We start from the raw sequence: 122,682 nt of genomic DNA, 5'->3' as shown, positions 1-122,682 counted from the left end.
GCTACTGAGACGACCAAGCTTGTGGGCAAGGTTGACACTGAAAAGAAGCCATCTAGAGGGCCTACCTTCGAGAGTCCTGTCATAGTCCCTATATAATAATTTTTTTTTTTATTTGTAGGTATATTTCTAGGTTATATTTCTTTTTAAATGTTTTATGCCCCTAATATACAACTAGATAAAACTGCTAATTTTTAAGGCCATCCGGTGCTCAGCTTAACGGAATTCTTATTGACCGACTCAGGCTTTTTGTTTGATATTTAATTTTTTGCTATGAACGCAGTTTTAATTTTACAAGCTCGACATTCAACATTTTGAGAGAATGAAGCAATGCATTTCGTTTTGCTTTAAACATTGCATTCATGGAAAATGTAAGGTAGGAAGTCAAATACTTCAGCTTCTTGTACATATTGAGTAAAGTTTGTTGTTTATTTTTCGCGTTCCCTATAAACAAATTCAAATGCATTTACTTGGAATGGAAAGAGTGTTGTCTGAGTTAAGTGCTTCAATTCAATTAGTTGAAGAAAAATTTGCACCATTCTATCACAAGTAAAGAAAAAAAGCCACTAAAATTGATTTAATTATGCAGGGAGAAACGTGAACTTAATTATCGAAATGAAAGTAAACACCCAGCCAGTCAAGAAAGGAAAAATCCTAATTGAATTAAATCAGATGTTTCAAAGCATCGACCGGCTTTAATAAAAGCACTGCATGTTTTAGAAACTAAGACCCACCTGTGCACGATTTTATTGCTATTCAAAATAACAGTTATTGCCGGAGACCAAATCGAGCGTATAGCATTCAGCTATTGTTACAATTCTCCCACACAGCATCCTCAATGGAGTCCACTGTGCAGCCCCACTACCTCCATTACGGAGGGTATGTGTGAACGTGTGGGTGGGTGTGAACGTGTAGGTGGGTGGGCTTAGCACTCCCCGCACGCAGACGGCAAATCAACTTAAAATGCAAAATAAAAATGCTAACTTTCGGTCGTTTGTTATTTACGCCGGACACAAAACTGTAGACTGTAGTTAGTTGCGTTGTCATGGCCGCCGGTCTGCGCTCACGTCCCCAGGTCCACGTCGACGACAACGCATCGTTGTCGTCCTGTGGGCGTTTTGCTTACCGCCCAATCCTGTTGCACGCTTTACGCTTTACTGCTCTTTTTTGTGCGCCTTGTTTTTTCGAGCTGCCCGCTTAGGTGCCCTTTTTTGCTTTTGTTTTTTTTTTTTTTTGCCTTAACACTAAATTGACTTTTAATGCAAAATAAACCAAAATAATGTATTGCGTAATTTTCTTTAAAGAATTTTTACATTAGCATTTCAAAAGAGATTTTTTTTTGCCATTGCCGTCGTCGTTGTTGTTCCTGTTCCTGGCCGTTGTCTGCGCTCGCTCGACGAGCTCTTCACGCCCTTGATTTTGTTGTCCATTTTGTGCACCGGAACTGGGCGACAAAGCACCTTTATTCTTCATTCTCGGCCTTCTCACCGTGCGCTGGGCCCCGTGTCCTGGCTAAGCGCGGCATTTAATGTTGCGTGAGGATAATCCAATCTGCTTGACATGAATTTTAATTTGCATTGAGTAATTAGTTGAAGTTCATTTTAGCTAGCCAGCCAGGCCAGCAACACAAAAGGCACAAGGAAAAAGAGTCAGAAAACTGGTCGTTCATTGTCGTTGTCGTCGTCGTCTTCGCTCTGCTAAATAGAATTAGCTTGAAGTTCCTTTCCCTTGCTGCATTCTTTTTGTTGTAGATGTGTTTGAACTTGCTCTTGTCCGCATAATACACACATATACACACACATACACACATATACGTTTATATATATCTTTATACTTTGGCCTTTAATGTCTTTGGCTTGATTCGGACAAATTAAACTAATTTTGTTTTGCCTTGGCCAACCCGAAATTTGCTCGCCTCCTCGGCACATTTGCTGATTACTCTGATGCTGCCTCGTCTGCTATTCCTTTGCAGCCGTCGACAGGCAATTGAAACAAACAATAAAACGTGCGCTTACGGTAATTTAAAACAGCAGCCGATAGAAAAAAAGAAGCGTGCGATAGGAAATGAAAAGGGACGCAGGCGCTTTTAAAGTTGTGACAACAGCAAAAGGCCAAAAAAATGATATTAAATTTCTGCTTGCATGCACTTTAATTTGTCAGCCAAAGCAAGCTAACGAAAAATACTTAAAAATATACGGTCGCCAAATGAATTGAAAATCACGCATACGCTGCGTTCGGCCACACGCATGCAGGCACAGATGCATACAAACAAATGCAATCAACAGCACCACAGACAAACGAACAAAACGCGGCCGACAAAATAATAAATAAAATCATAATGGCTTTGCAAATGACAAAATATTGCAGCTTCAATCGGCAAAATATTAACACACGACACAGAGGCACACAAACACACATGCATAAAGCGTCCTCCCCTCCACTATATCAAAATCCGTCAGTTTATTGGTCACCATGGTCCTAGTTTCCGTATTTTTTGTCATAATACAAATATAGACATCAAAATTTGGATAACATATATTGTTAGAGTTCTCAAAACAAATGAGTATGCAATTCCTTAAAGCCAATCAATTGACTATTTATTTCAGTTTATTTTGATTTGAAAATCAATATATATACTTATAAATGTATTTACATATATATACAAACTTCAAATTTTAGAATTTGATTTTAATAATATTAATAATATCCATCCCAGTTGGAAGAGAATGAGTTCTACTTAAAACTCGTTCAATATTTAGTTCATCTGTTTGTTATTTAAACAGCTTTTTATTAGGAGCACTTTACTTAATATATAAAAACTGTTTAAAATGTCCTTCAATACCTTAGTGTCAAAGATCACTTTTTTCGAAATCTATTACGTTTTGTTGCCCAGATTTATCTTTTAGAAGTCCACTCATGAACTTATATACAATAATTGGGTGAATCAGTGGCTTAAATGCAATCAGTCCAGCGGCTTGGAAGAGTCTCTGGGAAAGAGATTGAGCAGATGAAGCCATCATTCTACTACTACAGACATAACCTGAACTTGGATAATAAATGGGCAGCTGCTTCAATTTATATGACATCAAAGTGAGCGAATTATATACTGTAAGTCCCAAGACAATCCTATCAGATTCTCGAAACTGAGGTAAATAAATTTAAAAACTAATATTATTCCCTTTTAAGAAGCTTGCTGTTAATCCAACATGACAATACTTCGAATATTTATATTTAAACAACTTTAAAAAGGAGCTATTTGTCAATTCGTCTATATTTTTTCTATATTTCCATTTTAAATCAATTTTTTCATAAGCTCGAAGCATTTTAACACTATAGTTCAATAATGTTTTGGTTTTTGTTTATAATAAAGAAAATGGGTGCGGGGACCACGGTGCAGATGGGCAGCTAGTTAGTTCGTTTTGGCCCACATTCCATGCGTTTTAGCCAATTGCCATTCGTCAGAGACACGATGTCAGCATCACAGCGCGAAGCCACGAAAATTATTTCATTGCGCACCACAAAATTTCATAAACCGGAAACGCAATCAAGCGTTGCTTATGCCTCGTTGTTTGCCGCTCTGTTTGCACATTGCCAGTATGCCTGCCACTGACAAAATGCATTGAAATTTATGTTTAGACAAAATGCAAGACCGCATTGATATGCGTGTGTGCACAAATGCCGTTGCTACATCCCCCTCCTTCCATACAAGTACTTCCCGGCTATTCCCCCCACCACCCTCACAGCCGCTAGATCGCTTGTGCGATGAACTGTGCCAGCGAATTAACTCAATTTCGGAATGATTTGATGATGATTTGATTGCATGCGTGGTATACAGTCTGTGGCATTTGAATTTTTGGCACCCAAGCCAAACAGCAATAGTAAAGAAAATATAGCATACATTTGCGCGCTTCGCATGCCGGCACGCAACACAAAAGCCCAGCGAGTTGCTATTCACAACACACAAGTAGACACCCAGGACGCTGTCAATGCCGCGCACATGGAATTGCGTTTAAATTCATGCTAATAGCAAATGCTAATGAAAATTTACAAGTTTTACAAGTACTACGCATAAATGAATAAACAGCAAACGATGTGTGTCTCTGTGTGGGAAATGTGTTTGCAGCGGCTGCACTACAAACAACTACAAGTTTAATAATAACAGCAACAGCAACAACATCAATTCCGCTTCTCACCACTACGCGGTGTGTTTGAGAAGTTTTAAAGGTGGAGCGACTCAAGGTTCTTTTTAGACATTTGAAGGACATGCATTATGCCTAAAGTAAAATATTGCTACCTAAATTTGTAAACTATTTTTTTGAATATGTTTACTTTAAATATCTCAGGTAAATACTTTAATCATACCTTCAGGTTTTGTATTTCTTGTTTAACAGTCTTCACTTAACATCGCCAATTTTCAGCATATAGATGTTTTATTAATGTTAATTTAATTTAAAGCAAAACGTTCAAAAATTCAATTGCAACGCAATTAATACTCGCCAGAAAGAAAATGAATACAAAAAATAAAATGTCATCAATATCGAACTATGAGTAGGCTGGGCTGAAGCTTAAGACAAGGGACTACAAACATTAGCCTTCGAAAATAAATGAATGTATCGAAAACGTCTTGAGTCTTGCCATTTAGCAGACAATTTGGATTAATAATAACTATTTAATGATTTCCGTTTTTACCTGAAAATTTGGCAATTATGATTGAAAAAAGAAAAATGCAACAAAATGATTGTTCAAAGAGTGTTTCAAGCGTACACAACAAAAATAACATACCCTCACACTTTTTAGTAATGGCGAGTAGGTTTTGATTCCCCTTTGTGAAAAATATACGACGCGAATATGTTCATAGAAATGGGAAAAAATATTTTCAAATGTTGAAATTTTTGCAGTACTAATAAAAATGAATACGAAATAAATAAAAAACATATATCAGAATGTGCGGTGGAATGTAAAATGCCTGCTATGCACACTTCTGGGGTGATTTCTATGGTTGTGTAGTGACAATATAAGTAAAACTGAAAATAAACAAAAAACTAAACAAATTTATTTAACTCTAATTTATCCACTTTTTAACTGGCTGCAGCTTCGATAAATAACAAAGAAAACATAAATCAGATTTTGTAAATTTTATACCTTGCAGAATAATGAATGTTTATTCATTCATCTTTAAATATTACAGAATTACTTTGTGCTTCCTTGCCTCATTTCATTTCCCTTAAGACTTTCAGTTTTAATGCGCTTTTATATGCTTCCCATACTAGTAAAGTAAATATTTTGGCATTGCTTAACTGGCACTCATAAATTGCTATTAGTTTAATCGGATTTAGTATTAATCATGTATTTTTGTCTTATAATAAAATTACATTTTATAAGCTTTTATTTTGATTTCGTCCAAAACTAGCGAAACAACCGGGGCACGAGCAATTTTCTGTTGATTTACCATTTCTGCACTTGCCCTGTATATATGTACATGTACTGTAGCTGTGTGTGTGCTGATGTAAGTGCACTTGTAAGTGTGTGTTGTTTGTTTTAGTCATCAGCGCATACAAATTTTGTAATTAAATTTTAAGTAAATATCAATTCTGAGGCAAATGACATTTTGTGCACAAGACTTGTATATACGGATTGAGAAAAATTGAGCAGCAAAGCAGCAACACAGTCAACACAAGCAGCTAGACGAGACATGGCAAAAGCAACAACAACAACAACAAGAAGAATAACAACAGCAACAGTAATAAGAGCAACAGCAACGACACAACGATGATGACACTAAATAAAAGATTTTACACTGTTGATTTTTGCGCTTTTTGCAACTTTGCACGTTGCATTGCACTTGATCTGTGTGCCAAACGTTACAACGACACTTCAGTGAGGCAAAGAAGATGATGGTGTGATGGTAGTAGTAGTAGTAGTAGTAGTAGTAGTGTTGGTAGTATAGAGTTGAGAAATGGCGGCACCAGCAGCAGGCAGCAGCTGCAGCAACTGCAGCAAAGGCAGTTCTTTGGAGCATACAATCAACTCGTTTCGTTTTATTGCCAACGCGTTGGTTGGCAGCCGGCGTCGTCGTCGTCATCGTCATCATACCGGCGCGGTGTCTTCGTTTTCGTCTGAACATAGTCAACATAGTTGTCGTCCTCGTTGACTAGACACAAGACTTGACAGCAAAGCAAAATTGTATTTACATTCAATTAGTGCCAACAAAATTGTCTTTGGCTGCTTGCCTGCGCCAAGCCAAACCAAACCCAGCCCAGCCCAGCTCAGCCTGGCCCAGCCTAGCCAAGTTCTTTTTGCAAAGTTCAGAGCTGAGCGTAAATTACTTTTCGCTTCAGCCTGTGTAGAATTTTAGATAAGTACTCGAGTATGGGGGCCATGATTATGGAGGCATGTCGTTGGGTCATAGTTGAGTTAAGTAATGTAAAATTTATTTTAAATAAACTGGAAATATGTTTTTCTTTTCTTCGTTTTTCAACTGCTGTTTATTTCTTCTTGTCGAGCATTTTATTTATGCATAACAAAGCACCACTTAAATCTGTTCAGCTTTTTTGCCATGGCAATGCTCTTGTTGCTGTTGCTCTTGCTGCTGGGCTGGGCTGGGTTCCGCAACATTCGAAACTTTGCAATCTGCATGCCAAGTTGTCGACATTTTCACACAAACAGACAGCAGCAGGAACAGCAGGAGCGCCAGAAAGGGTGAAAGAGGGGAATGGACAAAAGCGGAGCACGGGGAGTGACAGCGACACACAAACCGTGTGCAGAGTGCAAGTGCCTGCGCGTTTATAACTTTTCAACTGTTATATGAAATTTTACAAATTAGATTCATTTCTATGCATTGAAATACATTTACAAAGTTTGCAGCAGTTCTGCTAGCAGAAAGTTCGTATTTGCACACACACACACACACACATACATACACACAACATTCATCCTCACAGACGAGCACGCACACAAACACAACAGAACATATAATAAGAGTGCCCTGAACGGCGTTGCAAAATGCAGCATAGGTCTGCATTCTGCATCACCACTGGCGGATGACAGCCAGACAGAGAGACGGACCGAGACATCCGACCCGACCCAATGACACGACATCTCCGTCAACGATTCATGTCAGAACTCAAGTCTATTAGTTTGACAGTTTATAAAGAAACATGTACGAAGTTTTACATATTTGCAATTTCATTAATACAAAACTTGTTTGAATTTTCCTGCCTCCCCCACACCAGACTTCCCCGTCGTCCCATCTTTGTCACCCCATTTTTGTTAATTTTAACTTCGACACATTCACACGCACACACACACACACACATTGAGGAACACACAGACAAAAAGTTGTTGAAAAAACTGCGCAGTGAGAAATGCCAGAAATTGAAATGTGAAAACTCAAACATTTCCAATGATAAAAAAAAAATTAAAATTAAATCGCAACTCAACTCGAACATCATTTGCAGCACCAAAAGAAGTCCAAAACTCGACAGAAGCAGCAATAGCAGCAGCATCAGCATCAGCATCAGCAGCGCAACAAACATCTTCGATTTGAGGGCTGGTGTCTGCGACACTACGACATTATCATAATTAATTAAAAAAGTTTCTTAAATCAATTTTCAAATGCTTCAACTGATTCTGTGATGAACCATAGGGAAGGCAAGTTTAAAAGAAATAATTATTGAAAAAAAAAAAAAACCAATACATAGCGCAGAAATGACAAGAAAGTGGAAGCAGCATAAGCAACTGATAGTCTCTTAGACTGAGTCTGTAATTTTTCTGTGAGAGAGAAGGCTTGAGAGGATTAAACAACTTGAATACATATCTACAAATTTTCTTCCATTCCTTTTCTCAGTTGCGCCCTTCAAAGAATTTAATTGCAGCCATATATCAAGCAGAATATGAATAACGATATATACTTATATCGAATTGATTTTCGATATTTATATTTATTTCATTTCAGCTATGAAGCTGGCAAGTAGTTCCCTTAGTTATTCCCTCAATTATATCAGATATTCTGCATCATTCTAGATCTGCTGCAACTGAAAATTCGAAATAAGCAGCTGACAAAATAAGGAGAATATCAGACCTAGAGAGATAACACCAATACAAGTATGTATAAAGGATCACGTTGATTTTAACAGTTTGGACAACGAATAAATAATTAATATTGTATTTATTTGTATCATACACGTATAATTAGGTTAATATTTGCTCTATATATGTATATTTTGCTAACAAACTTACAAATGGTATAATCTACACAGCTCAATTACTTAGATTTCAATGAATACTCCTCTGCTTTAAATACCAAAAGCTTACTTCGAAATAAGTCACATTTGCAAAATTGCACGATTATGCTGGATATCAATTCACATGTCATTATGTATAAATATGCTTCTCAGATTTTGCCACACCTGCTGCGGATGCCAAGCGACGCCAGCAACTCTACCGCAGAAACGTGGCTGCCATTACATGGAATGCTCACTGCAAAAGCATAATCATAAAAGGAGCGCTAGAAATAATTTCAAAAAAAGAAATGAAAAAGATGAAGCAAAGAAACGATGTCATGAGAAGTCATTGCGAGTGGAGTGCGGTCGGTCGATGTGCAATTTTACATCCACAACCACGCACCCACACACACAGGCACATATATGCAATATACACACACACAAGACAAAAAGACATACAGACACTGGTTTCCTTTGCAGTGACTAAACGAACTTCAATTGAAAATGCCAATGCTGACAAAGGATTTTCAATTAGTTTAGCTAGTTAGTTGGGCGTTAGCTACGCAGAGTTGGCGCCATTCTCTCAAAGGCAGCAGTGCAGCAGTGGTGAGTTGAATGGGAAAATACATTTGAAATGGGTCACCCAGCAGGGAAAGCAATTTTTGTTTTATGTACCGAATGACAAAGCGTGGCAAATGCAAATTAAATTATGAAAATTGCGCAAGATTGCGCATTTATGGTCGGGGGTCAGAGCGAAACGAGAAGGTGTGAGCAATTGCTTTCGCACAACTACAGTGGCACAGTGAAAATGAATAAATATAATGGCCCACGGTAATAAACTCGACAGAGTGCACAGCCAGAGAATGCCGCACATAAAATAACTGAAGGAAACTAACGGCACCACAGCTATGCCATTAAAAGAATTGAAAGTGTATGCAAGAGCAACGGTTTGTTGGTTCTTTACTCTTTTTTCAATACGCTTCGGCGCACATTTATTTGCAGTTGTGTGTGAGTGTGTGGGCGCATCAAATCAAAAAGCCAGCAATGGGGCAATGTATTTTAATTTAACGTAGACAGGTACAGGTATGCCAAGCACACACACACACACACATATATATGAGAACCGACAGCGAAAACAGAGAGCCATAGCTAACACACAAGCATATTACAGTCAGTACATAAATAAATACTTGAACAAATATTTACAACTCTGGCGTGGAATTATAACCAGCGCCTGAAAGTATGCACTACAAAAATGCAGCAAGCCAAACTGCACGAGCAGAAGCTGAAGAGCCGGGTGAAGCACAAGAGTACACACACACACATACAGGCATGCATGCAAGGGAATTAGCGGAGGGCGCGTGATAAAAAACTTGTTTCGCTTGCTCCGTTTTCTTGTCTTCATCCAAACAAAGAATCGCAAACTTAATCTATGATCAGACATGCGAATAATTATTGAATTGAATTATTGAATTATCGTTCATTCATTCTCTAGCCAATAATGGTAATGGATCACTATCTGATGACCCCGACTTAACTTCGTCTCCACACTAACCGAAAGTATAACCATAGAAAAGTATCTTAATTTTGTGTAATTAATAATTATTAATAACAAACTACAACTAATTACAAGTATAAACTACAATCAATTCTTATTTTTGCATCTTCACGTGAATAGAAATGAGTACAATTAATCAATAAGGCTATCTTCTGCCATTTTTTCAAGAATATAAGAAAATAATAATGGGTTTATACCATGAATGTTCAAACAATATAGAGCACGATTCTATTTAAGTGGAAAATCTTAACGCATCTCGTTGAGTGTTTAATCAAAACTAAAAAGTTCCCAGCATTCTCTCCAAACTTAAATCCAATTAAACATGTCTGAGCAATCTTAGTAAAACGAACAGATTACAAATAAATGCTTTTTTCCTATTTGTGCACATACTATATATTTAAATTATTTAAATATTGTTATTTAAATGGGAAGGATGTTTAAAATATTATAGTATGAAGTCCATCGACCATATTAATACAAATCAAAAAACTATTTCAATTCAGACGAACTCGTTGAAAAATATCTCTTTGGGCGTTGCGTAAAATTCAAATATCAAATTACATGTGCAGCTTATGTTATTATAAACTGAAATCGGCGAAAAAAGTATTATGTATATGTATATTATGCATTTAATTGTTTTTAATTAGATGATGCCATTTCGCTTATAAATTGACTTGCACACGCCCATCTCTAAACTGAAAACAAGGCAGGCATAATAACGCATGGCGCGCAGCTAACACCTGTTTGCACGAATGTGTGTGCCTTTGTATTTGAGTGTGTGTGTGTGTGTGTGTATGAATGTGCAAGTGCGCATAAAACGCGCCGCAGCAGAAGTGAGCAGCATTTTTATTTATTTTCTGCAGAGTTTTTCTACCAAATATTGCTGAAATTTCTAGGCAGGGCGATGCAAACGACTTATACAGCATGACGACGACGACGACGAAGGCGATGACGAGGAGGAGGGCGACTGCGACGATTGGGGCGTGGCAAAACATGGAAGGCATACTTAAAGGCAGAGAGATAAGGTGTTGGCGCCCTCGTTTGTAGCGCGAGTTTGTTTGGCAAAGCGCCTGTTTAACACTTAAGATATCGTATTTCTTACGCATATACTCATATGTATAGTACACACATGCAGACATCTGAATATATGAATGCAGACATGTATGTATGTATGTGTGTGTGCGCACACATAACTGCAGCGCACAAAGGCGCTGGCAAAGATAAATATGCATGTGGTTTTATAAGCATGGCCAGGTGAACGGAACAGTACGAACTGAGGAGGCACGTCAGCCATTTCAACAGACGCGCCTCCTTTTTCGCCTTCGCTTTAGCCTTTCGCACATTTGCATGCAATAAAGATGGCGGGCGATAACTAGGTTGGCTGCCATTGTTTGCCTTTTGCTGTATTTCTGCATACACACACACCCATGTGTGTGTGTGTGTGTCTGTTCGAGTCTGTTTGTAGGCAAAACGCGTGAAACTTGCAGCCAAAAACAAAACAAAAAAAATCAAAACGTAAAAAAAAGAGACGAACCCGAGTGCACTACAAACGAGACTCTGGCTCTGACTCTACCGTCTGTCGCTTGCCGCAAACTTGCCAGGCAGTGCCAGTAAAATAAAAGGCAATGTACGCGCAACGGTGGCATGCATTATGCAGATGTACAGCCGGTTCATGAATATATGCCAACATTTTGTCTACTATATACGATACTCCTATATATAGGAGTGTGCTTGAACATATACATATGTACATAATCGTATTTGTGTGTAGGCGATGTTGCGGCTTACGCTTAACCCATTAAAAGCGAACTGACAGCTGAACGCCATATGTTGGTTGGCGATAAGCGCGTTACACTCTGCTGCCTCTTCCTCCTAGCCTTTTGTTTTATTTGTCTGTGCATTTAAACAACTAAAAACTATAATTTTAAATTAGCCTAGAAGTGCAACAACAACCGCATCACACACCATTACACACCCCAACACTTTCATTTCAGCGCCAACAAATAGGGACGACGCGAATGTTGTTTCGGAGTAAATCAGAAATGTGCAATAAAAGCAGCAATATAACACACGCTAAAGGTGTTTCCTGAACTTTGGGGTTGCACTCGACCAGCTGCAAAGCTCATCTAAGCAACGATAATGATTGCAATTCGTTTTTATAACCTAACGCTGAGTGGAGCACTTTGACTTTGTCACCGCGATTGGCACTGTAAACGGCATATTATATCGGATTAGACTAAATGCTGCTCCACAGCGTGTGGCAGCAGATAAAATTTAAGCCGATAGTGCTCTTGATTGCTGCCAACTACAGTGGACTTATGTACTTTTAATCTTGACGCTTTGAAAATGTAATTTAAACTAAAAGCATATTTTAAAACTGCAACTTCGAAAAACATATTTTAAAAATGTGGGGTCAACTAACCTTTAATAGCGTATCAAATCAAATTTATTTTTAGGGATAAATGCATCACACATGCGTGTTTGCAAGTTTGCAGCAATCAAATATACTTATCCATGTTGTATTCTTTCCTCATCCTGGCCACTGGCCATCTTCCCGCAAGTCACAATTTTTGGCCATTAACGTGATGTAACCATGTGCATGTGAAACATCCATATTACAACACCATTTTCTTGCTATTCCGAACAATCTACCGTCCGTATTGAATGATTTCATCTATGCCAACGAATTGGATCTCCTGGGGACAATGATTATTGGATAATGATTTCTGTGAGAAAAAGCCAAGTAAGGAGTGTGATAGTGATGTCTCGAAGACCAAAAAATTACAATTTGTACTAAAAGTACTTCCAAACTGATAGAACAAATTTAGTTGGCTTGAAATATTATCACACCGCCTTAAGTTGTGGATTAATGTATCTCTATTAATTAGTTTTGACAAATATTTCCTACTATTTTTAATCGAATTGCTAGAAACCACTTTTCTGATTTAAATAAGATTTCTCAAATTTATAATAAAATATTTCCCGGAAGAGCATCAAAGGAGCAAGCATTGAAAAGTAAGCAAATTTGGTCCATTTCTGGCGCCGGCCATGCGCCGGCCCCATCCATAGCACTTAAGTGGCCAGCATAAAGTGAGCAGGTGAGCTGCGCAGCTGTCGTCACCAATCAACCTTGACTCGACTACGTTGGCGATGGCAATGGAGACTGCCGGAGTGGAGTTGCTGACGATGCTGCTGCTGTCCATGGCTTTTGCTAGCTGATGCTGGTTGCTCCTCCGTTGCTCGCATTTGCTTGGTTGGTTGGCCAGCGATTTTCCAATAAAGTGAAATTGCATTTGATGAAGCCAGGATATGTTTTTTCAATCACTCTGATTTTTTGCCATTTATAGAAAATTGAATAAAACTGTGTTGGCGGTAGAATTGCGACAAACTGGGCGATGAATGAGCGCGTGATTGGAAGCGATTTGTAGCTGACCCGCATCCCAGTATCTAAGTATGTGTATGCGTGAATCTGTGTGAGTGTGTATGTGTGAGTGTGTGTGTGCGTGTGCATGCAACTCGCATTTGTGTGGTCTTCCCAGCTCAACTGCATCCTTAAGGAAGTGATTAGTGCAATGGCTTGCGTGCCAGCGGTCGAGCGAAACTAAAGCAAAAATCAGACAAAATCCAATTTGAAATCGAGCTGACAGAGACAGAATGCCCTGATTTTAGTGTTCGCAGCACATTCGCTTTATTCAGATAAAATTTTGTAAGTAAAACAGATACGAATTTTTGCCTATTTTTAACATTTGTCTCTTCGCATAGAACATACATAAATAGATTTTAAGTCAGCCAAAAATAACACACAAAAAAAAGAGTTCATAAAATGCAAGGCACAATGCATAAAACCAAGCTGAAGGAGGGCGAAGCTAGGGTAAGTGCTGGTCGGTCATATGCATGGGCCATTAAAGATAAGTCTCAATCTATTCATCGCATCTGCCTACTCCTTTTATTCACATACAGGAGGACATGGAGCTGAATGAAATCTGGCGAGCCTGTCGTAAAATTCAAGGCGCCATTTTTCGTTATAAATTTGACATCTGCAAGGATTTGAAACAGCATGATCCCCATTGCACCGGATTCGTATCAAGTAAGTGGGCGTGCAACAGCCGCTAAGGACATTTGGCTTAAGCATATTTTATGACACTTTTATTACCACCTAGAGTCCATGTTCACGGCCGTAATGGCCAAATATCGCAACGTTGCCGGACTATCCGAATTCGAGTTGCGGGATATCACCGATTACTTCCAAATACGGGACGGACGCGTCGCCTATCGCCAGTTCTGCAAGGTGGTCTGCTGCGAGGGTAAGTGAAGAACAAATTTCAATACCAATTGGTACATCGTTATCACCCTAACTGGCCGATCGATCTATATTGGTATAGAGATATATTGGATCCCTTTAATAGCACATTACTTTGATTAAAATACACAACTGAGTTGGAAATTAAAGGCAAAATATATAATACCTTAATCGCTTAAACATTAAGTTAACAATTTGTTATTAAATATATCCCAGATTTGCACAGAAGTGCCAAGAAAGAATTGGTAACATCCCTGGAGTGGAATGATCCGTGGCATTTGAATGTCATACCACAACCAGAGGAGCGACGTAAACTCTTTTTAATCCTCCTAAAGATTGCGCAAGAAACGCATTTGCCTTTGATGCCCTACTTTCAGGACTATGAGCTGGTAACTCAATCATCTTCCAAATCAATTTAGATTTTAGGTATCCATAGCCCCCATTGATGTTTTAGGTGGCGAGAAATGTGGGCGTGGTCACCGTCTCTCACTTTGCACGCGTTCTGCACTTCATGAAAATCCCGCTCGCAGAGTCTGATTTCCTGCTGCTGCTCAAGCGCTACATGAAGGACGCTTATCTGGTCAACTATGTGGCTTTTGTAAAGCACATCGATAATATCATGGAGTATCTGAAGTATCACAAGTTGCTGGATAACTCAAGGGTAAGTCCTGTAGATCAGCACACCAGACAATTGTTCACTGCTCTAATTATTTGTAGGAGATTATCCAAAATTTTCCCGGCCGGCTGGTTGATCTGAATCTGTCGGAGCTACCTCCAGTTGATGGCTGCAAAGTCATACACCCCATTTTTCCCGATACTTGCAATCATCCGAAGAAGAATCGTGATCAGTGTGATATCATCTTTTGCATCCAAAATTTTGTCTATAAGAATCGTGTGCGCTGTAGCGAATTTTTGGAGTGTTTCGATCAGCTACGCACTGGCAGCATCACGAAGAATCAGTTTGAACGGGCCCTTCACAATATAGGAGTGGGGAAGTTTATATCGCAACGTGAATTAGATCTGCTTGCGGATCGTTATATGGATCCGGTGGACACTAATCGCATACGTTGGCGCACATTTATGGACGAAATCGATACGGGTCTGAATTTTGTTGTCTACTGTCTTCTATTTCTTATTTCGTTCTCCGACAGTCTTTACCATCAAAAATTTGGAGAAAATACCACAATGCAATGTTGAGTCGCCACTGAAACACATTATAGACATGCCACGTCCTGGTACCGCCGACTGGCAGGCAGCGCCACTAAGTCTGCGCGAACTATGTGAGGATGCCATGGCCAAGATTCGCATACGCATTCGCAATCGCCGTCTACATTTGCATCCCTTCTTCCGCAATTATGACAAGTTAGTATTATCCCCTAACAATATATTTGAATAAAGCCTAACTCAATCAGTACTTTTATGCAACTCAATAGGCTGAATAGCGGACACGTTCGCTGCAATCAGACCAATCAAATCTTTCGTACTAATGGCATTCTGCTCTCCGATCAGGAGGTCGAAGCTGTGTTACATCGCTATGGCAATGAGATGGGCTTCTTTTACACCAAGTTTTTGGATGATGTCGATCCAGCATCCTATGGTATACCTAGCATGGTGCCCAAGGGTCAGCTGCACGATATGAATGAGTGTCCACCATTCGCTCGTGATACTCCTGACGAAGATGAGCAGGAGAGCGAGGAGAACATCATGCGTGTCCTGACCGTTGTCAAGCAACAGGTTCTTACCAGGAGTGTGCCAATTATTGATTTCCTCGCCGACTACGATCGTCATCGTGAGGGTGAAATTCTGGATTCCGACTTTAAGAGAGCGATGAGCAGCGCCAATGTCGTCCTTTCGGACGAAGATGCGACTCTTATGTGCAACATGTAAGTCAAAATATTATTTTTTATAGTATATCGCTATCCGTCGAAACAGTAAGCCATATTTGCAAAAAATATGGTATCAATTACTAGAACATTTTCTTTATACTTGTAAATACTAGCCCTTTTAATCGTTTAAATGCTTCAACAAAAAACAAAATAGAATATATTGTTTTATAAATATTAATTTCTTAAATTTTCAAAGCTTTAAGCCTCTTATTCTAATAGAATTGCAATTGATAATTCTTTCCACAAAAAAGCCTGGAAATGTCATTTCCATCTCCCTTTCCTTTCTAAAAGCCTTTTAGCTTGTCGGACTGACTAATAAATTTTCCCCTATCGGGTCAAAGATTTTTTTTTATGAAATAGCTTTTAATACATTCCAAGTTACCTTTCTCTGAAAAATTTTCAATTTTGAAATACTTACAAATTTTGAAACGAACACTCCCATCGATAAACCCAAGAAGTGTAGAGATTGTTAATTTTTTTAAGCCATCTTACAAATGTTTTGAAGCCGCGACTTTCATATTACATTTTTTTCAACGACCAATATTTTGATATATCTTGCATCCCCAAAAAATTAACGTTAATTATAATGCAGAGAAATTAGCTTATAAGTAATGCTACGATACTTCATATAAATTAATTGAAACTTTGCATCTTTCCAGTTTCCGTTCGTCGCGTCGGGCACCTTGCATGCGTTATCGCGACTTTGTGAAGGCATTGAACCAGATCTTTGTTCAGCTGGAATCGGAGATGGGCGACAAGATTGTCACGGCTGTGCCGCTCCTCCATCTGCCCAACTTGGACTGCATCAGCTGTTTCCTGAACTTTGATGAGCGAACCACATGCTCGCGAGCGCTAATGAAGCTCGCCCGCAAACCCGACGAAATCTCCAATCTTAGTCAAATCTTCACGGACTTCGATCGGTCGAATTGCGGCAGCGTTTCCGAAAACCAACTGCTGCGTGCGCTCACGGTGCGTGAGATGCACGAGATGTTGAGCAGGCGTGAGTTCGATGCTGTCTGCAAATGCTTCGCTGTGGAGCGAGGCCTTCACATGGAGTTCAACTACCGTGAGTTCCTCAAGATACTGGATGTCCTTCATCGCACCGGTCAGGTGAAGCGAAACTTCTAGCCTTGCTCTCCATATTCGCACCAAAAAATTGTAAATCCATCCGTCCGAGTAGTACCTTCTGGCCATGACTAATTAAAAATTGTGTATTTGAGTAAAATTCGTGTAGATAATCAGATAGAATAATAAAACAATGAGTCAGCGAATTTTATTTTGTAATTTGGATTTAATTGGCTTATTTTAAAAAGTGTTTCGGTTTTGCATAATTTCATGGACTTTTTTTGGGTGTCAAGTTAAAAAAGGCTACTAAACTGCTTAGCACTTTTCTCTTATACCATTTTCTTAAGTTTTCAATTTGCGCTTATAGTATTAAGTTTACGGTTATAGAAAAAATAATAAAATTATGTGTACTTGTTTCAAATGAAGGAAATGTAATTAACCCATGCTAGTCGACGACTTTGATCAATAATTTTACATTGTTCCTGAAATAAAATGCTTATGATTTATGGGCCTCACCTTTACGGCAGATAATGCAGCCCGAATTTCTTGTTTTAACGTCAAATTGCAAAATGAAAATCGAAACAATGAGTAAGATTGTTATAAGGTGTCCGCTTCATAACATTCGTACCCATCTGCATGTCATTTCAAATCTAGGTTCCCTTTTAAAATTTTAGCATACAATTTGTTCAATTCGTGGTCAATATAGCTATGGTACATATATATATATACTTTTTTTATTTTTAACAAACTTTCCGCAATAGTCTTTAAAAACTATACAATTTGTAGTGCAATGCTTTTCGTTTTTTGTTTTTTCATTCTTTTTTATTACTTGCCGTAGTTTTTTGTCACGCCGTTTCATATTTTTAATAAAATATAAATTTCTCTGTAGATCGTCATATTTTTTATATATATATACTATATATATTTTTTTTGAATGTGTAGACTATGAGCATAAATACGTACACAAAAATTTTACTTGTGATATTCAAAAAATCTTTTGTAATTTGGTGGATTTGTTTATAGTTCATATGGACGATGTCTTCGCCCATTCGATCTGCCAGCTCGTTAGCTTGCTGCATTTATTTTTACATAATATATTATATTATTATTACCTATTACAGTTATTCATAATTAAATTTAAACAAATACTTAATGTCTATTGTATTGTATATTGTAGCTATTAAACATTGCTGATGTATGAGCTGCTTGTATATCTTGTTTGTTGTTGTTGTTTTTGTTTCGGCTGAGGTGCTTAGAAATTAGTTATATTTAGCAAATTAAACCGTTACTCTGCATAATGTATCAACTACATTCCAAAAACAAATTAGTTTGACACGGAGAACGGCGTTGTGGGCGTCTGTCTCTCCTCAAAGACCGCTGATGAGCTCTGCAATTGTTGTTGTTGTTGCTTGTTGTGGTGATGATGGTGGTGGTTGTTGCTGTTGTGGTGCTAGCGGTGGTCGGTTTGTTTGTTGGTTGGTTATTTGCTTAATGAGCGTGTGGCCATGAAAAATTGGCCACTTGCTGAAAAATTACATGTCTAACATATGTGTGGATGTGTGTTGGCGTTGGCAGGGACCGCGATGCCCAAATGCCTTAAGCTCTCCTCTTTCAATATCTCTCTCAACTTGCTAGTTGTAGTCCTGTTGCTATAATTTCTTAAGTAGTTGCTGTTCTTGTTGCTGCTGCTGCTGGTGGAATGGTGTTAGACCAAGTGTCTACAATCCTGAATGATGCGCCACGGCTTCAACGTTATGGTTATTGATGATGAGAATGATTTCCGTTTTGCAGTCGGCTTATATAAGTATATGCATGCGGGTGTACTTAAGTGTGTGTTCATGTTGTTGTATTTTAGTATATGCAGTAGAGTGCTGTAAGGGCAAGTCGGGTAGAAACACTATTATGAGATGATTGCGACTGACACAATTTCACTGCTTCACTTACCATAAGAAACTAAACTAAGTAAATTTCATGTAGTTTGCAGTATAAGTAGAGGACTAGGCTCCCAGGAGGCGTCTAGTACGGCTGATGCCTTGGCTGACGTCCTGTACCGCGCTGCTTGCCCGCATTGAAGCCACCGCCGCCGCCGCCGCCACCTGTTTTGGAATGTGAAAAAGGGAGTTAGCTTTTTAATTTGGGTTCTTCGTTCATAGAACTAAGCTCCAAATACGAAAAAGGCATGCACAGCTTTTAGAGCGGTACTATATTCGAGAAGGGGTGGGGTGGTGTGGGTTCAGGAGACACAACTACGCATTACGACTCAAGCGACGTGTGAAAATTTTGACCAAATCTATGTATAGAGAGGAGTAAAAACAACATTTCGAAAGATGCTAGTAAGAACATTTTGGCAGCCAATAGCAGAGGGAATATAAGAACATAGAGGGGACGCGGGCATACACTAAAATTATTTAGAAAAATTAAAACAACACAATTCTTAATTTTAACAAAGGATATAACCGAAACGGTACCGAAAATCTCGTGTCACAAATAAATGCCCCACATACTAAATATTATTACAAACTTCGTCCAATTGGTAAGATTTACCTGTCAATCCAAATATGTGGAATGTTGCGGTATCTAATCACGATGCTTTCTAAAAACTCAGCGCATCCGACTCACGTAGGCAAAGTTTTTACGCAATTTTCACATTTCGATACTAAACTATTGACAATTCGATAGCGATAATATCCACGGCCCCTTTCTGAAATCTCATGACGACACCTGAAACACGCACGAGCTCGAGCTCAATATAAATGTCGTGAATAACGATTTTATACTTCATCATATTGAATATATTCGTCGCGATCACGACCGCAAAGACCACTTTTTAGTACATTTTAAATCCATCTCGATTTATTCTAAAGAGTAACGAGAGAACTTTTGTCCCTCTCTCCAAACGTATTGTGGGTTATTCGCGAACCAGTTACTTTATTTAATAACATTATATTATGGCTAAATATATTTGATGTCCGAGTTCTTCGCACTGACTCATAATTAAAGTTTCAATCACTAATATCTTGGTCCCGCTACCGTTTCGGTTCAATTCCCTGATTAAAATAATTGGATAGTTGTGGTTATGAGTCTGGGTGGGTTGGTGGTTGGATGTTACCGCTACTTTTTCAAGTTGTGTTGTTTTATAATGTATACCTTTGGGACCGCCGCGCGGCCCACCGGTGCCGCGACCACCCATGCCGCCGCCACCGTTGCCGTAGCCATTACCGCCAAAGCCGCCGTCGAAACCGCCGCCATAGCCATAGTCTTTGGTCAGAGTCACAAGGTAATTCAATTTAATATAAACAAACGAGTTTTTTTTATATATAGCAAAAACAATTTGTGTTGAGGACGAGAATGAAATAAAAATTAGCATAGATAGTGGGATATGTGGATGCTATAAGACATCATTGCCTGAGTTTTGGTTTGGTCAAAATTTTGATGGCCGTTGGTACGAGGCGAGACAATTCAAGAGCACAGAACACAGCACAGTCGAGCAAATCCGGGTGGGTGTATACCTACATACACACATATATACATATTTATATAGATATGTGGATCTGTAGGATGTGTGTGGAAGCAGCATTAAGAATTCTATCTCCCGTACTGCTCCTAGATTCGGATCAATGGTTGGGGTCACCAAAAAGTAACTGAAATACACGTTGTAGTAGTTTGGTTTTGGTTGGTTTTTTTTCGTTTTTCTTTTATTTGCTCATTTCTTGTTTGTGGGTTTTGATTATAAGTTTTGTTGTTGTAATTGTAGCTCAAATACAGATATTTAGATTTGTTATAAAGATGATTATTTGACATTTGCTGACATCATAAGAATTTACAAAAAAAATATGTCTTTGCTGGCGTTCATCAAAAAGAAAACTTTGGCGCAGCAAAGCGGCGCTCACACATACAATGCGGTTCGATTTGTTGTTGCTGTTGTTGTAGATTATGTGTTGTTGTTGAAGTTTTATATAAGCTCGCACTCTCTTTTGGTTGGTTAGTTTTAACTCGACTTATAAACATGTTTCACAATGTATTGCAATTCTTTGTTACACTCTCTCTTTGCTTTATATTTTTCTCTTTGTTTCTTCAACACGCTCTTTCATTTCGTTTGCAATTTAGTTTGTTTATATATTATTATTACCTCATTTTCCACACAACAATTTCAGCATTTTAATTTCATTTACTTTTGCAAAATTTGTTTCAAATATCTTCAATTAGCATTAGCAATTCTTTAAAATTTCGATTTTGGCCAAAAATTTATTTGCTGCTCTTGTGTGTGTGTGTGTTTGAATGTCTCACCTCAGCAAAAATGTTATCAAATATCATACAAAATTTTATTATATCGGGTCGGGGAGTGGGGGGGGCATATTTCTATATAGCTTCGTCACGCGTTGCGAAAAAAAAATGTGGTGTTAAAAACGTCTTGCGAAAAACAAAAACAAATGCAAATTGTCAACAAGTTTTTACATATTATAGATATTAGAATTACTTTCTTTGTGTTGTTGTTGTTGCTGTTGTTGGTAAAAACAAGAAAACTGTTTATTCTTAAAAATTGTTTTAGAAAACTTGTGTTCGAAATGCCAAGTTGTAGAGTTTTAAAATTACTTTAAATAGATTTTTTTTGTAGTTTTTCAATGCTTTTTTCGACTAAAATCAAATATTAATTACGCTAAATTACTTTTAAAATATTATATGTATATAAGTTTAATTTTTTTAAAATGATGTATTAAAAGAAAAATAGAACGTTTACATTTAAGTGAAAGCGCAACATTTGCTGTTGTTGTTGCAGTTGCAGTTGATGCGGTTTGATTTGTCGGGTTGGTCGGTCGGATGGCAAGAAACAATACATACGGACAACAACGAGCGAATAACCGTTCCGTTAGGTTTCGAATCGGTTGACTTCGGGTTTAACGAGTTTTGTGTTGCTGTTACTCTACATAGGTTGTTGGTATTTATTCTCTATAAAGATTTCTTTCGTAATCATTGCTTGTCGTTTTTGTGAGGCGAAACATCGGAAAATTCGGTATTACAATTTAATATAACATTTAAAATCATAATAAAGTAACACTATTGTGAATTACAAATTATTTGCCTCGAGGGATCATAACAGGGTGCTGTTGACATATTTTCGCTCAATCAACCTGTTAAGATCCGACCGAAGCTCGGTTAGTTTGAAATTTATATAAAAAAAAAGAAAATAATGATAATTTAAAATCATAATTAAAATTATGAAATATTTGTTGATGGACACAAAATTATTATATATATTATTTTTATGTGGTAGACATACAAAAATGTTGTAGTTTTCGTTTTTCATAATATTGTTGTTGTTTACACAAAATACATCGTAATTGGATCAGCATAATAAACTGGTATAATTGGTATATATATATATATAATATAAATAGCATAAGGTGTTAAAAAGAAATTAATGTTTAATGTAAATGTTATTTTTGAATATATGTATAATTGTAGTTATATAGAAAAACTTGCTAAAAACATTGAGAAACATGCAAATTTTAACAAATTATTTCACTCAACTTTATATAAATTTAATGACATAATATTTTAAGAAATACAAATATTAATCAAACTGTCGCTGTTGTTGTTGCTTTTGACAAATTTAAAACAATTGTTTGAGTGGAAGTTGAGAAGCTTTGAAAATGTTCCCTTTTTATAATTGATTAAAAATAATTTTTAGAGTTATATAATGGTCCTACTATATATGCAAAGCAATATACTCGTATGTTTGTGTATGTAAGTGTATATGTGTGTGTGTTTCAACTTAACATTTAAAAACCATAAAAAAATTAATATATTTATGTAAATATGATTACCATTACTAAAATTGACGAAGTGTGTTCATTTGCTTGTTTGATTTTAACTTGTTTTTTGAAAAATGTACTACGTTAGAGTTGTTAAAGTAGTTGTTGTTCTTCTTCATGATGTTGTTGTTGTTTCTGTAATAGTCGTTGTTTAGTTATTGCTGTTGTTGTTGCTTTTCAACGTACGAACGTGGAAATGCCGCATTGCGAGTGCGCGTATTTTTCTCATATAGTTGTATATATATGTTTATATGTTAAAAATGATCTGATGTGTAGTTTTTTACTTTAAAGAAATTTCCCATTCTCTGCCTTTCTTTCTCTCATCATCATCAAGTTGTTTCAAAGTAGAAATGCAAAAACAAAGCAAATAAAAGAAGGGCCTCTACGATGTTGTGTTTGCAACTAAAAACTAGCTGCAGAGGTCATTGTTATGTTGTTGTTGTTATGCTTCATGTTGTTGTAGTTGTTGTTGTTTTTACAAGGATTTTTACCTTAAAATAATACTATCAAAAATAGTACCACAATAAATGTATGTATATAAATATATAACGTTGTATATATTTTGTTTGCTTTTGTATAGGTATTATATGTATATAAATACATAGATATATATATGTATAAATATATATATGTGCATACGAAAACATATGCATTGCAAAAACATTAATATTATCTCCTTGCAGAAATAATATGTATCTAAAAATATATTTATATGCTATATTTAAATAGAAGTTCAATCAAAGCTTTGATTACGCGTTTCTTGTTTGTTTCTATGTTTGTTTTTAGCGTTTTGTTGAACAAAACAAAAGGAAAAACTATTTAAATAACTATTTTAAGGGAGGATGTTGTTTGTTTTGTTTTGTTTGTTTGTTGTATGTATGTGTTTGCCGGGTCAGCAAGATGTGTGTGTGTGTTTGTGGTGTGACCGAGTGCGTTTGTATGCAAAATCATCATCATCGTCATTACGAGAAACAACAATAACAATAAAATGTGTGTTTATATATATAACAATAATAAAGGCACATGTTGCTTGCAATTACATTTCACACATTTTTCACATACATTTGCAGTTGGCACATCAAGTGTGTGTGTGAGTGTTTGTGTATGTGTGTGGTGTCTATTTTGTTGTTACTGCTGTCGTGGTGGTTGTAGGTTGCTGCCTTGGCTTGGTTTGAGGTATTTTCATCTTTGGAAAGTCTGTTTGCCAGCAGGCCTTGCATTCACACTGTTAAGCTCTGGCTCTGGCAAAGCGGCCCATATTCTTGAAGCCGCTCACATCAATCAAACTTAAAGCGGCGATGATTTCACGAGATTTCTACATGTTTGTGGTATTATCATATTATGGCGCATGAATCTAGCCTCGTGTATTGTATAGCACACCCCTTTAAGAATTAGCAGCCAAAAGTCCTGTTAGCTGTTGTTGCTAAGATGAGTCAGTTGTTGGTGTTGTTGTTGCGGTTGATTTTATTGGAACGTCTTGTAGATTTCAATGGTCATTCATTATCAAGTTGAACGTCGTCGTCACGTCTAATCTTTATCTTCTTTCTCTTATTTCTTTAAACAACACAATCATAATACACACGCTTCGTCAGTTTTATATACACTAAACAACTAATAAATGATTTTTTTGTTGCGATTAAAATTTTATCAATTTTTTTCTTTTCTCTCTATATAACTCTTTGTAAATATGTGTATGTATAGAAAAAATATTGCATTAAAATTACTTTTAAAATGTAAAATTCAATCGAACTTTTAACTTTAAAATTAATATAGTACGTTATAGATAAAAAGAATTTGTTTTTATAATATTAATAAATCGTAACAACATTTTTTTCGATTTGCAAAAAAATGAAATAAAATAGAAAAAGTGAATAAGACGTTACGTTTTTTGCTCAATGGGCAAATATTTTAAAATTTAAATTAAAACGTTTTCTTTAATATTTAAAAGTTTTCTTGTTTTTAGCGACGTTGCTGTTCTTGTTTTTGCTGTGGTTGTTGGGAAATCAATATTTTAGAAATGCAGCAAAACGTTTTTGTTTTTCTCTCAGCTTTCATTTTTCTTTTGTGTGTGGCAAACAACAACTTGAAATATGAATTCTAATAATATTCCTCTGTTCAGGACTATGGCAAAGTTTTTGAAAATAGTGGTTAACGGCTTATTGTTAAGATTATTGTTGTTGCTGTTTGTTTGTTGCTCACGCTTTTCAGCAGCATAGTTCACTACTTAAAACTGCTGATAGTTGTTGCTATTGTTCTTGTTTTGGTGGTAATTACTTGACGTGTTATTATTGTAATAATTGTTATGAGCATTATGTTTGTTGTTGTATTTACCATAACCGTAGTCATATCCGTTATAGTAGCCGCCGCCGGCATAGTAGTCGCCATAACCACCGGCTCCATAACTGCCATAGCCGCCATAACCAGAGTACGAGCCCTGACCGTCCCACTGATGAGAGTAGCCTGTAAAAATGCACAATTTTTCTCTGATCAGTAACTCCTGAATTGGACGGTTGGATCTGGTATACCAGATAAACGAAAACAAGAAATAATGTTACAGTCGAGAGAGCCCGACAGTGATTTTTCAGTAACATCTAGTAACACCCTAACAAACCCAATATAAAAGCTCCTATTACTTGTTGCATTGAATTATAAGACGTATGATGATGGAGGCAGATGGCAACCCTAAGGAATAGAGCGGCAGGCGAGCAGGATTAGAGAGGAAACCGCTTTAAAGGCAAGTCGATAAAGGACGTTGACCATTATATCGTCTATATTTCAGTATAAAATGTGCAAAACTTCCCATTTCCACAAACCTTTTAATTATACTCATTATATTTAATAATTAATTGATCGTAGATATTTAAGGAATAACTGAACAGAAATTTTGGGAGACTGGGGAGGGTAAAAAGTACCTTATTTCAACGCAACCTTATTTTCTTTGAAAAAGTTTTTTCAAAAAATCTTGGATCCTTACTTTGTGGCAATGGATATTTACTTTGTTATACTTATGATAAACGATTCTTCTGAGCTACGAAAACGGGGAAGTAGAAGTAAGACTTGCAGGATACATTTTCATACATTTAAATTTAAAGATAAAAAGGTGTGGAATAGGCTTGGGTTCCTGATCATAAAAAATCAATGCTAAAATAATTATTTATATACTGACCACCACGTCCATAGCCACCGCGTCCACCTCGCATACCACCGCGACCACCTCCGCGCATACCAATCATTTGGTTCTCAGGTTTGGGTGTGGCACGCTTAACATCAACCTCCTTTCCAGAGATCTTTTGTTTCGGCGTCTTCAGCAAGTCAGTAACCACCTGCTCTGAATCGAAGGTTATGAAGCAGAAGCCCTTGCGTTGGGACTTTTGCTTATCGAAGGGCATTTCGACCTCTACAATCTGCAAGTACATGTGAAAGAAGATTGTATTTAAGCTTAGAGGATAACAGAGCGTTTAGATAAATTAAAATGCTGATACTTACATTGCCAAACTGACCAAAGTAGGTTTTGATTTCCTCATCGCTTATTTCTGTGGTAAGGCCACCAACAAAGATTTTGCCATGGCGGGCCTTGGCCTTCTTGGGATCAACCTTTTTGCTGTTAATGACGTGCTCGCCAGCGGCACTCACTTTGTCAATAGCCTCGGTGTTCGTGAACACAATGAAGGCAAAGCCACGCGAGCGTCCAGTTTGCGGGTCTGTTTTAACATTAATACTCTCGATCTCACCGTATTTACCAAAGTGATCGCGCAGCTCCTCTGCAAATGGAAAATTTGGTTTAGTCATGAAAGTTAATTATCTTTTCTTCGTTTAATACTTACTCTCAGAGGTTTCCCAACTGAGTCCGCCAACAAAAAGTTTTCTGTCGAAAGTAAATCAATATGGTTTTTGATTAATTAATTGTTTATCTAAGTTATACGTTGTTGTTTTTTATTTTAAACAAACAATTGAGTTGCATGGGGTTTTTGGCACGAAATAGGAAAAATGTGTCTACTGCGCGTAGAATATATAATAAATATTGGTATTTTGCGTTATTTTAAATTTTTTTAAATATGTCTGTAATTTGCATTATTGCTACGCAAGTTGAGCTTTTACAAATTTACTTTAAATTCTTTCTCTCTATTGTATGTAATTGCTGAAACAAAATTTATGAAAGAGCGAGATACACAAAAAAAAAAACTCACCAAATTCTAAGTGAAAAAGAGCTTAAAATTACTTTAATTGTAATTGCACTTTCAATCGTTATACAAATGAAAAACTTTCGAAACAGAGCGAAAGAGTTCAACGAGCGAGCGATCGAGACACAAACGAGCGAAAAATATATATGAAAAAGAGTGAATTTTTAATTTTATTGAAAAAAATAGTTTTGGTTTAATATAGTTTTTTTTATAACATTATTAACAATTAGGTTTTATATGTTTTGTATATATGAGAAAAATGCAAAGAGTTTATGCTGATTTGGTTTTTACTTGCTTTATTTCTCTTCTGCTAGTATTTATATAAATTGTTAAAGGCACACTTAAAAGATATTTGAGTACGTTACTTAAAGTTTGGAAAATTCTCTGCGGGTATCTCAATTTGGAACTGGTCACGGCGGCTGAATTTAGTGTGTGAAAGATGGCTTTTTGAAACGTTCGAGACTCGTTTTCGTTTGCAATTCGTTTTGGGTGTTCGTTACGTTACATTCATCACAGTTGCGCTTTTCTAAGTAGGCAAAAACAAACAAAAAATGCGAGTCGTTCTCTCTCTCTCTCTCTCTTATCTTTTCGGTAAACAATAAAAATGCGTTTTAGTTAAATACGTTTGTTTTTTTTTAAATAGATCCAATTTGAATTCGATTAATTTGTCGATAATTTTGTGTGTAGTTTTTATTGTTTTTTTTTTTTTTTTTGGTTAGATAAATACCATCATCAACATCTCGGCAGGGGCATCGCTGCGAATCCTGTGATGAATCCATTCCTCTGTGACCGACGCCGCTCATTGGCTTGGTCCTTTGGGCTTTGTCTCCGGCTTGAGAATAGCTTTTACATGGCTTTTAACTTCTCTCAAGACCTGCCGGAGAGGAACAAGGTTAGTTCGCTCAAACACAACAGGAAAGGCAATGAATTTGTTTTTTTTATATATATTTTGTTTTTTTTTTTTTTTGTGGCTGATTGCTGATAACGTACTTAGGCTGATGCGATATGTATGCAGTTACAAATTACACATTTTCGACTGGAGCTGCTGTTCTCTTAATATTTTTTGTGCTTGTAGCATGATGTCCAGTTTGGCTTCTCATTTCAATTTTTATAAAGTATATACATACAACTTTTGACTTGACTTAAATGTTAGCTTAGATATATAATTATTAACCTACATCAAAGTTATCAAGATGAGCGTAACGACTGGAACTTACAATCATAATCAACGAAAAACAAAGCAAAAACAAGAAAAACGTGGTCTTCGGTTCGCCGAAGGTTATATACTCTTGCAAGCATTTTTATTGACATAATTCCTATGATAATGTAAACTTATGATCTTTCAGAAGCTTTTCAACTATAGTTGTCTATGAAAACTATGTACCAGAGATTGTTAAAAGGTAAATGACCCAATCTTATACCGACAGTAGCTTTTATTAATTGATCAATTAAATATGTATTTAAATAGTTTTGATACAAAATTCAGTTTAAAATAAATGTTCGGGCGGACTATAATGTTTGCAAGGGCATACCAAACATTAACCAAGAAATGTTTCCTTGCCATTTTCAATTAAATATACAAAATCGATTCAATTACACAATCAAATGGCCCGTAACAAAGTTGACAATACTTGATTCTGCAAACGATTGTAAATGCAGTTAACAACAAATAAACTCAGCCAATAAATGAACACGAGAGCTAAGCATTCTCAATAAAGTTTGAAATAAGAACTTTTTGTGTTGCTTGGCAGCACTGGTAACTCTGGCAGCGCTGTGGTAGCACACGCAGCAGCCTCAGCAACAGCGCGAAACCGGCAAGCAAAAGAGAACAGAGAAAATGCAAATACATACTAACATACTATAGTATGTACATGTGTAGAACATACACACAAAGGGTAGAAAACAAAGCGAACACAGAGACCGCCATTTTGATAAAGGACTGGAGAGGAGAGCTTGGAAACGAACGAGCGTAAAAATAACAACGAACGGCGGCCCAAAAGAAAAGTAATGCAAAAACTCACACACACATTATACAGACGTACATATATGTATGTAGATTCACACATACACACAAGCTCAATCTTTTTGCAAGTGAAAGGCAAGCAGCTAAGGCAAGACGCAAGCGGGAACGGAGCGCACACGTTTACGTTTTGCGTTATGGATGTGTGAATGTTTGTGAGTGTGTGAGATTGGCAGACATAACCTCACAAGAGTGGGGAAAAATGTGCTTCGTAGCGACTGGAATTTTTTGTGCAGAGTTAATTGATTTTATGCGATTCATTTAATAGCAAACCAAACAACGCTAATACAAATGCAAAATATTTTTCATGTCAAAAAGTGCTCAAAACTTAAGTGCAAAATAAACAAAGTAAAATAAAAACCCCTTTCTCTATTAGAACCATACTTCTACAATATTACGAATGTAGACGGATCAACAAAAGAATTTTCTACAATTTCTTTTATAATATAGCTTTTCTATACTAAGCGCAGCGCGAAGTACAGTCGCACATACAGACACATACGCGCGAAAAAAAAAAGAAAGAAAAAACAAGAATAAATAACAAAAGGGGTCAGAGCGACGGGTAGAACTCCCGCCGCAGTCGTCGCTACAGCCGACGCACACATTTTTTTACACTGAACGCGTTTGCTTCGCATTTACGTAACCATAGAGTTGATGGCAATAAGTACAGTGGTAGTTAGGCACATGATTTTTCCAATACCACTAGTTTGATGCCCGCAGCTGTAGGTGTTAACAAATTTTCATTATGCTTGAAATACCTGTCGTCATCGCGTTGGTTGCTCGCCACAGCCCCTGAATAGTCAGAGCTGCCATTGGTGGAACCGGCAGCGCCCGCCGCATCGCCATTTTCAGAAGTCGTCACGTCGGCGGTAACATCCTTGGTGAAATCCTCGCCATTCATCTCACTGTCGACGATTTTATCTGCCATTATGTCAATTGTGTGTATATGTTTCTATTGCCAATTAAAAACTTGGGCGAACGGCACAATTATAGTAGATTTCAACCGAAAATATCTATTTTTACACACTCTCCAAACTCGCGCGTACGCTGACGACTGCTTTTTAGTTCGGCCGGAAAATGACAAATGCATCGACATCGTGTGTATAAGGCAAAGCGTTGCCACTATCTCAAATATCAGCAAGCTTGTACACTGAACAGTGAAATGGTAGTTAGCTGCAAAATAGGTAGCAATGATGAAATGTATTGCTTCATAATGTTTTTTTTATACAAAGCACCTCAGATTAGTTTATATATACCGCAATAATTCTAATTTCACTTAAGTAACTATCACAACAGCAGTCTGGTAGCTCTGCCAGTGTATACCCACCATAATCAGGTCTTCAATTGATCAAAGTATAATGAAACATTTCTCTCCTTAATATTTATTTTCTTTATTTAGCTGTGAAATTTTGTATAGGAAATCGTTAAAAAAACGCAAACCCGATTACAATAAAAAAGAATAAACTCTTCCAGTGTGTACACTAAAGTTTTTGTCAAAAAGAATAACGCCGCCATTATACAAAAACACACACACAAGCGCCGAGAATAAAACGCTGCAGAGGCAAAAAAGAGGAACGAACGAACGTCGGTTCTCTTCTCAATTCAACACTTGTTCAATTTTATTGCGTTTGCGGTTCTTTTCTACACAAAAAATCAAACAAACCGACGCATTCAAACTTAAATAATTAACAACTGTGATCAAAAAACATTTACACACAACAACAAATTAGAGCGGGTAAATAAATTGCCAATTTAGTAAATTTTGTATAAGAAATTGCAACAAAGCAGACGGCGACGAAGGCGAGAGAAAGAAGAAGCATCGACGGCAGTTTCAAGCCAACTACTTTTGTGTGTGTGTGTGTTTGCGTGTGTGATTTAATCAAAAGGAAAATTGCAAAAATAATAAAACTAGATAATTCAAATACATAAATACATTTCAGAATTTCATCAAATTAGGCCACAGCGAAACACCACACATTCTTAATTCCGGTCCTCAACTCGCACAAAAGTTTGTGCCCAGTGTCAACAATATACTGTGAACATTGTTCTCTGCAGCTCTCAAGGTGCAAACTTCAGCAGCGAATTAAAACAATTTGGAACCAACAACAACAAGCAATATTTTTGTGCATTACAAATTATACCAGCAGCGCCCATACAGGCATCAGCAACAACAATAGCTAAAAAGGTAAGTGCCGGTCCCCATGCGACCGCATTTTCGCCAAGAAAAAACATAAAAGAGAGCGACTTGTATTGGGGTGGTGGCTGTGCTTTTAAAGAAACATTTTGATTTGCGGAACTCGTCGGAAAGTACATTTTAAAGATATGCTATTTCATTCTCTGGCATCTATTTATTATGATTAAGCGGCATTTTTTTTACTGCCTGCTAGCAGTTTATAACCTTAAAAACTGTATAGTGCGCGTATCGGAGAATTTGTTTTTGTAAAGTTTGTTTAAGCACTGGCGTTTTTCTTTGCTTTCTTTGTTCAGCCTACACACGCGGTAGCCGAGACACACGCACACACACATTTATCGGCGGCGGCGAAATGCTTTTGTGTTGGTGTGAGCGCGCGCGTTGCTTGCAAAGTTATTGCTTGGTAAGACGTCTTGCTTTTAGCTGGTGTTGCTGCTGCTGCAACGCAGGTGTGTGTGCTTTCTATTTAGGAAAAAAAACTTATCAGTTGCAGTGACAGCAAACGCCCGAAATCATGAACGTTCTTTTATTTTTTTTTGTCGGTTCCCCATTTTATAGTGGCCTTTGTTGCGAAATCAACGCGTAAGAAGCTTGAAAAATTATCAGTATTACCATACGCGATCGTTTGTGGTGCGTCGGTTCAATGAAACACACCTACTCTACCTGGGAAATAACACACACACAAACATAAACACATACTCGACTTATTACTATCCTCTAAGGCGGCGACACAACCTTGAGGCACAAACATAACCTAAAAACGATACATGGGCAAATGCGCTCCCGTTGCGGCAAAGCCGATGTCGTGGACGTCGTCGTTCTCGCAACTTCGCTCGGTATACATATGTATGTATGTATCTGCATGAGGTCATTTACTTTGTGTGGCTCAAAAAGAAGTCCTTTGTGTTTAGATCACCAAACGGACAGACAGAGGGTAAAGCACGTGTGCTGCTTACTTGAGCATGAAGAAGAAAATATACCATCAAAAACAACACAAGAACAACAGCAAAAACAAATAAAAGCAAAATCGACAACTAGTGGCAGCTGCACATTTTGTTTCTGGTTACTCGAAATTTCCCCTTTTCTGTACATTTTTTTCTGTGTGCATATACTACATAGCATCCGCATGCATTGTTTGTATGGATGTAAGTGTGCAAAAGTGGGTCAAATTGCAACTGAGTTGCCTTCTCGTGTTAGTGTCGTCCGTTGATTCCTTTTATCTTTTTTTTATTTACCAATGTATGTACATGTGTGTATGTATAAATTTATTACCTACCAACTCTTTGTCATGCCCTTTTAAAACAACAAGAAATTACACAGACAATTACAACAGTTATAAGCTTCGGCTATTGAGTGTCATCTTCTTGTAACTTAATATACAAGGTACGCAATCAACCTGAAAAATGACAAGATCAACATATTTGACATCCTCGCCCACACCTTACCTCCACTCTCTGGGTCATTCAATAAAAATTTCCGTTACAGCAGGTGGGGTATCAATAAGCAGAGAAAGTTTTGAAGGAAACGTAAAACGTTTAATTTTTTCTCTCCAAACCATTTAAATAAAGGTTTCCATAAGATAATAAAGAGATAAAACATTAAAAGTTAGTACAGAAGAATGGTTAATTGACCAAAGGCCTGGTTTAACTTCACCTTTTGATTCTACATTATAAAGCATCGGATAGTATATAGTCCCCAAACTACTGCTGAAATTTTGGCGTCGTGTAACTTTATAGTATCATAACTTTTAAAGAATTGACCGTTTTGGAGATAAAGACTTTAAATGAAGGAAGGAAAGTATTTACGAAATTTTGAATTTAGAGGTAGAAAAAGAATAAGAATAATATAAACTCATGTTTCCCAACGATTAGAAGAGTCATAGATTGGTTATTGTGAGTTCAGCCAAATCCGAAATCTGAACGTTCATCCATGTCCAAATCAACTTCTCGTCTTGCTAATAAACAATGTAGACTTAACGCTTTTGGGTGCAGGACATACAGTGAAAACTCCCTTAATGGACACCTCTTTTATCCGGACATTGTCTTCGGCGGACACTTTTTCTAAAAACATTCGATCGGTGTATAAAGTATTTAAGTATCCCCTTGGGTGGACAAAAATTGGTCGACCGTGAGTGTAAAAAAATGTGTCTTTTTAAATAAAACTAAAAAATGTTAAGTTAAAATCCAAGCAGCTTGGTAGCTACCCTTTTGTTGAAGCAATAATGTCAAAGCAACAAAAACGTTTATAGATGTATTAATAATACATTTTTCATATTTTTTTTGTGTCTTTGCAAGTAAATTACGCTATATTCTTCATCTCGTGTTCTTGCAGACCCTATCCATAGCCAAGTTCCGTATTTGAACAACAACCAGATCGGAAAGACATCAAGTCCAAGTTGTTGAGAATTCACACATTCAAGCATAATCACGGAAGAACCACAAAAGCAATAGAAAAGGAGCAAGAACCAACATCCCAGTAGCCCCAAAACGCTTGTAATTTAGCAATGGTCATGGATGCGACTCAATCGCAGCAGCCTTCGCCCCAATCGGTGGGACGCGAATTTGTGCGTCAATATTATACGCTGCTTAACAAGGCCCCAAATCATTTGCATCGCTTCTATAACAATAACTCATCGTTCATACATGGAGATTCGACTCTGGTAGTTGGTCAGCGAGAGATTCACAATCGCATCAAGCAGCTGAACTTCAACGATTGTCACGCCAAGATTAGCCAAGTAGATGCGCAGGCTACTCTTGGCAATGGCGTGGTTGTCCAGGTGACGGGTGAGCTGTCCAACGATGGTCAACCAATGCGTCGCTTTACCCAGACGTTCGTTCTGGCTGCCCAGTCGCCCAAGAAGTACTATGTGCACAACGACATCTTCCGCTATCAGGACATGTACATCGAGGACGAGCAAGATGGGGAGTCGCGTTCGGAGAATGATGAGGAGCACGAGGTTCAGGTCGTGGGTAGTGCCAACGATCAGCCCATTCAGGTGGTTGGTGATGTCACCCAAGCGCTGCAATCTCCTGGTCAAGTGCTACCCCAGCAGCAGCAACAGCAGCAGCCGGCTCAACAACCACAGCAGGTAGCTCCCAATACTGGTGGTGGTGCAGCACCGCAGATCTTCTATCCCGTAACTGTGCTGCCAGCCGCTCCGCAGGCAGCTGCTGTGCCTATGCCCGCGCAATTTACGATTCAGCCCGTACAAAATGGCGTGGTTGCGCATGATGAGTTGCCACAGCAGCCACAACCACCGCAAGCTATGGTGCCTCCAAATACCACGCCATTGGTGCAGCAGCAACAGCAGAGTGGGCCAGTTGCCGGTTCTAACACGCCCGTGATGAGTTCTAGCGTTGGTTTGGCCTCTGTACCCCCCGCGGGCTTCCAGCAAACACCGCTCGTGCCGCCGCAGGTACTGCAGCAGCAGCAACAACAACCACAGCAGCTACCCCAACAGCCCCTTCTACAGCCAGAAATCGAGGATAATGTAGTGCCCACCAGTGAGGTTCCGCCTCGTCAACTGCAGAAGGCACCTACGCCTGTCGAAGATTTCAAGACTATACACGAACAGCAACAGCAGGAGAAATACGAGGCTGCCAAGCAGCAGCAGAACGAACCGAAGACCTATGCCAATCTCTTCAAGTCTACATCCTCTTCTCCAAGTGGCTTCGTCAATGCAGCATTGCAACAGCAACAACAACTGCAGCAGCAACAGCAGCAGCAGAATATAAACAATGTCTATTCTTCGTCTAGCGGCGGCGGTGGTAACAATGCTGTCAGCTACTCGACCACAGCTTCGTCCTACAACAACACCAACAATAACAACAACAGCGGTGCGCGAGTAGACAATGGTGGTCCCATGCCCCAACGTAACAATTCCATCAGAAACAACAAGGGTAAATGCCGCTCCAAAAAATATATGTATATACTTTTATTATATATATTTAGCTTAAATTACCGACCAAACTCCTTTACTATATTTTAACTTCCCCACTTTGCAGACTTTGAGCAGCGTCGTCCAAGCAACGCCCAATTCGGGGACAACCAGCAACTGTTTCTGGGAAATATTCCGCATCATGCGTCCGAGGAGGAGCTGCGTGGGCTGTTCTCACGCTTCGGTAATATCATTGAGCTGCGAATTCTGTCTAAGGTAGGCAGCAAAGTGCCACCCGGTATGCGAAGTCCCCTTAACTATGGCTTCATCACATTTGATGATCCCGAGGCGGTGCAGAAGTGTCTGGCTAATGGCGTGAGTATTTATTACATTAGAATGGGAGCGGCGCATAAATTACATTTACACTCGTGCTTTCAACTATAAATAGCCCCTGTACTTCCCCGAGAACTCCCCGGATGCACAGAAATTGAATGTAGAGGAAAAGAAGCCACGCATGCGCAATGATTTGCCCCCACGCCAAAATATGGGCGGCAACAATATGAATAGCATGGGCCGGGGCGGTGGCCTGGGAGGTAACAATGGTCCCCAATCGAGACCCATGGGCGGCAACAACAACGGAGGTGGTGGCATGCTTCGTAACAATCCTGGCAATGCAGGGAATAATATGCGCACTGGCGGCGGTGGCGGTAATGGTGGTCCACGCTTGGGCGGCGGCAATGGCGGCGGTTTCAACAACCGCAATGACAACCGCAGTGGTGGTGGCAACTCCGCTAATGGACCGCTGCGCGGTGCTGGTAATGGACAAAGCGGTAGCGGCGGTGGCAACTATGGACGTCGTTAAGGCTAATGAAATGTTGCTCTAACCATATCCATTATCAAAATATTTAACATCAAAATAGAAAAGCTGGCGCTGTGCGGCCGCATTCGAGTTAGGAGCAGCGTCATAACCCCAATGTTGAATGCATCGACTTCTTCCATAAAGCAAACAAACGGCATCAAACATCTACATCAATCATACAACCTTCAATCAAGCGTAATGCGTTCAACACCACCAGATTACATAATTACGTAGCAGCTGTAACAGCAATGATGGCAGCGGCAAAAGAATAATAACTGCGCTGCTCACCACCATGAGAAAAACCACAACAGAACAACGATAGCAGAGACGGACCATTTTCAAGCTAGAGAGTTTTTATAAGTTCTACTGAGTTTAATTTTCGACCATATTAAATTCAGTTCGTCGTCTCTGCTGCACTCGTTCCAAGCCGTTCCATCCAGTTCGTGCCAAAAAAAAAACAAGCTACATTTGTGCAAATTAACGTTGTAACAAACAAAAAAACACAAAGTGGGAAAAATTGAAACGAAAAAGACGCTGCATCTTACTCGACTTCATTTGCAAATAACACACGTTATTTTTAAGTCTCAAATAAAGAATCATAATAAAGCCCACCCTCATCACACACACACACAATCTGTACACAGACATGCAAACAAACAAAAGAAAAACTACTACACATAATAATTTAGCATAAATAAATGTAACCTTTAATTTCAAACATGTTTGGCAAACACTTTTCAAATTTAACTATTAAGTTTAAAAAAGTAGAAAGAAAAAAACTTATTATTTTTGTTTGTTTCATTTAAATAAACTATTTTTAAATAAAATAATGCTCTAAATTAAACGCATTATTCATAATAATGCTCTAAAATTAGCTAAAAACTACAATAAAACAAAAGCATACAAAAAAATGAAAAACATTTTATAAAAAAAATGCAATAAAAAGAGCAAAAGAAAGACTTGAAATTGAAAACTTAATTTAAAAAAAAAAAAAAACAAAAAAATAATGAAAGTGGTAACAAAAATTAAAGTACGTACGTTTTTTTTTAAATAAAAAACAAGAACTCCAAATCGAAGAATGAGACCTCACACTAACAAGAGAAAGAAAAAAAAAACATATTTAGTGCATCTGAAAGAGTGGAGAACGCCACGCGCCTGATGCCGACGCCTCGAAATCGCATTCTTGCTTTTAGTAACATCGAGCTGCTTTGTTTTTATTTATTTCTAAAAACTCAAATATAATTTGCAACAAAAACACACAAACACACTTGTCCTCTAGCTAGTCTGTATAGAAAAATATAGTGAGAAGATAATTTGGAATGCATTGATAAAGAAGGCATCGGTAGCTTATGGGCGCCAGGTTTGAAATGAGATCGTAATCCAAACTAAGTCAAACAACTTAAACGATTTGGTGTTTCCAACGCAGTTGTGAACTAAAATGTAGTGCATATTTTTTAAATAAACTTAAAAAAATACAAAAAAAACAACAACAGCAACTCATATATGATTTATAACAACAAGCTACTAACATTTTTCTCAAGGTAATGCAAGAAAAAAAATGTAACAAAAAATATAAAAAAAAAAAACAAAACTCATACATATAATTTAATGTTAATGTTTAGACTTACAACATAACTTAAATATCGTATGTACATGCTATATATTTATATATATACACTGCAGCAAAAACAACAACAAACATTTTTCGAGAGTCGTCGAAATTTCGAGCGAAATCGTTTTTAAAGTTGATTACATTTTGTTTTGATTGATTTTGTAAAATCAGTATGTATGTTGAGTTTTTGCAAACATATCATTTGCTTATTATTAAATGCTGAGGCGTCTAATTTTTATTTATTTGTACTTTCTTTTTGCATAATGGAGAGGTTTTAGCACTGCACGAGCCTAGAGCAATTTATAGTGCATTTTTTTTACAACAAACAAAGGGAAATGTTAGTGTTCAAATCTTAGCTCAAAAGCAGTGCTAAAAGTGCTTCAAACGAAACGAAAAAAACATAAATAAATAATAATAAAGATCACAGGTACTAAAATTAAATTTAATATATAAATTAATTATAAAGTAAAAGGTAAACACAACAAATTAAGTTCATGCTCATTTCTAATGTATACAACAATTTTAAACTAAATAAGCAGCAAACGTTAAAAACAAGACACACAGATACACACACACACACTGCAGTTTGTATAAAAAATAGCAAAAGCAACAAAAATAAAGCAAACTTAATTCTAATTTATATGTAAACAATGTACGAGTAATTATTATAAACAAATTATTATAACAGCAACCATTTATTACAGAATCCATCAACTTAAACTTAATCCAAAATCTGAAAAGAAAATGAATGAAACATCAACTGCAAATTGTTTCAAAAAGCTAACAGCAACTACATCAACAACGCGTTAAAATGCAAATAAAAACAAAAAATTTATTTAAACTGAAAACATTTTGTTCATTTATTATTATTTTTTTTATTTAAAACCAAAAATAACGCATTTAAATGCAACCAAAGGCGCACAAAAGCAAAGAGAAACTTGTAAATTCAAAATACGATTAAAATTCAAACCTACAAAATAAATGAAATGGTGCGTTTTATAGCGTTTCAGATATAAAACATTGATGAAACTATTTAAATTTGCAATACTTTGAATGAGAAATGAATGCATTGAATTTGAATGGAACTAAATAAAGTAACAAAACGAAGAATTTTCGATTTAAATTCCTAATTATCGCCTTTTTAATCCTTTCTCTTCTTAATCTATCCAACGAGTAGCGACGATCGGGGATTCGTTTTTTATATTTTTTATAGCCTGTGCATAAAGGTATGTTTGGTTTGGTAAGTTTGTTTTTCTTCATCAAACCTTGGTATCTAACGAATATCTCTGATACAGTACCCAGGCTTTTATAATCTGTACCCAAAAGAAACAGCATGGGTCTATCGAAAGGGTCCAAGCATAAATGTCTTTGTCTTTTTTAATAAATAATTGTTTGAATGACTCTTCTGAACAGTACAGAAACGGAAATCACCGCACTCTTAATTATGTGGAATACAATATAAAAACAAGAAAGAAATGCTAAAATCGAGCGGGCTCAACTCTTAAATACCCTGTACCACCTCACAAAAAAAAAGAATATGAAAAAACTTTGATGAATTTAATTAATTAATTAAATTAAATATAAAATACATACATAAATCGTATACATACATACAGAATCGTGACTATGCGTGTTTGTGTACATGTACATATGTATGCATGTATGTGTGCATAACATATAGTAATTATATCGAAGCAGCAACAATTACAGCAGCGGACAGAGCTTTGGTGTATCAGAAAAAATAAACAAACTTGATCTGCTTAGGGCTTAGGAGAACCTGAATACGAAGTCTGGTTATTCTAGCTATTGTACTTGCTCAGATCCTTGCGTTCATACAGACAGATTTTTATTTCTTCATTTTGTTAAATTAATTTTTAAGATTTGTGAATAAATTGAAATTGATAATTTCAGTAGTAGTTTTTTTCTGGCGTAACATAATTCCTAACTATGCCAATGATGAAAGGGTATATTTACTACACGTCTATATGAACGCAGAGATCTTTGGAAGCATAAGAGCTAAAATAGCTAAACTTGGTATTCGAATTCCCCTGAGCTGATTATTAGTGATTTTCCATAACCTCCGTAATTATTGTGATTTTTATTCAAATCTGACATCCGCTTTGTGTTTATATGTCCTCATGTGAAAAATAAATCCAAGAAAGGATATATATATTTTTAAAAAAAGGACAATTCTACTGCTCCTTTATCATATCCCAGCAATTATTAGTTGCAATTGAAAGAACGTCTTTTTAATTTCAGGAGCTAGAGAACAATGTTAATATATTTTTTGAAAACGGGTCGATCTACGTTCCTCATTTTCCACAAAATTGTTTATCTTTGAAATCTATTTTCGTTAGTGTAGTCTATTCGCATAAATAGCAGTTTGTCACATATCATATTTTCTGTATAGCTGCCATTATTCTTTTTTGTTTATAAATGTATTATAATAAAATTTCGTGGATTTACACAAACAAATAGTGCAATACAATAGCCTGAAGTTTGATTAGAATCGGCTGACTATATCAGAAAACTGTTATAGGAAAAAATTTCACAATTAGTATGAAAACTGTTTATAATTTCTCCTCTAACAATTATCAAAATCGGTTAACTATAGGAATAACTGGCCCAACAAATTATATTTTGAAATATTGTAGAGTGGAAAGCAGGCTTCAGCATTCTAATCCCTGTGTCTGTACGACTGGTTGCTCATTGTTTCTGTTTTTAACCTTAATGTGCAATCTTTTACCAAGCTCGAAATCACAAAAAAATTTTAAGTAAGGTTTAATTTCCCAAATGGCTAACATCAAATCCATTTTACATAATTATGTATTTTCTTGATGATGTATGGTTATGAATACAGATATCAATATTAATGAAAAGCTATATCCACTTTAATATAAAATTAATAATGAATGGAAAGGCAATTTTTAAATGTAGGCATTTTATTTTCAACATCGTCGTTGGGTCATAAAAGCTTCGTTTTCAAAATAAATATAAATTCGGATTTGTAAGCTGTACCAGCTTTGGTAACACAGATAGTAAATATGTGTAAAAAAAATGAATAAGTGTAATTCTTGCATTTTCCATTATCAGCCGTTTGTGTGGTCCCAGAAAAAAATAAGTGCCGCTTAGATGCCTGATTAGGGGAAAAAAAAAAAAAAAAATAAATAAATAAAATTACAACAGGGAATTGAGAAAACAAGTTGAGGGTTACCATAAGCAGGAGCGACAATATCCTGGTTCAAGGAGTTCACACGATTACTTTGGACATGGCCTATCTGCTTTGCGTTTGCAGCATTGTACGTGCCAGAAGGCTTGAACACCTTATAGTCCCCAGTTTGCCACTTTCTATCAGCATCCCCGCCTCCAGCTGTTACAGCTGGAGAAATTGCAGCACCTTCTGCCTTAACCTCCTCAGGTTTGGCAGCTGTTGACCTTTGCTGCTGTTGCTGCTGCTGAGCCTGTACCGACTTGTACTCATTCCTTGGGCGCTCATTTGCTAGTGCGTGTGAGTGCTTATAGCCAGACTTTGTCCACTCCGAGGTCTTGTAGCTGTTTCGGGTACATTCCTGAGGCCCGAATTTGTTGTAGTGGTTCCAGGCCTTAGGCGTAGGATAGTACATGGGTGCTGGTGGCACGGTCGGTGTCACATAGGAGGCCCACCCATTAATGAAAGCCGACGGCGGTAAAGCTGAATGTGCCACATACGGATTGTAGGTGGGATTGTAACTAAAATTTTCCATGATGGCCGGCTGTGGCGGTGCGTAGCCGGCGCGAGCAGCACCCCCGACAGGCATGCGCACACGCTTGCTTGGATCTGGTTTCTGCGCAGCTTTTTTTACTTCTACAGCAGAGAGATTGATCGTGTGCTTTCCTTGAACTGTAAGCTTAATTTTATGAAAAGTTATAGAGAATCGTATGGTGGACATACCCAAGGCGCGATCAGCGCTAGCCATATCCTCGAAATCTAAGAATCCAAAACCACGTTTACGTCCTGTCTCGTTGTCCACCAGCAGTTTGATGTTTGTAATCTTTCCAAACTGTGAGAAGTGTTCGCGTAGCGAATTCTCATCATGACAGTCCTTAAGTCCGCCTAGGAATACTTTCGAGGACTTGATGTTGCCTGAATTACTGGCCGATCTATTCGCTTCGTGGCGTGGCAAAGCGCGCTTTGTCTCGACGGTTCTGCGAAGAAAAAATTGTATAAATGTATACATGTTGAATTCAATTCCATGTTCCACGACTTACTTATTGTCAATGCTATGAGGACGACAGCGCTGTACGTTGTCCACAGTCGCCGCATCAACAAAAGTGACGAAACCAAAGCCACGTGAGCGATTGGATACAGGATCACGCATAACGACCGCATCGGCAACTTCTCCAAATTTGTTGAAAAAATCTCGCACTGTCTCCACCGAAGTGTGTGTGGGCAAGCCACCAACGAAAATTTTGCGCAAATGCTCATTGGCATCAGTTACGTTATCGTTGCTGGACGCTCCAACAACTGTAACAAGCGCATCGCTTCGTACAATTTTTCGTTGCGGCGACTAAAAAAAATTCATACACAATTTTGATGGCTGCAAAGAAAATATATACGAATGACTGGCGCACATACCTCTTGGTAATAAGGAGCATTGGTTACGTAGTTATTAACCATTTTGGGTATTAAATATACAAAAACTGCTGACAGAAAAGCACAGAAAATGAAACTGACTACGAATTAAAACGCAACGACAGCTAAATACAAAATGCAAATAGGAGACGTTTTTTAAAACGTCAAAAAGAGCTGCCAAGTCGTGAGAGAAAAAATACATACAGCTCTGGGCATCGCCGCCGCTAAGCATCGATACTTCATCGCTTCAAAAGCCACTTGTAGTCGCCTTTTCGATAACTGTAAGCATTAGAGCTGCAAAATAATCGATGTTGACAGCATCGATCTTTTACGATTAATCGCGATTTTTTCAAAAATAAAATCGATTAATCGTTAAGGAAGAAAAATTAAATTTTATTTTTAATAAGATCAATTTTATTCATTTAGCCATTGGTTTTTGTTTGTAAACAGCAACTGGTCTACAATAAACGGTTTTAAAGCGGCGCGTCTGTCAGAGAGGATGCATCCCGCCTTACTGAACATGCGTACAGACGCAGTGGAGCATGCTGGAATGCACAAATACTTAAAGATGCAATTTTGAAAGTGTTGCATTTCATGCACATGTGTCTGAAATTTGCAAAAATATAATTAGCAGTTAAGTTTTTTAGATGCCACAAGTATTACCTTCCAGTATTCCAATGGTGGTGTGCCCTGCAACTCGTGAGGTTTTTCTAAGTATTGTCTCACTAATATTATCTGCTCGCGGGGTTCTTGATTGTTTTTGTGCTATTTTGTCCTGCACAAATGCATAAATTTGCAATGTTTTAGTGCTTGGATAATCAGGATGTGTTGGTGGCTCTTCGATGTCGGGAGTCGGATTTCCGTATGAACTACAAGCTGCAATTTCATTTTGCAACAAAAAACCTGCTGCATCGGCGGTGGAAGAACAACCGAACCCTTCTTTTTTAAATCTTGGTTCAAAAATCGTTGCAAGTTGAGCTACGCTTCGATTTTCAAAAGGTGCAAGGCGACGATTAACTCCATCTATCAAAGAGTTGTAGGTTTTTATTCCTTCCGCTGTCTTAAGTGCCAGTTTTGCATTGTGTAAGCGATGGTATAGATCAACTGTAGTCGGAATTATTTCGGAAATTGTAACTATGCTGCTCGAAGAGACCCGGGTGGTTGCAGTGTCAAAGGGCATAAACAAGCAAACTAAGTCCTTCATTATATTTATGCCATCCGCAGTCAATGGATGAGGTGCTTTTAAAGTACTAAGAAGCACAGAAGAAATGTTACTGTTTAATTTTATAATTCTTTCCATCATCTTGAATGAGCTGTTCCATCTCGTGGGTACTTCCTGTATTAGGCTAAGGGGGTTTTCATCATTTTGAGCGGCTTTTAATTTTGCATATGCAATAGAACTGCTTTTAAAAAAGGTGACAATCCGCTTGCCAATACATCCTGAATTACAAGGTTTGGGTTAAGCATGGCAAATGCCTTTTCTTCAGAATTTCACAAGCTTTTATCATATTTGCTGCATTGTCCGTAACAATAGTAGAAGTTTTATATAAAATATTCCAATCCAACAGTACTGCACGCAAAGAGTCAGCTATGTTATTACTTGTGTGATCGGTATCAATATCAAGTTTGTTCGTTGATAAAACAGCTTCTCTTAATACAAAGTTCTTGTCTATGAAATGGCAAGTAACTGTGACATAAAATTCATTCGCCCGCGATGTCCAACTATCCGTTGTCACGGCACAGTATTCTACGTTATTGAGAATCAGAACAAGTTTTTCTTTCATTTCGTTGTACATATTTTGTAGATGCACGTTTCTCAAAGTTGTCCTACTGGGCAATATATACCTTGGATTAAGGTAATAAACGAAATCACGAAATCCACGATCTTCAACAATGCGAAAGGGTTGCATATCAATGGCAATCATGCGGGTTAATGCTTTGTCAAGCTCCTTTTTATGCGCGGAATTGTTTTCATAATAATTGTTTGAACTGAAGAAAGTTTTTATGGTCGCCACAGGCTTCGACTCATGGGACAAAGTCGTATGAGCCCGCAATAGATGATTAAACAAGATTGTTGTGTTTCCACCTGTTCTATAATCCAAACCACAAGTTTTGCAGTTTGCAGAGGTTCCCCCTGGCAGCCTTGTAAAAAAATTCCAAATGTCGGACTTTTGCCTTCCCTTACGCTTGCCACTGTGCTCCACGGACTCGTCAACTTCCTTGATATTACCTAAAAACCAAAATTAAATAAAAAATGTAAATAGTTGTGCCGCTAAAGGGTTTACATACAAAAATATATCAATGTAAATAGTACACATACAATAATGCAATAATTAATTAAAACTAAGCTGCGTTTATGTGCACAGAAAACAAAAATCATGCGTAACAATCATATTTATTTTGCACATATGTATGTATATACAAAAATGTGTGCAGTTTTGCGCATAAAATATACGTGTACATACATACATACTTGTACATACATACATATGTCACATGTCGGAGTGCCCCTCACTGCTTAACTAAATGAGGCATAAATTCTTACCTGATTTCAAAAATTTATCCATTTATCCGTTTCCCTCCTCTTCTCCAAGCCACCAACACACCAATATAATCAAAAATATAAAAGAAAATGTAATGTTTTGATTTATTTGGCAATTATTAATTTTACTTTTACCGCTTAGCCACTCAGCGTCACCTTGAAACAAATGTGTTCATTTAAATTTACACGATTAATCGATTCTCAACAAATAAAATCGATGCTTAACAAAAATGCTAAACATCGATTAAATCGATTCTGCATCGATTCATTTTGCAGCTCTAGTAAGCATTACTTTCTTTCGTGCTTGTGTAGAACAAGGTGGCGTTTTTTCATTCTGCGGAGTGTGGGAAAATCTTTTATTAATTGATTTAAAATAGTAACATTAGAAGTTTAAGTTTAAAAAAAATGGGAGCTCATGATAATTCCAATCAAAATGGTAACTCCAATGGCCAGCATGATGATGTAAGTATGGTGATTACGGGCGGGAACATATTTTTCACTTCTATGTGCGCGACTGCCGCCATCTTGAAAATGTACATGTGTCATGCAGTCTGGGTAGAGGTTAGGTTACTTTTTTTTCGGCCTGTGTGAAAAATCAATATGCTTTTATTTTCATGTGCGTTTATAAAGGACTCCATTACCGAACCGGAGCATATGCGCAAGTTGTTCATTGGTGGTCTGGACTATCGCACCTCCGATGAAAATCTGAAGGCTCACTTCGAGAAATGGGGTCAGATAGTCGATGTCGTTGTAATGAAGGATCCGCGCACAAAGCGCTCCCGCGGGTTCGGTTTTATTACCTATTCGCATTCGAGCATGATTGATGACGCCCAGAAGGCCCGACCGCACAAGATTGACGGGCGTGTTGTGGAACCCAAGCGCGCTGTTCCACGTCAAGACATTGACAACCCCAATGCTGGCGCCACGGTTAAAAAACTGTTTGTCGGCGCATTAAAGGACGACCATGATGAGCAGTCACTGCGTGACTACTTTCAACATTTTGGCTCCATTGTGGACATTAACATTGTAATGGACAAAGAAACGGGCAAGAAGCGTGGCTTTGCCTTCGTCGAATACGATGACTACGATCCCGTGGACAAGATTGTGTGTAAGTAGCATATGTACTAAGATTTTGTACACAGTCCCAGCTCCGCATAGCAATGATTGATGTGTTTATGCGGCGTTACGTGACTGTAAGACTAAATTGGCACACATTATATCGTTGTTAATTGCGCACCATCTATATGCCTAATTGATAAAAAAGTATGTGGCACAGTTCAGTCAACCCTTTGTTGGTTCAAGCACCCCTATACCACTTATTCATATGTACAATACATGTATATATACATACAGTACTGACAAATTGTCAAGCAATATTACAATGCTTCGACGATTTTTATTTAAACGCTGTAAGATAAATCAAAGCGTCGGCTAAGCTATGTTATGCGAATGTAAACTTCAACATATTTAGCGTAACACGCAGCCTCGTTACAAAATATTTACTCTTAAACGTTTTTTTTTTCGTTAAAAAGATAGTTTTGTATTTATTCTTTGTGCATTGTTGTCGGAAATTGAAATATCTTGAGATTTATGGGCACTAATAATAAGTTCTTTCCGTTTCTGTATTAATGAGTTAGTTAAGTTAGTTTATGTTACGCGTACTAAGGTTTTTCTAGGCGTACTAAGCTTTTCCAACAATATTTGTATGTCCATTCATACACAGTCCCAGCTCCGCATAGCAATGATTGATGTGTTTATGCGGCGTTACGTGACTGTAAGACTAAATAGGCACACATTATATCGTTGTTAATTGCGCACCATCTATATGCCTAATTGATAAAAAAGTATGTGGCACAGTTCAGTCAACCCTTTGTTGGTTCAAGCACCCCTATACCACTTATTCATATGTACAATACATGTATATATACATACAGTACTGACAAATTGTCAAGCAATATTACAATGCTTCGACGATTTTTATTTAAACGCTGTAAGATAAATCAAAGCGTCGGCTAAGCTATGTTATGCAAATGTAAACTTCAACATATTTAGCGTAACACGCAGCCTCGTTACAAAATATTTCCTCTTAAACTTTTTTTTTTTTTTTTTCGTCAAAAAGACACAGTTTTGTAGTTATTATTTGTGCGTTGTCGGAAATTGAAATATCTTGAGATTTATGGGCACTAATAATAAGTTTTTTCCGTTTCTGTATTAATGAGTTAGGTAAGTTTATGTTACGCGTACTAAGGCTTTTCTAGGCGTACTAAGCTTTTCCAACAATATTTGTATGTCCATTCATACACAGTCCCAGCTCCGCACAGTAATGATTGATGTATTCGTGCGGCGTTACGTGACTGTGAGATCAAAACTTAGCCAGTATTATATTAATGTTGTTGTCTCACCTATGAGTCAACGATAAAAAAGTATTTGGCACAAGCCTAAAACATTCAGTTTATCTTTAATTCACACTTTAACTTGCATTTGACCGCTAATTGATTCCTGACCTTCACTTATGTTTTCTTTGTAGTGCAAAAACAACACCAGGTCAATGGAAAAATGGTGGATGTAAAGAAGGCACTGCCTAAGCAGAGCGAAATGGGCGGTGGTGGAGGTGGCGGCGGTCGTGGGCCGGGTGGCCGTGGGGGTAATCGCGGAGGCAATATGGGTGGCGGCAATTTTAATCAAAATGGAAGCAATTGGGGTGGCAACAATCGCGGAAACGATAACTGGGGAGGCGGTAACAACAATTTCGGAGGCGGTGGTTATGGAGGTAGCAACTGCTGGGGCAACAACATGGGTCCCTGGGATAATGGAAATGGCGGTGGCAATTGGGGCGGAAATGGCGGCGGTAACTTCGGTGGTGGTGGCGGTGGCAACTGGGGTAATGGCGGCGGTAACGACTTTGGCTACCAACAGAACTATGGCGGCGGTCCCCAGCGAGGCAACTTTGGCAACAATCGCATGCAACCCTACGGCAATCAGGGCGGCAATTTTAATAAAGTTGGTAAGTAAGATAGATTAATATTTCGTACTCTAACAAAGCCGAAAATCGTAACATCGTAAAATCGCACAGCTGAAAATTTTCAATAAAATAGGCAATGTGTATTACGATTTTTATGCTTTCTCTATATCCCACATACGACATCATCACCTACACAACTTTCACAGTACTCATGACACTAACTGTTGGAACGTCTGTACGTCGTAGTGTTTGGCAGTTAGCTCTTTAGTTAAATGCTGTGAGATCGAATATCAGACGTCGGCTTTTGCTATGTTAGGCGTATGTACTATATAATCCTGTACGATCTAACACGCGGCCTCGTCACAGTTACGAAATTTTCCTTTCATTTTGCTTAGAGATCAGAATGGTTTTAGTTTATTGGTTAGATTCTTCTATTAAGGGATTCTTGGGTTCTTCTTTTAGGCGGTGGAAACCAAGGCAATTATGGCGGCGGAAACAATCAGGGCTTCAATAACGGTGGAAACAACCGCAGATATTAAGCGCCCAAAAGGTGAGCCTAGCAATTAAATTAGTTAATGCCTCTCCAACCACTTCAACAGAAGCGTCAGTTAGCCCATTAATCCAACTACTACTCACCTACTTATCTAATTAAGTACAACAACATATTACTACTTAATGTTTCGTTTAGTTTTTCAAAGCATCCCACATTTTAGAATTAGGTTATTTGAGTTTTACTCCAAGTCGAGCTAATCCTTGGTAGTTGTAACAGCATATAGGACTGAGTACCTTACCTTGAACCACTTTATTTTCCTTGATTTTTTTTTTTTGTGTATTATACTAATCAGCCTTCTTTCTATATTTTATTTCGTTGTAAACGTATTTAGCTGCATTTTATTTGAAAAATCAAAAAAATCAAAATGCACCTTAAGAATATAAAAACCTTTTAAATAACTTTTCTTATTTATCGACATTTTTATAGGTGATAAATTAGCAGTGGCTCCTTTGCAGCCCAAAAGTCAATATCAATTAAACCATACGCAATAATTCAATTATATGAGCGATCGTTCATATACTAAGAAGTTTTACGAAAGAACAGGAGAGAGAAAAGTGAGAGAACAGAGAACACCACATAACCCAATCCAACCCCAAATGTAACCATGTGAGAGAGCTCAGAGCAGAGAACAAATTGTGAGAGCAGAGACAGTGGCAGTCAGTAATGAGACAGTCAGTGCAGTGTTATTATACATATAATAAGCAGGAAGTCTCTCAAATCTCCAAGCACACGTTACGTACACAGGATCTGACCAGGATCGTTGATTGATTTGCATTGCACAGTTTGTTGGTATATAGGCATTCTGTATAAGTACCAGGAGCCAGCCAGCCAGCCAGCCAACAATTACCGTCTGTCTCAAAACATTGGTTACTCGATACGAACGCATCTAATATTCAATATCTTTAGCATTACATACATATATACTCATCTCCCAAAAGTCTTATGTAGCTAAAACATACAACAAATTGTAAAATAGCAAGCCACGGTTGTTTTGTTTAGCGAGAGCAACAATTTTAACATAAAATCAATCTGTATCTGTAAAATACATTAACTATTCAGAATTGTAAGAAAGAATACTTCAAGCGACAGTCCCCATATATAATATTTATGATAATTATAGAACCCAAATCTATACGTACATATACGTGAAAAGAGAAACCACTGCAGACAATTGCAATTCCCGGTAATTGATAATTTAGCGAAGAAGTAAAACAAATCTAAATGTATTACCATTTTCTATAGGATTAAGATTCTATAATTTTAAAGTAGAATGCATGCGTGACCAATCTGACAGGTTGGCTTGCAATGCTGTAGAAATATTTATCTAAAATTCATTCAAGATCCGTAACTCGGTGACATTTTTGTGTCCCGCAGAGAGGAGCTTCATTTTTTATTAAGTGATTGAATATGACGATTGCGGAACATTTAACATTACCTACATATTCTTCAATGTTTAGTTTTAATCAACCACAAATAATTGTATGTACGAGTTCTATATACACAACTAAATAATTTTAGCAGAGGGAGGAGGAGCTAAGTTAAAAAAAAAAACATACATTTTATTGATGTAGCAAAGAAAGATTTACAAAATACATAATATTACAATAACAGCAAAGAATTAATGTAAACTCGATAAGAAAACAAAACATAAACCTAAAACTAAAAACTGTTGTTTAGTTAAAGCGTAGTTTTGTGTACTCGTCCTTATATACTTCCTAGAGCATAAGTTTTCGAAAACAGGACAGCAGCAGCGATTGAGAACAGCAGCGCAGTGCAGTGTAAGTGCAAGTCGATATCGAACAAAAATTCGAATCGAATTTAAAAGGCCAGCAGCGAGTAGAGCCAGAGCCAGCAAGTTGTAGCGGTTATATATTTGTGGGTGGGCACTTTATTTTTTTTTTTTACATTTTTTTCATTTTGAAATATTTTTTCGTTCATCTCATTTATAATTTATGATTTCATTAATGGCAATCACGCACATTCACCATATTATGCAATTCACAACTATGTATTATTGTAATTTCTGTTGCAAGTTGACTGAATCGCTAAAAAGGCGGCCGGCCAGCACGCTGTTCAGTCACACATGCGGACAATCCTATAATTGCTTGCAAAAATTGCTCGTCACGCGCTGCTGTATAACGTCCTGCATCATCAGCCTCCCATCCGGTTGGGAAATAAGGGGTAAGTTTTCCGCTCAGAAAAAAAAAATTAATTTTCAGGTGTCTCCACCACGCTCAGTCCACGGAGCGAAGCTGCTCGGAAAGCGTGAGACTAGCATAGTTATTGTTTACTTGTTTTTATTTTTATTACGCTAAACAATAAAGAACACACATTAAATAGTTAAAGTTGTTTTTCAATTTGGGTGTCTTTAATGGAAACTAACGATTCTCCTGGCCATCTGTTATTTTTTTTTTCGTGACATTGGGCTTAACATTGCGAACAAAATTTGGTAGAGTTAGAGATGCGTATCGATATTAAAAAGCGATATTTAATGATACCGATAATACGATATATAAGTGAAATCGATTTTTATATTTGTTCTCATCTCTTTATTATTTCCAGTTTATTTTGTTCTGGGTTCGCTTATTTCACAGTATAACGCAAAAGCAAGCCAAAATATCTAATTTTTTAGATTCCGTTTCTGCTTGTTGCAAATTATACAAAAAGCAAGAGACTAGAGTCTGGGAGAGGCTGTTTTCAAAGGCTGGTCATTTGAAACCTCCCAACGCCCGAAATATGCGTTCTACCCATCTTTGTTTAATTATTCAATTTTACCAATTAGAATAATTAAATAAATATGCCGAGTCGGCATTTTCTTGTCGACATGAATCCCCAGGGTGTGAATTAAGTATGTATGTTTCGCCATAAAGGGTACATTTTCTCGGGCTACGAATTCAAATAGTTTGCATTGCGCCCTATTTAAATCTGCGCCAGTGTATACACACCTTAACACAATTTTTCGAGTTACGAGGCAACTCTACAAAACTGCTGATTTTAGCGAATCCGCTGTGGGCGTATTTGGAAAAATGCAACAATAAAAAAGTAGCACATAAATACGGGCTTGCATGATGGGAACGCTAGTAAAAGACGCAACGCGTAACGTTAAGTTTGTTTATAAATACAAGGATCATGAAAATAAAGACTGCGTGGCGTCCCTTGACATTGCATTTCCGTTTTGTTATGACAACGATAATTTGGAGGATTTGTGTACTCAACTACTGGCTCAGATGCATCCCATGATGCGCTATTTGGATGAGAATATAAGTATGCCATTGCTAGGGAATTGATGAGTAACTAAAATATTAACGATAATTGTTAACTAGATCTGGAAAAGGAGCTGCAATCCTTCATAGATGAGGAGCACCAAAAATATTTGGATGAATATGCCGAGAGCTTGATTAAACAGGCAGCCAACGAAGAACTGGATTTGGAGGCCATAGTGCGCAATACTGAGCGTTTGTACAAAGAGGAGCTGCTGCAGTTTGCAGATCGCGTAGGACCAAGCGATGAGGATATATTCGCACAGAGTTTTCATCGTTTGGTCCACTCATCCTCGCTGGAGGACATTCTGAAGCGGGAACGCGCTTATGCCAAGGTAATAGCCGATCTGACTGGACGCATGGATGAGGAGGTGGAGACGCTGAACAACTCACAGCAGCAGGAAATGGACAGCCAAATCAACCAGCTGGACATAACAACTACATCTGACGACATTAATAATCTGCTTGCACAACAATACACAACGCAGAATTTTGTGCGCAAACGATATGAGTCTGAGCTGGAGGCCACGATGGGCCATCAGAAGAACGAGTACCGCAACTGGATAACTGGACAAGTTAGCCAAATGTTCCAGACCTCGCCAGTGGCCACACCACTGGGCAATCGCTCGTCCATGTTTATTTCTCAACAGCCCTCAATGGAGGAGAGCTTCACCATACATTTGGGCTCGCAGTTAAAGCACATGCACAACATTCGCATCCTCAGCGCCAACGTGACAGAATTGTGCAGCCCACTGCATGCGGAGGAGAGCTTGAATGGCCTCAACATGGCATTGGGTCTCTATTCCAGCTCGCTCTGTGGTGTGGTAGTACTTACACCCTCGATACAGGCACAGGCCAATAAAAGCATTATCAAAAATGCAAATTTGTCGACAGAATTCCACTTCGATCAGGTGATTGGAATTCAAACAAATCACTACAATACGTAGCAGCTCTAATCTTTCCTGCTTCCTTCTCAGGTTGACGTGCAGATGGAGAAGATTGAGCAGAAAATACGCGCCCTTAATACGAACGATTCAGGCACGCCTAGCAACGGAAGCAGTGCTGATGTGAGCAATGGCAGTGCGAATGGTTCGCCGATTAAAACACACGCACCCAAACTTAAGACTGGTGATTTCTTCATAACCAGACACTCTAATCTCTCCCAGTCCCATGTCATCTTTCATTTGATCTCGGACGAGCCCATCAACAGTCCCAGTGAGATAAACTCCCGGCATGCGGTCATTTTGGGCCTGCGCAACATTTTGAAGACTGCCAGTCGACATGACATCACAACCCTGACCATTCCCGCCCTCCTGAGGCATGAGATGAGCGAGGACATGACTGTCCAATGGTGTATGCGTCGCGCTGAATTAGTTTTTAAATGCGCCAAAGGATTCATGATTGAATCTGCCTCCTGGGGTGGTGCGGAGCTAAGGTGAGTTGACTTTTCACTAGCTGAATAAATGAATCTGAACTCTTTTCCGCCTTTGCAGCACGCTCCAGCTTCTGCTGCCACACGATATATCTGAGGAGCTCTTCACAACATTGGCCGGCATGGTGCCAAATGTGTTTCGTGTGGCCAATCCCAAGATTCTCGTCGATAGTAATAAGGAGTAGGCGGCGGCTCATGCACACATTCCTAGGGCAAAATAGCTAAACACTTGGCTGAAGTTATTTGTATGAATATACACTTTATTTAAAGTTTTGTATTTTATATAGTTTTATTCATATATGTATATGCTCAGTTATCTTTTAATTTTGTCGTCGTTAATGCGCGAAATTTAAGTTTAACACACTCAGAATTGCTGTAAATGTTCCTGTATCGATTTTTTTCAATAATTTTCATTGCTTTGTCAAACGCGAATGCAATTTCCATCAAAACTACAACACTACAATGTTAATGTATAATATAAATGTATTGTATATATATATTACTTCCCAATCTGTGTTTTCTTTGGTTATACATTTTCTGTGTCCTTCTGTATGTAGGCGTGTGTTGTGAATGTGTGTGTGTGTGAATGTTTAGTGAATATTTGTTCTGCTTTTTTAAATGTGTATTACTTCCTTTCGTGTATATTTTTACCTTTTAATTTAACTGTAAATATGCGTTTTGTTTTTAAATATAGAATATATATATCTTCATATGTATGTTTAAACAATTCAGTATTCTGCTCAATATCATATTTGTTGTTAACAATTAATTACGTTATGGGTTTGTGTGTTTTAAATCAACATTTCGCTGTTAAACTCTGCTTAATTTCTTAGCCAAGTACGTTGTATCCGTGTGTGTTTTTATGTTTGTTTCTTTGTTGCTGCCTTGCAGTGAGAGTAGAAGTTCAGAAAATAGTTATTAAACTGTATTTATGTGTGTATGAGAGTTTCTGTATGTAGTTTTTTTTTTATCTCTACAGGTAGTTGTTGTGTGGCATAGGCTGTGTTGACCTTTGCATATGCAAATAGTCGTTGGGGGTTGACAGGAAATTATAGAGTGTGTTACATATGTATGTATATGTAAAATTTTCGATGATAACAAATGAGTCCAATCCGATATTCGAGAGGAAATGTAAAAAGGATTTTCATTGCTTGTTCTTGTGTGTGTTTTAAGTGGTTTATTCATATTAAATATTGTTCTTAGTTAATTAAAAAGGTAGGTATTTACGGTCTACTTAAGGGTTTCAAGATCGTGCTACTCATGCAACTTATTTAAACTTTTGTAATTAGCAATAATGTCAGTACGTATGTTATTTAACTATATATGCACTACAAATTAAAATAATTAAAACTAAATTAAGGGTCATATTTTTTAGCCATTGGTAATCGAAATATGTGTAAGTAGTACATACATGGCGTCTAACTAAAAACTAAATTCAATTGCCAAAAGTTTTGAAAACTTCGACCAGCCGAAGTTAGTTTAGAGCAATCAAACACTAGAGTATACGGTGAAAATTTATGTTATTTCCAAAATGTTTCATGTTATAGATAAATCGTATTTAAATTTGTTTATATTTTAATTGATGTAACGTTACTTTCACTCTAAAGAAAATAAGAAGTGAGCTGCAGAGTCAAAAAAAGCATTTATTTTGCCAGATTTGCTGACTTTCTGCCTAAATTTACGACTGCGCTACACATAAATGTGCTTAAATATGTATGTAAATCATAGTATACATAAGTTAATACAAGTTAAATAAACATACAACAAAAGAGCACAAATAATTGAAACTATCACAAAATCAAATACTTTTTCAAAAGTAGAAATTAATAAATAACTCAATAAAATACAAGTACACAATTGAGTATATGTAAGTGTGGTTGTGTGTCTGAGTCCGTGTGTGTGTTTGTGGAGACTTTTACATTTGACTCTCCTTGCGCCACTGGAACGTTCCCGACTTGACGCCAATGCTCGACGACCCCTGATTGCTGCTGGAGGAAAGTATGTTGTTGGTACGTCGGATCAGCTGGGCGGCCGAATCGAAACGGCTGCGAATGAGCCGCATTGCCGGATTGGTGGACCCACCGCTGCGTTTGCTCTTGCTGCTGTTAAATACAAGAAAAGGGATTATTTTAATGAAGAGGTTTGATTAATCTTCCTTTTTCTTAATTATAATGATTTAATCTATCCTGATTTTATTTATTTTGGTATTATTTGTGTGGCAATCGGTTTACAAATTCGAGTATCAAATATAGAAGATGTTGGCATTATTTTTAAATCTGTCCTGTTGGTAAGGAATACCAAAATTATATATACAGTCGACTCTTGCTAATTCGAGACTCGATGGACTCTTAAAATATTACGAAATTTCGAGAGTTTGAAATACCAAATGGTTCGAAATTTGTGAGAGAAAATAAATAAAACTTCGAATTATTAAGTGTTGTTCAATTACTATTTATAAACTGCTATTATATAACAAAGTGAAAAGAGTAATTGTAACTGAATGATAACTAAACGAACCAATTTTTGTGAAGTGTGTGTCAAATAGCCAAACTAATCATAAAAAAACAGTTAACGGGATGGATCTTGAGCGGTGACCGTTAGATGTGCAGAAGTCGATTTTTGGGTCTGCTTGGTGGTATAAGTGCGGTGCGACGGGCGGGACTAGTACCTGAACGTTGATACAAGTTTGAACTTGTCGCAAAATGTACTTACCGCCTCTTTCTCTATGCAACTTTGAATTGTCGAGTGCTGGACGCCGATGAGATTGAATTAACGCGTCGTTTTGTTATACTATATAGCAATGATTTTTTCGTTCGAATTACCAAGTGCATAAAAATGTATTGATATAGTCCGAAATATAAAGAGATTTTCGAGGTAACTCGTGATAACTTTGAATTATAGATAGGTTCGTATTATCGCAGGTTTTAATTAACGAGAGCCGACTGTATATATGTATATCAATAGTACGATAGAGCGGTAAGTTTAAATGGTTTCTTTTTTTCAGAATCGTGAATGAAACAAACAACAATCATCGCTAATCAATCTGACATGAGATTCAAACATGAAATATCTGAAATATCGACCTACCTGGATGAACTGGGCTGGTTCTCCTTCAAGTTTCCCAGGATAATGCGCATGTGAGTGTCGCGTGCAAAATGATTATCGGGCAAGGCAGGCTTGCCGCCACTTGCACCCGCCCTCTCATCATCCACAAAGGCATTCAGTGCCGGCAGCTGACCTGGCGAGCTCAACTCGCTGCTAGGCGAGTGCGGGGGCGTAGCATATAGCGGCGACATGCACTCCATGTCATACAAATCCGCATCGTTCGTCATGTTGCTCGCTGCAAGGGAGAAATTCGGTTGTTTTAGGTGTTGGAATCGTCCAAGAACATGACATTTAAAAACTCACCCAACTGATGTTCGCTGAGATCGGGCAATACTTGGGAGTGACGCTGATGTGAGACTCCTCCTGACTTGTGGCCCGATGTTGATGCTGCCGACGTTGAGGCTGCAGCGCCTCCATGCTTCGAGCTGACCATCGGTGCGTTCTGCACGAAGGGATTATTGCGTGAGCTGAGTTTGCTTTGACGCTGCAATTGCTGTGTGAAGGTGAGGGGCGCTTGCTGCATGTGAAAATGTGCGAAAATGGCAAAGTGAGAAGTTGATGCAGTGTTAATGAGTGACGAAATGAATAAGCGACACGGTTGTCCCTATCGAATGTCTCACTAATAAGTTAAAATAAGTAAAAGCTGAGGCTATATACATATTTTGAAATGAAAACGTTATTCTTCTAAGTTTCTTCTCAATTTAGCTTTGAACAATAAGAACACTTAATTTTTTCTCGCATTAAAAGTGCATTGTGACTGACAGCATCCAAAAGTTCGACTGTGATGGACCGCTTGTGTTTACATTTTATTCTATTCTATTCTATCAATTTAAAAGAATTGTCTTTTTCATTTATTTAGCCCCGATTAATATTAAAAGGTAAGATCGGAAGCAATAATGATGAAAAGGTGGAGGCAGTAAATAAGAACTTACATCGTTGCTGCTGCCCGTCGATTGACTAGAAATGACGCTCTTGCGTTTATGCAAGCTGCTCGCATCCGATTGCATGGTGTTTTGGTAGAAGTTGTTGGAGCTGTGCGTCGAGGTGGACGCGTTGAGAGCCTGCAGATTGTTGCCGTTGTGTACGGTGGCTGTGGTGGCCGCCGAGCAAACGGATGAGGCAGAGGCATGAGCCGGATACGGCACGGGTTGCAGTGCGAGGTTTTGGTGTAAGGGTAAAGCGGGTGGCTGGTCAGGTGAGCGCAACATGCTGGGATGGAATTTCGATTCGATGGGATTATTAGCTTCATCTAGAAGGGGTGGAAAAGCCGAGCGATTAATACCGAAGCGAGAAACGGCGCAATTTGTGGAGCTTACTTTTGGTATAGTTTTCGAAGATCTTAAGGATGCTGGTGCGACTCGACTTAGCGGCCAGCTTGATGGGCGTACGACCGCAATGGTCGGACTTGTAGGGATTGGCTCCATACTGAAGCAGCGCGATAACACACTTCTCGTGACCCTCTTGTGCGGAAATGCCGAGCGCAGTAGCACCTTGCTTGCAGGCATGATCGGCAACCGCACCAAAGTAGAGTAGAATATTCATGACATCATGGTTGCCCTGCCAGGCGCATGAGTGCAAAGGCGTACGTGCCTCCAGATCCATGGAATTGACGTCTGCATTGCCTATAATTAATAAAATGTCTCGTCAAAAAGCTGAAGTATAATTTAATAATCGTAAAGTCTGCAGTCTTACCCAGAGTGATGAGCAACTTGACCATGTCGACATGTCCTTGCCAGGCAGCCACATGCAAAGCCGTGCGTCCCTCGCTGTCCGGTATATTAACATCCACATTAGTCATGTCCAGCAGGTACTTTACAATATCCAGCTTGTTCTCTAGAGCTAATATGTAGAGGGTAGTGCGCGAGTCCGCATCTTTCGAGTTCACATCGCAACAAAACTTGAGCAGAAACTCTACTGTCTCCAGATGACCTTCGAGACAGGCCAATCGGAAGGCTGTCTTACCATCGTGCGCCTTTTGATCCACAAATGTCGAGTGTATGTCGAGCAGCACCTGCACACAACGCAGTCGACCCTCTTGGGCAGCTAGATGTAGAGCCGTCTTGCCCTCGTTGTCGCACTCGTCTATCTTGGCCCCTGACTCCAGCAACTGCACGCACACCTCATGGAAACCTTCGAAAGCAGCATAGTGCAGTGGCGTCCAGCCTGCATTGTCTCGATGGGTCTCATCGAGGCCGCGATCCAGCAATTGACGAACTGTCTCTACATTGCCCTGCGCGGCGGCAATGCTCAGTACTGTGCGCCCCTCGGAGTCCATGCAGTCGATGCCGCAGCCCCAGAACAACAGTAGCTTCACAACGTTGGCATGGCCAGCCGTACACGCAGCCCAGAGTGGCGTACGACCCATGAAATCGGCCAGATCGGGGTCTGCACCGTTCTCGAGCAACAATTCGCACACCTCCGCATTGCCCTCAAAGGAGCTGACCAGTAGCGGCGACATTCCATCGTTGTCCAACTGATCCGTGTTTGCTCCATGATCTAATAGTGTAGAAATGACTTTGCTGTAGCCAGAAGAACCACAAAGTGCGGCAACGCACAGTGCACTGCGACCGTCCAAGTCCAAGTGATTCACATTTGCGCCATTATCAAGCAGAATCTCAACAATATCGTAATGTCCCATGTAGGAAGCAGCAATGAGCGAGGTGCGACCTTGTCGGTCTACCGAATTTACATCGGCGCCCGACTCGATAAGTATTTTAAGTATATCTTCGTGGCCACTCCACGCAGCTGCTCGTAACGCTGTGCGTCCTTCCTTGTCGGCAAGATCTATCTTGCACGCGGGTTGCGCGATAAGCAACTTAACTACCTCCGTATGACCACCCCAGGAAGCCGAGCGTAAAGGAGTCCATCCATCCCTATCGGCATGATTAACATCGACACGTTTCATGCGTCCCGTGCCATCGTTACAGGGTTGCGCAAAGCTTAGCAAAAGCTTAACAATCTCCAAATGACCATTGCGAGCGGCTATGTTAAGTGCTGTCTGTCCATTATAATCCTCGATCTCTAAATCGATGGGACTCTTGCAGGCGTTCAGCGCACGCTCTAGCAGCTGATGATTGCCATCGTTGGCCAGGATGTGGATGAGTGCCTTGCCCTTGTGAAGTTCAATATGATTGGAGTCGGAGAGCTGATGAAGTGTACTCGAAGCATTTTCATCTTGACTTTCGTGATGTGGCTCACTCTTCTCCGAGGGACTAGTGGCGCGTTGAGTTTCCAGAATGCACGATTTCTCACTGGAGAGCAGCAAGTCAGCAAGTTCAAAATCAATGTTCTGCGACTTGTCCGATAGTTCCGGTGACATAAGTGACGATTCGCACGAATTCTGTAAAATATGACAACGATTAATAAATGTTTGTGAGCTTAGTATTCGTAAATTCCACTTACTTGGGTCTCAGCATTGTTGATGCCCGTCTCAATAAGCAGCTTCAGTGTCTTCGCGTCAGTAGGTAAGCTAGGTTTGAAAAAGTCGTACAAGAACTGCGAAAACTCATCGCTCAAGTCATTGGTTAAAAACTTTTCAACCATCGATCGGGTCTTTGCCAGAAAGTTGGGGTCATACTTAAAATCGTGCTCACATGAAGCACAACAATTCAAGTGATTTGTGTAGAAACAGTCGCTGAGATTAACGCGCGATTCAAGCAGAATAAGTATCAAGTCCAGGTCCACATTGCGACTGTTCAAAAACTCGCCCGATTTTATGAGATGGTAGGCAAAACGCCGTACGCTGTTGGCGCAGAGTGTATCTGCCACAAGCAAATAGTACATAGAGATCATAACATGCCCCTCATTGACATCACAAATGAACTTCTTTGTGGCAAATTTTACATCCACCAGCCAGTCGGAGAAGGAATTGTGAAAGATCTTCAAACGCTGAGCGTTAGAGTCATATGCAAGGATGTTGCGCATTAACTGGAGTCGTTTTTCGAACTCTGCACAGTCAATGGTGTAGTTATGGGTGCGTAAGCAGTTGAAGAGGAACAGCTTGTCTACGTAACCAGAGGAGGCAAGAAGGATATTGAGCACAGGTCGTATTTTCATGTACTGCTTCTTGTTAAAGGACTTCTGACAAATGTAAAGGTACAGTCCATTAAGGGTGCATGGAATTAGTTTAATTTCGCGGAAGCTAAAGAAGTTCTCTTTGATGCCATTCAGCACCTTCTCCAAATAAAGAATACAACCGTTGGATTTAATGTAGAGTTGATGCAATGACTCAATGATCTCCTTGGTCAGCATGATGCTGTCCTTAAAGTCTGAGTTTAGTCGATTTATAATGTACTCCTGCACATCCTTAACCACATGAGACTTACGCAGATCATCCAGCGTGATCTTTTTAAAGCCAGTAAACATTTTGGTAATCTGTTTGGTTTGCTTCTTGGTGGTGCAGACCAGGAAAAGCCACTTGGGAAAGAGGTGAATGTGATTGGAGAGTAGTTCGGCAACGTTGCGACTCTTGTGGTTGGTGGCTGTACCACGTCCACCCTTTAATGTCGTTATTAAGTTTCCCTCGTTTATGTAGTTTTCGTCTATGGAATCGATCAGTAGGAGAAGGGCTGTCTTTGGTGGTGTTAGCTCCAGCAATGGAAATAGGAGAGCCTTCTTGAAGCACTCGTCTGGATTTTTCTCAATGTTATCAACACTTAAGCATTCTAGTATCTCAGGGTTCGAAAGCAATAGCTCATAATAGCCATCGGCGATGACAGTGCGACAACTTTTTGTCTTCGGCAAAGGCGGGGGAAGGGTATTGGTATGGATGCGTGGTTTCTGGCCAGGCGTTGGCGGTAAGGCATCGTGCTTGGGTGAGCTAAGGGCCTGTGCCTCCCGAGGAATTGGTTTTTCCAAACTTGGTTCGGTATCCTCCTGTGATTCGTTGTTACCTATAGCCTCCTTCTTTGCTTCCTCTTCATTCGATGTTTGTTTCTCGGCAAAATCTTTATCAGCCTCGGGTTGATCTTCATTGTCTTTCGTTGCCATTTCGCTTGTAGCCTCGTCCGTCTTGTGCTTTTCTTCGCACGCTTCTTTGTCTTCATCTTCATTGATCGCCGCTTCTATTTCGCTTTTAAGCTGTTCACTAACCATTTCGGCAATATCCTCGCCGCCGCCCTGCTGTATAGCTTGACCATTGGAAGTAATTGCGGTCGCAGTGATCACCTTGGCCGGTGAAGATAGACCGCTGCTGCGTCCTCTTTTGACAGGAATTTTGGATTTGGATTTGCCACTTGGACTACTCTTAGCCGATTGTGAGGGTGTTTCTTTTTCCAGAGCCTGTTTCTGCTCCTTCTCACTACCCTTATCCTTGTCCTGCTCTTCACGCTCCTTATGCCCGCGCTTGGGTGGATGCGTTCCATAGTTGTTAGCCTTATCCACATTCTCTACCGACTCCTCTACGGTTGCTGCTGGTGCCGGCTCTGATTGCTGTCGTGTTAGACTAGACTTTTGCTTGTTGGATGTCGATGTGCGTCTAGTTTGAAAATTATCGAGCTCTTTCGTATCCAATTCGCTGGCACCCCGCTTTAGCTCTTCGATTAGCAGATCCTCTGCATTCTCGGCCAGCGTTATATTGTGCATGGCCTCGTCCAGCTTAGACTCCTGTTGCTGCACCTCTTCCTGCAAAAATGAGAAGCCCTCATCGATGATTTTCTGGCTCTCATCCTTGTTAATCAGCGACGCATGGCTTAGCAACTGCAGAACAACCTTGCGTATGAAGAGCGATAGGCTGTGACATTCGGGATTCTGGGATTCTATAAGATAGCACGCCAGCAGTTTTCGATTCAGTATGCCTTTTGTGCCGGAATTTCCTTTCATAATAGCCTGACATATAGAGGTCTTGCCGGAGCCGTTTGATCCCAATACCAAGCAACCATTGTAGCTGGACGTCGAAATGGCGGCGGCTTTAGCACGTGCCGAGACATAGCTGCTACCACTGGCGCCCAGCGCCTCACCTTTAGCAGCTCCTAGGAGTCCCGGCATTGCCTTTTTTCCAGCTGTGCGTTGCTCCAGGCAGAGCGCAATTTTTTTTAGCACCCACTCGCGATGAATGTAAACCGGACTTACAATCCGATTGCTTGCCTGCAAAGGTTGCTCCAAAGGTACCACAAGACCATTTACCTCCTTGTCTGGCGACAACTTTCGCTGCATCATAGCCTCCAAATTTTCATCGGTATCTGCTGCAGCTGGCTGGGATTTACCAACGGCACCCAAGCATTCTATACCATCCTCCTCGGGGGCTGAGCTATTGGCAATAATTAAGCCATTGTCCCCTCCATTTGCTTGGGCCAGCTCTAGAGGAAAGTTTTGCTGCACCAGATTCGCAAAGTGTTCTTCACGCGCCAGATTCGAAAAGCTGGCATTGGGGCAATCGCGTCCGCCACTTACTTCCAGCTTTTTGTGCAGCTGTGATGTATCCTTGAGAAAGTTCAGTATTCTTCGATCCTCTAACTGCTGATTGGGCGTACCGCTGGATGGCAGCGGAGGCAACGATGTCGGCTGGTTGGTATACATAGATCCGCCGACCAGTGCGCTAGTCGAGGCACAGCCTTCGCCTATCGCGGCACCATCCACATCGTCATCATCGTCGAGATCCGTGATTTGAACGGCATTGCCGTTGCGGGCACACGCCATGCGATTCGAGTCGCGCAAATTGGACAACTTGGCATCGTGGGCAGGCACAGTGTTAGTCAAGCCGCCACCTCCCGCAGTGTAGCGACTACGCTCGCCACTCTTATATCGGTCCGATTTACGCAGTGGGGTAGCATACAGCATCTCCTTGGGCATATTGCCAATAGCTCCCTGAGGATGTTTCTTGTTGTCCGTCGAGTTGCAGTTGTTGGTTGTCAACGACGTGGTTGTTGCATTGCCTATGGAGTTGGCATTCTGATTGCTGATGTTGTTCAGCAGCAGTTGCTGCGACAGTGCTCCGCCCGTTGCGCCTGTTATCCCCGACCCCGCAGCTGTTGCCGCCTGTACGGATTTCTGCTGCTGCATTTTGCGCACTGAATCATTGTACATGGCCTGACAGGGCAGATTCTCGTAGATGTCGTTGCGTATATTATCGTTATTGGCGTGCTTAGACATTGTTGTGGAATTCGATTGTTAATTTCTTAAGTACCACGATATCTCCTACTCAATTGACTGTTTGTCTGCCTTACGGTTTAGCTGCAACGAAACAGATCAAAGAAACATGGCTTAAGATGAGAAATTTTGTCTAAGAGGAAGCAAAAAACGAAAATAGCTGTATAGCAAAAAATACGTATTTAAAATAAAGCCCTTTATTTTAACTTTTGCCCATTTCAGTACATATTTTAAATTCTCGAAAATTGATAAGACCTTACATCTTAAGATTTTATAGTCGACTGAAAACAGTTTATATAAATAGGACTGCTGACGTAGAATACTTGTAAGAAAAAAACTCAAACATTTCCTACTCACATCTTTGGTATACTTATAAGTAGTAAGATAGTCGTCTTAATTTAAAGACTGCCATGGCTGATCCGACCCATTCCATCATGATTTATATATACAAATTTACAAATAAAAGTCATTCGAGAACCTTCAGGGCAACAAAATATTCCGGCCAAGAAAGAATTTATTTTTCTTTTCTAGTATGAAACAAAAAAACCAACGAAAAGGTTCCAAAACTATTACTATTATGCGACCATACAAATTTAAGGAACGAAGTACATAAATGACAAACAAACATAAATACAAAACTGATATTTATACTATTTTTAATCGCCTGATTTCAAGCTTATTTTATCTATCAAAAGTGTTAAATTTGTTAAATCGTTATACATTTCCAAAATGTGGAAAAGGAAATATAAAGATTAATAACATAATCTGCCTGCAATGACCAACCGACCTAATCTCTTTCATGTCTCTGTCCAAGTAAGGTCTGAGCCAGGTCGTTAACCGCCCTTTTATAGGAATGTCCTATAAGAGAGTTCGCTAAGAGCGAAAGCTATTTCAAACGATCGCTTTCGTTCAGTTTAACTCGATGTCGTTTTAATCATTGGCGTTAATCGAAAGTGACTGTGGAAGCTAAGCTGCAGCATAAAAGCCTTTAAGTTCATTTGCAGTTGCTGTCAGGCAACCATGAGAATGATGAGAATTCGTCGTTGTCTTTAAAGTTTACATGCATTTTGTTCTGCTTTTTATAGTGGCTTTCTTTTTTAGTCTCCTGCAAACAATTGACCTGATTTTGTGCACTTTTTAACCCTTTGGCATCACACACATGTACACGTATATACGCATCCAACATTCCCCTGCTCTCCAACTATAAACGAAAACACCCACATTCACATACTTGTCATCATTTTTTCCAACGCTTGTCTTTACGCGTGGCCTTTTGTTCTCTGGGTTTTATCTAAGCTTATGTGCAATGAATGCTGAGGGAGGGCAGGCATAAAGGGAAATGGTGGAAATGGGAAATGGTGACGGCAAGGCAGTGTAAATAACGTTTTTTATGTTGCAAAGTTTTATTTTAAACTTCAATTTACTCTGTCTGTATGGGTGTGTGTGTCTATGTGTGTGTGTGTGTGTGTGTGTGTGTGTGTGTGTGTGTGTGTACGTTTGTAAGTACCGCAGAGACGGCAACGTAACTAATGATGTTTCTCTGTGCAGTTGTTATGCAAGTTTCAGACGTTTCAGCACGTTCCTCTCCCAATGCACTGCTAGAAAAATGGTAGACGTTAAGGCGAATACAAAAAAGAAAAAAAAAACAAGTAAAACAACCAACAGCAATAGCAATAACAACAAGAACGGATATTTGTCGCCCAACGTTCAGCACGAGCAGCCACAAAATTCTAGCCATAAAAAACCAGAGGGAAGCAAAAAAAAGGAAGAAATAAAAACGCGTCAACGAGCAAAGAAAAACACAAAATGATTTACGGCGGCGCACTCGTTGATGACGTTGTAAGGGAAACTGTTTGCGCAGCATCGGTAACAACAACAGCGCCAAGAGCCGCAACTACATTTGATAAATTACCATAATGTAAGTAAGTCGGACGTGAAATCTTTTGATTAAGTGAATGGCAGTAGTTAGAATACAGACACAAAAGCACATACTACGAGTACAACACCCATTCAGCAGAGCATTCGTCAAGCCCAATCAAAAAATGAAATGGAACGTTGTCTAGTTTGTCATTCTGGTGGTCCCCAGCAGATCCTCCCACATCCGACCACTGGACATGAGTGCTTCCCCTCGTCCAGTGTAACGTAATTATTGATGTGTGTGACATGCCGTCCTGCCTGAACGTGCAGTCTCCACAGCCTCACACCTGCTTTGTCCTCTATTTGGATGGCTAGTCGTGATGTTGACCACAGACAACGTTTTTGTGGTTTGACTAGAGCTGTTTCCCATTTTGCAAATGTCCGAGTATTCTCTGCACTTTGTCTCTTATATGGCTTCAAATTGATTGGAATTTTTACTGATAAATCTGAAATGGATTGACAAAGTGTGACTGCCAAATTGATGAATCGCCATCTCTTAATTAATATGGAGGCTAAATATTTGTATGTCAGCCAAGTATAAAAGATTAAAAAAGCTTAAGTTACATCCCGAAAACAAACTTAGCTAATAAATTAACGCTATGGTTGAATGGACTTCCACAGTTAGGGATCAGCAAATATGCACTCTTCAGAAGTCTCAGAAGTTAGTTTACCACTTATTTGGTTTAAATAAATATGGCAAATGGAGAACAAGTATTGAAGTATACATTTTTTTCCTTGCTTGCTAAATATCCATTCTATTAACATTTTATAATTTGAAGAAGATTTTGAATACTATCTTCTTCTTATAAATGAACTTTTTTGAAATAGAATATATATTTAATAAGATATTAAAGATAATAAATTCGATTCCTTCAGAAATATAGAGATAGATCAAATATATTAGATGGTTAATGTATAATCTATAGATTATGTTATTTTAATGGACCTACTACAATTTTAAAACAAAAAGCCCTTATATGTAAATACAGCTTTTAACCTCGTCTATACGAGCAGCACGTAAAGCTCACGTCAACCCAAGTCTTGAATACCTTGTAAAGACTTCACGGCTTCATTAATAACATTCTCATGTTAAAAAATATACAAAACAATGTTTGTAATTGTATTTGCAATTTGCTTAAGATAGAGGGTTTATACGGTTTATATAGATATACCTATAAAATGGGTTCTGCAACGCCTTCTAATAGCTGTTACATACGATTGTATTATTATTTTAATATTTATTTCAAACATTCTAAAAATAATAAGTTATTAATAGAAATAAGCTCTTGTTTTAATCGTCAGTTAAAAAAAAGTGCTAAAAGTGCTTCTTATAAACTTTAATTAGATATGAGTAGCATATATCGTTTACTTCATGTCTTTCAAATATTTTGCATAGTAAGTGGCCGGCAATCAAGTAAAAATATAAATGCAGTTATACTTTGTTTAGTTAAGTGCCTTAACTAATTTTGTTTTAAGTTAAACTTTGTGTTTGCAATTAAAAGTGTGTGCCTGCTTGCCCACCTGCCATGTGAAACGACAGCCACAGCAACAACTTCCTGGTGCACAAAGCACCTGAGATGAGGAAGAAGTAAGCGAAAGCATGCTAATTGGAAATTCTTGGGCGAAAAAATAAGTTTTCTTAACTTTCGTGAGCGTGCAAGTTTTCCTAAGTTTGATATGCAATGCTCTCTATCAAAAGTTTCACCAATTGCATTTCTTAACGAATTATATGCATTAACAAATATGAGTCGAATTGAAATTCAATGGCTTTGTTTTTAATTAGTCAAACATCTTAACTAATTAGCATCGGTCGCAGTACTGAGTACGCAACAGAAAATGCAATATGTGAGCAATAATTTTAATACTTGCTCTTATGTATATGCGTTTTATAACTTAAATAAGGCAAAACACTTTGTAAACATATTAATCAAAAATATCTTTAAAAGCACACATTGTAAAAATCTTGCCGGAAATGTAAACAAATAAAAAGGCAAAATAAATAATACAACACACATTTTTAATAATTGCGCAAATCTCTTAATGTATACATATTTTTCGATTCATTGTGCTGCGTTGAAAATGTAAAGAATGTATGTAAAAATAATTGCGCACAATTGCCCCAAACTCAGGACTGACAGCCACATGGGCCACATGGGGCATGTGGCAAGTAGCAGCATGTGTGGAGTCTGTGGAACTGTGTGTGTGTGTGTGTGTGTGTGTGCGAGTGACAGCTGCCTGAACTTGAGCCAATGTAGCGTGGGAATATTTCAATTGCAGCCTAAATGCAAATGCCCGACAAGCAGAATTTTGCCTGACTGAATGCCTGTCTGGCGGCATGGACTGCCCGACTAGCTGTGAGTGAAGGCAGCCACGCCTGGTGGGCGTAATTGAAATGTTGCTACCTATCGCTGAAGCCGAAGCTTAAGGAGCGGCGTCGAGTTTAATGCACATTTTATTTAAAGGATGTGTGGTTGCCTGCGACCGGAAGTGCGCCATTAATTTGTACAATATTTACATATTTTTGTTTCAGTCTTTACGCTTTTATAAATTTGTTTGCTTGCAACAACTACAATAACAAGCGGTTGGTGCTTATGATGCGCTCATGTTTGAATAATGAGTTGTGTTTTGGGTTTGTTGCTCTTGTTGCTAAAAATTTGCGCTCGGAAAATTATGCAGGCTGCAACATTTCAACTTAAATATATTCCATGCATTTCAAATTTCATACACACGCATGCCACCATTTATAAGTGTTTGTGAGTATGGCAAACAAAATGGCATCGCGCATACGCCGCGTTGTACTAGCCTGAAAAAGAGTGCATGTCCAGTGCGTTGTTTTGTATTTTATTTATTCTTTATTGTGATTGCAACAGCAGCGACAATTGTAAAAGCAAATACAGTTGTTGTGTACACACACACACATACACAGATACATTTATATATAAGTATATATACTCGTACAAACACACAGACAGAGACAAAATCGAATACAAATAAATTTGTTTACTGCTTGGGGCAACAAATTGAAAGGTAAAACTCGTGTAAAAAATTCGTTGAATGGGCAAAACTGAGTGGAAAATGTGAGTAACATGAAATGCAAACAGCAGAAACGCAACTTTACAGGCACGTGAGCATAAAAACATCTCGATTTTCAAGCTATTCCAGCATCAGCTCTGATGCTGCACACCTAAGTCGGGATCTGCCTGAAAATATTGGAAGAATTATACTTCATTCTACTTCAACTCATTGAGAAATATCACTTAAAAATAAGGTATTATACGCGTAACAGAGTTTGCAACTGCGTCGATATTCTCTTATTTCACCACCTTGTGAGTTCTAGATGAGATCGTCGCCTTGATAACTTCGTCTAATGGAATATAGTTCTGGTAAATAGTTAAGATTTACACATGCAAAGTTGAACAACTTTCCAAAGAATAGAAGTACTTCAACTTTTTTTTAATTTTTGAAGTGTACTCGTACTATAAGCTGTCTACAGAAGCAGAGAAGCTGCAACGGAACGATAAACCAAAGATGAAATCAAAACTAACATTGTTTTCTATATACGCTTAATTTTGTAATAGAAACGCCGAGCTGAAAGAATCTCTAAAGAACTTTTGGGCATGCAGCAATGAGTGGCATGGGGCATAATGGAGGCGGCGTTGTTACAAATGAGACTCAGTTGGTACGTGCCCAAGCGGGCCATTTGTGGTGATGCTGTGGTTTCTATTCAGCTTTTGTTGCGGCTCTGACTGCAACGGATGTGAAAATATCGCGGCCATGCGGGCAATACAGACAACTACAGCAGCACCAAAAAAAAAAAAGCAACAACAACGGCATTTGTTGATTCCTGTGCGCTCGGGTTTAATGCATAAACAGGATGTGAGCAGCTGCCCGGCTTGTTCTCTTTGCCTTCTCGGCGTCCTGCAATGCCACAGGGCTGCTCGAATTAAGGTGCACATTTTTGATTGTCCATTGTTGCCAAAGGGCATGGCAACGTATGCTTAATTAAACTTTAATCTCTCAGGGCAGAATAAAAATCGAGTCCTGCCATGTGAAAAAATATAAATGCGACCATTAAAGTTGACACCATTGCCATCATCATCAGCACCCATCGTTATAATAATGCACAGGCAGTCAGGATTGTGCATTATAGAACATTGCTTGCCTCACGGCAACATTGCTCGACATACAGTTGGGTGTAAATGTGTACGTGTGTGTGTGTGGATGTTGTTGGTGTTCACTTGCTTCCTGCTGTAATTTTCCATGCATTTTGTAACGCTTGCTCAAAAGTTGCCAACGTTAAGGTTGACAAGCAAGCGCCTGAAGCTTGAAAATGGCAACTGCCGCCAAAATACAGAAACGATTGGAGTATCCACCCAAACATACAGCCACACACACGCAGACATTGGCAAGTCCTGGGCGTGTCCTTGCGTTAAAAGCTCAACATAATGATATGATACTTATATCTAAGGTTATGATATATTTATACATATGTGCAATTTTTTCAAGCCATGTAGTTCATGTCGCGAAAACGGAGCATGTTTCGAAATTAGTTCAACTGCAAGATGAAAGGTATGTCAGTTTTAGTGTGTGTGTGTGTATATATATTTATATGGGTGAGTGTATCGCTCTCATGCATTCATTATCTACGTAAAAAGCTCGCACCATGATTGTCTGCGTCAAAAAACAAAAAATGTCAGCACGCACGTTGTCATCTTGTAGCTTATGGCAGGCTGTTGTTCTGTGTCCTCTTTGGTGTCTCATGCATATTGAAAATGTTTTTGTTCTTTTTCTTTTCGTAAATACCCTTGCATACTGAAACTTTGCAGAGATAGTTTGCAACAAAAGTCAGTTTGTTTGAACTTTTTAATATGCATATAAAGGCAGAAAAATTTTTCAATTTAAGAACACTTTTTGTTCACTTGGGAGACAAAATCAGAGTAAAAACTATTTATACCCAGGCGCTGTGAACATTGAAAAGGTAATTGTTAATGTTTCCGAGTTGATTTCTCGAATTTTTTAACTGACGTTCAGAGTTTTACCGGCTTGTATGTTCATTTTTTCTTGTCTCCTTGGAATGTTTTGTATAAAATAGTATTACAAAAGTGGGTCCCAAAGCAGATAGTTGCTGCCATGTGGCATTAGACTAGAAAATTGACATTTTTTGAGAAAGGAAAGTAAATGAATAAAATATCTTTTGCTATAAAGCTTAGTAATATTATTATTTGCTGATGTCGTTAAAAGAAACGAGTAGAATATGCTTTTTTCCCGCTACAACCAATCAACTAAAATACACTTTTTTGTACCTATGATTACACTAGAAGCTCCATATAATATATAGGGTCGAGTTCGATGAGATTCGTCTTGTTTTGTTATATGTACCGATAGCATTGGGTCTGCCACGCCCTCTCTTCATATTTCGACTTTTTAGTACATCATTCGGGGGCAGTGTATAAAAAAAGCTAATCATAAGCAACTCCTAGTGCTGAATAGGTAGCTCGGCTATTCTGATTAGATAAAGTCAAACTGCTTCACAACTCTTTTATTATTTATCAAAGAAACAAATATAAATCAAAATAACTTAATTGCAAATGTTATTATACGCAATTGTAACCAATGCATGGACTTCGTCGTCTTTATTAAACTAAATTGGGCTCGAAGTGAAATTCCTAATTAAATTTCTAATTTCACTGCCCAAGCAAAAGAAAAAATTTCGCATGCAAAGGAGATTAAGCCAACTAGAGCGTCAACGGCTCAGTTAAGAAGAGGCGTAGTCAAAATTTGTGACTCTTGAGTATCTTTCAGTGGAGCGGGTAGATTTGTATCAATTGGAGCAATTTTAATAAGAGTGTTAAGGACATATACTGTTCGAGAGCCGGGACTGCTATTATTCTTCGTTATTTTCTTTTAACAAACAACGCCATAACGCATTTCCCTTCCACCGCCCACGCTCACGCACTGAAAACTTTAGCACATCCTTTTGGCTCTCGCTGCCACTGTTGTTATATTCTTGTTTGCTTTTCAATAACTCTGTGTGTGGGTGGGTGTGTATTTGTGTGTGTGTGTGTGCGTTGCCTTATGTAAATGTCATCATGTGAAAGCCTTACACATGCACATACGTAGAAACGTGTTATGGATGTATGTTTTGTATATGTGGGTTATGTTGCTGCTGTTGTTGTCGTGTTCTGTCTGTTTGTTCAGTTACATTTAATCAAATTAATAAATACCCACACTCCCAGGATGATGTTCATGTCCTGTCAGCTGCCAGCCTTTCGACAGCTTCTTCTTTACATTTTTATTGATGAATGTGTGTGAAGGAACGTAGTGCCGTCCTTACTGTGTGTGCATGTGCCTCTTTCTCTGCATAATAAACTCAACTTTGGGGTCTTTCCCCAAATTAGGAGATGGGCTCTTTAAAGTTACTCACACTTTGACTAAATGCAAGCCTTACAAGTGTACATTACAAGTATTTTACTCAGAAATGTACATTCCCCTTTAATTAAATTGAATAAGAAGGCTGTGGGACTAACTGCCCGGCAATGACTTGGCTAGAAGCTGTCGTTGCTTGATAAAAGAGCATTGCTAAACACTTTTGTTCGAAGGACTCTGCACGAAATTGAATTAATTCTAAGGCAACGCAAAAAGACGCAGCAGAGCATGACCAACAGACATGCTTCTATCATTTTCTATCCTGTTGTTTCATTCATTTCGACCAACGTTGAAACCTAAATGCAACCGCACATTTCGTCCATGTTGTTCTTGTGGATGATGTCCTTGCTAGCTTCTCGTTCGCTGTCTGACAAACTAAGCTCGTGGTTTAATTAATGTTGGGACTGATTGCAGACATATATATGTATATACATATACATACTATATATACTATACATACATATATGCATGAACACAAACAAACAAACACATACATGCTTGTATGTACGTATTTATATGGGGAGCCATGTTGCAGCCACAAAATGGCGTACGTTTAGGGCATTGATTTAACTGTTACGGCGATGACGCTGACACGTGCCTCGGTAAAATGGAAAAAAGTGCCACATCACATCCATTGCAAATGGGCGGGGCCGGCTGCTTGCAAGTGTCACAAGTGTTTGGTGTATGTGTGAGTGTGTATGTGTGCTGTTCGGCCAGCTTATTGCCGCTTAATTGAAGCGCTTTCAGCGCACGTAGCGCATCCGACGCTTCAATTGATTTGCTGTGAGTTGCCTCGGAAATTGAAGCCACAAAGTGCGCACCGTGCACTTCAAAGTTCAACTTGACATTAAGTGAATGTATGTGTGTGCAAGGGCGTGCAACTTTACACTCACACACACACATATGAGATACGTAAATATATTCAGTTTGTTTTTCTTAATATACTGCAAATTGAAATGGTGGCTTTACGTACTTTACGGCAAATGAAGCTTAAAAGCGCGATTAGTTGAACTATTAAGTCACATGGAAGAAGAAGTTGAGATTTCGTATTGAGTTTGAAATGTTAGAATGTTAAAATGTTCTTTAATTGTATGCATATCTTCCCTTTATAACATACACAGTTATTAGGATTAATCAAACTAAATATATGTGAACTTAAATAAAGAATAACTGCAATGCTCTGCGCTTGTTGGCAAACACGTCTGCTCTCTTCAACGACTCAAACGTTACTCCGCTCTCATACCTGACACACCTAAAATATGAAAGTCCCGATATGCATTATCGAAATACATATCTGTTTGCTTAAAATTGCTAAAATTTCAAAAATTCATCAGATAGATAAGATAGCTTTTGATTACTTTATGGTAATAATGGAGAAGAATCGTTTATTGAAAGTAACTTTTCCTATAGAAGGAATTGAAGCCGACCTACGTTTTGAAATCACAACTTAAATTATGAGCGTAATCGGTAATAAGTATGTATTTTAAGCAACTTTCGAACAAAGCTGAGGAAGAAAATATGACTTTCAAAATAGTATTTCTTGTAAAAATAAATTTGAAGAGTCAATAAATGAAACAAAGAGTTAGAAGCTTACAGATTTATAGGAACAAAAGAAAAAAGAAAAATTAAAAAATAATAACCCCCACTCCCTACTACTGTGCAAATCATTATTTATTCATCTTGATTTATTTATAACGAAGCAATGTAAGATTGCGCATCATCGTGGTGCAAATGAAGTTTGCTTTTCCACAAATATGGCCTTTTGAGAATAGCTTCACGCAAACGACACATAACATCTAAATAATATTCCTTGTTGATAAGTAGTTGGGCCTGACGGAAGGAATTCATAATGCAGCATTACTTTGATTTTCGAGCAACTTTGGTGCAGTCTTTGGTGTGGTTCTTTCGGTCTTGACTACACTTTGTCATGATATGCGCTCGATTGATCAGATATTTTGTGGTCATAAGCATAGATCCTAAAAATTGACGTATTTTTGAACAAATTAAGACAATTTCTCTTATAGTGGTGTAGAAATGCCAACAGCATCATCACATGTATTAACATGATTATAGCTTCGCTTAGTATAAATTAATATCACATTTTTTGTCTTTAATCTCGCTTTAAGTTTTTTTAGTCTTTTAATAACTATAAAAATGCAAAATAAGTATGTAAATACATTTCCACATTTTCCAATTGCAATAAACCAGTACATATTATTCGTTTATTAGTTTTCGACAAACAAAAGTCCATTGTTAACAGCAATTTTAGTCAAAATTGCTTAAATCTTTCATTAGATTTAGTCAGACTAGCACCAGGTACACTCCCTGGGGTCCACCAGTGTTAAATATGTATGCGAATCAATGCCCGACAGGCACAAATTATTCGATTATATGTTTTACAATTCTGTGCTTGCAGTAATCACGTATACTACTATAATGTGTAAATTGTGCTTTCAAATTGCTATAAATAAATCAGTTGGCCAGCTGCTACGCTTTGAAGTTGGAATTGTTTGCACTTAATTACTTTATTTGTAATCAAATTTTGTAATTTATACGCCCACTCCAGCTAAACGAGCAAATCAGCCAGCTAATTGCATTGTTAATAAATTAGACGGCCAGAATGACATTTCAATTAGTTGGCGCGCGATTTTTTCGTACATTTACGCCATGGCCGGAAACAAAGCAGCGTCCATTTTTAGAAGAGAAAAAATGCGCAATTCGGCAAGGAGCGCGTTTTTTCACTTTGCCTTGCCTCTGGCCATGTGGTGGCACAAAGAGTACAGTCGAAATTGGTAGAATAAGAAAAATAAGTAGAAAAAGATGAGAACAAACAACGTTGCTGGTTGGGGCCATGAACACAAATTGGAGTGGAAGTGGTGGCGCATTAATTTGTCAGGCGCTCGACGTGCAACAAACTGGACACGAAAAAAAAAAAGTCAATAGCATCTTGGCAGTAGAAGCCACAGCGCCAGTAACGACAGCAACGCCCATTGACCCACATAGATCGCTCATGCGCCACAGGCTATGGCAGATTACACTAATGAAGTATGTAATCAATGTCGAAGAACGACGAGCAGTTTACAGTTTATCGCACCCACATGCTAACCAAAACTAAGCGGCTGCAGCAGCTGATCAACAACAAGTGCCATAACTCATCGCCTAAGTGGCAAGTCGTGATGAATGACGCTAATGCCGCATTGTTCCGGCTGTTGCATCAGGCATCATCTATCAGGTGTGTCTATTGTGTTTGTTGGCTGTTAAGGAAAATCAACACCCGAATTCACGCTGCGATGCTACACAGAAATTCACGCTTATGGAGAAGGGAACAAACAATAATAATATGAAATATTCATATCTTACCTATTGTGTTAATTAACAGGACTGTTTCAATTCAATTTCGAATGTTTCGCTGAGAAAGCAATTCAAGCATTGTGTTACAATTTCATTTTGGAGCTCCACATGCACGTACTTGTATGTATTTGGTGAAAATGTTTCGATTTCCAAAAAATATCTGCAAAATAAAGAAAACATGTAATTTACAGCAAATTACTTAAAAGCCTTGCTGAACGAAGCAAGAAAAAAGTGTGAAAAAAGTGAGTAACAATTAAGGCTTATTTTATCATCTATAGGTAAGCACTACCATACAAATATATATTATTTTGATTAGATTAGCAAGCGAGCTTATAGGTATTAAGGATATACCTATTAGGTGGAAATATTCGGCAGCGACGGCTAAAAAGCTAGTTGAGGGCATAAAAACAGTTATGTCTTAATCTTCGTACCGTTCTTAGAAAACTATTAAACTACAAGTATATAGTAGTAGTAAAGTATTGAAATGCTTGATGTTTTTTTCACTATGGTAGTTTTTTGGGACTGAGCTGGTTTTTTTTAAAGATTTTAAAAATATCAATAAAATTTTATTTTGAGTGTTGTTAAAATAAAAATGATTAAGTCTTTGTAAAATAATGGAATTTTATCTTGTAATTTGTAGTAGTATGAATTGGTAGTAGTGCTGATTCGTAGACGTGGTTTTAGAAATGCTTTCAAAATGATTTTCATTGCTTATATTAACGTTAAGCTTAAACTTGAATGACAAGAGAGGTTGATGTTTGTATGTATCCCATGTATTCTTTTGATAGCATGTTAACTTGAAACAGACAGGGAGTCAAAAAGCCTTTCAGTCCTTTTTCGAAAACGTAAATTGAATCAGCCGAGGCAATGGATGTATCCTGGGTAAGCGATGCGGAACTTTTTGCGAACAACAAAATGTAGTCAGTGAACCAAACAGACAGTGAACAAACCAATCGAATTAACTCGATTGAAGTTTTTGGCATTGATTAGATTACTAGCATGCATGTACTTGTATACGTATAGATGGAAGGCAGACTAAGCTTTGGAATATGTTATTGAACCTCACTGTTGGCAAAAGTGTAGAGAAGTTATTATTATTTTTAAAACTCCAAATGGATGGCTCAAAGCAGCTGTGCTCCTTAGCAGCCCCGTAAGAAATGGTGGCTTTACCTTTTCTTCGATGAATTTGTTTTGGTTTTATGCCGGGAAAAATCTCCAAAGAACAGTGATTTCCCCACGTGGAGGTATAATTTTCCCAAACCACTTTTCAATAATGTATTTAATGGAGACTTGTATTTTCTATGCTTTTTTTAATAATTCTATTTTATCTAAGAAAAAGCGAAAAGTTACATTACGAATATTTGATTATTTCTTCAATTAATTAAAGCCAGAGCCCAAAGGGTATTCTATTTTTATTATTAAGGCGACGTCATTACTTTCAACTGAACACCAGACAGAGCTACTGTTGAGGCAACTTGGCGGGAAACCTACATAGTTTAACCTTGAACGGACAGAAGAGAATAAATAAAAAAGCTACATAAATTAGTGAGCAAAGCTATAAACATGCAAATATAGGGAAATGCTCGACCGACCGCCCGCACAAATGATGTCAGCGACGTCGTCAAAAGTCAGTCACTTGGCAAATTATCTGTTGCATGCCGCAACAGTAACAAAATTAACAATAACAACACAAATACTATATATGCACAACATATATTATATACACATCATGGCGTTGAATATTTATTCTATTTCATTAATCGTTGCATATATTTTGCCGCCAATTTATGTGGCCAACGCACGTGCTGTGTGTCTGTGCCTGTTTCTTCTGGCTTTTCATATGAAAGCGCAGCATGGAAAATTGCATTTTAAATTGTGTCAGTGATGGCGACGCTGTCATAAGCCGACGTCGCCATGAGGGCATGGTCATGGTGGCAAGTCCATGCCTATATATATGTATTTCACACGACAGCGAGCAATTTTCGCTTACAAGATGGAAGCGCTAGCTGTACAATGGACGAATGTTGAATTACGGGTCGATAAAACTGAGCTTCTGTCATTCAGCCGATATTCTGTAATTGTCAGTCAGAATCGGTCATAAGCCTTCCGTTTCAGAACCTGCTTCCGAAGGAGTAGGCAGGCAACATTCTAGGCACTCAGAATGCAATGATGATAACAGAGGTCATTACGGCATAATGTGCCATCGCTAATGACGCACAATGAGGATATGGGATGCAAATGGCTTTGCTCTCTCTCAAGTTGTCCAAGAGGGTTGATAGGATATCAGAACTAGCTTATCTGTTTCACGGTTGAAGCTTGCGGATCTTACCAAGCCTGTGTAGCTCAGCTTAGTTTTAGTTTATCCAAAACCAAGCACTGCAGTTAATTTAAAGGATTCGCCTGCGTTCATTCGAACGTCATAGCACTTGTTATGTCACCATCATTTTAATGTCGTATGTTACTTTGTTGTTGTTATTATTGAGTCTTCACTTTATTTTTTGAGTTCTATATGAAGTCTTAAAAGACTTGTTGATATAGATTTTGCGTAATACTCGTAGATGATTAATGCTTTTATTATATAGTCGTATACACGTATTCTTGAAACTATAAATGTCAAGTTGATTTGATTTGGGTTTGGTGGAATACTATATGTACCGTATTTGGGAACGCATTTTTTGTACTCGTTATTGCGTCAGCCTTCATAATTTATAAAATGACCAGCTATTTCTCTATTGTTTGTATATTCTAGGGCTTCATGACAAACAAAGCAAAAAAGTTGCCACATTTCAAACGAATGTCGCGGCAGCCAGCAAATGACCGCCATGGGACGCGGCAACTCAGACCAACGACGCCACACACTGGTGGCATCAATGGATTACCCCTGCACATTGCTGGTTGGCGTTGTGGACACCGATGAGTTGTTATACGGTTAAGCAGTTCACGACTTTTAAATCCCAATTCCAGTCTTTGGGTTTTAGTGGAACCTTTCATTCATTATACGTATCAACCATTTCGATTATAATCTCTTTAAAAGGAATTCTCATTATTTAAGAAACTTAGCTTAGGGGTATGGAAAAATATTTGTTGCATATAAATCGAAGCAAGAGCGGTACCTATGGAAAGAGAGAAGTTCATCAATTCTCAGACTAAGTTTCTCTGCAACTATAGAATTGTTCTTTTTTTGTGATGCTAATCGAGCTGAGTGATTGACACAATGTTTGCTCATGGCTTTGGCTAATTAATGTGAGTGTGTACATGAAATTAAAATGCAGTTTAGGCAGCACCCTGTCCAACGAGTCTTTCAGTATTCCACATGTGCGGTTCCGCGGCGCCCAATCTACACATAAACAGAGACAGACGCACACAAAAACACAAATATGCTCAAGAGCTTAAGCCAAGAGAGCAGCCGGCTTAGCCAAGCCAACTTGCCACTTTGCATAATACGAATGAAGTTGCTGCCGTGCTCTGAATGTGGGTTAAATGCTTTTTGCGGCTTGTGACCGCAGCGACAGAAAGCCAGGCCGGCAGGCAGACAGGCAGGCATTTGGCTTCACAAGCCACATGCACATGCATGTCCTCCCTCCTCTCTTTACAGCTTGCTTTATTTTTGCCTCTGCTTGCATTTCTTTTTTATATGTCAAATGCAAATTTTCAATTTGCTTGCCGCAAAAGTTTTTCATCTATGTAATTTAATTGAAACATTCAACAAATGACTGAATGACTGCGGCTGTGCAAAAACCTCATTTTTCCTCCGCAAAATGCTTGTTTGAAAATATATAAATAAAGTCAATTAGTCTACAATTAAGTGCATTTGACTGTTTTTTTATTGCAGTGGCAACGTAAAATGCAATTGCAATTATTCGACCGAATTAATTTGTGGATTGTATAGAGCGAGTGTTTCTCTCTACACGAGTATCTAGAGAATAGTGCAGCGCATTGTCTTTTTGCTTACAATAAAAAAATATATTGAGAGTGGGAGTGTGTTAAATGACTCAGGTTAACTGAAATTTAAAGGCAATACTGAGCAATATTGCGACTGATAATTTGTGAATAGATAAACTAGATATTTAAATGATTATTTATTTGGCGAAATGGAGTTCCAAGGACTGGAATGACGGAATGGAAGTTAAACCAACTTATGGTGAGAGACGCAGAAAAGTTTTTCGACTGCCTAACTCTATGCGTAGCCTTTGCCAAAAACATCAAAAGTAGATTAAAACTAACAAGAAAGTGATGCAAAATTTAGCTGTGCAGTGTCTTGGAGCAGCGCCCTTATATGAACTCCAAAGCATGGAAATTGAAAAAAACTCCATTACCATTTTTCTTTTAATTAGCCTGCAATCAATTTATCGCAGACTCGATTATTGTTTGCAGAATAGTGTCGAATTGTCTGCTGCAGACAATCAATCTACTGAAAATATGAGCTAACATTTAATTACTTTATCAACATATTTATTTCCTGCAAACCTTATAGATAATTGTGTTATTTTCTGCATCTTAAGCCCTTTTTTTATTCACTTAGAAAAGTCGTGATAATTTGATGCCAATTGGTTTTGTGTTAAGTTGATTAAAAATGAATGCAAGATCACTCCTGCCAGTAGCTAGCTGTCCAACAATCCCTTAAGTCCCTTGAGTCCCCCATAAAAATTTCAAGCAGACACAATAACCATTGTTGTAGATATTAAACAACAGAATTGTACATATTTATTGCGATTGTAAAATATACAACTATAAGCATATAAGCAATGTGATTTTGCTATGTCGCGGTTAAAACATTTTGCAGCCAATGAACTCATTGAGTGAGCCTTATCAGCCCAACAATACTTACAAAGTAACAATGCCTATTCCATTTATTATCGGCGACAATGCTGTACATGTGCTTTTTCATTGAGTGCAGACCTATTTTTAAAATATCTGTCATATGTTAGCTCGAAATTAAAGGTAGTTGTTCATCGCATTTTTGCCAAAAGTTTGCTCAACCTTTTCAGCTCGTTTCATGGCCAAACGGCATTTCGGTCAGTTTAAGGCAATTTTCAGACATCACTTGAAACTCATTCATGCGATTGCAGTCATTCAATGTGGGCGATAACAGTAATGAAAATGATTAGACTAAAACAAGTTTGCGATGGCTTTCAAATGGCAAATGAAATTTCTGAAGCGCATGCTGTGTGTACGTATCTGTGTGTGTGTGTGTTCAGCTGCGTGGTCGTTGCGACTTGCAAATGAACTTGTTTTATATGAAATATTGTAAATAATTACAAGTAAATTTCCGCTTGCCACAGCCGCAACTGTTGACTTAACTATGTCAACTAGATAAGATTTGCGTTCAAATGGACAACAGCAAGCAAGAGAGAATTAATTGTCTGACTGACTTACACGGACTGCAGTTGGCTCTTGCCAGCCGGCAATGTGCCTATTCAATTATTTACCCGCACACAATTGGTGGCTCAGGCCTCAAATAGTTGGCCAAAAGATACGCACACACTTTAACACGTGCCCCACCCGGCGTATGCGTAATGTGAACGACTCTTTTTATTCCCCTCCTCCAGATATACGAGTACATATAGTAAATGCGTTGGCAAACAGTATTAACGCATGCAGCGCTCCACACAGACAAGATGGACAGGAGGACAGACTGACGGATGGAGAGCCAGACAGACAGACTGACAGACAGCTGCATGTTGCACTACACACTACACACCACAAAGCACAACACAATCAACGAACTGTCAAATTTAATGGCGGCGTTGGCGCTGTAATTTCCATTTTGGTTTTCTGACCAAAAGGGGCCAACGACTGTGGTTGGTTCGTTGAATTTAATTGCACTGTTGTCTTTATAACATCTGCGCAGGTTAACACCAAAATATTGTGATAATTTTTTACATAATTACTGAATATTGCAAAATGTTAAATTAAAATAGACATTGTCGCTGTTGCAGATATGAATTATTGATTAGTTGTTGATCGGAGAACGGAAGTATATGATAGGATGAGAGCATATAATGAGTAAGAAGACATAATTATATTTAATAGATTGAGGCAATTGTTCTAAAATAGATATATACATTCGAGTAAGCTTTGTTTTAAAGGCTTATCAAGGCTTAGGTTTACCTTATAAATGATTTCGTGTGGCCGTGTTGAGTGGATAATGGCGGCTAACATGCTTATATATAGAATTTTATCTATTTGCTTTTTGGGTAGACAAACATCAAAAACTTTATGGGGTGTCTAAGAACGACATCAACTTGTAGGGGGAATTGTATCCTATAAAAAAAAACAGAGATAGATAGCTAACAAATTTGTTACCCAATTCCAAAAAGTACTTTTGGATTTGCGTAAATATCAAGCACTTATATGTTCGCTATTCAAGTACAAGAAATTCTTGGAAATTTTGATGATCTCCCAATAGTAATGTGTAATAAACATTCAATACAAATACTATAATATATCCATATCAAAGTAGAAAATTGTTTAACTTGTTTTAAATTTATTGACCATGTTCCGGTTTTCAAGTTTGTGTGCCTTTATTGAATATGTATTGGCACATTTTCCGTTTTTCATGAATTATGTAAGTTTTGTGAAACCATTTTGTTTCGTTCCTCATAATAAAGGCTGTTTAGAGGTGGATCTAAAAATGTTTGTCCACGATTTCCTTTCCTTTTTTTTTTTATTATTCATCCATCCAGCGGTGCTTACTCATCTTTGCTGTCTAATGGCTTCACTCAATTGTCACGTTCATAATGCACCGGCCATCGATGCCACTGCCCATCCATATTCATCCGATGCATAACTAAATAGGCTGTCTAATATGCCGCTTATCCAAACTGATGGTTTGCGAGTTTGTGTGCCAATTGCTGTGCTTGCCACAAGCAATTAAGCAAAGTGTCGCGCACACGCTCGCCAATAACAGCAACAAAGATATATTATACTCGTATGTATGCACCATTCGTAGCAGAAACACAGCTGGGCATACGCCTCGGTTAATACGGGTATGTATGTATGTATATAAGTAGTATACACATATCTATAGAGCCGGCAAAAAGTTGTTGGGTGCTGTTGGAGAGGGGAGCGGATGGGTGTCTTTTGGTGCACAGAGCAATTCATTCATATAATATTGGACTCGTAAAGCTTGTTTACGCTTCATTTAGCTTTTTTACTATGGCTCGTTCGTTGGGTTGGTTTGTTCGATGTCGCTTTTTGGCATTAGCGATGACGTAGCTGCGATTTTTTTTTTGGTCTGGAGCTTGGCGCACGCCTCTACACTAATTAACTGTTAGGCTGCACCAACAAGCACAAATCTCACATTTTAACATTTATTTATTGCCATAATTGTGCGGTTGTAATTATTGCGCTGTTTTTATAGTATTTCTTTTTATTTATATCAAAACAGATTATAGACATTTGCTCCATATGGGGCCATAGCAAAATAAAAAAAAAATGTGTGCAGCTAATGATTTGCCTTACATTTTCCAAAGATGATGAGTAACCATATACATACTCGTAAATAAATAACAATTTGAATTGTGTGTTTATTTTACAATTAGCATAGTGCGAAATGTGCTAAGCGTTTGCCACTGTTTCTATTGGGGAAACCGCTCGAAGTGGAAACGCACACAAAAATTAAATGTGCAAATATATTTTAGCTGAAGTTTTCAACTTTTTAAAGCAGGCCAGAGTCTGGCTAAAAAGGGGAAGGATTGCACTAAGTTGCGTTTAACAAAAAAACCAAAAGCCGCTTAGTAGCGTGTAAAATTTCATTGGCTTTTCAACGCCGGCCAGGCCGCAGGACGTTCAATGGTGGTGGAGTGGATGGCAGACCTACACAGTTGGTGAACAATTAAAACAGTTGGCCAACTGCTGTATGTATAAACTGAAAGGCTACAACTTCATCGCAGCAATAAAACAAAGCAATTAAAATGGCAGCCGCATAATGGCGTATGTGGGTCAGTTGAGTCCGAAGTGCCAAATGCTAAGCGAGCTAACGAGTATGTAAAAGTTTCCACTTGTCCGCCTGCTGTAGTCCAATGAAAAGCCATTACAATGCCAATCGGTAAACGGCAACATGCCGTTGACAGCAACCCCGAAATGAGGCCCCATGCTCCATACTCCACACTTCTCACTCCTCCTGCTCTCCGGCACGACTTCCCTAACTAGACAGCTAATACAATAAGTGCCACTAAACATTGGAGAGAGGCAGGAAGTGCAAGAGCCTTTGCTGATGTTGCATATACACTAAACAAAACAAATTAGCTGCTAGATCTTAAATGAATACAGTTTTTTATAAATTAATTTCTTCACTAAGCTTTATTTAACTCATAACACAAAGTTATAAGACAAAAAAAAAAATTAAAAAATTAAAAATTAAATCCGAGAGTAAAACAAAATATTGGAAAATATACAAGAACTATCATTCCATCTCTCAAAAAGATAAAAAACACGTATAACTAAAAATTCAATATGGAAGAAATAAAATGCAGCTCATTTGATTTACAAATTTAAAATCATTAATTCTGAGTAGAATGAGTATTGCAGATTTTATACACGATGTTGTTATATTAGAAATCGACTAATTTGACAAAAATATATTTAGTTGCATGTATTTTTTCGACATCTCCGTGTCCGGAAAATTTCTCTAAGGTCATTGGTGTCCGACCACGGGAGAATTTCCATTTTACATGTGATTTGAAATCTCTTTCAAATTTATATACAAATAGTAGAGTTATAATATAAATAGTTATACACGATGTTGTTATATTAGAAATCGACTAATTTGACAAAAATATATTTAGTTGCATGTATTTTTTCGACATCTCCGTGTCCGGAAAATTTCTCTAAGGTCATTGGTGTCCGACCACGGGAGAATTTCCATTTTACATGTGATTTGAAATCTCTTTCAAATTTATATACAAATAGTAGAGTTATAATATAAATAGTTATGGTTGACTGATAAATAGTTTTGTTAGGCAAAAATGTTTTGAACTATCGTTTCTTGCAGTGTAAGTAAGGCAACACTCGCAACACTTGGCACACAATGAAATTGTGCGGAAATGCTTTAGGGGGTTGACAGGATGCAATGCACTACATGGCAAGAAAGAAATGAAAAGCCATGTGTGTGCGATTGCGTATGTGTGTGTGTGGGTGTGTGTGTGTGTGCGTGGGGGTGCAACGTTTGCGCAATTGTCAGTGCTAATAACTTGAGTACTTGGCAGAATAGTTAAGTTTTTAATAATGCGCGTGCTTACCGTCAGGGGTTTTCACAATGAGTCAGCGAAAATAGTAAAATTGTTGCTGCTCGGCTTTCATTGCAGCTAACATTAAATAAAAAAGAGTAAATAAATAAATAAACAAGCAAAGTCTATTGTCAACATGGCAAGGCAAAATGTATGTGCTCTCTCGCTATTTCTCTTCCATTCCTTTTCTATTTTTGTTATCAAGCTAAATGTTATATAAACTGCAGCTGTAAATTAAACAACGCCTCTCTGTCACTTGGCGTTCATTAATCAAATACCCAGGCGAACGGGCGGCGGGCTATAGAAATCGAGAGCAACATAATAAAACTGAACTATGTGCAGCACCGCACTCAGACCTCAGATACTCCCACAAATGAAAAGCTAAGAGATACTATACATACATGGCAGCCACCCACATAAAGACTTTCCATTGCGTAAATGTCTCGGATGGCATTTAAAGAGGCCGATGCTCATTGGAGTGCGGCAAACGGTGGCATCGATGATAAATGTCTGACTGGCCGTGCCTGGACAACTTTTATATATGTGCGACCAGATATTGCAATGTGAAATTAATGAATGTTGATCTAATGGGCAGGGCTGGGCTGGGCTGCGCTGAGCTGCGCTAGGCAGGACAAGTAGCAAGTTTACACGATTTGTTTGAGAGTTGTTTAAGTGAAGTAATGCCGCTGCTAGATGGTACACTTGAGAAAACTCAAGAGCTGTTCCACATTTAAAGAAGGGTAGGCACTTGGGAATGAAAATAAAAATATACTAAAGCCATTTTGACAGATATGTAGTTATAAAAATTTCGAATCTATAAAGTAAATACAAGTATATTGCTAAAATAGTTGATCGATATTAGATTTTTGCAATCGCTTTATATAAGATTCGATTCCGTTTCGTAATCTCTTAGATATTTGGATTCTCGGCTTGTCATGTGAATCACAACTTTAGGGGGTGCTTCAAGCTATCTTTTACATGTGATCACCATTGGATACCTCATATTAAAGGCTTAAGTTCTGCTATCTCTTTAGTTTGGGAACTAACAAATAAGTCTTCATGTTGTTTGAATCGACGACAAAGCTTGATTCAAAGAATTGAAAGTCGATTGTTCTCTTTAGATGTAAGTTGACCCCACATGAGCTTAGTCTAAATGGATGAGAAGTACTGCCACCTCACTGACTCGGTTTACAACAAACATAACTTTAAATATTATTTTACTTGCAGGTGTATTTCTTGTATAAATGTCTGCCTCTTTTTAGTCATTTTACTGCAGCTGCCAGATAAGTGCCTACATATTTTTAGCTCCTGCCACTTGCATATCCCTGACCTTTGCTTTCCCTCCCACCTTCGCAAGTTAATTACTCTTCCGTCCCACAACAGTCCCCCCAGTCATGGCGCTCTCAAAGAGCTCGTGAATTGTGCCCACATCGTCGGAAGCCTTAGTGGCACCAAAAATTTAGGTCACCACTAAATGAAAAAGTGAGTGTAATGTAAATTACGATGCGCAATTTAAAAGAACCTTCAAGGTCCTTCACATTGCGAAAATGCCGCACATTTTCCAAAAATGGCTTTGACGTTTATGTATCTCGAAAATGAAGAGTGCTACACGAGATGCGTTGAACACTTTATAGGCCGTTAGTTGGAAAGTCATTTGTTTGCCCATCTCTCAGTGCCGTTTTTTAATTTTGCTGCTGACAACAACAACAACAGCAGAAGCAAACAAATAAGTAAGATGCAAGTGTTGCAGATGCCTTTGAGAGGCGCATACTCGTACATATGTACATGTGTATATATGACTGCGGTGATGAAATGTTCAGTAAACACGCAGCCACAGACAATATATATATATATATATATACGTACATGCATAAGTACTGTATACTTGCGAGTATGTTTGTAGAAAGCCTAGCAGTACAATTAACACTTGGAAGTCTTAGCAAAAAGCGACAAGAAGAGGAAGAAGATCAACAACAGCAACAACTGCGACCCAAGAGCCGCAAGTCGACCGACCGCAGATTATATCATAACACAGTCGTTCGTCGCTATAATGCCTCCTCATGCGTCGGCCATTGACCATGACGGCGACGATGACGATGACGACGAACAGCGCCAAAGTGAAATGTAAATAAAGTACAAAAAGCAACAGACACACACACAGACAAATGCGAAAAACAACAACAACAGCCACATACATATGCTGAAGACACGATGCCTTAAATATGCTTTTTATATATATAGCACGAGAGCACTTCCCATGCACAGGAAGGCAAAAAGTCAACAATCTCATAATCAGTGAAATTACAAGCACTGCACTCCCCTCCCGCACCTCCTACTCCCGCCATCCGTAGCACTCGCTATATGAACGCAACTAAGTAGACTTGTGGTCAGGGCGTGGTCTTCTGCCAAGACATCATCATTCTATTCGTACAATAAATCGGGGGGCGTGCATTTAACATATGACATTGAATGAAGTGCAAACATCAGAAACATTGCTATGGAAATCATTTTTGTGGGACGCTAGGAAGCAGCTGGCAAGCCCTTGCAACCAATTTCCACGCCAATAAAGCGCATCAGCTGCCTCACTTTTTTCGGTTTCGGTTTTGTTTCTTTTTTGGGCCACAGGCCAGAGGGTAAATGTGTGTGGGTGTGTGACGCAATGTGGGCGTCGTCAACGTCACCGGCATCGGCACCATCACCATCAGCGACAACGTGCAACAAAAGACAGGAAACTGTTTGGTCGGCCAAACGACACCAGAGCCATGACAGTAGCCAACGACAATTGTTGACCCATTTTTCCGTAGACTAATTGTAGGGTACACACACACACTCACACACACATACTGCACTGAATTAATTATTACGCCGTGTGCTGTATGAGTGACAAGTGCCTTGCTTCGTATGATTGTGTGTATGTCTGTCTGTGTGTCTGTCTGTGTGTGTGTGTGATTGGGGCGCGTCCAGCAGCATCGCTAAAAATAACAAACAAAATTGAAACGCTGCACGGGCACATTGAACTCGAACGGGCCAACAACTGCAATTGCCGGTGACAATCTTTTGAACTCCTTATACTCTTTGCCCACGAAAGAGTTGAACCGACTTTTTCCCTTTCCTTTGAATGGGACACAAATTTCATGAAAAAAGAGAGGAAATTTCAACATTTTATGCAGCATGCTTTTCGGTTTTGTCAATCAGATTTATATTTAGTTTATGCTATGGAGAGAGAGAGAGTAAATAGAATAATTTTACAGATTAAGGAGAGGCGGTATCATAGATACAGGAAAGCTAGCGATAGAACTTTGTTTGGATATTTATGAATAATGTATAGCCACGATGATGTTTACAATAAGTTTATTAAGAATATAGACTATTTTATAACAAATAGGGTTTATTTTCCTTGGTTATGTCGTTTTATGTTATTCATTTGTGTACTCTAAGAAAGAATACGAAATTAAATGAATATCAGTGATTGGGCATTGGGAACATATTATAGTATTAAACATAAGTAGTATTAAATGTATTCAAATATCACTCCAAATTAACTTTCTTTTCAATTTATTATTATTATATTCATTAAAATGATTCCCTAATAAGTGGAGCTACCAACTTTTCAAATATTAGATTCCAGAATAGAGTTAAACGTTATCTTTTAAATCATAATCCGATACTTAATATATGAGTAAAAGAGCATTTGGTAGTCGACCGAGCCTACAATTCAGAGCCCTTGCCTCTTATTTTTTGTTTTTGTCATGTTTTGGGGATTTTGCTTGCAGACAACTGAAAATAGTCGTACAAGTATAAGTCTCAAATGGGCATTCATGTTGCCCCATTTGCGGTCGTTTGCCGTTTGGCTTGTAAGGCATCAAAATCGAAATGAATTCGTAAATCTTTTCCATGCACGATGCCACTCCACGGCAACATCTGTATGTGCTCTGCCATATCGCCTCATCGACTAGCTGGCTGCAAGTCTGGAAGTGTTCCAAAACGATTGCCGTTTTGTGTTTGTCTTAGAAAAAAATTTAATGCGGTCACTGGCTTTTTGACACGCCGCAAACTATTTTCGAATTCATATTCATAGTGCTCGCTTATTTGCCGCTGCGTTTTGGCCAATGCTGCTGTTGTTGCTACGTTTGAAGTGGGCCCGGCTGTGTAGCATCCTTCAACATTTAGCCGCACGTTTCTCTGTTGTTATGTAAATTTTGTGGCACTTTTTATTACCATCGCTATGATGCTGCTGTCGATGGCAAGAGAGATGATGACGATGATGCTGATGGGCAAATTATTATTGTTTTTCTAGTGTCGAGTGGGGCAGCCACTTTCCATGGCTCGGAGCGATCTGCAGCGTCTGGCCAAAAACCAATAATAAAACGTCAAGCCGCACTTTGACAACTTGCAGCAGACATGGCAGGAAACCCAAAAACAAGACACCAGGAACGGAAGAGATGAAAAAATTGAGCATAAGTAATGCAACGTCTCGTTCTAACTTGGCCACCAAGCTGTGGCATGATTCTGGCATCTTAGAGCAAAGGTTGCAAGGATATTGCCGACCAAAAAGTTTGTCTAGTGGGTGATTTGCAGCAGCTCAAGAAAAAAGTCTCCCTTTTTACTTCAATTTTTTATAAGAGTTTCTTTTCCATGCTTTTTCCTTGCTTTTGGTCATATTTCTTCGTTCCAACCAACTCTGTCTGCTATTTATGTAAGCTTGCACATCTGTTTGTCGAGTTGAGCAGCTTAAAGCTATCGGACCAGCGTATCGGTCATAAAACTTCGCATTAAAGGCGTGCGAATACTGCGGCTCAAGTGTTTTCCCGCTCCCATCATCCCTCTATTAACGCTTGCCATTGCCCAAGTGTCAAGTGATAAGCGCCGAGAGTATTGTGGGTTTCTCGAGAGTGCTCGTTAAATTGTACGAACGAGTATATACGAACACACTTAGTCAACTCTAGGGGCGTTTTGGATTGGTTTGGCGGATCTGTCTAGGTCAATGCAAAAATCAAACGTGCCACAATATTTGCTACCTGCCAGTGTCCACTTTGTTTTGTGTTTAGCTATGTTGAAACAGTGAGCCCTTATGCTCATTAGCAGGTACAGAATACAACAAACCCTTAAACCTTTAGGGACTGATCAGACCATCAAATACATGAGTTTCAATGTTTGAAGCAGTTTCATTTTAGTTTTTTGTTGAGCAAAACTTAGTCTTAAGTTTGATTGAAACCAACACGCTTGTACCAAACTCATAAAACAAAACTACTGAACTTCTCTACATACGAAATACGAATGCCAAAGCCTGTTGTGGTAGGTCTGGATACTCCATTCTTAAAATGTGTACACATCGACAAAGCTGGTGAGGAATTTCAATAAAATAATAAAACAATAAAACTTTATAAATTCAAATCAAACTCATCATCAACCTATAACTGGTGAACGGAATATTTTTTAACTTTATATAAGAAAATACCATTTGTGGAGTAAACTTTCTTCAAGTCTTAATTAAGTTTTCAATTTACATATATTAAAAACATGTATAAACATTGTGAACCAGTTTTTTTTTTTTTGAAATTAGCTTTAAAACCCAAAAATAATTTCAAAGCCTTGTTTAACTTGGATCTGTAAATATGTTGCAGTTGGGGTTGCTCCGATGCGGTGACTCAAATTCAATGAGATAATGCAGTGTTGGCCGAGTTCTTGACTAATTTTTTACAAATTTCTAGCTGTCTAAACGATTCTTTGCACATACTTACATACATACATACATACTTGTAGACCTCTCACTAGTCACCCGTGCAGACTTAGACGCAGTACGAATTAAGTCGTAGTACAAACGAGCCACTCGTTTTAAGTGCCTTTCAGGACATACGCACAGCAGGTTGTCGTTTGCACTCTGACCATGACCAAAAGGATACACACACTCACTTATATCATGCTGTTTACACTGTGCGACAAGGTTGCGCACAATTTTGAAGCACTCAAACCTACATTTCGGTTTATGGCATGTTAAGCGCCCCATTTTTATGAGCGTTTCGCACTCATCTCAGACAACTGACTGCCTAAATGACTGTCAGCCGTGTAGGCAAATTTTCGTTTGCGTGCGTTTGTGGTATTAGCCCTAGGGCTCAACCACCCTAGCATTTAGCATAGACATCGCTAATAATATTATAAATATTTCTCGCTTTGCTTTTCATTTCATGTTTTCTGATGTGGCAGCAGTTTTTTTTCGAGTATTTTTTGCTACTTTGCCACAACGTAAATGTGTCTCAATTCAATTAATTCAAAGCATTAGGCGTCGCCCAGGAGCCCAGTATGGCAATTTTGTGGTCCTGCTATGCTATAAATTTGTAATGTAGCGGTTTATGCGTAAAACAGTGTGGGTAATGAAATTTTAATTGCCTGAGGTTTCCATAAATTGGCCAAGATTTTCAAATATGCGACTAGGTTTTTAGTGAAGTTTTCAACAGACTATTAATTATGAATTGTGGTCGTGCCTGTAGAGTAAAATTTCACGAAAATGAAACAAAATAACACATATATTTATATGTATGTATTCAAAAATATTTGCAATGAGCTTTTGACGAGAGTGCAACGAACCGTGAGCAAAAATTTCTGGAAAAATTACGGCGAAACAAATGATGATGAAAAAACAAGGCGGTGCTCTATGTGTCGAGGGCATGAAAAAATGGAAATTTGTGAAAAGGCAGCGTCGTCGCGTCGTCAGCTGTACGGTCGACGTTGCTCTTGAGCTTGAAAGGCCGGGCCGGGCTGGGCGACCGACAGACCACCAGACAGGACTCACTCGCCTCTCGTCTGTCCGACAATTACTTCAATTGCAAGAACGTCGAAAATGTAGCAAACAAAACCATCATAGCACAGAAAAAAAATGCGGGCGAAATTTATGGCAGCGAAATTGAAACTTCAACTCAGACATTGCCAAGAGTACCAACGAAATGTATTTAAGTTTATACTAGTTCTTGAAACTAGTTTCATTTGTCAGTTCATTTTTCTGAACACCACTTGTTCGGCGTGGCAGTTGCACCAAGCTGTAGCTTCAGTTAGAAAGCATTTTATGGATTAGTCACTTTGTAGGTAATTTCTTGTACTTCCACTTTATTTATTCCATGCTTAACTTCTATACACAACTAAAGGTTTAATAAAGTTTAAGTGTAGTTTAATCATGAAACGATGAATGTTTATGCTTTTTGTCCTTTTAGATGTTGATTCCATGCTAAATTTATATTTGGAACTATAGGATCGATAATGTTTTATGGTTTAATCATAAAATTATAAATGCGAATTCATTTCATGCTCTAAGATGAATGAACTCTGTTGATTCCGTGCAACATTTCTATAAAGAACTATAGGTTAATGACGTTTCCTGGTATGTGATATGTTTTAAGCTTTCGTTCATTTGCCTTGTGTTGACTACACAAAATTGGTTGAAAAACTTGATAGCAAGTTCAGATGTACTAGTTCTTCTGTGTGGCAAGGTTTTATTTGTTGCGGCATGTTTGTCTGGGACTGGTTGGCTGGCTATTCGTATGGTCGTTGGATGACTGTTGTTTGTATGGGTCTGCCTGATTCATTGCAAATTCTAGTTAAAATCATAGTTATGACGGTGCTGGCAGCGCAAAGTGTTGTTGATATCTACAATTGTTGTTGCAGACGTCGCCAAGTGCCGCTAAAAGTCTGCCGACTACTGCTGATGCTGCTGACTGTTGCTGTTGGCGCTTTACGTCGACAGATTAACTCATTCATACATTCATGGGCACTGCTCCAACTCTCACTCTGATTCTCGCTCTGGCGCATTGTTGGCGCAGTTTGCTCGCTGCCTTTTATTAAGAATACATACATACACACTTATATGTATATTTTCATTTTTTACGCCATTCTAGCCGTCAAAGTTGCCGTTTTGTAATGCAAAACCAAGCGGCGCAGAAAAACCACAGCAAAAAAAAAAATGTATTTGTGTATATAAAAATGAGAACTTTGTGTGGCTATGAACGTAAAATATTTAAGGTATGTGTATGAGCACACATACATATATACTCAGTCTGGCCTACACACACACACACAAAACACCCATCAGGTTGTAAGTACATACATATGACGCCTTTGTAGTTTGTGCGTCGGCTCGTTTAAGTTTTGAATAGCTGTCTCACTATCGCATACTCTCCAAGAAAACTATACGTACTGAAGATCTTAATATGTACATACATATTTATAAATATTTTATTAAAAATTCAAAAACCGGTATAAATCCTAATAATAAAACTTATTCACACGTTTCGAAGTATTTTTTCAATTTGTTTACAATTTACAGTTTGATGGATTTAAAGTTTGCATATAAACGAATAAATATATATGAACATCTATGTGTACAGTGACAGACAAATATCTAATACCTTAAATATGTATCGCATCTCTCGCAGCTTCTTTTCGTATTTACATATTTTATGAAATAATTAAATCATTTTTTTAAATTGTCTTTTTTTTTACAAAATTTTTGGGTTATGAAAAAGTGGTATTATCATTTTTCATGCTTTTTTACTTATTTTACATATTTGTTTTAGTTTTCATAGAGCTGGTGCACATAATTTTGAAAGAGAGTGTATCTGAAGTGCAACAGCAGCCGGCATGCCGGTTTTGCTTTTTTGAATAGCCTCCACTTTTGTTCATATTTTGGAGTAGCTGCTGCTTCTTAAATGCAACTTTAATTTAACGTCGAGCTGAAGCACAGCGTTGGCAAACGTGTTTTCAGCTTTAAGGCAATTGGCACTCATTTCCGCTACACATTCGGCAAGGTCAGTTCTTCAGTTAAGAGTATTTAGTGTGGTAGCGTAGGAGTATTAACACTTACCTCTTTAGGCAATAAGAACAACAGCAACAACAACGAAAATAGCACTTAACATGTCCAGAGTGTTAAGCGCTGTGCTTTGTGCCCTTAGGCAGCGCTTTATCAACAATGATAAGACGCTTGTAATGTGCGTGTGTGTATGCCTGTGTGTGGTGGTTGCTGCAAAAGTGCGTCGCCCCCTGCTGTAGCTTCTCTTAGGGTCAGAGGGGGATGCAATTCAACTAGAAAGTAGTCACCCGCGCGCTCTCTTTTGTGCAAAACAGAAAGAAATTAATTGATAATTTGTTGTTGCCGCCGTCGCACACACACACAAACACGAATGCAGCAGCAACCGCCGCCGCGGCTTGGAGTTTTATGTGTTTGCTGACTCACTCTAGCGCATGGGCTGCGATGCTTACGCTCGCTGTGGTTTGTTTGTTCTGCTTTGCCTTTGGCTTTGCTTTTACTTTACGCTGCTGCTGCTTTCTTGCACTAGAAGCGTCGCGGCAGCAGCATTTTCATAGCCAAACAACAATTCACTTCTAAAACACATAATTCAATAACAAACAGTTGTTTTTTTTTGGTTAATTGCAATTTTTTTTAGCTTTTGTTGCTGCTTCTTCTTCTGCTGCCTATTCTCGCCTTTGCTTTGTACTGCTATCCTGCTTTGGGCAAGGATATTTTTCTTTCATTGCTTTCGATGGTCGCTCTGAAGCGGATTTAATTCGTAATTTTTCACACAAAATACACACACACTTGCGGCTATGTTTGAAAAATCATAATCATGATTATTATGCTATTTTACTACATTTTTCATTAGTTTTAAACAATTTTCACGCACTGCAATGTCGCGCAGACATCCTCGACGCGTTTGCACAAAAAATGAACTGCGAGAGCGATAGGGATGAGAATGCGACGGCACAATCAAAAAACACCGATAGCTTACATATTGCGATGTATCATCGATAAATACTAAAAAATATACTAATTGGCATCATTTCAGTTCAGTGTGACCCATAACAGAAGGCGGGAGAATTAAAAATGTAATTTCTGAATAAGAGAAACTATTAACAACGGATGCATTTTAATTTTACTGCATTGTTGTGTAAGCAATAAAAATATTTAATTAATTTGTTATATACTAAAGATTTTAAACGACTAGAACAAATTAATGGCTGTCAGATGAGGCTTGGGGTAGATTCAAAAATGAAATGCACAAACTGAAATGTCGGTCGGAAGTTGTGCGACAGTCAAGCAGTGTGAACGATGATACAACAGTGCAATATTGTGGTGAAATATTAACGCTTTTTCAAAACTTCACCACGAAATAAGCTTTTCTTCTCGATAAAGTTTCAACAAACTCCCGCCAAGTGGGGAACATTTTTATTGATAAAACTGTTGGGCTCACAGCAAAAGGTAAAACCAGCCTCTTTGGTGTCCTGCACCGCCAACGTTTGCGGGCATTGGACCCGCTGGCAATGTGGCGGCAGAGGCGCACTTGAATTGTGCACATTATTATAGGTGAGAATTGCGTAGAGACTTTCTTCACCATCGCTAACAATCTTGAACAACCACTTGGGTACGGGATTGACGCGACCTGGGCCCAAGTAAACCGATTTTAATTGGCCATTACTGCTGGGAAGCTGCAGCACATCCAATCCGCCGGTGCAAACCTGGAGCGCCTCGTAGCCTCCATCTGTCAATAGGTTTCGCACCCAATTCTCTATGGTTTTCCAGTTGCTGCGATTGATCGTTCGAAACTTTGCAACCACATTGATGTATTTGAATGTCTGGCGCATGTTCTGCTCGAAAACGTAGTCGGCTGAAGGAGCCAGATGTCCACGATCGAAAACCTGATCTCGTGCAGATTTAATGTAGGTTTGATCTGAACCAAATAGCTCTTTGAAACGGGCGTAAATGGACTTAGCCTCGAATGTAGCTGCTGTGGCGCCGGTTATGACGCCGTCCGTAGTGAAGCCTTGACCCGGACGATTCGCATCTAGCAAAATAATTTATATTATTATTCGAACATTGTCGAATTGTTGAATATTGTAACTAATATTTACTCAGCTTGTAGGGGTAGATCACATGAATTGTATAATGGGCCGTGGCATTGCTAACATCATAGCAGCTGCGATAGACATCCAGAAAACCTTCGTCTCCCAGATCATGCCCCACCCGATACATAGTATGTGGACAGCTGCGATCTGGGATGGCTTCCACGCTTGCTCTCACCGGCTTATTGCAATCGACCATGGGTAGCGAAAGTGTAAAGTTGCCATTTGCTTGACATTTCGTCTGCACTACGTTCTTGGCATCACAGATCATGTCAAGCGTCTGATCCACACGGACCACATCCAATCGTAGCGGATAGTACTGATTCCCCACCCGAAAAGCAAAGATGCGATTCGTTTGACTAATCTGATCAGCACTCAGCTGGCAGTCGGCCTGAGCATAGCCGAGAACTGTAAACAGGTTGACTGAATACGTCATATATAATTAGTCGTTGATCTTTTTGATTAATTTAATGACTACTAACGTAGCACGCACAGCCAGATCGATCTCATCTTGAACACTCGAGAGTAGCGAAACAACTGACGCTTCGTCTAATCACATTTGTTTTCCCACTTCTGCTCTGTGTACAATGACAATTTACTTAGAGCTGTTACTTAAATGAGCGTATCTAAGAGATGAGTAGAATTCGGCAGCTCTTATCTGCGTTACGACCTCTTCACAAATAGACACCAAGTTCTCTCCATCAATGCCACCCGGTATGAATAGATTTGAGAATGGTGTGCTCGGAAATACAATTTGGATGTACTCGCACTTACACTTTAAAAAAAGAATTTCTTCATGCAATAGTAATTGAGATTTATTCAAGCACTTACTGTAGGTGTTATTTATTCATTTATTTTACACACACTGTATCTAGTTCGGGGGTTGAGCCCATTTAAAAGCTTTAAAACAATATGACTGAAGCCGTGGTGGAGGAAATATAATGGTTTGGGGGTGACTTGCTGGATTAACTGGGAACATGGTATAGGAATCTTGTGGAACTCAATTTGAATGCAAATGCCACGAAACTCCTCGATCTCGATCATCGATCAAAACGCGTCTAAGAATGTCTGATTTATCACTGCAAGTAGCTTAAAACACAACGCCCGACATATACCATACGTATCTAAAGAATTCCTGAAGACTGGATAGCTAATCCATAGAATGGAAGAAAGTTTTCATAAAGAGACCAATAATTTGGCATAAAGAATAAGTCGATATCAAAATGTTGAAAATCAGATTCAAATATTTTGAAAACGATAATTTTTGTGATTTCAATGTTATTGTTTTGGAAACATACAATGAAAAACGTAAAATTGTTTCGCTAAAACCTTTTCTTAACATAAACCGATTTGGATGAAGGTTTAAAACAAAAGTAGATATCTCTATAAAAATCTCGTGTGACGGAACTATTGAACCGATTTTTATCAAATTTCACAGTATCTGTAATTTGGTCTAACTTAAAAGTTAGGCTAGTTTTTGTATTAATTATTTATCGTTTGGACTCTGTTTTTCAGAAATGCGTTCGTATTATTTCATTAATATTTATATATAATTTATATAACTCGTATCACTGTTATTTGTGTGTTTTATTTAGGTCTTTAATCCTACCAAAAACGAAACGACGACATTCTAAGAACAACATCTTTCAGGCTACAAATAATTCGTATTCTTTATATATTATTCTTTAGGTATAATGAGAGCTAACTATAAAAAAAGCTGAGCGAAATGTTTTTTGAAACTGATGTTCCTACATGAACCTTCTCAGGTATATACGTTTGTATGTATATAAAAAATAAAATAAACTCAAGTTGCTTGGATAGTAGGAGAGTCTACATATCAAGTTTGATGAATGTGGTGAAAACCGTCTCGGAAATCCAAGCACTCATCCAGACAGACATGGCTATATCGATTCGTCTCGCCATGTTGATAATGACTATTTCTATTTTTCGGGATCCCTTCTTCCTCCTCCGCTTTTTACCCTGCGGGCACAGGGTATAAGACATATCGTAGTTTTTAGAGTTCATTAACTATTTCTACCTTCTAAATTGGCAGTACACTCAAACTATATTTATTTAGCCTTTGCATAAAAGTCCCAGTAATAATTTCAATACCAAACTAAACCAAACCTGGGTGCTTCTGAGGCGCACACAAATTTGCTTGGCCGGGTCATCGCTGATAAGCAGCAACACGTGAGTTTCAAGACAGCCTCTAGCTTGGGGGCCGAGATGGGCGGAGATAGGCGGAGGCGCTTTTCCATAGAAAAGATAGCAACCATGGCCAAGCTCTCGGCGCTTATCTGTTCTCGTTATCAGTCATCGGAAGTGCAGAATGCCGGTTGTTGTGTTTGTGTTTCCTCAAGCACAGCGCTAGAATAACAAAAGGGTTGCTTTTTTCTTTACTTGTAGTATTATTTTGTTGGTATAGGTGTGTTGGGCAACATACTTACATGCATAGGCATGTGCATTGCATTTTGTCATCAGCACTCATAAAAATTGTATCTAAAATTAAATCTCATGAGGTAAACAGAGCATCGTCGTGGGGCGCACTTGAAATGTTAAGCAGAGCTCATTATATTGCAAAATGTGAAGAATCGGAGCAGACTTCGCTATATGTATTGGTTACCTACTTGGCAGTACAGAAAGTTAATAGATAATCCTCCGATCCCTTTCTCTCTGAAAATATGTTTTATAAATATATGCATAAAACTCAAGAGAATATGTTAATCTATGTATGTAGATTATGTAATTTTTCTAATGTTTTGGTAAAATTCAGTCGGATTCGGTAAGTTTCTGTTGGACTGACAACTTTGAAATTTATGCATTAGGGCTATAAATAATAGTTTTGTATTGCCAAACTGTTTTTGCTACTAATATACACAATATGTTTATGTTGAGTCTAGTAGAGGATGATTTGGGCATAGATTTGAATTGCCAATGAAAGCTCTATAAACCTATAAACCAGTCATAATTCCAATTCCATGTCCTCGATTGACATGAAAATTATCAGGTGAGTTGCCAGCATATCAACACGCAAGGTGAGAGGCAGCTTGTGACCAAGATATAGTTAATAGGCAAATAAAACAATGGTTCAACCAGAAAGTGAACCATGGCACAGAAAAAAGTGTTTTGTTTAGATTTACAAAATGTATTTTTCCATATGCCAGTCGAGGGATTGTCACAGAAATACACATCGTCCGTTACCATGTATAGTTTAGTTCATGATTTTATTTTTTTAGTAAGTATATTAAACTTTCCAGCAGTTTTCTCTAGGTTTATACCTACAATCATGCGCGAAATAATTATAAATGGTGATGCGGATTATTATTATTAATTATAATATATGGATACGAAGTATCATTCCCAGCAGAGACGTAAGTGCATGACGGGCTTGGAAAACTTAAAAGAGTGCTTGATGTTGCAATTAGAACTGAGATGTCAGCCGAATGTGGGAATCCAAGATGTACAGAGGCCGTAGCTCACAAGCAGACAGTTGTCAAAAGAATCTCGATTCGATTGCATCGTTAAGCTGTTATCGTTTATAATTTTAGTTAAGCCAATCCATTAGCCACATTTAATAAAGTCAATAAAAAATATCAAATACAAGTATGTACATATAAAAGCAAGAGCATAAACCATATTATTAATGTCAAAGTAAGTGACTTTCGTTTTCACAATTATTGCACGAATTCTGGTTAGTGGGATTTGAAGTATACATGTTTAACTCGCGTGGCGGATTAAATGTATGTGCATCGCAACAATATGTGTATCCTTGATCGGATGCATCGGTGTTATCGAAACCAGGACAACTTATCTCCATGCAAAAAGGTGGAGCAGGTACATTGCCACCGTATATGTTGTTAGAGGTGAGAATCGCATGAATTGGTTGATTGCTTGCGTCTTTGATCAGTTTGTAGGTCCATTCCGGCACTGGTATTTGGTTGCCCCTAAGCAAGAAAGCTGGTTTTAAATTCCCATTCACATCTGGTAGCTTTAGCACTCCTATTCCACCGGTTTCTACCCGCAAATGCGAATAATCTGGTACTTGACTGTTAACCCACTTCTCAATCTTATTCCAATTGCCATCCTTGATACTCTGGAACTGCGGAATAACATTCACGTACTTGAAGGATGCGCACTTCTGATTGCGAAGCAGATATTCAGTTGCGCTTGATAAGTGACCTCGGGTAATAACGATGACCTTGTTGCTGGTTATATAGGGATTGCTGCCATAGATATTCAAGAAGGACTGATAGACGTTTTCCTTTTTATATGCCTCCATATTCTTTGTGGACGCGACTTTTCCGCATTCGTACCTAATGCCAGCATTTGGTCCAACTATAAAATGAATTAAGATGTTTATTTGGCAGCTTCTATTCTTAAACACTTACAGAAAGTACTCTTGTACACGTTATTTTTGGAGAAGATCGCGCGCAGATTTGTTTTGTCGTAACAGGATCTGAAGAGCTCTACAAATACGCCTCTAATCATAACACCAGTAGCAAACATGGTGGCTGGACAGGAATTATCGTTAATCTCTTTGACCTCAGTGGACTTCATATGTTCGCATAATGGTAGTGGTGCCTGAAATTGGTTGTTGTTGCAAGTTAGATGCTTAATGATTCCATTTTTTGGATTCCTGGGGTCGTGACAGTTCATGTAGACTGTACCACCATTGGAAACGACTCCTTGCATATGATCAGCGCCATCAGCATCGCGATATGTTAGAAAGCCAAAGTTTGTGCGTTTGGTTTCATCCCAAGTGAAGTGGCATTGACCGATAACTTGAACGAATAAAAAACTCGAATTGTATCTTGAAAGAAAATCCTATATAGCATTGTATATATACCCATTGCAATAAGTAATAACGACAGTCCAGCTTTAAAATACCAGTGGCCCATGTTGCTTGAATTCACTGTTTCAATTCTAACTGAAAACAGTTTTGCGGAATTGCTTTTATATAGCAAGTGGCTTATCACAATTGCTGACATAAGATCAAGCATGTTTGTGGCGCTAACAGTTGATGTATCAGAAATATCAAGCCACGCCACGATAAAATCCACAATACACATAAAGTACACATTTATTTGAGTCCTCAACTGCCTCAGTCGCTTTTGCATTGCTATTCATGTTATTGCATGTCTATTATTTTTGTGAGCTCCACATTTTTCCACATTTTTCGCTTCATACGTGTATTTTTCGTATTTAATTGGCGCCAATCGGATTTCTATAATGCTTAAAAAATGTTTTTGTTTTATTTAATTCATTTAATTTCATATTTGGTTTTGTATTCTTAATCAGTTCATCTTTTTAACAACAAGCTTCTCTGAAATTAAAAAGTATCTTCTATTGTTAAATAAATATTAGAACTTACAAGTAAATACGATTTTTTAATCGTGTCAAGATCAGAAGTCAACTGACCGTAACTAGTTGTATTCAGATATTGTCTTAAAACTGCGTTTTTACTTTATAAGTTTTAAGGCCTTTTTTGATTTCATACAGTTTAAATATTATAGCCCAACTAACTAACTTAAAAGATAAGAAAACCTAACACAAAGCTGTACAATGACGTCTATTAATGCCTCCGACACGTTGGGGGAATTTTATTTGCAAGTTGGCCAGCTATGCCCCGATTCACAGCCATATGTGGTCAGAGACATTAAAGACCTAAAAAACTATACAAAAAGTAGATAGAGGTGGAAAATTAATTATATTTAACAACTAATTAGAAAAAGTAGGAAGTAGAACGAAAAAGAGAAAGAGAAAAAGAGAAAAGAAAGATGGAAAGAGAGATAGAGAAACAGAAAAAGAGAAACGTGGAAAGAGAGAGACGAAAAGAAGAATAGGGAAATCTCCGGACCTAGGAGAATCTGGATGACAACTTTGGTTATTCTAGCTTTTATAGTTTCTGAGATCCTCGCGTTCATCCAGACGGACAGACGGACGGACATGTCTAGATCGATTTCTCTCGTCATGCTGATCAAGAATATATATACTTTATGGGGTCGGAGATGCTTCCTTCTGTATGTTACATACTTTGCACAAACCTAATATACCCTTTTTACCCTACGGGTACAGGGTATAAAAATGTGGTGCCTCGGCCTTTTCAGTACCATACATGTTGTTGTATACAAAAACCGCGTGAAGTGGGTTATTTTTTATACCCTGTACCCAAAGGGTACAAGGGTATATTAGTTTTGTGCGAGTGCACATGGAACACACAGAAGGAGGCGTGGTAGACCCCACAAAGTATATATATTCTTGATCAGCATGACAAGCTGAGTCGATATAGCCATGTCCGTCTGTCCGTCTGTCTGTCCGTCTGTCTGTCTGTATGAACTCAAGGATCTCCGAAAGTATAAGAGCTAGAATAACCAAACTTGGTGTACAGATTTTCCTGAGGACGAGTTTGTTCATTTTTTCTGATCCACCCCCCCACCCCCCCTATTAACGATTTTCTATTACTCCCGTAATTCTTGGAATTTTGAACTAAAATTTGGTAGTCACATTAGGTTAGTGATTATATATCCGTATACCAGTTTCATTATGATAGAATGATCGGAAAGAAAGTTATAGCCATATAACCAGGCCCAATGCATACATACATACATATGTACAAGTACACAAACACGCATAAGGCACGATTCTCATGTAAATGTAAATGTTTGTATGCATGCATGGAATATTTTATATTTAATTTAGTTAATTAATTAAATTAATTTAGTTAATTAATTTAATTAAATTACTTTTTTGTGGGGTGGTACAGTGTATTTAAGAGTTGAGCCTGCTCGTCTTTAGCATTCCTTTCTTGTTTCATCTTTAATTATTTTGTATATCCATTCTGGTACTGGATTTTGGTCAACTCCGAGCAGGAAAATTGATTTTAATTTCCCACCTTTCCCTGGTAGCTTCAGCACTCCTATTCCACCGGTTTCTACCCGCAAATGCGAATAATCTGGTACTTGACTATTAACCCACTTCTCAATCTTCCTCCAAACGGTAAGAGCTAGAAAGCTGAAATTTGGGGTCAAGTATCCTATCATAGTGTAAATGTGCATTAGCTCCAAAGGGGGGAAAACGAGCTTTAAAAAATATTAGGTATAGTGGTCATGTTCGTTTAACGAAATAGTTTGGCAAGAACAAAAATGTAAAAAAAAAATGTTGAGAAATTTTTTGTCAAGAACAGAAAATGTTCATTTAAATACCTTAAATGCCTTCCTACTGGTAACTTATAAGGTGAAAACATATGGGTAGGTTATGCACACACAAAATAGATACAATTGGAAACATTATATTGAGCCGGGTTAAGACGGGCAATACTTGCTAGTCTGTAATAAACATATTAATCACTTACAGAACCCAATCTTGTATACTTTGTTCTTGGAGAAAAGTGTTCTATGATTTTTTTTGTCATAGCATGACCGGAATAGCTCCACAAATACGCCTCTGATCTCAACACCAGTAGCAAACATGGTGGCTGGACAGGAAGAGTCTGTAACTTCTTTGAAAATAGAGTTATGTACATGATCACATAGTGGGAGTGGTCTTGGTTGGAATTTATTGTTGCTGCAGATTATTTCCTTAATAATTCCTTTTTTACGATTCTTGGGATCGTGACAGTTCATATAAACTGTAGTACCATTGGAAACGACTCCACGGCGTTGCATATGATCAGTGCCATGAGCATCGCGATAGGTTAGAAAGCCAAACTTGTCATTTTTGGTGTCCTCCAGAGTGAAATTACAAGCACAATTTACTTGACGAACTAAAAATACATTTTAATGCGTCCCATACAATATCCCATTCGTTAACTTACTTAGTGCAAGAAGCAAGAGCCATCGTGCCATGCTGCCCTTGATTTGAAATACATATGTGCTGCCCGATGAATGACTCGTATTTATATTGGAAGGGGCGACAATGCAACGCGGTGTTATCGCCTCTTCGCTGTTATAGTCATACATTTGGGGCTTTGTAATATACAGTGAGAACTCTTTCTTTTCACTGTACCCTTCCACCATTCGCTTTGAGAACTATATATGTATGTACAAGTATGTTACATGTCTTACAAACGCAATTGTTAAAAGTTATTTGAAATGACACAGGGTGACTTGAAAGGCTCATGCTCAGTATGCATTGATACACAATTGAAGATATACAACGTGGATAATAAATGTAATAAATTGTACAAAAATTCTAAGCATCTCGCCAGCGATTTCGAATCGGGAATGGTTTTGCTTAGTGAATAAAAAAAATAAAACTCCTCAATATGAAAATGGCCCTCCTGTATTAACTTTGTCTACTTCTCCAGGCAATTTATATATTTGATTCGTCCGCCCCTTTGTCTTCATCTGTTGAAGTCTCAATGACCCCGGTATTTATTCCACCTGATGCCAATGAATACACATTAAAAATTGTGTGAAATTTTAAAATTGGATTCACAATTGAATTGATTGTAGCCTAACAATGCTTTGCATTAATTATGGTTATTAGTTTATAATACATATTTATACAGATTATTGCTTTTCAGTGAGCTCCACCCGGCCGAGTTCGGGAATTAGGACGTGATGGTGTTTTAGAGACTGTAGGTGGGATTAGCTCGCGCGGTGGATTAAATGTACGTGCATCGCAACAATATGTGTATCCTTGATCGGATGCATCGGTGTAATCGAAACCAGGACATCTTATCTGTGTGCAAAACGCTGGAGCAGGTATCTTCTCACCGTATTTGTTGTTAGAGGTTAGAATCGCATGAATTGGTTGATTTCTTGCGTCTTTGATCAGTTTGTAGGTCCATTCTGGCACTGGTATTTGGTTGCCCCCGAGTAGGAAAGCTGGTTTTAAATTCCCTTCCACATCTGGTAGCTTTAGCACTCCTATTCCACCGGTTTCTATGCGAAGATACGAATTGACTGGTACTTGACTGTTAACCCACTTCTCAATATTCTTCCAATTGCCACCGTTAATGCTCTGGAACTGTGGAACAACGTTCACATACTTGAAAGATGCGCACTTCAGATTGCGGTACAGATATTCAGTTGCACATGACAAGTGACCCCGGGAAATAGCGATGGTTTTGGCGTCGGCTATATAGCGATTGCTGCCATAGATATTGAAGAAGGTATCATAGACCTTTTCCTTTTTATATGCCTCCATGTCCCTCGTCGGTACGACTTTACCGCAGTCGAAGCTAAGATTTGGATTTGGTCCAACTAAATAAATAATTAAGATGTTTAAATATCGACTATTGTTTTTAAACACTTACAGAAAGTATTCTTATAAACAATGTTTTTGGAGAAGAGAGCGCGCAGATTCGATTTGTCGTAACAGGATCTGAAAAGCTCCACAAATTGGCCTCTGATCTCAACTCCAGTAGCAAACATGGTGGCTGGACAGGAATTATCGTTAACCTCTCTGACCTCAGAGGACTTCATATGTTCGCATAGTGGTAGTGGTTTCTGAAATTGGTTATTGTTGCAGACTACATCCTTTACAACACCGGTTTTTGGTTTCTTGGGATCGTGACAGTTCATGTAGATTGTAGCACCATTGGGAACGACTCCTTGGCGTTGCATGTGATCAGCGCCGGCAGCCTCGCGATAGGTTAGAAAGCCAAACTTAGAAGATTTGGTCTCATCCAAAGTGAAGTGACATTGACCGTTTACTTGAGAGAATATAAAATACATAGCTAGTGAGAATTGTTTCTCTCCACATGTATATGTATATAGTACCCAGTGCAAGAAGCAATAACGACAGTCCAGCTTCACGATACCAGTGTCCCATGTTGCTCACAATTCCAATTCCAACTAAAAGCGAAATCCGTGAATTCGCTTTTATATAGCAAGGGCTTTATCGCAATTGCTGATATACATATATTTGTAAGTACGAGTACTGACAGGCGCTATCAGTAGATGTGTTTTGCCAAGAATAATATAATCCACGCTTAATAAAATCAAATAATACATAAACATACATAGAGTCATAAAAGCGCGATTGCAATACTATATGTATTTCAATTATGTATACCAGATTTAATGAAGTGGCGTGTGTAGTAGGTTTTTTAAAAAAAAAGGAAGCTGCTGAGGCGATAAGGAAAATATTGCAATTTGTAATCGTAACGTCCCCATGTATACGTACGTATATGTATAAATGTTTTAATGAACAGCATTAAAGGACCCCTTTGAAGACCCTGGCCCTGTAGGGTTTCCCCGCTTTTTTCCTCCCAAGCAAAAGAGCTTTTCTTTTGTTTGTTTTGTTTTGTTTTATTTATTATTTTTATTACTGCTTGTTGTATTAAACCTACAAGCAAAAGAGTGAGTCAGAATAACATATACTACTCTGTTGGAGCACCCTACTTAGCTTCTAAGCCTTTTCTTTGCGCTCTCTATCGCGCCCTTTACTGCGATCTCTGTGGCGCTCTCTTTGTGCATTCTTTTTCTTATGCCGGCCCGCTGACTTGTAGCGGCAGCAGGCAAATCACTTGCTATCTAATTCTCGCATATTTAACATCGTTTTGCACAATTACCAAGCCATTAAAAGCCATTTTAATAATCAAAGAACACCGCGTCTCATTTAATAAATAGTTAAATCTTGTTGTCGTTTCGCTAAAAAGCTAGCGATTTTTCATTGGCGCCCGAGCAGGGACATCGGTTTTCAGAAGATTATTTCCTCGTTTGTTTGCGGTCTTTGTGGCTTGGTTTTTGTGCGCGGTTGTGTGATTACTTCGTTTGATTTGGATCTGGTGTCGTTCGGATACCATATACATACATTTATTTGGATTTGGAGCTTGGTGCCTTTCTGGATATCATCAACTACAACTGCTCGTTTGGACTGTGGAGCTGCTGTCTGCCCTACTTGTGGTACTTTCGTTTGGCTTGGCTAATGAGTGATCGTCGCTCGGAATCCAGGGAAGTTTCGGTGGACTCCTTTGAGAGCTTACAGGTAGACTGTGCCAACAATTGAGCATAAAGCTCTAAGAAGTTTAATTGCTGCAAATTTGTGCAAGAGAAAGGTGCTTAAAACCTATGCTTATGCGGACTCAATTTTTGGCACATAAATTATTTTGTGCAACCACTTTACATGCACAAATACATAATCATACATACATATGCATGTACATACATACTCGCCAATAACCACATATTATATACATACATACGTCATACCTTGCACAATTTAACACATTATACACCCTCATAAACATAATTGTTAACAAAACCTCGAGGCAAAACAAACAACAATAATTAAAAAAGGGCTGTTAAGCTGATTTTTAACATAAAAAACAAATATTTTGAAGTTATTTTGGTTCTATTGTGTTGGTTTTTTGGTGAAGATTTGATGCATCAGCTGCATACATAGAAACATAGCTTTTGTTGTTGCTTGCGCCGCTAGCGTAGCAAAAGAATTTTGTCGCTCTCTCCTTTGTGCGCGCCCTTTTGCGGCTACACTTGTCGCTGGGCCAACGAACTTCCCCCCGCTACCCGTTTGGATTAGCGTTGCCTACAAGCGTGCTTGCGGTAATCGACGCCTATTTTCTGAGTACAGCTGAGACTGCTTGCAGATTTCGTTGTTGTTTGTGCGGTCGCTTGGACTGCTACTTTGCTTGCGTGCATACTGTATTGAGTGCGTATGTACGTAATCTGCGTGCATTTCAGTTTGTCTCTTGCTGTTTTAGCGCGTTGTTATTTGCGAGGGCTGTTAGGAAAATTTGGCTTTCATTTTCTTTGATTTGCAACTTGTTTAGAGTTTATTTTGGTTATACTCTACCATGTCGGAATCTGAAAAGCAACAAGTAGTAGCTAAATCTAGTTCTAAACTAGTACAATGCTTGCAGAAATTTGATAAGGTTAGCGCTGACATTGCTCGTATGAGAACAGCATTTCAGTTAAAGACAATTTCGTTTGAGCAAACAGAACTCGAGTGTCGTCTCGAGCTGTTAGAAGATTACATAAAGAAAGCTATGGCGCTTCAGGCAGATTTGGATAGTCTCAATCCAAGTAACGATAGTAGAGGGCTACTTGAGGATTTGTGCATTTCAACAAAGGCGTTGTATGTGAAGGCAACGAAACAAAAAGTTGAAAGTCAGACTTCTCATGACTGTTCTATGATGGCCAGTCAACGGTCCCAGTTACCCAAAATGCGGCTGCCTACATTCAGTGGAAAGCATGCCGAATTTAAGAATTTTATGTGCTTATTTGAAAGCCTAGTTCATGACGATCCTTCGTTGACCAACGTCGAGAAGTTTAATCATTTGGTGTCGTGCTTGTCAGGTGAGGCTCTAGGAGTTGTGAAACCGTTTCAGTTAACGGACTGCAATTACTTAAAAGCCATTGCTAGCCTCAAGTCTGTGTACGACAACAAATGTTTGATATTTTTCGACACTATCTCGCAATTGTTTGACATCCCAAGTATGACCAAACCTAATGCGTCTACTTTGCGGTCCATCATTGACACTGTTTCTGCCATTTATGCGTCTTTAACTTCGTTGGGAAGTGAAAAGGACATTTCGAATGCAATGATCATACATATGGTTATGGCCAAAGTTGATCATGCAACCAAATCTCGTTTTGAGGAACAGCTCGATTATGACAAGTTGCCTTCTTGGGATGACTGCGCTAAGCAGTTAAACAGGCGTTACCAATATTTAGCGGCTGAAGAGACAACTCGGGTTCCAAATAAACCGCGAGTAGAACCTGCAAGAAATAGTAAAGCTTCGTTTTCTTGCACAAAGGGTCCTTCAAAGCCTTCAAAACCGGTTTCGAAGTGCACATATTGTGGTTCTGCGGATCACAATATTTATTCTTGCCCTTCCTTCGGTTCTATATCTGTTATGCAGCGATTTGAGTTTGCTAAGACTCAAAAAATGTGCCTCAATTGCTTGAATGTGGGTCATGTAGTTTCCAGTTGCAAGGCTTCCAAATGTCGGGTGTGTTCAAAACCACACCATTCGTTGTTGCACAGATACTCTGTAGCTGTGCCAAATTCACCCGCTTCACACGCAGTCGCACCTCCAGAAGCGTACTTAGGTCACGTTTTAAGTGCCGATCAAGTAATTCTTGCCACAGCAGTCGTAAAAATTAAAGACAGATTCGGCCATTACCATCCTGCTCGTGTGTTACTTGATGGCGGCTCACAGTTGAACCTCATGACTGAGAACCTTGCGAAGCGCCTTCGATTAAAGCGTAAAGACACAGCTGTGAGTATCGTAATGGCAGGTGGAACCACTACTGGTAGTAGGCACAAGGTGTGCGCTGATATTCAATCTCGTTTGAATTCTCACAGCTTTGGCACTGATTTTTGGGTTCTTAAATCCATATCAACTTGTCAGCATGGTAACTTCGTGCCCACATCGAATTGGAAAATACCCGCAAACCTTGAGTTGGCTGACCCAGAATTCTATAAGCCAGCCAAGGTTGATATTCTCCTAGGCGCTGAACTTTTTTACAAGTTATTATGCGTTGGGCAAATCGAGCTCAATTCTTGTCTTCCATTGTTGCAGAAGACATTGCTGGGATGGGTTGTTGCTGGAAGATATACAGGGCAAATACCTCCACAACAATTCAGCGTTAACGTTGTCGCTCAAGTTAATGATTGTTCTCTCGACACCTTAGTTCAACGCTTTTGGGAACTCGATCGGAGCCCAAATGAGTCGAAGGCTGTGCGCCAGACAGCTGAACAAAAGGCCTGTGAAGCTAACTTCACCAAATCAGTACAGCGCCTGTCTACAGGACGTTTTCAAGTCGAACTTCCGTTCAAATCCGATCCCGCTGTACTAGGGCTTTCCTTTCAAACTGCTGAAAGACGATTTTTGCAACTTGAGCGCAAACTCGCAAGAGACAAAACTCTCCATGACATGTACCATGACTTCATGAGAGAGTATCGTGATCTTGGGCATATGTCTGCTCTTGAATCTCCTCCTCCAGGACAGCACTACTACATTCCTCATCGGTGTGTCCTGAGACCTGAAAGCACCACAACCAAATTGCGTGTGGTGTTTGACGCTTCTAGTAAAACGTCAACGGCCCTATCATTAAATGACACTTTAATGGTTGGGCCGACTATTCAGAGGGAGCTTTATTCAACATTTGTAAATTTTCGGTTGAATAAATACGCAATTACTGCCGACATCTCCAAGATGTACAGGCAAATAAACGTGTCTGAAAAAGACAAAAAGTACCAGCTCATTCTCTGGCGAGAAAGCGCCTCTCGTGAGCTGCAGTCCTTTAAGTTGAACACTGTAACATACGGGACTGCATCAGCGCCATTTTTTGCTGTGCGCTTGTTGTTTGAATTGGCAAATATTTATGCTCGATGTCACCATGTCGCGTTAAATGTCATTAAAAATTGTTTTCATGGTGACGACATGCTGGCTCCTCATAATGATGTATTTCGTTATCATCTGCATGAGGATAGCTTTACTTCGTTGAAGCCGACAAAGCGGGATATATTATCTCGTTTGTCTGAGCAACTTGGACCTTTGTGCCCCATCGTCATAGCGGCCAAAACTCTGTGGCAAGAGCTGTGGCGATTTAAGATGTTAGTTGGGCTGCTACAGCAACAGATTTGGGTGATAAATACTCGTAGAGTTTGCTCAGCAGTTTTACATAACTGCCTTCGATGCAAGCCCAAGTTAGTTGAGCAAATAATGAGAAATTTGCCAGGTGATCGCCTTCGAGAAGGTCGACCTTTCAGGGTTTGTGGACTCGAACTTTGCGGCCCATTCCATGGTAGCTATCGCATACGTAGCGGTATTCGTTTGTTTTGCCTCGAAGGCCGTTCACCTCGAACTGGTAGCTAATTTATCCACTGATACTGTCCTTAACGTCTTTACAAGGCTCATCGGGAAGCGCGGCCTGCCGGAAATGGTCTTTAGCGACAACGTGACGAACTTCGCGGGAACAAGCGGCTTGCTGAGGGACATGCCGTCGGCTTTCGAGCGGAGAAAGGACGCCCTGACGGACTATGCGGCAGAGCGACGAATCGATTGGTGGTTCATTCTTCCCCGACCTCCTCACATAGGAGGATTGTTGGAGGCAGCGGCGCTGCTAGGCGACCAGTCCACGATGTTGGCGGTGCTCCGTGTGGATTTGAAAGACCGAGAGTCCTTCAAAGGGGCCGGAATGTTGGAGCACCCTACTTAGCTTCTAAGCCTTTTCTTTGCGCTCTCTATCGCGCCCTTTACTGCGATCTCTGTGGCGCTCTCTTTGTGCATTCTTTTTCTTATGCCGGCCCGCTGACTTGTAGCGGCAGCAGGCAAATCACTTGCTATCTAATTCTCGCATATTTAACATCGTTTTGCACAATTACCAAGCCATTAAAAGCCATTTTAATAATCAAAGAACACCGCGTCTCATTTAATAAATAGTTAAATCTTGTTGTCGTTTCGCTAAAAAGCTAGCGATTTTTCATACTCTTTCAATATACTTTACTGTAATTATATCAGAATTACCTTTTAGGTTCTGTTCATGATTCGATTCTACATCAAATAACAACTTAAATCAAATTTCATGTCATAGCTAATGGAGCAGCATTTACCTGGATTGTACAGAATAAAGTCAAGCGTAAATGCGGCCCTCAGACAGAAACTTAAGGCCACCGAAAAATTAGGTATGGTCCCCACCGATCCCCATCGGCTATGAGTAGATTTCCGAAGGTAGACACGATGTCTGGGGCACCAGACCAAGGGGCTGTTTATTTACAATAAAAACTGTAGATGTTTGATTGCATTATGTTGAAGCAATAATGGTAGATTTAGGATACTCTTGCGTCAATACGATTGCCCAACTTCTGCACTGAGCATAATTTGTAAGTGGCGGATAAAAGGCTTATTGCTCAGCATCGAATATTCCGCTATAAATAAATTCTTCAACATGTTATCATAAGATGGCAATAAAAAAAGTGGTCTGCTAATTATAGAGCAGTGGGGCTACTGCTTATCATTGTGATACTTCTGTTTGTGGATTCACAATGCAACAACATTTTATTGTTACGAAATTTGTATTGATTGAGACTTTGCTTTGTTTCAAGCTTTTCAAGCGACGTTTAAAGAAATTCAGCCGAAACAAAGAATTGTTTGCAATTCTGAATATAATTATTTTGAAGTATTTGTTTACATACTTATTTAGTAATGCTAAATAATGCTTATGATGCTGAGTTGTTGGAGTTTTTCATTTTAGAAGTTGCTGCAGATGGTTTTATTCTCTGTGTTTTATATTTTAGTAGAAATGATTGTGCTATAAATAAATCAAATCATTGTATGATCGTTGTTGTTTATTGTTATATACTTGTATTATTATTTGTTTATTTAAGAGATGAAAAAACCTAGACCTTCTGCATGTTGCTACAAATACTGTGCTCTGTCTGATTTAAGGATTGAATGTGGTTGGATTGCAGCAGAATGTATAGCCAGCGGCTGGCCCGGCAGCCAAAGTTATTGGACATCTAATGCTAGTACACCAGCGTGGCGCACGAGGTCGAGTCCTGGCAAATATATTGTTATACACTAAGAAAGCATGTAATGGTCGATTCTGCTCTGTGCGAACTATTTTATACATCCAAAGTGGAACCGGGTTTTTGTTTCCACTGCCAAGAATCACTCGTCGCTGGGTTCGTCCGCTATCGGGTAGAGTTAGAATGCCAACAGCTCCAGTCTTAATGCGCAGAAAACTTTGAGTAATCTGGTTGCGCACATATCGCTCAATAGTCTCCCAATTGCGATCGTTGATTGTCCGAAACTGTGGTACAACATTAATGTATTTAAAGGTGGCACAAGCTTGGTCGAGGTACAGAAAGTCAGCTGAGGGTGTGAGATGGCCACGGTTGAGGACGACATCTTGATTGTTTCGTATGTACCTCTGATTGTTTCCAAAGATGGATCTAAACTTATTAAATATGCTAGCAGTGGTGAACGTTGCAGCATCGGCGTTACTGATTAAATTGTCGGTGGTGAAACGCGTACAAGGACGCGTTAGAACTGAAGAAATTGAATGAACTGAGTAGAGAAGCTTTCTATAAGATGTTCACCTCATACTTACAGAATGATTTCTTATAGACCTGATGTGAGGTGAACAGAGTGCGCACATTGGCTCGATCGTAGCAGGTGCGATACAGTTCCAAGTGGCGGTTGTTGAGAGTGTAGCCAACGGAGTACATGGTGGCCGAGCAGGATCTATCGGTCACGACTTTGGCCGTTGCAGGCATGGGATTGTTACAGCGCTGGGGAAGGGGAGGTTCCGTTGCGGTTCCGTTGACAAAGGCTCGGCACGATATTATTTGGCTGACAGATTAGCTGCAATATTTGAAGAGGCCGTACAGTCTGAACACGCTTAAGCGCAAAGTTTCCAGCAATATCCCGGGTGGTAACAATACGATTTGTGCCTTGAACCATGGCACGAGTTAATGGACAGTTTCCCTCCACCTGTAGAAAAGCTAATGATCCATTTTTGTCTTTGATTTTCCCCAATTCCAATCAATTACTTACCAAGCGCGCAGAGTAATAATACAATATTAATGAAGTGCTGCATTTTGTAAACGTTGCTAGCAACAACTTGTTGCAAATTCTGCGATTTTCTGCTATTTATACTATATTTTGCGCTTCAAGCAATCGCTAGCCTGTATTACGATTTCCGTTTTGTTTAAAATATTATTAAAGGCTTTTATTAAAACTGTGCCATATGTGGCCGACAAAAGAGCACAGTATATGTTTATGCTCTATGGAACCATTGTAGCAACAGCTGCAACCATGCCTTCAGCAGTACCCCCAACAACTACAAAATAATGATGAAGAGCTTATTTGCTGTCCGCTAAAGCTACACAACACTATATTCAAAATTTAATGCGCTTATTATTTCATGAACCTGAAGGGTAAGACTAGGCTGCATGTGACAAGGTACATCCATTTAGAAACGTTTGCTTCGCCATCCAACTGTCTAGAAAAACGCAACGATTTTGGAAGCACCTGAACCGATAGTTAAAAATCTGGTATGAATGTTTTTTCAATTCCTATTTTATTCTTCGAATTCTTTCCCTGCTAAAGAATGTCCTAAGAATTTTCTCTTTTTTCTTTTATATCAATTAGTATATAGTATGGATGTATATGCATAAGTTTTTTTAGGGACAGCGAATTTCATTGGGCATGCTTGACTATTACATTATTTTTATATACTGTGACCAAATGGTTAAAAGGTATGTTACAAAGTCTAAATGACAAATATATGTAACAGCCTGAAGGTGCCGGGGAAGACCCCGTGTTATAGATTCATCTGACTGTCAGTGTGAACATTGACAATTTTCGAGCCAAAGTACCTGGGGATACCAAACTTATCTCTTATCTCGTGTATGATTAATATATTATATATATAGAAAACAGGCTCTTTGTAGGGTAGCTTTTTTGTTTATAAGTGTTTATGCGGCAGCGCGCTGTTAAATACAGTTGAGGCTGCAGCCAAGGCTAACATCTGTAAGCAACTCTGTTAGTTAACAGAGCGCTGCCCGCGCCGCAGCCACTCTCCCTAATAAGTTAAGTAGTTGTGTAAGTCTAAAAAGAAGGAACTTTGTAAATACACGTAGGCAAGGAAGAAGTGCCACTTCTATACAATAAAGATATCTTAACGATTTAATGTACCTGTGACTTTATAGTGTCATAAGCATGAGTGGACCAACAAGATTGATTTCATTTAAATGACTAAGAAGGGTAGGCAAACGGTATTCAGCAGTTGGGACTTAAATTCGTTTTTTATTTGTTTTTTTTTATATATATATAATGCGTAGTAGACAACCACTGCAGCAGCCTTCAGTGGCCGACCGCCTTTCCTAGTAATTTCTGTTTTCCGGCTACCATGTAGCGATACAAGGATTTCCTTCCACATTAGTGCCTACCACTTATTTAACTAGGCTAAATGTTTGCATAGTTGCTTGTGCCAAAATCATGAATTTTTATTGTCCTACATTCGCTACCAAAAATATTTCGCGGTGCTCTACAAATATCTAGCATGCTGTTCAGCATTTTGTGTGCTGCACACGCAGATGCATTTTTGTCCATAGAAATTATTGCTTGAATGCTGTTGAATATCATACAAAATTCCCAACAACAATTTAGATAAATAATCGAGTATATCAAAAAGTATTTACAAGTGAAATATGTTTTTTAATGTTTCTCAAATGTGTACTTCATTATGACGGTTGACATTTGGATCAACTGATTTTTAAATTGACTTCAATAAAGGCTGTTTAGGTTTAATATTTTTTTTTATCAAAATTTAAATTTAATAAATTATTATTTACAATAATTTGTAATTAAGCTGATAGCGACTATCGAATAGCGATAAGGTTAGGGAAAACACAAAATCTGTTTATATCAGATCTAACAATTATGTAAGTTTTATTTAATTAACATTATGTAGTATTAAAATAATCTGAAATACCCCCTAATGTGGGTATTCACTTATATAATTTGAATAAATATTTAATAATCCGGAAAAGTTTAGACAAAGTGAAGAACTAGCAGATGCACTACGAGATCGAGTACCTGGGTAGACTTTTGGACAAGCAGCCACGGCGACATTATCAAAATTTCACTAAATAGGTGATGCGACTGAACCTCTATGAATTGTAATAAAAAACTTCGTAATTGACGTTAATTAAAATGAAATCAATTGATTTCATTAATAATCATCAATCAATTTGAAAAGCATTGCATTATTGTTGGACATTGAGTATACGTTATTGATGGCTAAGATAAGTTATAGTTTCTATATTTAAAAGCCGCCTCGAAATACTAGATGCGTCATTATTGGGCGTAGTTTGAATTGCAGAAACTTGTAAATAACATTTAGGCTTTACGATTGCGGATTACAAATATGTTAGGTATACATATATACAAGTATGTTGTAGTATTTAAATGTATTTTTGTGTGGATGTCGGAATGGTCAGTAAAAAAAGGAGGCAAGGCAACAAAATCAACAAGCCAACCCAAAACCGACACATAAATTAAATTATGCCGCAGTGCCATTCCATGAGTGAAAGAAACGGAATAGGGGAAAGGGTGAGGATGAGGATGAGGGCGGCTGATAGGGAGATCCGGGTGGACAAGGGCGAGTGGGCGAATGATAGCCACATTTACAATGCCATTGAGTTGCGTGTTTACAGCACAATTACAACTGTTAGCTTTTATGTGCGTCCAATAGACGAGCTAGCTAGCTTGTCCACGGGCCGCAATTTATGCTGCAGTTTTATGAGCGCGCTGAGAGGCCATCCCCGTGCCATGCCTTGCCAACTCATCGCCGAGAGAACCACACATACTTGTAGTACTCGTACTATACACAAAATAATTTTGCAGCAAGCGTATTTAAAAGCGACGTGCGTGGCATGGTGAATAATTTATTTAATGTCTACTTTTAGGCCCAAGGAACAATTGCTGTGGTTTTATTGCACTCGCACGCATCGGAAAGCACTTCGTCGGCGCTCCGATCCCAAAACAGTGCCTCAACAATCGTTGCAGGAATTTAAATGTGCTGCTTGATGGGGGAGCGGTTGAAGTCATGTTGGAAATTTATGAGTCGCAGCACCGCAGTATGACCATTAAAAGTTAAAGCACGGCCAAAACACGGCAATGTGGTAGGAGTTGAACATCTGAGGAGATGTATAGTGATGAAGTGGGTGGAAAAGGAAACGTTTTTGCAGTTTATAATGCTTAGCGAGGGGATGTGGTGGCTTTACGATTTATGAAAATTGATTCTCTCTGTCATAAACATTTTGAATGCTTCTTAATTTGGTCAACGTGGTACTTGGAGTGTATAATGAAAACTGTAATTTGCCGGTTTGTTAATTTCGGATTCAATGTATTTGCATTGAACTTTTCATTTTGTCATTATTTCTAAAAGTTTTTATGCTTTTCAATGCTTGGAATTGTGCAGCAAATATCTGGTAACTGAAAAAGGAATAACATTGAGCCGTAAAGGCATATTTTAAAAGAAATTTGTAAATTTTAAATCTAGATGATACTTTCAGCATATTGCATATTAAGCAAACATGTTTAAGAAATATTTAAATCATGAGTGGATTTTAATTTTATGAAAATGAAAAGCCATTTTCTCGCTTGGCTTAATAGATAGATCACAACAAATTAAAACGAACAAACTGGCCAACATTTACATATTGTGCCTTAAATAATTGATCGAGATTTGTTAAGTTTTGCAGCATAGGGATTACATTTGTAAAACGTTGTCTTAATTGGTATAAAACAAAGTCACCATTCGACTACTTAGCTTGTAACCACTATTTGATTGACAACATCTTGCCCCAAACATCATTTAAGTCCATTTACCTGTTAATTTATTTAGTCGCCCCTTCCGCTATCTCCCTTGTTCGCTTTGACCGACCGATTTCAAATCAAGTTGCATAATCTCGTTTACTACAATGAAATTTGTCATTGGCCACAAGCAATTATTGCTGCTCTTTAGCTCCAGGACACAAACCAAAGCTTGGCAATGATTACATTTGCATTGTTTGTTGACCGAATAATATTAACATTGATTTTGGCCATGTTTAACATGAACAACATGTACAAGAGCACCAGCAGTAACAACAACTAGAACAAAAGCAACACATGATTGCTGTGACCTACACTCTAAATTGTAGCTACAAGTCATTTCCATATTGCTAAACGTTGATTATAAATCGTATAAATGCCAATGCATCGCCGAATGATATTCCAACAATGCTGCCTGCCATCATGAATGACCTTCAGTTTCTGGTAAGAGCGCTCATCGCTAAATTGTATGAAGAGTACTCGTATGCTACGGCTCATCGAATCATATGCTATACATAAATATCAATGGAAAATGCGGCAACATTTCATTGAGCGTACATTCTTATTTTGCTGAATAAATTTATACGAGTCTGTGCTGCCAAGACTCCCTTAATGGCTATAAGCAAGGGATCGAACTGAAAATGGCGGCAACTACGATTTCATGTGCATATATCAGAGCTATAAGATGTACATCGAATAATTTTGCATCAGGTGAGACTACTGGGGGCAAGAACCAAAATATTTGTGTGCTGCTTACCCTTGGCTTAGCTCTTGGTAATTGACTTGCATTGTAAATGGGGCACAAGTAGCGCTTAATAACAGGCCGGGCAAACAAATCAGGCAGCCAACTAAGCTGTCTGGGTCTAACAATTTAGGATGCATATTCAGAACACAAGCCAGCATACACTCACACAAATGTGCCTTACACATTTTTATAAGAGCCCACTCGACACGCACTAAATCATTAAATAAATATAAGCCGGGTAGACAGAATAAAGTCAACACAGGCTGCATTCGGAAATAATGTAATACTTAGAAATACATTCAAGTAGTTCGCCAGCGTGTTGGCTGAAATGTCAAAGTTGCTTTAACTATTTGGCGTGCTTTACTCTTGACTTAAGTACAAAACGAGCACCCCTAGGAGTGGGCCATTCAAAACATGAAAAGTGTGTGGCAAATTGTTGTCGGAGGCTCTCGAAGTATTGCTCTCTTATACATATTTATCTACGAGTATATAGAAGATGCCTCCACATTTTAACGGAAATTTAGTTGGTGTTGGCCGCGGCTGGGCTTGATGTTTTGGTAACGATTAATAAACATGTTAATGTTGCGCGAAATTATCAACGAAATGAGAAAAGTTTGCGACACTTCGTATAGTTAGTTGCCGGTTTTTTGGTTAGCCAGGCTTAGCGCAAAGATTTATTGATGGGCATGTGTAGTAGGCGCCGTTTCTAAGGGGCAATTAAAAAAGGGCATGTGCGCCGTCAATGTAGCGTATGAGCGATGGCTAAGCAAACAAGTTGCGAAGTGTTGCGGCCAAGAGAGCCAACGAACATAAATCACAATGATGGGAAGAAATGAGCATGCCCGTTAGCTTAAATGGTAAAGCCAAACAAGAGGTTTTGGGAAGCTCAAAAGCTACACACTTCCGGTATTATAGGAGCTATTAGACGGTCGTGGAAATAAGCGGTATAAAGTTAAGCCTTCTAAATGTCGAAATTGATATCTTTTTCATAGTATAATGCGTGTCCGCACAGCACTAGGCGTATGCGTAACATAGGTTTGTCTTCATTTCTACATATTTCGAGCAATAGGGCGGCTGTTTTACATCATATGCTTGCCATAGCTTCTTAGATTTTCTTGGTGTACAAATTGAACTACATTTTAAATTAACAATTAAAGATAAAGATATCGTGGAGGTAATATGGTACTATGTGGGGCTAATGATACAGTTTATTTAGTCAACTGATAAAGGCTGTTTTCATTCAAAGTTTATAATTTGCTCTTTGATTGATCTGAGTTTCACAACATGTCTACAAAATAATAGCAAAACTATAATATTATTGGATTTATTATTTTTAACATAGCCTTAAAGTTGAAAAAGCATGCCATATGATGTCGTACATTGTTTTATTTGATCTTTTATTGCAGTGCTCCTTCGCAAATTGTTTTTAGTTCAAATGCGACCTACCTTTTGCTTTATTTGTTGGTATGTGAGCCAAACCAGGTAGCTTGTCTGCCTTACGTGCAGCACCAGCAATAACAACAATAGGAGTCGTGCATTGTGGTCAGTGCATGTGAATGTGTGAGTGTCTGTGTGTGTGTGTGTGTGTGTGCATGTATGTTTATCATACGCTGCAGTGTCATCAAGTATGAGCACTTGAGTCGCTGCGGTTACCATAGAGTTACTTGACAGTTATTAAATTTTTTGCCTCGGGCAGCTCATGTGCATTTGTGTGCGTGTGTGTTTGGGTCTTAAGGTCGATTTTATGGTTTGAAGTGCTTCGCTATATACATATGTATGTGGCTTTTAAAGTCAGATTCTATACAATTATGCTCTACACAGCTGACATGAAATTAAGTAAGTGTGCCTGCCTTAAATATTTTTAGCTATTTTATTTGCCTATACTCGTTATGAATAATTATTCAAACAGGTATATGCAGAAAATGTAGAGTTTTAAATTGAGTTAAGTTGTTATTTTGTCAGCAACGAAGTTCATTGTTATTTGGTCACTAATGAACTCCGTTATTATTTCGCACTCTGCGGGCAGAAATATTAGATTTCGTTGTCTAGCTGCATTATTGTGTGTTGTATTTGGCTTGAACGCGCGGCTTTCAAAGGGCAGCTTGCATTGCACATTTACAAATTATTAAATTTTTATTAGCCTAAACATTTTGTGATAATTGTTTATTGGCATTAAATATCTACAAATAATGCCTTGCAGGCCAGCACTATTTAATTTAAATTTTGTTTCCTTGAAAATAATACATAGTTTACGGTTGAGTTGTTAAGAAGAAATCAAAATTAAACTTTATATTGTGAGTGAATCAGTAAAATTGATCAATTATAAATCATGGTGAAAATACACTATAAGGTACACTGCTATAGTACTATAAGGAAAAAATTATTTTGATTAAAATAAACGAAATAATCCCTTTTAGCAATCCCCGATTAAAGTTGCTTTATTTCAAAATGTGATATGAAATAGGATAAATATTCTAATTCCTAAAAATTAGCCGACTTTAAATTTTTCGTTTTTAAATGTTGGATAAGCCCTTGGACATTCAATTGCATTGGATGTGAAGAAATAATATGAGTACTGGTCCGTCAATCATTAATTCTAATAAAGATAAATAATGGCAATGGAAAGAATTAGTGCAACTTTTTAATAGCATACAAGTATTTTTACTTAATTTTGTTACATGATACATGATGGCTTATCATATTTTTTTTCTTAAGCACCACTCTTAATATTCTTAATCTTTAGATAAGCTGAGTTGTTTTCCGATATTCAAAGAGAAGGACGCCCGTAGCATAATAATTAATGAAAGAAAAGAAACGTGAATGAAATGGGCATTTATCAGAAAATCATTAAAATGATTAATTGGTTTTTGATGGTGTTACACATAAGCTATTTTTACTGTCTGTAATCCTTGGCACATGTGAAGCGGCACGAGCGGCATCGTTCAAAGAAAAAAGCTCCATTACATTACCGTTTGTATGGCCTCAATTTTTGGGCAATTATTTGCTTTGGCAAACTGTGGCAGTAACCGCTGCCACTGACAGCAGGAGGCAGACTAGGCTCGCTTTGGCTACAGTCTCAGTTTCAGCTTTCAGTGTCTGCCGCTTGCCGCTTTTACACAATTTCCTTCCGTTTTACTTTCACTGTGAAAGTATTACGATGATTTGCATAATTTTTAGCGAAGCATGCGCTCACCTTCAGCACGAGTAGCAGCACAGCTCAGCACAGCCAGCAGCCGTTACAAAATGAGCCCTAAACCTCAAAAGCCCCTTCAGAAGCAAACCCAAGCCCAATCCCAAGCCCAGCCCCACACCCAATCGCAAATATGCACACAAACAGACAAGCAAAGGCACGCCAAGTGAATCCTATGGCATATCCGTAGAATTTTTTCTTTATCTCCTTTCCTTTGGCATCGCTTCGTTGTGGGTGTGTGTGACCATGAGTGTGTGTATGTGGGTGAGTGAGTCTGCGCCTTTTCAGGGAGCCTAAAATTTTTGTAACTGATGTGCTGCGTTGCGTTTTGCTTGGCGAAGGCGTCAGAGTCTGCGTCAGCGTCGTCCTCGCCAGCTTGAACTTACTTTTTTATCTTTGTGTCTGATCGAAATTGCTTTTGTGTGGTTGCCATCGGTACTCTTCTGGTCGCTGTTGTTGGTGCTATTGCTGTTGCTATTTTAATTTCAGTCATGTATGTGTGTCTTTGGTGGCTTTATATCAACCCAGCCAGCGTGCTAGACTTACCACCATGCCCTCTTCCGCAGCGCCCAGTAATTCTTTTTAGGCACTTTCGCAATTTTCTGCCTGTTTTGGGTTAGATATTCATATCAGCTCTACACATATTATAGCTATTTTCCGCTATAACTGTTACTGATTGCCGCTTTGTGGCAATGAATGCCGACTGCCTAACCGCCTGCCTTCCTGGTTCGCTGGCTAGCTGGCTGCTTGGTTGCCTGCCTATCTGGCTGCCTGCCTGCCCCAAATACAAAAGGCCCCACAACATTATTTTGCAACAATTTTTTGTGCTTCACTTTGAGAGGCCAAAACCAATTGAGATGCAAATTGCTTTCGGAAGCATGATTTGAAAATTATTTTTGTTAACATTTTTATTTTTTATAGCCCTTTGCATTTGGACTAATTTGATTTGCGTTAGATTAGTGAGATTATCTATTGTACTTTTATGCAGTATATTCAATTTTTGTCTAGTTTTATTGTGGAACAGCTTCTTAGCAATGTCTCGGGGCGTTCAATTTAAAGGAAATTTGTAAATTATTTGGCAGGCGAACTTGACACCATGTACTTTTTCAGCAATTGTTTAACATTTTATTGCTCTATGCTTAGTCTTGAAAATTGCTACACTGAAGAAAAACTATAAATTTTGCAATTTATTGGATTTGATGAAATTGCTAGTAAATAAAGTCAATTTTTGAGAACATAATAATAATAAAAATTGATAGTAAGCAAATAAAACTAATTATTATTATTAATAAAACCAAAAATATTCAATCGATAATAAGTAGGGACATAAGTATGCTTAGAAATTTAAAGTTAACATTATTACATTTATGGCTATAACTTTCTTAAGAATTGATTTGAATGTTATTAGATACTTATTATTGTAATTTGATTAGATTTTTCAAACATAAGCTTTCGAAGCTTATAAGAGTCTTTCATAACTTTTATTTGTATATTGTTTTACCTATGTTCACAGTCTATGTTGGTCGAAAAAAATACAAAAAATTAATAAATAAAAATAATGACAGAGAAGCACTAACAGGATGTAATTGTTCAATTCCAAGTATTACTGGAATTAAGGAGGGGTTCATAAAAAAAAAAAACAGAACAGAATCTCGATACCAAATTTGAATTGAGCTAGAATAACTCTTATACGCTCCGAGATTCTGCTTTCATACAGGCAGATGGAGGACGGACAGACGTACTGCTGGACATGTCTATACATACATGACTATTGTGATATACATTCGCATTAAACTAGTATACCCTTTTATCCTTTGGGTTCAAAAATATTAATTCTGTTTGCATTTTTAAAAAGTCCTGTTTGTCATAGATAAAACATAAAAAATGAAGTATATAATAATAGCATAGAAATTTGGGAATCGTGGCGTTCAGAAGCAGGAACAAAATTTAAATGATATTTCACAATAAACAAATAACAAATTAAGTAATTGTTATTAAAATACGTGTGCATATAGATTTTCTTTCTGTGTAGAAAACTTTTAAGTGCATGTCGACCGCATGGCGCAGCAATTTCCTTGTTCATTTTCATTTGCAAATATTTATTTGTACATTTCCTTGTGCGCTATTTATCCACTTCCGAAGCACACGTACACACATATACATGGAAGGGCGAACGCACATACTTGACAATGCATCCAACCCACATTTGTGAGGGTTTTCGGTTTCATTTTCACTTGAAAGTTGGCAACAACTTTGAAGTAACGCATACACGCACGCAGTCAGTTGCATATATACTTATATATAGATATGTATGTATGTATGCTGACCCAAAACAGCGACGTTTTAGTTTTCGGTTTAGTTGCGCAAATGTTTTCCTGCAATTTGCAGAAACTTAAACAAATGCCAAAAATATCATACACAACTAACACTGGAATTTAAATTGTGGCAAATAGGTTGGGGCTTGTTTGCGTCGTCTTCTAAGAACGACAGCTGAACGCGGCAGCT

General features: G+C 38.4%; 11 protein-coding genes across 17 annotated transcripts; 4 read left to right on the top strand and 7 right to left on the bottom strand.

The window, feature by feature from the left end:
- Window positions 1-13,440: 13,440 nt before the first annotated feature.
- Window positions 13,441-17,239, top strand: LOC115621463. Of its 2 annotated transcripts, XM_030515120.1 has the most exons (10): window positions 13,441-13,483; window positions 13,540-13,648; window positions 13,738-13,864; window positions 13,938-14,081; window positions 14,294-14,466; window positions 14,532-14,738; window positions 14,795-15,176; window positions 15,229-15,439; window positions 15,511-15,960; window positions 16,623-17,239. In XM_030515120.1, the coding sequence occupies exons 2-10, from the start codon at window positions 13,601-13,603 to the stop codon at window positions 17,089-17,091; spliced, it is 2,211 nt and encodes a 736-aa protein (XP_030370980.1). In that variant the 5' UTR covers window positions 13,441-13,483; window positions 13,540-13,600; the 3' UTR covers window positions 17,092-17,239. The 2 variants fall into 2 exon arrangements, with proteins under 2 accessions (XP_030370980.1, XP_030370981.1); XM_030515121.1 differs by lacking the exon at window positions 13,441-13,483 and having other exon boundaries at window positions 13,509-13,648.
- Window positions 17,240-18,040: 801 nt separating this feature from the next.
- LOC115621464 (RNA-binding protein squid) lies at window positions 18,041-30,110 on the bottom strand. 2 transcript variants are annotated; one of them, XM_030515124.1, is made up of 7 exons: window positions 29,801-30,110; window positions 26,666-26,706; window positions 26,328-26,602; window positions 26,008-26,245; window positions 25,173-25,301; window positions 18,973-19,124; window positions 18,041-18,899 (listed from the first exon to the last, which is right to left on the bottom strand). In XM_030515124.1, exons 1-6 carry the CDS (start codon window positions 29,968-29,970, stop codon window positions 19,045-19,047), a joined length of 933 nt encoding a protein of 310 aa, XP_030370984.1. In that variant the 5' UTR covers window positions 29,971-30,110; the 3' UTR covers window positions 18,041-18,899; window positions 18,973-19,044. The 2 variants fall into 2 exon arrangements, with proteins under 2 accessions (XP_030370984.1, XP_030370983.1); XM_030515123.1 differs by lacking the exons at window positions 18,041-18,899; window positions 18,973-19,124 and having other exon boundaries at window positions 24,620-25,301.
- Window positions 30,111-30,603: 493 nt separating this feature from the next.
- LOC115620916 (ras GTPase-activating protein-binding protein 2) lies at window positions 30,604-36,687 on the top strand. Of its 2 annotated transcripts, XM_030514413.1 has the most exons (5): window positions 30,604-30,777; window positions 30,983-31,227; window positions 33,565-35,132; window positions 35,238-35,485; window positions 35,559-36,687. In XM_030514413.1, the coding sequence occupies exons 3-5, from the start codon at window positions 33,737-33,739 to the stop codon at window positions 35,970-35,972; spliced, it is 2,058 nt and encodes a 685-aa protein (XP_030370273.1). In that variant the 5' UTR covers window positions 30,604-30,777; window positions 30,983-31,227; window positions 33,565-33,736; the 3' UTR covers window positions 35,973-36,687. The 2 variants fall into 2 exon arrangements, with proteins under 2 accessions (XP_030370273.1, XP_030370274.1); XM_030514414.1 differs by lacking the exons at window positions 30,604-30,777; window positions 30,983-31,227 and adding an exon at window positions 31,630-31,682.
- A 3,818-nt stretch (window positions 36,688-40,505) lies between these two features.
- On the bottom strand, window positions 40,506-42,325 carry LOC115621460 (ribonucleoprotein RB97D). The gene is made up of 5 exons (XM_030515117.1): window positions 42,197-42,325; window positions 41,830-42,128; window positions 41,513-41,766; window positions 40,796-41,461; window positions 40,506-40,717 (listed from the first exon to the last, which is right to left on the bottom strand). Exons 1-5 carry the CDS (start codon window positions 42,236-42,238, stop codon window positions 40,710-40,712), a joined length of 1,269 nt encoding a protein of 422 aa, XP_030370977.1. The 5' UTR covers window positions 42,239-42,325; the 3' UTR covers window positions 40,506-40,709.
- A 2,723-nt stretch (window positions 42,326-45,048) lies between these two features.
- On the top strand, window positions 45,049-50,595 carry LOC115620820 (heterogeneous nuclear ribonucleoprotein A1). Of its 3 annotated transcripts, XM_030514248.1 has the most exons (5): window positions 45,049-45,197; window positions 45,366-45,843; window positions 47,263-47,739; window positions 48,160-48,247; window positions 48,677-50,595. In XM_030514248.1, the coding sequence occupies exons 1-4, from the start codon at window positions 45,141-45,143 to the stop codon at window positions 48,234-48,236; spliced, it is 1,089 nt and encodes a 362-aa protein (XP_030370108.1). In that variant the 5' UTR covers window positions 45,049-45,140; the 3' UTR covers window positions 48,237-48,247; window positions 48,677-50,595. The 3 variants fall into 3 exon arrangements, with proteins under 3 accessions (XP_030370108.1, XP_030370110.1, XP_030370109.1); XM_030514250.1 differs by lacking the exon at window positions 48,160-48,247 and having other exon boundaries at window positions 50,284-50,595; XM_030514249.1 differs by lacking the exon at window positions 48,160-48,247.
- Window positions 50,596-51,278: 683 nt separating this feature from the next.
- On the top strand, window positions 51,279-53,444 carry LOC115621970 (protein C12orf4 homolog). Its single transcript, XM_030515820.1, has 4 exons — window positions 51,279-51,514; window positions 51,574-52,421; window positions 52,488-52,945; window positions 53,004-53,444. The coding sequence occupies exons 1-4, from the start codon at window positions 51,316-51,318 to the stop codon at window positions 53,125-53,127; spliced, it is 1,629 nt and encodes a 542-aa protein (XP_030371680.1). The 5' UTR covers window positions 51,279-51,315; the 3' UTR covers window positions 53,128-53,444.
- Window positions 53,445-53,578: 134 nt separating this feature from the next.
- LOC115621969 (ankyrin repeat domain-containing protein 50) lies at window positions 53,579-93,672 on the bottom strand. Of its 2 annotated transcripts, none has more exons than XM_030515816.1 (9): window positions 92,909-93,672; window positions 74,837-74,987; window positions 59,450-63,217; window positions 57,740-59,387; window positions 57,364-57,669; window positions 56,980-57,296; window positions 56,351-56,564; window positions 56,030-56,282; window positions 53,579-55,044 (listed from the first exon to the last, which is right to left on the bottom strand). In XM_030515816.1, exons 3-9 carry the CDS (start codon window positions 63,134-63,136, stop codon window positions 54,858-54,860), a joined length of 6,612 nt encoding a protein of 2,203 aa, XP_030371676.1. In that variant the 5' UTR covers window positions 63,137-63,217; window positions 74,837-74,987; window positions 92,909-93,672; the 3' UTR covers window positions 53,579-54,857. The 2 variants fall into 2 exon arrangements, with proteins under 2 accessions (XP_030371676.1, XP_030371679.1); XM_030515819.1 differs by having other exon boundaries at window positions 53,579-55,041.
- A 553-nt stretch (window positions 93,673-94,225) lies between these two features.
- LOC115621457 lies at window positions 94,226-95,467 on the bottom strand. Its single transcript, XM_030515113.1, has 3 exons — window positions 95,424-95,467; window positions 94,951-95,364; window positions 94,226-94,883 (listed from the first exon to the last, which is right to left on the bottom strand). The coding sequence occupies exons 1-3, from the start codon at window positions 95,449-95,451 to the stop codon at window positions 94,237-94,239; spliced, it is 1,089 nt and encodes a 362-aa protein (XP_030370973.1). The 5' UTR covers window positions 95,452-95,467; the 3' UTR covers window positions 94,226-94,236.
- Window positions 95,468-98,549: 3,082 nt separating this feature from the next.
- Window positions 98,550-99,849, bottom strand: LOC115621461. Its single transcript, XM_030515118.1, has 3 exons — window positions 99,788-99,849; window positions 99,330-99,722; window positions 98,550-99,276 (listed from the first exon to the last, which is right to left on the bottom strand). The coding sequence occupies exons 1-3, from the start codon at window positions 99,837-99,839 to the stop codon at window positions 98,588-98,590; spliced, it is 1,134 nt and encodes a 377-aa protein (XP_030370978.1). The 5' UTR covers window positions 99,840-99,849; the 3' UTR covers window positions 98,550-98,587.
- Window positions 99,850-103,349: 3,500 nt separating this feature from the next.
- LOC115621334 lies at window positions 103,350-104,724 on the bottom strand. The gene is made up of 3 exons (XM_030514955.1): window positions 104,667-104,724; window positions 104,201-104,599; window positions 103,350-104,147 (listed from the first exon to the last, which is right to left on the bottom strand). The coding sequence occupies exons 1-3, from the start codon at window positions 104,716-104,718 to the stop codon at window positions 103,462-103,464; spliced, it is 1,137 nt and encodes a 378-aa protein (XP_030370815.1). The 5' UTR covers window positions 104,719-104,724; the 3' UTR covers window positions 103,350-103,461.
- Window positions 104,725-111,299: 6,575 nt separating this feature from the next.
- Window positions 111,300-112,321, bottom strand: LOC115621951. Its single transcript, XM_030515797.1, has 3 exons — window positions 112,247-112,321; window positions 111,969-112,149; window positions 111,300-111,907 (listed from the first exon to the last, which is right to left on the bottom strand). Exons 1-3 carry the CDS (start codon window positions 112,319-112,321, stop codon window positions 111,300-111,302), a joined length of 864 nt encoding a protein of 287 aa, XP_030371657.1.
- Window positions 112,322-122,682: the final 10,361 nt, after the last annotated feature.

This window comes from Scaptodrosophila lebanonensis, unplaced genomic scaffold, assembly GCF_003285725.1.
Source record: "Scaptodrosophila lebanonensis strain 11010-0011.00,11010-0021.00 unplaced genomic scaffold, SlebRS2 tig00000024-arrow-pilon, whole genome shotgun sequence".
In the NCBI taxonomy this organism is placed as follows: domain Eukaryota; kingdom Metazoa; phylum Arthropoda; class Insecta; order Diptera; family Drosophilidae; genus Scaptodrosophila; species Scaptodrosophila lebanonensis.
The sequence above is the reverse complement of the archived record's forward strand: the minus strand, read 5'-3'. Positions and strand labels throughout refer to the sequence as shown.

Bases quoted from the DNA above. Each gene is read 5' to 3' on its own strand.
- LOC115621463 (XM_030515120.1), top strand. From the start codon at position 13,601: ATGCAAGGCACAATGCATAAAACCAAGCTGAAGGAGGGCGAAGCTAGG. The intron at 14,739-14,794 runs GTAAGTCCTGTA...AATTATTTGTAG, and splicing joins AGTTGCTGGATAACTCAAGG to GAGATTATCCAAAATTTTCC. The intron at 15,961-16,622 runs GTAAGTCAAAAT...GCATCTTTCCAG, and splicing joins GCGACTCTTATGTGCAACAT to TTTCCGTTCGTCGCGTCGGG.
- LOC115621464 (XM_030515123.1), bottom strand. From the start codon at position 29,970: ATGGCAGATAAAATCGTCGACAGTGAGATGAATGGCGAGGATTTCACC. The intron at 26,707-29,800 runs GTATTTCAAGCA...TACTTTCGACAG, and splicing joins AACCAACGCGATGACGACAG to AAAACTTTTTGTTGGCGGAC. The intron at 25,302-26,007 runs GTCAGTATATAA...GCATTTTTACAG, and splicing joins CGGTGGCTATGGACGTGGTG to GCTACTCTCATCAGTGGGAC.
- LOC115620916 (XM_030514413.1), top strand. From the start codon at position 33,737: ATGGTCATGGATGCGACTCAATCGCAGCAGCCTTCGCCCCAATCGGTG. The intron at 35,133-35,237 runs GTAAATGCCGCT...CCCACTTTGCAG, and splicing joins TTCCATCAGAAACAACAAGG to ACTTTGAGCAGCGTCGTCCA. The intron at 35,486-35,558 runs GTGAGTATTTAT...AACTATAAATAG, and splicing joins AGAAGTGTCTGGCTAATGGC to CCCCTGTACTTCCCCGAGAA.
- LOC115621460 (XM_030515117.1), bottom strand. From the start codon at position 42,238: ATGGTTAATAACTACGTAACCAATGCTCCTTATTACCAAGAG. The intron at 42,129-42,196 runs GTATGTGCGCCA...AATTTTTTTTAG, and splicing joins ATGCTCCTTATTACCAAGAG to TCGCCGCAACGAAAAATTGT. The intron at 41,462-41,512 runs GTATGTCCACCA...TTAAGCTTACAG, and splicing joins TAGCGCTGATCGCGCCTTGG to TTCAAGGAAAGCACACGATC.
- LOC115620820 (XM_030514248.1), top strand. From the start codon at position 45,141: ATGGGAGCTCATGATAATTCCAATCAAAATGGTAACTCCAATGGCCAG. The intron at 45,844-47,262 runs GTAAGTAGCATA...TTTTCTTTGTAG, and splicing joins TCCCGTGGACAAGATTGTGT to TGCAAAAACAACACCAGGTC. The intron at 47,740-48,159 runs GTAAGTAAGATA...TTCTTCTTTTAG, and splicing joins CGGCAATTTTAATAAAGTTG to GCGGTGGAAACCAAGGCAAT.
- LOC115621970 (XM_030515820.1), top strand. From the start codon at position 51,316: ATGATGGGAACGCTAGTAAAAGACGCAACGCGTAACGTTAAGTTTGTT. The intron at 51,515-51,573 runs GTATGCCATTGC...ATTGTTAACTAG, and splicing joins CTATTTGGATGAGAATATAA to ATCTGGAAAAGGAGCTGCAA. The intron at 52,946-53,003 runs GTGAGTTGACTT...CCGCCTTTGCAG, and splicing joins TGGGGTGGTGCGGAGCTAAG to CACGCTCCAGCTTCTGCTGC.
- LOC115621969 (XM_030515816.1), bottom strand. From the start codon at position 63,136: ATGTCTAAGCACGCCAATAACGATAATATACGCAACGACATCTACGAG. The intron at 59,388-59,449 runs GTAAGTGGAATT...CATATTTTACAG, and splicing joins TCAACAATGCTGAGACCCAA to AATTCGTGCGAATCGTCACT. The intron at 57,670-57,739 runs GTAAGACTGCAG...TATTAATTATAG, and splicing joins CAAGTTGCTCATCACTCTGG to GCAATGCAGACGTCAATTCC.
- LOC115621457 (XM_030515113.1), bottom strand. From the start codon at position 95,451: ATGAGATCGATCTGGCTGTGCGTGCTAC. The intron at 95,365-95,423 runs GTTAGTAGTCAT...TGACGTATTCAG, and splicing joins GATCTGGCTGTGCGTGCTAC to TCAACCTGTTTACAGTTCTC. The intron at 94,884-94,950 runs GTAAATATTAGT...TTATTTTGCTAG, and splicing joins GATCTACCCCTACAAGCTGA to ATGCGAATCGTCCGGGTCAA.
- LOC115621461 (XM_030515118.1), bottom strand. From the start codon at position 99,839: ATGGGCCACTGGTATTTTAAAGCTGGACTGTCGTTATTACTTATTGCA. The intron at 99,723-99,787 runs GTATATATACAA...TATTCGTTCAAG, and splicing joins GTTATTACTTATTGCAATGG to TTATCGGTCAATGCCACTTC. The intron at 99,277-99,329 runs GTAAGTGTTTAA...TTCATTTTATAG, and splicing joins CGTGTACAAGAGTACTTTCT to TTGGACCAAATGCTGGCATT.
- LOC115621334 (XM_030514955.1), bottom strand. From the start codon at position 104,718: ATGGGACACTGGTATCGTGAAGCTGGACTGTCGTTATTGCTTCTTGCA. The intron at 104,600-104,666 runs GTACTATATACA...TATTCTCTCAAG, and splicing joins GTTATTGCTTCTTGCACTGG to TAAACGGTCAATGTCACTTC. The intron at 104,148-104,200 runs GTAAGTGTTTAA...TTATTTATTTAG, and splicing joins TGTTTATAAGAATACTTTCT to TTGGACCAAATCCAAATCTT.
- LOC115621951 (XM_030515797.1), bottom strand. From the start codon at position 112,321: ATGGTTCAAGGCACAAATCGTATTGTTACCACCCGGGATATTGCTGGA. The intron at 112,150-112,246 runs GTACGGCCTCTT...CCCCTTCCCCAG, and splicing joins CGCTTAAGCGTGTTCAGACT to CGCTGTAACAATCCCATGCC. The intron at 111,908-111,968 runs GTAAGTATGAGG...CAATTTCTTCAG, and splicing joins GGTCTATAAGAAATCATTCT to TTCTAACGCGTCCTTGTACG.